Genomic DNA, 144,179 nt, shown 5'->3' on the forward strand with positions numbered 1-144,179 from the left:
GTGCTCAGAGCCATTTGACGCGCTTTCGATATCTGCATTAGTTTGTAAGTTACTGTAACTTAAATATTATCAATATTTCGTGAATCATAAAAGCAAATATCTCGGCAGCGCACTGTGCGATTAAAACAAAAGGCTGTATCAGGCAATCATAGTAGACTCACTGAAATTGTAGACTTTTTTAAATGACAGACCAAAAAGTGCATTGTGCGTAATAAATACAGTTTTTCTCGGTAAATAATTATGGAAATCCTGAAAGTAGGAGCAGTCTAAAAACTAGAAGTAAGTAGAAGATTGGTAAAAATTATAGTTTAAATTATGCGTTAATGATTATTCCTAAAAATCTAAAAGACTAAGGATACGCACAGAGAAATGTTCTTTGTAAAGAAACTCTGCCAAAGAGAAGAAAACGAACGAGTGCACGAGATTTCACGAAAAATTTCCTTTTAAAATGATGCGAAATAGATATATTAAATGTTGAAATTATGAATTTCAGCAGGTGTCTTAGTAAGTTGTTTATCTGACTTTAGCGGTCGTAGACCGACGGGGTTTATAAGGATGGCGGCCATCTTTAAACGGGGAGTTCGGTATAGACTCGTCTTGGGACGAGTCTCCATGAGTCGCTGTTTTTCATGCGGGGCAACATAGCTGCGGTTTGTGAGCGCTGAATTGTTCGAAGTTCGCAACTCTGGACTTAAAGAATTTTGTGATGCGTCGATTGTGACTGGGACAAGCTAGTATTGTCTCTATAAATTTTAGGTTGTTACAGCCAGCTACTAGTTGCACTTTTAGAGTAATTTTGGTGTGAAACCAGTGTGGAACTTGTAGTTTGAACTGATGCTGTGGAACTTTAACGGCTTTTTGTGGGGGAAACTCAAGGGATTGATTATGAATTAGATAATACCCTCCACTAATATAGAAACCCGCCATCGGTTTGTGTGTTTTCAAGGATAAACTGTCAATTATAATTTTTATTTTCTATATTTTTCACGTTTACGGGAGAAGCAATGAACTTCAGTTGCAAAGAAATTTAACCAACTGAGAGGGCGTACCGATTTTCTAGTGTAGAAATTCCTGCCTGCATTTTTTTTAAAAAATACGAGCGGCGATTCATAAATAACGTACACTAATTTGTTTTTTACATGAATGTTTATTTTTCAATATCTCCTTACAGTCCTTCAGTATAGTCTCTCTGCGTTTCTATGACTGGATGCCAACGGAAGCTCTATTATTTAAACCAGGACACTTCTTCTCTTCATCCGTCGAATGGCTCCGGTAACGGTGGTAGAAAGCTCTTCAAGAGGAAGACAACAACGTCCACGCCCAGGTTTTTTGCGAACTCAGGACCTTTGCCTTTGGCGGGCAAGTGCTCTACCATCTGAGCTAACCAAGCACGACTCACGCCCCATCCTCACAGCTCAGATGGTAGAGCACTTGCCCGCGAAAGGCAAAGGTCCCGAGTTCGAGTCTCGGTCCGACACACAGTTTTAATCTGCCATGAAGTTTCACATCAGCGGGCATGCCACTGCAGAGTGAAAATCTCATTCTGGAAACTCCCCCAGGCTGTGGCTAGCCATGTCTCCGCAATATCCTTTCTTCCAGGAGTGCTAGATCTACAAGATTCGAAGGAAATCTTCTGTGAAGTCTGGAAAGCAGGAGACGAGGTACTGGCGGAAGTAAAGCTGTGAGGACGAGAGGAGAGTCGTGCTTGGGTAGCTCATATGGTAGAGTACTTGCCCGCGAAAGGCAAAGGTTCCGAGTTCGAGTCTCGGTCCGGCACACAGTTTTAATCTGCCATGAAGTTTCACATCAGCGCACACTCCGCTGCAGAGTGAAAATCTCATTCTGTAAACTTCCGATTCGTATTCACGCAAGTTTTGGGCTACAGCATTGCCAATTTCCGGGCGAGCATTGTCATGGAGAATGATTGGCCCAGCCTCGAGCAACTGAGGTTGGGGTTTGTCCATTTTTTACCCATGTTTTGCATCAAGTAACGAAAATACACTGCCGTGATATTTGTTGCACGTGGGACACTGTCTGTCGCGACTATTCATTGGTGATCATAAGCAAAACTCATTACCTGATTGAGCTTTGATTGAGCACGTCGAAATTTTGTGGTTATGGAGAATCTGAAGCTCTCCACTCATTGGACTGTGATTCCAACTCCGGTTCGAAGTCTCTAATCCTTGTTTTATCAATATCGACAATTCTACACAAGAATCCTTGACCTTCACGGTCGAATTGTTGCTTGCCCAAGGTTGCAGTGTTCAGGCGTTTCTGCTTCCCTTCAGCAGTCAAACAATGAGGGACTTACCTAGCAGAAATTATTCTCTTCTTAAAATTATTTATCAGAATGCGGAATACTGACATTGGGGAAATTCTCTAGGATTCAGAGAACTCCTCAAAAGTCGCACTGCGATCTTCTTCAAGAGCATCTGCCAAAAGTTTCACACTTCGTTGATCTGTTGACGTTTTTGGACTTTCGGGTCTTCGAGTATCGTCTATGCTCATACGACCGCCATGGAAACGATTAAGGGGGGGTAGGACGTCAAACGGGCCGACTTGGATCAGGAGAGGCACCACAGGACATTTTAATTTCCACTATCTATACTTTTACAAATAAATTCATAAAACTTTGACAGCATGTCCAGGAAGGATTCAGGATTATTGCTCATAGCAGCTGAAAAACGTAACAAAATGCGTTTTTTTACATGTGAAAGTTCATCATTTTTTCAGTTACTACTGGCTGCATTTGTTGCTATAGGTACACTTTTCTTCCTAAGTAAGAGACATTCTTCGATGAATTTTGCACAGCATACAAACCATAGTTATAGGTGTATGAAACTCTAGAATTTATTTAATTTATAAAAAACTGAATGAACTGTTAAATTTTAAATTTCATGTTTAGAAAAATTCAAATTTTATAGTTAATTATCTCAATTTTTACCACAGTTTCTAGTAGATTTGGAAAATTATAGAGTCTGATACACCTGTAAGTACTGTTTGTATGCTGTGGAAAATTCGTCGAAGAATCTCTCTTACTTATAAAGAAATGTGTACCTATAGCAACAAATGCAGCCAGTAGTAAGTGAAAAAAGATGAAATTTCACATGTAAAAAAAGGTATTTTGCTACGTTTTTCAACTTCCACTGCTATGAGTGTGAGTCTTCAATTCTTCCTGGTCTTGGTGACAAAGGTTTATGAATTTATTTGTAAAAGTATAGACAGTAGAAATTAAAATGTCCTGTGGTGCCTCTCCTGCTCCAAGTCGGCCCGTTTGACGTCCTACCCCCCTTAATCCAACGTGAAACTGTACTGCAGTCCACTGTAAACTCACCACAAACCTCCCTTAACGTACTGTGGATTTCTGTCGGGTTTTTCCTGCTTAAAGTATCGATCTTGACGTACGACCTCTGGTCTTAAACTGTCACAGTACCCCTGCAGGATCCATTTCTACCTCTCGCTAATTTTATGTTAGAGTACACAGCTAAAAAACAAAAACACTTGCTTCTTCGTCAAGCTCCCAGCTACATATCACGTAATTTTCATTGTTCCCCAGTAATACCAACCTGTGCATTATTTATGAAATATCCCTCGTATTTTGGGTACAGTGCGATACAGGCGTGAGGGGGCGCCACTAGACACAAAAGCAGCTTGATTATTAAGTTCAGCCACGTCGTACAGAGGCCCATTGAACTGTATTGTGCTGGGCTGTATGTGGGTGATATCTTCGTGCATTAGCAAGTGGGGGTCGCGAGTTGATTTATAGAGGAAAGCTGACCCGTCTGACTCTGGCAAGTTGTAAAGAACATTTATTCGTCACCCACAACAGCGTTTGCAAATGTCCGTGGCACGGTCGCAGAACTAGTCACGTCTGTTGCGGTGCAGAGCCCACTAAAACACACACACGAGCAATAGCTTCCTTTGCGCACCTCCAGGGAATTTAATATCGGAGCCCCACGGCACGGCCGTGTTTTCGCTCGGGATCTCCACAGTCTCATAAAGGCGAGCGTGTGTACGTGCTTGTCTGTGCGTACGTGCGTCTGTGTGTGTGTGTGTGTGTGTGTGTGTGTGTGTGTGTGTCGCTGACCTTAGAGGTGTTGCAGGAGAGGCTGCGATGGAGGCGGAGGAAGGGGAAACGAAAAGGCCGGACCCGGGCTCCCGCCCCTCGTACCGCCTAGTCTGGCCACTTCCTTTACGAGAGAGACGACGCGAATTCCGCGGCACAGGCGGAGAGCTAATTAATTTGGGAGCCCGCCGTATTTCTGCGAGGGCGCCGCAGGATAAAGAAGCCGCATGCCAGGAGTACATTCTACAGGAGGTGTCTTCTGTGTCCTCCGACTCGTTTCACGCTTAACGAGCGGGGTGTGACAGTGATTAAGACACGAGCTTCGCATCCAGGAAGATGGAGGGTCAAATCCGCTCCTGGCTGTCCTAATTTAGTTTTTCCGTGGTTTCACTAAAGTGGTTAAGGTAAGTTGCCTGTGAACGCCAGCAGAAATACTAGCTATTTTCGTAAGGTTTTCGTGGCGCTAATTTAAAAACGTGAACTCTTAATTGGCTAAAATTATGGGACAATAGTACAGCTTCTCGTTGAACATTTTGATGTGCAATTAATCACATTACTTCTCATTATTACAATTTTTTGTGAAGATCAGTAAATTAAATGTTCTACTTCCTGGTCAATACTTGGAATTTATGCACTGATTAACTTCTTACTTAGATGCTTGAAACTTTACGTAAACGTTAACGACATGTCCACCTAAAAACGTCCCACTTCAATCATGTCATTTCAGTCAAAGTTTTTATTCTACGAAATCCGATAATCAAAATTAATGTTACTTGTCTACAGGCTTCTCTAAAATTGCCCTTACAGACTTCTAGGACTTGCAGAGGGGACTGAATAGATAATATCTTGAATTGGAATCCATGTACGGTAACGTACTGTTTCTGTGCTATAGCGGTATGAGTACATGTTGGTAACGCGACCTCTTTTACAAGTAATTTATTAGGCGTGATCTAGTGCATCACTTGTTTTACAGTTCCACCCTTTAATAACCAAAGAAACAAATAGTAAACTAAATCACTTGGTCTCTTCAACGTGAGGCAGTACTGTCTCTCCCAATTGTGCGGCGTCTCCTTGGAACACACCGAGCAGGGTAGCGCAGTGGTTAGCAAACTGGACTCGCATTCGGTCGGACGAAGGTTCAAACCTAATTTAGGTTTTCTGTGAAATCCCTAAATCGCTTAAGACAAATGTCGGGATGGTTCCTTCTAAAGGGAATGGCCACTTTCCTTCTCTTTCCTGTTCGATCCTTCTCCAATCCGAGCTTGTGCCTCGTCTCTAATGATCTCGTTGTCGACGGAGCGTTAAACACTAATCTCCTCCTCCTCTTGGAGCACAAGTCACGCTTGCTGACGGTGAAAGTACCCTTCCTCGAAGTCTTTGCCTAAGACAGTATGCGATGGAGTCGAAAGTTGTGGATAACCACCCTGATAAAGGTGACGAACAGCTTTTCCATTAGCGTGAGCTTCGCCGTGCAGAAGGATCATGTTGGCGTGTTCTGGAAGCTTCTGCTCATCCATATTGGTCTAACACTCACAGACACCGAATGAGGCTCGAACTAGGTCAGAGAGATAGGACAGACGTCAAGTGACAACCGATCCAACGTGAGCACACCCAACCATGGCTACCCTGTTGCATACCTGCCTAGAAAACATGTTTTCAAACGGCTGTAGCAAGGAAACGGTGCGTTTCCGGACATGGGTTCCATTCAAAATGTTGTCTAACCAGTCCCCTCTACAAGTCCTAGTAGTTTGTAAGGGGAATTTTACAGTACTCTGTATAACTTATCAGTACGTGTTGCTCTTCCTGTAGATAGTAAGTTAGTGTCAAAAGTCTGCTTCATTCGACACAATATCCTGAAACATCCAAAAAAATTTGAAACCTCTAGCTCCAATAGACTTTTTGTGCATAAAATAAAAATGTCAGAAAATTCAGTTCTCTGGAAATTCATTTCAAAGTTTTATTTGATCAATGGAAGACCTCCGTTGTTCCCAACACATCCCAGCTGCATAATCTTCTTAGTTTACATGTTCCTTATCTTTTCACTTCTGTTTCTTGTTTCTCATTGTTATTCTGGCCTCTTTAGTTACCTCGAGGATCCACTTTTCAGCTTTGGCGACTCTCACAGGACCAACTACCATCAGAAATTGCGTTATACTGGACCCACAATATATTCCTAGAAACTTTACACTTCATACCAACACCAAAACTCGTTTTTAGAGGCATAATAACTATCGAAAAAACTATAGAAATGTTTATAAGCAGAACAACGCTCGGCAACCAAAGATGTAGAGGGGAAAGCTTAAGACCATGGCAAAGCGTGTCTTCTAACAGGGCTGCCAGCTCGAGAGACAGTTTTATAATACATCTTTCTGGACTGGGAGTGGAATGACAACATTTGACCTGTGAGTGTGTGTGTGTGAAATCTGATGGGACTTAAATGCTAAGGTCATCAGTCTCTAAGCTTACACACTACTTAACCTAAATTATCCTTAAGGGCAAATACACACACCCATGCCCGAGGGAGGACTCGAACCTCCGCCGGGACCAGCCGCACAGTCCATGACTGCAGCGCCTCAGACCGCACGGCTAATCCCACGCGGCTTTGACAAGTGAAATCAGTGGAAATGTGGATGTGGCCGAACAATGAGAGGTGTTTAAGTTGATTTTTACATAACTTCCCGATGTCCAATTCAATTCTTTTAACTACTATTTTGTTTAATAACTCTAGGCATCGTTTTAAGATAAAAAAATGGATTTCTTACTAGCATCCATAAGCAAATGCCCTTAAGGCAGATGACAAGGAAATTGTTCTAGGAAGAAAATGGCCGATTTCCTTCTTCCCCAGTATGTTCTATAATGAGCTCGTCATCGACATGACTGTGGGTCTGCGACGTTTCTGAAGGTGCTGTCTTCCATTCCATCTTACGGTGAAGTGCCGGGGTCTCGTAATCAGTCTACTTACATAGTTACCTTTCTCTTTTTAATTGGTTATTTACATCCATCCCCGCCCCCCCCCCCCTTTGGGGGTGAGCAAACGGCGTCCATGTTGCTATTTGTAACCTACTACATTATACGGTTTGTCCATACGCATAGGACCACCCATATAAAACAAAAATAGATGGATGATCGGTATTTTAAAGTCAAGCGGTATTAGACTAGCGGGAAAATGCTCCTATCGGAACACAAACAAAGGGAATGTGTTCCTTTTAAAAAGCTTCTGCTTGAGAAGTGAGGTACCAGCTTCCTCATTATTCAGTCCTCAGGAACTGCAAAAATTTTCCCACAAATTTTGACATGGGAAAATATTCGCGCTCTTTTTAATATGCAACTAGTCCCTCACTCTCACAAGCTTCCCTAATTCTCTCACACCCACCGCTCCATCGCTGTAAGTTGCTCTGACTCATCCACTCCCGCATGCCCATTCTCACTCACTCACTCTGGCCAACTCATTGTAATTATATCTTTGTGTCTCTAACTGTCGCTGTCTACTGTCTGACAGCCACAGTCTCCTTCGTTCTGTCCTACTATTACTGTCTTCTAGCAGTATCACTGTCTACCTTTTGCTCTCTCTTACTGTTACTATCTCATTCATCCTTCCCACTTCTGCTATCTCCTCCCACTCTCTCTCTCTCTCTCTCTCTCTCTCTTCCCCTTCCTCGTTGACACTGTCACACTCTCTTTCTCTCATTAGCATTGACTCTCAACCACTTCCATATTCTCCTTCTCTTTATTTGTCTCCCACTACCACTGTATCCTTCACTCTTTCTATCAACTGTCAAATTAAATTCCACTGCCACTTTGTCCGTATTTTCCTCTCACACTGTCGCTGTCTCCTTCGCTCCTTCTACGAGGGTTGTACCAAAAGTAAGGTTCCGAATGAGGTACAGTCTCGAGGGAATGTGCTCGGCTAAATCCGACAACAGTACTATGCGCAGTGGTTCCCTCACTCTCGAGCCCGCCCGTACGAGATTCGCTACGTCGCTCAGCTTGGCAGCCGTCGGAGATGGAAGTGTTGATCTCCGCTCCCGCCAAGAGCGAGGTTCGAGAATAGTCCGGTTTCTCCATGCAGGGAAGTTACTGCCTATGGAGATTCATCGGAAACTGACTGAGGTTTATTGTGAAGAGTATATGTTCGTTCAGCACGACCGTAAGTGGTGCAGAGCTTTTGCTGAAGGTCTCACGGAATTTCAAGATGAAGAACCGAGTGGAAGATCGGTGGTTTCGGATGCGATTGTCCAGAAGATCAACAGTGAGCTGCTCAAAGATCGGAGAGTTAGTGTCCGTGAACTTGATGAACGCATTCCTGAAGCTTCCCATGGCACAACTGAAAGAACTTTAACAGAAACGTGGGGTTATCGCAAGGTGTGTGTGCTCTCTGGTTCCCCCTGAAGCTGACTGATGGACACAAGGAGCAACGCCTTGACTGTGCTCGCAGGTGTCTTCAATAATGTTAGGGGGGAGGCAACAAGGAGACGTTGTTGGACTCTATCGCCATGGGAGATGAAACGTAGGTGTTTCATTACACACTCGAAACAAAACAACAATCTCATCAGTGGCGTCACTCCGGTCCACAGCCACCAAAGAAATTCAAACAAACGCAGTTGGCAGGAAAGGTTATGGCGATTGTGTTTTGGGATCAGAAGGGGGAACCCCTCATCGATTTCATGAAACATGGGACAACAAACTCATACAGATATTGTGAAACATTGACCAAACTCCGGCGAGCAATCGACAGTCGACCCCACGTTGCTCGTCTTTCACAAAGGAGCTTTTGAAGAAATTTGGGTGGTCTGTTATGCCCCATCCCCCGTGCAGCGCGGACTAAGCCCCCAGCGATTATCACCTTTTCCCCAAGCTAAAGGAACACTTAGGTGGCAAATGTTTCAAGAGCAACAATGAAGTCCAAGCAGAGGTCACACGCTTCCTCAACGGGTTGGCAGGAGATTTCTTCAACTTAGGAATACAAAAGCTGGTGCACCGTCTTCAAAAGTGTGTCGAAAAAAATGAAGACTGTGTTGAAAAACAGATCAAAGTGTAACTTTTCAACGATGTATAAATTAATAACAATAAACAATGTTTTCTACGTGTAAAAAATATGAGAACCTTACTTTCTGTACAAGGCAACGGCCTTGCCGCAGCGGATACACCGGTTCCCGTGAGATCACCGAAGTTAAGCGCTGTCGGGCGTGACCGGCATTTGGATGGGTGACCGTCCAGCCGCCATGCGCTGTTGCCATTTTTCGGGGTGCACTCAGCCTCGGGATGCCAATTGAAGAGCTACTCGACCGAATAGTAGCGGCTCCGGTCAAAGAAAACCATCATAACGACTGGGAGAGCGGTGTGCTGACCACACGCCCCTCCTATCCGCATCCCCAACTGAGGATGACACGGCGGTCGGATGGTTCCGATGGGCCACTTGTGGCCTGAAGACGGAGTGCTTTTTTTGGTTTAACCCTCGTATACCACACCACTGGCTACTACCTTACAGTACTTATTATTTTCTCCACCTATTTCTCACTGCCACTGCCTCCTTACCTCTCACTATAAAAAAGCGCGAATATGTTCCAAAATTTTCAGTAAAATTTTTAAAGGCGCCGAGGAAGGTAGAATGAGACAACTGGTACCCCAGTTTTCATTCAGAGCCTTGTGAACTGGAGTCTATTCGTCATTTTTCCGCTTCGATAGGAGCATTTTTCCGCTGGTTCCCTTTTTTTCCTTCTACAGCACGGCATGTCAAAAGGCTCAAATGGCTGTGAGCACTATGGGACTTAACATCTATGGTCATCAGTCACGGCATGTCACTCCTGATCTTCGGGCCGTCTTTTTATAGGAATACTCCTTGGTTGTCATCCGCGGCACGCTTACAGCTTAGTGCATCGTCGACATTATTCTACGCCCCGTTTTTTGCCCTTCACGACCACCTATCCTGGGCTTACATTCCAGCAAGATAACGCCCGCAAGTACTCGGCGATATTTTCTACTTCTTTCCTTCCGCTTGCCTGACGCTACCTTGGACCGAAAGGTCGCCGGATCTCTGCCCGGTTGATAACGTTTGGAACATTATGGGCATGGCCCACCAACCAACTCGGGATTTTGAAGATCTAATGTGACAGCTGCACAGGCTCTGGCACGAACCCCTCAGGAGCACATCCAACAACTCTGTCATTCAGTGCGAAGCCGAATAATTGGTTGCATAAGGGGCAGAGGTGGACCAACGCGTTACTCACCAGCTCAGTTTGTGAAGCTTTTCTCTTGGATAAATAATTCAATTTTACTGTAATTGTGATGATTTATTTGTCTGTACATATACATCCCTTCTACTAGTTTCGGTCCAATTCGGATAATACCTTCGTGGGACGTGATTTTTTCATTTTTTAAATTCCTCTTTTAGAGTGTACTTCTTATCCCATTTTCCTGCGAGATGCGGAGATTATTGCGCCCTGGACTCCTTATACCAAAATATAGATTGATATCGCTTCATCCGTAGCCATTTTCGGTCGTCCAGCTTTCGATTTGTCCGTCAAAGAGACAGTTTCGCGTAGTCTGACGAGAAATTTCACTGCAGCACTATGGGTAACGGGTGGTTTAGAAAACTTCGGTTGAAATTCTCTGCGATAATATGAGTGCGCCTCTCTCCCGATATCAGCATTCGGCTTGTGTTAATGCTGATTTCAGCTTTTTTAATTAAAACATTGATCTACAGCGTAAATAATTTTATATAAATGTAGGTTTTATATATTGGTAGGAAGTTTATTTATTAACCGCATTGCGCTCAAGACCATCAAAATTTATACTGTTACACGCCACGCGGGGTAGCCGCGCGGTATTGGGCGTCTTGTCAGCAGTTGGTCAGCAGTTGGTCCCATAAGATCTCACCACAAATTAAAAATTTTATACTGTAGAACTACTTATAATTTCGTAATTAGCCGGCCGGGTGTGGCCGAGCGGTTCTAGGCGCTTCAGTCTGGAACCGCGCGCCCACTACGATCGCAGGTTCGAATCCTGCCTCGGGCATGGATGTGTGTGATGTCCTTAGGTTAGTTAGGTTTAAGTAGTTCTAAGTTCTAGGCCCCCCCCCCCCATGGCCGTTGGTGGGGAGGCTTGCGTGCCTCAGCGATACAGATAGCCGTACCGTAGGTGCAACCACAACGGAGGGGTATCTGTTGAGAGGCCAAACAAACATGTGGTTCCTGAAGAGGGGCAGCAGCCTTTTCAGTAGTTGCAAGGGCAACAGTCTGGATGATTGACTGATCTGGCCTTGTAACAATAACCAAAACGGCATTGCCGTGCCGGTACTGCGAACGGCTGAAAGCAAGGGGAAACTACAGCCGTAATTTTTCCCGAGGGCATGCAGCTTTACTGTATGATTACATGATGATGGCGTCCTCTTGGGTAAAATATTCCGGAGGTAAAATAGTCCCCCATTCGGATCTCCGGGCGGGGACTACTCAAGAGGATGTCGTTATCAGGAGAAAGAAAACTGGCGTTCTACGGATCGGAGCGTGGAATGTCAGATCCCTTAATCGGGCAGGTAGGTTAGAAAATTTAAAAAGGAAAATGGATAGGTTGAAGTTAGATATAGTGGGAATTAGTGAAGTTCGGTGGCAGGAGGAACAAGACTTCTGGTCAGGTGACTACAGGGTTATAAACACAAAATCAAATAGGGGTAATGCAGGAGTAGGTTTAATAATGAATAGGAAAATAGGAATGCGAGTAAGCTACTACAAACAGCATAGTGAACGCATTATTGTGGCCAAGATAGATACGAAGCCCACACCTACTACAGTAGTACAAGTTTATATGCCAACTAGCTCTGCAGATGACGAAGAAATTGAAGAAATGTATGATGAAATAAAAGAAATTATTCAGATTGTGAAGGGAGACGAAAATTTAATAGTCATGGGTGACTGGAATTGGAGTGTAGGAAAAGGGAGAGAAGGAAATATAGTATGTGAATATGGATTGGGGAACAGAAATGAAAGAGGAAGCCGCCTGGTAGAATTTTGCACAGAGCACAACATAATCATAACTAACACTTGGTTTAAGAATCATGAAAGAAGGTTGTATACATGGAAGAACCCTGGAGATACTAAAAGCTATCAGATAGATTATATAATGGTAAGACAGAGATTTAGGAACCAGGTTTTAAATTGTAAGACATTTCCAGGGGCAGATGTGGACTCTGGCCACAATCTATTGGTTATGACCTGTAGATTAAAACTGAAGAAACTGCAAAAAGGTGGGAATTTAAGGAGATGGGACCTGGATAAACTAAAAGAACCAGAGGTTGTACAGAGATTCAGGGAGAGCATAAGGGAGCAATTGACAGGAATGGGGGAAATAAATACAGTAGAAGAAGAATGGGTAGCTTTGAGGGATGAAGTAGTGAAGGCAGCAGAGGATCAAGTAGGTAAAAAGACGAGGGCTAGTAGAAATCCTTGGGTAACAGAAGAAATATTGAATTTAATTGATGTAAGGAGAAAATATAAAAATGCAGTAAGTGAAACAGGCAAAAAGGAATACAAACGTCTCAAAAATGAGATCGACAGGAAGTGCAAAATGGCTAAGCAGGGATGGCTAGAGGACAAATGTAAGGATGTAGAGGCCTATCTCACTAGGGGTAAGATAGATACCGCCTACAGGAAAATTAAAGAGACCTTTGGAGATAAGAGAACGACTTGTATGAATATCAAGAGCTCAGATGGAAACCCAGTTCTAAGCAAAGAAGGGAAAGCAGAAAGGTGGAAGGAGTATATAGAGGGTCTATACAAGGGCGATGTACTTGAGGACAATATTATGGAAATGGAAGAGGATGTAGATGAAGATGAAATGGGAGATATTATACTGCGTGAAGAGTTTGACAGAGCACTGAAAGACCTGGGTCGAAACAAAGCCCTCGGAGTAGACAATATTCCATTGGAACTACTGACGGCCGTGGGAGAGCCAGTCCTGACAAAACTCTACCATCTGGTGAGGAAGATGTATGAGACAGGCGAAATACCCTCAGACTTCAAGAAGAATATAATAATTCCAATCCCAAAGAAAGCAGGTGTTGACAGATGTGAAAATTACCGAACTATCAGCTTAATAAGTCACAGCTGCAAAATACTAACACGAATTCTTTACAGACGAATGGAAAAACTAGTAGAAGCCAACCTCGGGGAAGATCAGTTTGGATTCCGTAGAAACACTGGAACAAGTGAGGCAATACTGACATTACGACTTATCTTAGAAGAAAGATTAAGGAAAGGCAAACCTACGTTTCTAGCATTTGAAGACTTTAAGAAAGCTTTTGACAATGTTGACTGGAATACTCTCTTTCAAATTCTGAAGGTGGCAGGGGTAAAATACAGGGAGCGAAAGGCTATTTACAATTTGTACAGAAACCAGATGGCAGTTATAAGAGTCGAGGGGCATGAGAGGGAAGCAGTGGTTGGGAAGGGAGTAAGACAGGGTTGTAGCCTCTCCCCGATGTTGTTCAATCTGTATATTGAGCAAGCAGTAAAGGAAACAAAAGAAAAATTCGGAGTAGGTATTAAAATTCATGGAGAAGAAATAAAAACTTTGAGGTTCGCCGATGACATTGTAATTCTGTCAGAGACAGCAAAGGACTTGGAAGAGCAGTTGAATGGAATGGACAGTGTCTTGAAAGGAGGATATAAGATGAACATCAACAAAAGCAAAACAAGGATAATGGAATGTAGTCTAATTAAGTCGGGTGATGCTGAGGGAATTAGATTAGGAAATGAGGCACTTAAAGTAGTAAAGGAGTTTTGCTATTTGGGGAGCAAAATAACTGATGATGGTCGAAGTAGAGAGGATATAAAATGTAGGCTGGCAATGGCAAGGAAAGCGTTTCTGAAGAAGAGAAATTTGTTAACATCCAGTATTGATTTAAGTGTCAGGAAGTCATTTTTGAAAGTATTTGTATGGAGTGTAGCCATGTATGGAAGTGAAACATGGACGATAAATAGTTTGGACAAGAAGAGAATAGAAGCTTTCGAAATGTGGTGCTACAGAAGAATGCTGAAGATTAGATGGGTAGATCACATAACTAATGAGGAAGTATTGAATAGGATTGGGGAGAAGAGAAGTTTGTGGCGCAACTTGACCAGAAGAAGGGATCGGTTGGTAGGACATGTTCTGAGGCATCAAGGGATCACCAATTTAGTATTGGAGGGGAGCGTGGAGGGAGACCAAGAGATGAATACACTAAGCAGATTCAGAAGGATGTATGTTGCAGTAGGTACTGGGAGATGAAAAAGCTTGCACAGGATAGAGTAGCATGGAGAGCTGCATCAAACCAGTGTCAAGACTGAAGACCACAACAACAACAACAAAGTTCTAGGGGACTGATGACCTCTGCTGTTAAGTCCCATAGTTCTCAGAGCCATTTGGACCATTTTTGGAATTCCGTAATTCTTACGTTTTATGTTGTTTCGTGGTTCTTTGTATATTACTATTACCTTCTTAGATTTGTGGCCGTCTAAACAACAAAATAAAAGGCTGTTTATTTTTAGATCATACATATTCGTTTCACTTCGTAGTGGCCTGCAGTGCAGGCTTGTCATATGCACATAACAAATGTTTCTAGCTGTATTACTGTACGTATCTCGGTTTTTGCGATATTCTCTTATTGTGTAGTATAAAACAACTTCTGAAGCGCTAGTTTCGTAAGGTTAAATTGCTGTTTGAGTCACTACTTTTTGCGATGTTGGTATAACACATAAGGTGGCCTGGAATTGTATCTTGTTGTAGTTCATACGCCACGATGACCGATTTAAAGCTCCACTTCCGCAGTGTGTACTCTTTTAACAACGCGTGTTTGTTGTGTGTATTTACTTTTTATCGCGTTGACGGATGTTGCTGTGTGTTTTACGATAGTCTTTTGTTTGCGCTGCGGTGTCTGTACGCATTTTGATAGTCGTTTGTTTGATATGTAGGTCCATGTGTTAGTGTGTGTGCTCGCGGACGCTCTGGGCAAAGGGCACAAAATTAATGGAGAGAATCGCCTTTTTCGGTGGAATTTCAGGGGAATTTAAGTAGGATATTATTTAATTTGTCCCTTTCCGAATTTCCGTTTGCTATTGATTTTTCGGTTAACATGATCATTGATTTTTTATTTGTATTGGTCATTTATTACTGTCTTGTTCATCACAAGGGCTCTTTGTAGGTGACAATTTCCTTCTCATGTTGTAAAATCTTATATTTCAGTTCTCCCTTTTTTATATCTTCATTCATTTCTTTCCTATTAAAATAATCATTAAATTCCAACAGATCGTCTCCAGATACAGTTCAATAACTATTTTCTTTAAAATAATTTTTAAGTGTTTAAAAGTTAATCCATACTTTCCGTCACTATAATTTTCTAGGTACTTAAACAGTTCAGGTTTGTTGATCATTTTTGTTTTCATTGTGTTTATATAGAATGAAATTTGACTTTAATGTTAATTGAAACGTTTTTAGTTAAAATGTACCTTTCAGATTTTAGGTTTGATGGTTCTTATTTATAAAGAATAAAAGTATTAGATTTGAAAATTTTTAAGTGAGGAAATGAGAATTAGATTTTTACGGTGTAGGCAAATGAGTTTTGATGGTTCTTATTGATAAAAAATGAAATTTGTTCTATTTGAAAATTTTTAAAACAGAAAATGAGAATTTGCGTTTTTAGATATAAGCAAATAAATTTTTTTGTGAGGATACCTGCAAAATTACAATCTTGGTTTGCAACCTGGAATTTTTACTCGAAAATGCTTTTTGGTCCAGAATCAACACAGATATACCACTAGTACATCATGAATAATTGAATGTGGATAGTGAATTAAGACTATAATTAACAATTCTGTTCGAGATATTGATTCTTTCAAGGGGGACAAACAATGTCGGAAATTCCATTGGAGTTTTTTAAACACTGACTGCTTAACTTTCAGTTTTCACATATAGTTGTGACAGCTAAGTGAATATATAAGATGCATTTGTTACCGCATATGCTGTCTATTTACAGCACTACCATCAGAGCAATTTTTTCAATTAAACTGTAGAGAGAGACTAGTGAACCGCACAAAATTTGCTTGATTATATTGTTATGCATAACTGAATTAGTAGGGATTCGATTCCTAAAGCGATTTCATTTTTCGTTTACTTAATATGATACTGATAAGTTTCACATAGATTATATAATGGTAAGACAGAGATTTAGGAACCAGGTATTAAATTGTAAGACATGTCCAGGGGCAGATGTGGACTCTGACCACAATCTATTGGTTATGAAGTGTAGATTAAAACTGAAGAAATTGCAAAAAGGTGGGAATTTAAGGCGATGGGACATGGACAAACTGACAGAACCAGAAGTTGTAGAGAGTTTCAGGGAGAGCATTAGGGAACGATTGTCAAGAATGGGGAAAGAAATACAGTAGAAGAAGAATGGGTAGCTTTGAGAGATGAAATTGTGAAGGAAGCAAAGGATCAAGTAGGTAAAAAGATGAATGCTAATAGAAATCCTTGGGTAACAGAGGAGATACTGAATTTAACTGATGAAATGAGAAAATACAAAAATGCAGTAAATGAAGCAGACAAAAAGTAATATAAACGTCTCAGAAATGGGATCGACAGGATGTGCAAAATGGCTAAGCAGGGGTGGCTAGAGGACAAATGTAAGGATGTAGAGGCGTATATCACTGTTCTTGCAGTAGTCTAACGAAGGTAAAATAGCTATTTTAATACTTCCAACTTCTGATGCATTCCTAATGTCTAATATCTGCTCGAAAAACGCTCAAAAACTGTACGAAAATATGCTAATTGTGAGAGGAATTTTACACTAAAGCGGCAGCAAAAAAAGTCTTATGGTTGCGGATTTAAAAATAAACATGCCAAATCTTGAGTACAGTGTACCCCGCACTAGACATGATTAACGCTAAAAAGAAGAAGAAGAACTGTATCAATGTTAAAAAATATATCAGCTCAACCTCTTGTTTATAGTGTAAAACACTAAGATTGACGCGTTTCGGAAGTCAAGCTTCCATCATCAGAATAATAAAAAGTAGAAGAACCTGTTAAAACTCACTAAAATGGAACCAACACCAGGCACAATAAAACTGATAGTAAAATTTAAACATTTTTATATTTTTGTATTTTGACGACTATGAGGAGATTCACCTTGGAAGACACGTCTTCAACAAGGGAAGTAGCCACGATGTTTGAATTTCATTTTATTTATTATTTTGAGCTTTTCCTCATTACAGAGGCTTATCTCCAACATAATAATTTACTTGGAAATTACAATACAAACAATAAACGTTCTTAAACTATATTCTCAATATATTCCTCCAGGTGTTTCGATCTTGTGTGTCTTCCTCCTCTGCGCCCATTCTCCTCATTGTGTGCTGTACATTTTGGAGCCAGGTCGTCCTCTTCTTCTTCTCCCCTCCGGTTCCCACTCCAGTATCAATTTTGGTATTCTGGTTTTCTCCATTCGTCGTACATGCCCGTACCACTGTAGCTTCTTCCTATTCATTACGTCATATATTCTTTCTTTTATTTCCATTCTCCTTATTATTTCGGTGTTCCTTATCTTTTCTTTTCTGGAGAGTCTTGCCGATCTTTTTTACTATCAGTTTTATTGTGCCTGGTGCATGTTCCATTTTAGCGAGTTTTAACAGGTTCTTTTACCTTTTATTATTCTGATGATGGAAGCTTGACTTCCGAAACGCGTCAATCTTAGTGTTTTACACTATAAACAAGTGGTTGAGCGGATATATTTTTTAACATTGACATTCACAACCACGACCTCTCATCCAGTATGGATAAAATCAAAGAACTGTTTCGTCTCTTTCTATCCAAGAGAACGAGAAGCCGTCTCCTTCATGTATGCAAGGACCGACGGCATGCGACTGAGACGCAGAAGACGGCTGTAGCGGAATTTACTCCTGTTTCCAGCAGCCGTAATTCTTCCGCCGTCTGCGCTTTCGCGAGACGCGGAAAAATGCGGGAAATGCTGTATCGCTGCGCCCCGCACCGGAATTAGCGCAGACTTGGTGCACGCTGTGACGTCACCAGTCACCGCGAATAAAGTGATTTGTCATGCGGACTCGTTGACGAGTGGCCCCAATCAGCGTCGGCTCCGCTAACGAGCTATGGGAGCCAAACAGGGGCTCGTTAGGAAGCAGGCAGCCTCTCCCCGCTACACGTCCCGTGACGTCACGGCGGCCCAACCCAGCCCTGCAGACCCTAAAGGCCCTACCGCGGCCATATCAAGGGCCTGTTGTTAAAACAAGGACGAGTTCCGCCGCCGCTCGCGGAAATTGCAACGCTCGTTCCGAGTGGCTGCAACTTTTTCAAATGTTCACAGCGGGCTGACTCTGTACGACCTACACGTGCAGAGGAAAATATGTTTCTGCTTTCACCGAATACTGATTTAATGCAGTGTTCGCTGAGCATTGAAAGTTTTAGGCTGCAGCCAAGCAGACAGAAATGCCACTAATTTATAGCTCGTAAATGAACCACTGTTACTAGAACAAGCACTGAGGGAAACAGAAGGGGATTTCGGTACAGAAATGAAATTGCAAGGGGCAATATTCGTTTTATAAATTGAAATGCCTTCTTATTGCTGCAGTTTACTGGGATTGGCTAAAAATATGAAAAAACCGGGAGAAATGCATGCCTGGACTTACATGCAGACGCTAGTCAAGCCTGCAGGTTGCGCTGTTGTACACTACTGGCCAATAAAATTGCTACACCACCAAGATGACGTGCTACAGACGCGAAATTTAACCGACAGGAAGAAGATGCTGTGATATGCAAATGATTAGCTTTGCAGAGCATTCACTCAAGGTTGGTGGCAGTGGCGACACCTACAACTTGCTGATATGAGGAAATTTTACAACCGATTTCTCATACACAAACAGCAGTTGACCGGCGTTGCCTGGTGAAACGTTGTTGTGATGCCTCGTGTAAGGAGGAGTAATGCGTACCACCACGTTTCCGATTTTGATAAAGGTCGGTTTGTAGCCTATCGCGATTGCGGTTTATCGTATCGCGACATTGCTGCTCGCGTTGGTCGAGATCCAATGACTGTTAGCAGAATATGGAATCGGTAGGTTCAGGAGGGTAATACGGAACCCCATGCTGGATCCCAACGGCCTCGTATCACTAGCAGTCGAGATGACAGGCATCTTATCCGCACGGCTGTAACGGATCGTGCATCTACGTCTCGATCCCTGAGTCAACAGATGGGGACGTTTGCAAGGCAACAACCATCTGCATGAACAGTTAGACGACGTTTGCAGCAGCATGGACTATCAGTTCGGAGACCGTGGCTGCTGTTACCCTTGACGCTGCATCACAGACAGGGGCACCTGCGATGGTGTACTCAACGACGAACCTGGGTGCACGAATGGCAAAACGTCATTTTTTCGGCTGAATCAAGGTTCTGTTTACAGCATCGTGATGGTCGCATCCGTGTTTGGCGACATAGCGGTGAATGCACATTGGAAGCGTGTATTCGTCATCGCCATAATGGCGTATCACCCGGCGTGATGGTATGGGAAACCATTGGTTACACGTCTCGGTCACCTGTTATTCGCACTGACGGCACTTTGAACAGTGGACGTTACATTTCACATGTGTTACAACCAGTGACTCTACCCTTCATCCGATCCGTGCGAAACCCTACATTTCAGCAGGATAATGCACGACCGCATGTTGGACGTCCTGTACGGGCCTTTCTGGATACAGAAAAAGTTCGACTGCTGACCTGGCCAGCACATTCTCCAGATCTCTCACCAACTGAAAACGTCTGGTCAATGGTGGCCGAGCAACTGGCTCGTCACAATACGCTTGTCACTACTCTTGATGAACTGTGGTATCGTGTTCAAGCTGCATGGGCAGCTAGCTGTACCTGTACACGCCATGCAAGCTCTGTGTGACTCAATGCCCAGGCAGATCAAGACCGTCATTAAGGCCAGAGGTGGTTGTTCTGGGCACTGATTTCTCAGGATCTGTGCACCAAAATTGCGTGGAAATGTAATCACATGTCGGTTCTAGCATAATACATTTGTCCAATGAATACCCGTTTATCATCTGCATTTCTTCTTGGTGTAGCAATTTTAATGGCCAATAGTGTATTTGCACCAACAAACTGCAACCCTGCTGCGAATGCTCTTCTCAAACGTGGGATGAGTTGGATACCGTTCGTAAGCAGCTGAAAATCGTCCTGACTAGTGTTATTGGATCGCCAGCTGCTGCAAATGGGTGTATCGGAAGAGCTCCCGAGAGTCGTGTAACTGTGATACCTGTACCAGAGATACCTCAAGTATTATCCTCTCCTGTGTGTCCCCTCTGCGGAAAGTACAAGATCTGTCATTACAAGTCCACTTGACTGAGAGAGGCGTGTCAGTGGTATACCTAGGCGTCCTGGACGAGGACTGGAGAGGACTCGGAGTGTTGTACCGATCCCTCTAACCAACAAGTTTGAGATGCCGTCTTTCACTGAAACTGAAACTGAGCCAGTGGGACTCACTTCATCTGTTTTGGCAAACATGTTCTGTTTGGTGTCAAGAGCAGGCAAACGCAAAAGGGAAGAGGTCTATTAATCGTCGGCAGTTCAAACGTACGGCGAATGATAACACTCCTTAGACAAGTAGCAGCAAGGGGCAGCAAGGGGCAGCAAAGGATTGGCAATGTTGGTGGCCAGTTAATGGTACTACGACGACCAATCCAGGGATTAGGGTAAGTGCGTTTGAGATGATCCGACACATGTCTGGTAAAAGGTTGAGGGGCGCCGTGATGTTGGAAATACTAAGTGTTTCAAAATGAATATCAGGGTCCTGAGGCTTTGTAGTATTTATTACAGGTGTGTGTTGCTTGGGGCCTCATTCAACATGTTAAAGATGCTATTCCAGCAGCCACTGAAGAAGAGGGTGCAACCAGTTGTAGACTGTGGAACAATTGCTGCCTGTCGCCTATGCTGAGGTGTGTTCTTGGGTCATTTCACCGACTGACGGATGAGGTTGATAAGACTAGCCTTGTGCACTGAGGTTCAACGAAGCTCACAATTTGCAGCATTGTCCCCAGAACTGATACTGGCTCCTTGGTTTTGAGTCGAGTGGAAGAAAACCAGACTACGAAGGTTCTGTGACAAGATAGGCTGCGACTTCCTTGACTTGCGCCATGGGGTCGAGAACTGTAGGGTCGCCCTAAATGGATCAGGTGTGCAGTACTTGTTAGAGGCTGCTGCTCAGGTAACTGAGTGTGTGTGCGGTGTACATGAGGTTTCTCTTTAGATTAGGTGACTCTCATCCAATCCAGATAACAACGGGTGTAGGAAACCCAGAAGTATCAGTATAAGATCGAAAGCATTGCCTCCAACAGGTGAGAGTATTAAAATCCTCATGGTCAACTCCAGAAACATTCCCAACAAATTTACAGAGTCTGAAGTATTCCTGAAAATGAGTGAAGTTCACATAATATTAGGTACAGAAAGCTGGTTGAAACCTGGAATTGACAGCAGTGAGATTTTTCGGGAAAATTTGAATGCATATCGAAAGGATAGGCAAATGGGAAGTGGAGGTGGTGTATTTATCATAGGAGACAAGAAACTCAAGTCCACCAAGATAGAAATTGAAGCTGCATGTGAGACTGTTTGGAAGAGAATCATTGTCGGTATTGGGGGTGGGCACAAAATGGTAATTGGATCCTTCTATCGCGCACCAGCCCCATGTCCTGAAGTAACGGAAAATTTTAAAGAAAATCTCAGTTCACCTGTACGTAAGTTTCCCAATCGCACTGTAACCATCGGTAGGGAATTTTAGTCACTGAACAGTTAGTTGGAAATATTACAGTTTTGTATGTGGTGGGCGCGGTTAGTCATCCTGCGAAACATTACTAGACGTCTTCCCTGAAACTGCCTAGAACACATACACTGAAGTGCCAATGAAACTGATATACGCATGCGTATTCATATACAGAGATATGTAAATGGCAGGATGCGGCGCTGCGGTCGGCAACGCCTATATAAGACAACAAATATGTGGAATCGTTGTTAGATCGGTTACTGCTGCTACAATGGCGTGTTATCAAGATTTGAATGAGTTTGAACTTAGTGTTATAGTCGGCGCACGAGCGATAGGACACAGTTTCTCCGACGTAGCGATGAAGTGGGGATTTCCCCGTACGACAATTTCATGAGTGTACCGTGAATTAAGGCATCTGGTAAAACATCAGGTCTCCCATATCGCTGCGGCCGGAAAAAGATCCTGCAAGAACGGGACCAACGACGACTGAAGAGAATCATTCAACGTGACAGAACTGCAACCCTTCTGCAAATTGCTGCAGATTTCAAAGCTGGGCCATCAACAAGTGTCAGCGTGCGAACCATTCAACGAAACATCATCGATATGGGCTTTCGGAGCCGAAGGCCCATTCCTGTACCCCTGATGACTGCACGACACAAAGCTTTACGCCTCGCCTGGGCCCGTCAACACCCACATCGGACTGTTGATGACCTGAAACACGTGCCTGGTCGGACGAGCCTCGCTTCAAATTGTATCGAGAAGATGGACGTTTAACGGTATGGAGACAACCTCATGAATCCAAGAACCATGCATCTCAGCAGGAGACTATCAAGCTGGAAGAGGCTCTGTAAAGGTGTGAGACGTGCGCAGTTGGAGTGATATGGGACCCCTCATAGATACGACTCTGACACGTACGTAAGCGTCCTTCTGATCTCCTGCATCCATTAGTGTCCATTGCGCATTCCGACAGACTTGGGCAATTCACAGCACAATGAGACACCCCACACGTCCAAAACTGCTGCAGAGTCGCCCCAGGATCACTCTTCTTTCACTGGCCCCAAACTCCCTTGACATGAACATTATCGATCATATCTGGGATGACTTGCAACCGGCTGTTCAGAAGAGATCTCCACCCCCTAGTACTCTTCCGGTTTATGGACAACCCTATAGGATTCATGTTGTCAATTCCGTCCATTACTACTTCGGACATTAGTTGAATCCATGCCATGTCGTATTGCGGCACTTCTGCGTGCTCGCGGGGGCTGTATGCGATATTACGCAGGTGTACCAGTTTCTTTGGCTCTTTAGCGTAGTTAGGAACCCCACTCATGATTAGAATACGTTAGATCTAATGGCAACAAATAGACCTCAATTTTTCAGGATGTCCGCAACAACACTGGTTTCAGTTACTAGGAGGTGGCTGTGGCTGCAATGACTACCAAAGTACAAAGGTCAACTAAAATAAATAGAAAGACATAATTACATGTTCAGTAAAGTAGATAAAATATCTGTAGTGTCATATCTCAGTGACGAACTTGCAACATTCAGAAAAGGGGAGAAGCATGTAGAGGAACTATGGGTCAAGTTTAAAAAAGTTATTGATCACTCACTGGATAGATATGTAGCCAATGGAACAGTTCATAATGAGAGGGACCCTGTAACGGGGACTACTGCATAATAGGTATAAAACAAAGCGTTGGGCTACGGATAGAAGTATGCTGAATGAAACGCGTTTGGCTATCAAGAGAGCAATGCGTCATGCCTTCAGTGACTACCGTAGAAGAAGACTGTCAAAAAAACTTTCACAAAACCCAAAAAAATTCTGGTCTTATATAAAGGCTATTAGTGGCAGTAAGGTTAGTGCCCAGTCCCTAGCGAGTGCGACAGGCACTGAAGTTGAAGGTAGTAAAGCGAAAGCTGAAATGCTTAACTCTGTTTTGAAATGTTCCTTTACAAAGGGAAACCCAGGAGAATTGCCCCAATTTAATTCTCATACCACTGAAAAGATGAATGAAATTAGCATTAGTGTTAGTGGTGTTGAGAAACAGCTGAAATCATTAAAATTGATCAAAGCTCCAGGGCTCGATAAAATTCCTGTCAGATTCTATACTGAATTTGCGGGTGAGTTAGCCCGTCTTCTATAATTACCGTGGCTCCCTCGAACAAAACGCCGTGCCCACTTTTTGCAAAAAAGTACCGGTCAACCTGTTTACAAGTGGTGTAGTAGAAGTGATCCACAAAACTACCGTCCAATATCCTTGACATCCAACCTCCTTAATCCCAACTAGCATGGATACCGAAAATATCGATCATATGAAACCCAACTCGCATTTTCCTCACATGACATACTGAAAGCTTTGAATCATGGCAGTCAGATAGATGCAGTATTTCTTTATGACCGAAAAGCATTTGACCCATAACCATAATTACGCTTACTGTTAAAAGTCGTATGGTATATCAAGTGGAATTTGAGACTGGATTGAGGACTTTTTGGTAGGATCAACACAGCATGTTATGTTGGATGGACAGTCATCGTTAGAAGTACAAGTAACTTCAGGTGTACCCCAATGAAGTGTGTTGGGACCTTGCTGTTCATGTTTTGTATCAATGATCTTGCAGAAAATATCAATAGTAGCCTCAGATAAAATTTCAAAGCGGTGCAAAGATTGGAAACTTGGTTTAAATATTCAAAAATGTAAAATTGCGCACTTTGTAAAACGAAAGATCATAGTATCCTATGATTATGATATCAATGAGTCACTGTTGGAATCGGCCAACTCATTCAAATACCGGGGTGTAACACGTTGTAGGGATATGAAATGGAATGGTCACACAGGTTCAGTCGTGGGTAAAGCAGGTGGTAGACTTCAATTTATTGGTATAATACTGGGGAGTGCAACCAGTCTACAAGGGAGATTGCTTACACATCACTCATACGACCCATCCTAGAATATTCTCCCAGTGTGTTGAGCCCGTACTAAATAGGAGTAACAGGAGATATTGAACGTATACAGAGAAGGGCAGCACGAATGGCCACAGGTTTGTTTGATGCGTAGGAGAGTGTCACAGAAATACTGTTGAAGATAGGCGTAAAAGTTTCAAGAACCGGCTTTGAATGTTGACTCTAGGAGTATACTACAGCCCTCTACGTATCGCTGACATAGGGATCATGAAGATTATATTACAATAATTACTGAACGCACAGAGGCATTCAAACAATCATTCTTCCCGCACTCCATACATGAAGAGAAAGGTAAAACCCCTAATAACTGGTACAATGGGTGTACCCTCGGAAAAATATAATGTAATTTTAAACATGAACACCTATTGGGTACTTATCACTCACGGTGTAGGGTGGGAGGGTCTTGTTAAATAGCCGCCTGAGCTCTAGTTTCTCAAATTTTTGTGATCGTTTCGCGACATGTGCGCGGGAGGTAGATTTTTTACAGAAGTTTAACAGCAAATTTCTCCGTGAGGCCTCTTTGTAGCGTCTGACACTGGACTTCGATAAACATCCTCTTACGTTCTCACAGTTGCTGAATAAACCTGTGACGAGCGCTGCGGTCTTGCTTGAAATTTCTCTACTGTTCCAACACGGTGAAGATCCGAGGTTGGCGAATACTCGAGTATCGGTCTACCGAGAAATTTGTAAGGCACATCCTTCGGATATGCATTAAATCTTCTTAGAATTCGTCCAATGAATATCAGTATGACGTCTCCCGTTGGTGAAATTTAGTTTTACGGGGTCATTTAACACACTTACATTTCTGTAAGTGACTTGTCACCAAGCAGGAACGAACATGAACAGATCTATCGGCCTGCCTATGTGGCATACGTTACACCTTGCACTGTTACAAACATTGACGGCAACAATGAGATCTTTACAGACTTTGCGACGCCAGGGACAAGTGTATGGAGTTATAGTTCTGTATATTTATATTAGATTTTCTTGGTAGTATTCATACAATCTTCTTTATTTTTAGTTTCATGTGGTTCGTGACAACCTGATACCGTACTTCTCTATCGATGCGGAGTTTTACTTTGCCGCCCACCGTGACTTATTGGACGACCGCAAGCAGAGGGTTCAAAATGGTTCAAATGGCTATGAGCACTATGGGACTCAACTTCTGAGGTCATCAGCCCCTAGAACTCAGAACTACTTAAACCTAACTAACCTAAGGACATCACACACATCCATGCCCGAGGCAGGATTCGAACCTGCGACCGTAACGGTCTCGCAGTTCCAGACTGTAGCAAGCAGATGGGATCGCTTCGCTACAGTAATAATAAATAAAGTGTAAAAATTCTGAATTCAGCTCTGTAATTAACGAAACATAAATGTTCAGTTCATAATGGAATCTAACTCACCATAAATGTTGATGAATTATATCAGGTCAGTTAGCACACAATAAGATAAAAGTCTGCAAATGTATAATTCTAAAAATCTGAGACAAGGATATTCTTTCGACAAGGAATATTAAGGATTTCATTGTATTTATTACAAAAGTATTAAATTATTCACGTTCCTGAATCTGAATTTATTGAAATTCAGTCATAGTAAAAAATATTAACTACATTAAACGCAAACGCTATTCAGATATACCGCTTAACCTCGATTGTATCATCCCTGAATGGAAGTAATCTCTGGTGTAAGAACAACGATATTTTTTTGTTCTCCAGGCGCGAATACCTAATCTTGAGATACTATCCTCTTCCTTACTTGCAATCATCGGACGAAACTGTAGTTAACGAGAAAAATACTTCAGAGGTAAAAGGAAGATAATATTTCTTCGAAGAAGAAGGAACTCTTGATTTGTGGAGTTCCTCACGCTCGTAAGGTGTCCGATGCAGGAAAACTAAAAAGCACAAAAGCCTCGAGGAGTAGCGCAATTTCTTTATACTGATCCCCAACAGACAGAACTCCACTTCAGTACACTTTTCTAGTGTTTCTGGAGAGCTCCAGATTTATACCATTAATGCTGCAATCTGGTAGTAACAGGTTAGTCTTCTTGCTGCGTTAATCCACTGCCATTCAAAACACTAAGTAGGTCTGTTTTTTTCTGTTTTTCTTTACAGTCATCTAGGGATGATACTTTCTTATACTACAGCAACGCTATCACAGCTACATAATAACAAGTGCAGCAACCACAGATCTCAGAGTCCTTAACACTTCACAACGACCCAGGAGTACCCGGGCGAAAGCTTTGGAACATTCAGGGTATCCACTTTAGCTTCATTACGCCACATAACTTTCTGCCCAGAAACAAAATAAAAATGCATGAAGCAAATGTTGTTTGTTACAAAAATACGAAGAATAGCACGCCTTTTTTTAAAATAGCATCGTGTATTTTATATTCGGTAATTCACTTCCTCTTCTCGAGACTAGTTCAAAAACCTATTAACAGTCAACCATTCATGTAAACATGACGGTATTGAAAACGTAATACAAAATTGGCTTTTACTCTCCTTTACTAGCAAACAGTAGACATAAATGGACTAACATAAGCTCAACTTGCTGGAGTTGACAGTAAACAGATGGAAACTGAAGGGAAATGCACACCTGCAAATGTTGTTCTTACTAAAGCATGATATTGTCGGGATTGGAGAAAGTGATTGTATGTAGGGGAAGGCGGGGTAAGTTGGGGAAGCTAACTTTAAACCCTTACAAAAGGGACAAAAATAAACAAATTCAAGTAGGTTTGATTATCATTTGTTTACTTAACCATTGAATTACAATAGCGTGCAAAGAAACCTGCAAACTTGTTACATTTAGTTAGAAAGATCTCGATTTGAAACATAAACTACCAGTTCCCCGTCTTGCCCCATATGCGGGGTAAGATGGGAAACTAGCATGAATTTGTGTATTTTTATTCACCATGTAGCCTAAGGCATACTTTGTAATTAATTAGGAAACGTTGGAATAACGAATACCATTATATTTGCAATTGTATTCAAAATATAATGTACATATTCAAAACCCGCAGCTAGGTAAACACATGAGACGATAAGAACGTAATGGTTGGACAAATAGTAGTGGCCCGTCTTGCCCTTACCATGCTGTCAGGTTATGTTACGCCTACATGAATACTATTTAATGAACATTGACTACTGACACAGCAGTTTACTGTTAATAAGACGTACTATTCAGTGCTATGTATACAGTCTGGACAAATGTTCACGAAACACATATTTTAGGACTTCGAAAGGTGTAAAACATTGCAAGTCAGTATAATAATCGTACGTACCTTGCAAAGCTCACAGAAACCGCCGCGAAACTAAGGTTCAGCAGTGTCAACACACTGGAACCTGTGTATGGATGATGTTGACGTAGCTATCCACAGATGGCAGCACTCTAACTGTAGTCTATAGCCCTTCCCCGTCTTACCCCACCTCCCCGTCTTGCCCCGCCTTCCCCTAATTAGTTGAAATTAAAATTTGTATTACAATAATCTTTTAATGCGTAATTGCCTTACGTAAATGCGTTATAGGCATTAAGAGATTCTTGAAATAAAATTTTAAAAAAATTTACAGCCAAGTTCGCATTAAGAACCTTTTTAACTGACCGATTTCAACAGGTAGGACCGTCATCTCCAGATTCTGAAAATCTTTTTTGGTTCTACGTCATGTTTCATCATGCATCCATCACTCATGGCATGTTAACATTTTAGCGGAGAGCATACTGCACATATCACACAGGTTTGTCAAAAATATGGTTATCTGTCAAAAATAATGTTACAAACATGGTTGTCCCAAGTACAAATATACGCAGCTGATAAGCACTTTGCAGAACTTGGCATGTCTACATACCTAGCACTCCTCTGATGTTTGTTGTTGAAATTCACAACGTATAGTAAAAGTATACATTTATGACAATGTTTATATTTACACGACGAGTGAAGCACGTCCTGGAAACTTCTCACTCGAAATGCTCTATGAGCTGCACTATGTATTTCGGGTATGACGGTTCGAACGTGCGCTTTACTCGCCATGTAAAAGTAAATATTGGCATAAATGTCCTCTTTTACTACACATCGTGGATTTTAACAATTGACAAGCGTCAAAGGAGCGCTACATACACTAAGGCGATAAAAGTTATGGGAAAGCGGTATGCACATACACATATGGCGTTAGGACATCTACATCTACATTTATACTCCGCAAGCCACCCAACGGTGTGTGGTGGAGGGCACTTTACGTGGCACTGTCATTACCTCCCTTTCCTGTTCCAGTCGCGTATGGTTCGCGGGAAGAACGATTGCCGGAAAGCCTCCGTGCGCGCTCGAATCTCTCTAATTTTACATTCGTGATCTCCTCGGGAGGTATATGTAGGGGGAAGCAATATACTCGATACCTCATCCAGAAACGCACCCTCTCGAAACCTGGACAGCAAGCTACACCGCGGTGCAGAACGCCTCTCTTGCAGGGTCTGCTAGACGAGTTTGCTAAACATCTCCGTAACGCTATCACGCTTACCAACTAACCCTGTGACGAAACGCGCCGCTCTTCTTTGGAAGTTCTCTATCTCCTCCGTCAACCCGATCTGGTACGGATACCACACTGATGAGGAATACTCAAGTATAGGTCGAACGAGTGTTTTGTAAGCCACTCCTTTGTTGATGGATTACATTTTCTAAGGACTCTCCCAATGAATCTCAACCTGACACCCGCCTTACCAACAATTAATTTTATATGATCATTCCACTTCAAATCGTTCCGCACGCATACTCCCAGATATTTTACAGAAGTAACTGCTATCAGTACCGAGTACACAAGTTATAAAAGGGCAGTGCGTTGGCGGAGCTGCCTATTGTACTCATGTGATTCATGTGAAAATGTTTCCGACTTGATTATGGGAGCACGACTGGAAATAACAGACGTGAACGCAGGGTGATGGAAGTAGACGCATGGGACCTTCCATTTCAGTAATCGTTACTGAATTCAATATTCCGAGATCCACACTGTCAAGAGTCTGCCGAGAACAATGAAAATGTCAAGCATTACTTCTTACCACGGATAACGCAATGTCCAAAGTCCTTCACTTAAGAAACGAGAGCTGCGGCGTTTGCGTACAGCTGTCAGTGATGAAAGACAAGCAACACTGAGTAAAGGATAGCAGAAATCAATGGGAAACGTACTACGAACATATCCATTAGGTCAGTGCTGCAAAACTGGACGTTAATGGGCTATGTAAACATGTAACCTCCCCCTCACTTACCGACCTTAATGACAGTGAAAAATTAAACCGCGTGCACCTAATGGAAATTTGGGAAAAGCAATCGTCACCGAAGTTAATTTGTCGGTAAAGAGGGAGGAAAGGGTTGCATCTAAATGAAAGGAAAAGTGCAAATGAAATTGGTGGAAATTAATTTTGGAAAAAGGGTAAAATTAATAAAGAAAGTAAATGTGCTGTCGTTACGTTAACAATTAATTGGCGTTAATTACTTATTTGAGATTTGGGAAAAATTACGGTCACCAGTCCTATGGACAACTACTATAATAAATGAAAATGAAAGATTAATGCACATATAATTAGCACTAAAAGCGTAGCAACTGAAGGTTGACAAATGCTGTGTGAAAACTGAATGTATATCAAAAGTAATAAATTTCGCTATACTCTGACTTAATTTAGCAAAAGAATCAATAAAACCAGAAAATTAAAAGTTAATTTAGTGACTGAAATTAATAGTGAACTTTGTTTCTGAAGCACTACGAAATTCAATAAAATAAGGTTAGTCTTGGGCTACCTCAACAATCATTTCAAAAGCTACTTGAATCTACGCAATTTAGAAATAAGAGATTTAACTTTGCACTTGAATTAAATGATTCTGAACAATTAACAATAGTAAAATTTAGTACGTACCAAGCTGAGCTGCAGTCACAGGTAAGCTAAAATATGGTAACAAAACTTGCACTCTTAATTTTTGCTTGTATAATCTAAATATTGTAGCCAGCTATGAATACTTTAACTGAACTTCGAAATTAAAGCAGTAAAATGGAATGATATTACTTTAATGCTGGCGTATGAATTTCAATGACACTCGGGTTCATTCCAGAAAAGGAAAGGACCCTGCTTACTAATGCAATTGGGACAATGAGCAACAAAGGTTCATGCTAAGTTGCTGTATTTTTGTGATGCAACAGTTTGAAAAGCTGAGGTCTGCCATACAGTTCTAGAACTTTACGTGCTTTTAGTCTTCCTTGTTGGTTGATTGAACGTTTGCAGTCGTCGATCGGAGAGGTGGCGACAGTCGCTCACTGTCGGCCGTCGCTGTTGCAGAAGCTGGATGTTGGCGCGCCTTCTTCTCGACACGGTCACCAGGCGAAACGAGCTCTTGATGTGCGCCAGCTAATGCTTCCCGTCCGCAACACCGTGTCAGAAACTATTATGGGCAGTCGAGCGCAATTACATGCTGCCAAACCCCGAAAGCGCGGCAACTCGCGGGAGCGTCACACAACACACCTGCTCCACCGCCCTACTCCAGCCAGACTCTCTCTGCCCACGTTCCATGTGGCAGAGTTAACACTACCAAAGATCCTAAACACTTTGGTTCTCCACACGACCTATCGAGTAATCGTTCGATAGCATAGTTTTCCCTAGGCCAGACTCAGCGTAAAAATGCAAATAATATTTACAAAACAAATCAATTATACATCAACATATATATATATATATATATATATATATATATATATATATACACACAAATAGTAGAACAATTACAATATATAAAGACACAGAAATGTCATATCTTCAGGTAACAAAATAAGGAAAAAATTTATAGTACAATAGATGGAAATAGGATGGTATGTACTTCCGGCGTTACAAACAGACGACCGATGGCTCGCCGTTCATCGGCTGCAGCGGCTCTATTGCGCTCGTGACCGTATCGGTTGGACCCTAGATGACTGGCAAATCATGACTTCGTCAGATGAGTCCCGAATTTAGTCGGTAAGAGCTAATTGTAAGGTTCGTGGGTAGTGCAGACCTCACGGAGCCATGGACCCAACAAGGCACTGTGCCAGCTGGTGGTAGTTCCATAATGATGTGGGTTGTGGTTTATATGGAATGCACTGATTCCTCTGGTCAATCTGAACCGGTTGTTGACCGGAAATGTTTATGCACCGCTACTTAGAGACCATTTGGTGCCATTCACGGACGTTATTTTCTCAAAGAACGACGGAAATTTTTCGCCCTGTCACCAGGCCGCAACTGTTGGCGATTGGTTTGAAGAGCATTCCGGGCAATTCGAGCGAATTTTTAGGCCACCAAGGTCACCAAACATTAACGCTATCAAACATTTATGGAACATAATCGAGAGGTCAGTTCACGCTCAAAATCTCGCACCGGCAGGACGGATATAAAAGTAGCATGGCTCAGTATTTCCGCAGCAGACTTCCAACTACTTGTTGAGTCTACTCTACGTCAAGTCGCTGCACTACACTGGGCAAAAAGTGATCCGACACGATATTTGGAGGTGTCCCATGACATTTGTCACCTCGGTATATGTAGACATGGCAAGTTCCACAAGACACATTTTAGGTACATATATTTGTACTTGTGACAAACATGTTCGTAATGTCGTGTGGGGAATGTGCAATATATTCTACGCTAAAATGTTAACACGGCATGAGTAATGAAGACACAATCGGACATGAGGTACAGCCAAAACAGTTTTTAAAGATCTGAAGATGATAGTCTTACCTGTCCAGATCGGTCACTAAAGACGGTTCTGAATTTGATCTTTGCTATAAACAATTTCTTTGAAGTACAAGTCGCTCCTTCTCCTTTCTTAGTACGAGAAACTTCAAGATTTGAAAAACAATTTAACATGTTTTATTGTTCTACTAACTTACACTCTTCATAGATGAGTAGCATTTCCATCTTCTTTTCGTTGGTGTACATTCGATTGACACAAACTTTGAATTGAATACAAGCCACCGAATGACCGATGTCTATTTGCTTTGTTTGCATGTGTTCACCGTCAGCTCCAGCAAGTGGACGAGATTCGTTACCTCGGATGTCTTCACTGTCTGCTAGAAGGAGGAGGAGGAGGAGGAGGAGGATAGAGTTTAACGTTCCGTCGACAGCGAAGTCATTTGAGACGAAGCAGGAAAGGAAAGAAGGAAATCGGTAAGGCCCTTTCCGAAGGAACCATCCCAGCATTTGCTTTGAGTTATGTAGGGAAATCATGGATCACCTAAACCAGGATGGCCAGTCGTGGGTCTGAACTGTAATCCTCCCAAATGCGAGTCCAGTGTGTTAATCACTGCTCTACCCCATTCGGTGTCTGAGTGTACAGGAGGACCAAAGTCAGTTCTGTGTTATGTTTCTAGTAGAATAGTAGATCTGACAGTTTTTTGAACTGGTCTTGAGAAGAATAAAAAATATAGGCTGCAATTTAAAAAAAAAAGACGTATTGCTGTTCATATCTTCCTAAAAAGGAATTTACAATATAACAGGTAATCAAGGTCGTTAGCTAAACGACGTTTGGTCCAACCTTTTCTTTCTCCTGGAATAGAAGTTATTTGGGATGGTCAAGGTGAGTGGGACACGCACTATAATCTCTTGGCATGGCTAGAAGAACAGATTTTATTCATCAACCAGCTGACAAACCTGGAATTGTCCAGGTATACATTTTGCCAATTTTCTGTGTTTGTAGTGTGACATCGAAAAAAATTCATTTCCATCTATTCATGACAACATCTCTGAAATTATGTAACGGTCACAGTGTAAAAATATCTAGGAAAAATTAGGAAATGGAGTATGCAAAATACAATTTCCCTACAGTATTTATTTCATCCAGAATTTGGTTGAAATGGCTCTGAGCACTATGGGACTTAACATCTATGGTCATCAGTCCCCTAGAACTTAGAACTACTTAAACCTAACTAACCTAAGGACATCACACAACGCCCAGTCATCATCACCCATAATTTGATTATGAATAACAATTCTAGGTAAATTTCCAGGCAGATGAGCGCAGCTCCTACGTGTGCCTACAACGCAATATTGTAAATTTCTCTATGGCAACGTCTCCTTATAGCTTATAAAAGGCTACTGTTTGCACCCACAGCTATTTGCGCTTTGCAGTCGAAAGCTATAAAAAACGCTGCCAATCGTCAGCGACTCCCTTAAGCACTCACAGCTATTTGCGCTTTGCAGTCGAAAGCTATCAAAAACGCTGCCAATCGTCAGCGACTTCCGTAAGTTGAAACGACTTCAGGAGTGTATAAGTAGAGAAGAAGGAAGTATTAACATTTCAAGCATGATGTGACATTTTTTCATACATCACAGTGTTTACATCACCTTCCTTGAACTATGTGCCATACAGTGGTATAATTTTGTAGATACATTCAGTGGAATAGGAGGATACAGTCTACAGCTACATCTGCATGATTACTCTGCAATTCACATTTAAGTGCTTGGCAGAGAGTTCATCGAAACATAATCATACTATCTCTCTACCATTCCACTCCCGAACAGCGCGCTGGAAAAACGAACGCCTAAACCTTTCTGTTCGAGCTCTGATTTCTCTTATTTTATTTTGATGATATTTCCTACCTATGTAGGTTGGGCTCAACAAAATATTTTCGCATTCGGAAGAGAAAGTTGGTGACTGAAATTTCGTAAATAGATCTCGCCGCGACGAAAAACGTCTTTGCTTTAATGACTTCCATCCCAACTCGCGTATCATATCTGCCACTCTCTCTCCCCTATTATGTGATAATACAAAACGAGCTGCCATTTTTTTGCACCCTTTCGATGTCCTCCGTCAATCCCACCTGGTAAGGATCCCACACCGCGCAGCAATATTCCAACAGAGGACGAACGAGTGTAGTGTAAGCTGTCTCTTTAGTGGACTTGTTGCATCTTCTAAGTGTCCTGCCAATGAAACGCAACCTTTGGCTCGGCTTCCCCACAATATTATCTATGTGGTCTTTCCAACTGAAGTTGTTCGTAATTTTAACACCCAGGTACTTAGTTGAATTGACATCCTTGAGAATTGTACTATTTATCGAGTAATCGAATTCCAACGGATTTCTTTTGGAACTCATGTGGATCACCTCACACTTTTCGTTATTTAGCGTCAACTACCCCCTGCCACACCATACAGCAATCTTTTCTAAATCGCTTTGCAACTGATACTGGTCTTCGGATGACCTTACTAGACGGTAAATTACAGCATCATCTGCGAACAACCTAAGAGAACTGCTCAGATTGTCACCCAGGTCATTTATATAAATCAGGAACAGCAGAGGTCCCAGGACGCTTCCCTGGGGAACATCTGATATCACTTCAGTTTTACTCGATGATTTGCCATCTATTACTACAAACTGCGACCTTCCTGACAGGAAATCACGAACCCAGTCGCACAACTGAGACGATACCCCACAGGCCCGCAGCTAGATTAGAAGTCGCTTGTGAGGAACTGTGTCAAAAGCTTTCTGGAAATCTAGAAATATGGAATCAACTTGAGATCCCCTGTCGGTAGCGACCATTACTTCGTGCAAATAAAGAGCTAGCTGCGTTGCACAAGAACTATGTTCTCTGAAACCATGCTGATTACGTATCAATAGATCGTCCCCTTCGAGGTGATTCATAATGTTTGAATACAGTATATGCTCCAAAACCCTACTGCAAACCGACGTCAATGATATAGGTGTGTAGTTCGCGAAATATGTTGTGCATAGACTTACCAGCAAAGAAGTAATAAATTTAAACGTCATGCGCAGTGCGGCAGTTTTCCACCAATCTCACTGTTTATGATATGATATCTCCTGAACTATGTGTGGTATCACGAGATACTTCTGTAGATGCGTTCAGCGGAGTGTGTAGATGCTGCCATCGAAATTTACTGCGAATACGATTAGTAGCACAAAAGTAATAAATCTGAACGTCATCCATGATACAGCAGTTTTTCAGGCGTCGCATTGTTGGTGACGTTATGTATCCTGAACCATGACAAGTAGTCTGTTCTTACCCTCACAGCGGTTGTTGCCTGGCAGTGAGGGATATTGTACCAAGTTTGGTTGAAATCAGTCCCGTTGTTTAGGAAGAGATGTGGAAAACTCTCTCTCTCTCTCTCTATCTCTCTATCTCTCTCACACACGTTTTTATAACATACGTGAATTTACTGGATTCTTCCTTAAACATCTGTCCTGGTGACGTTAATTTCGAGATTAATTGTACCGTCATCGACATACTTGCAGTGTACGTGTGTAGCATAGCGGACACAAATAATTGGCCAGCCCCGGTGAGCTGACAGGTAGCTGGGGCAGGCGCACGGCAGGCTGACCCGCGAGACGTGTTTGCCGGGCGAGGATAAATCACAGGCGCGCTGATCCCAACGTGTGACAAGTGAGGCCATGATTTACGGCGGATCGCCGCGGCCGGACACCCACAGGCTCCGGAAGCTGCTGGCGCCATCCCGACCAGAGCAGCCGCGTTGTTAACGTCACAGTGGCGCTATGAGCGATATGACACGGCGACCCATGCGCGTTTCACCTTCCGATCCGAAAATATTTCGTTCATATTCTGTGGACTCATATTCACATGCATGCCTACAGACTGAAGGGCGCCCCAAACAGGACAGGATCCATAAAGTGATACAAACAATATGTCTGCAAGAGCTCCACGCCAACCCCAAATCCCATACTTCAGTCCTTCGTGAAACTTGAAAGTGCCTGGAAGATTTGTGTACCGGAGCGGGATTCGAAACCGGACCTTGCCATTCGCGGCCAATACTCTTCCTAACTGATCTATCCATGCACAACTCACGACCCACTCTGACAGAACGAGGGATATCGCTAAGATGTTGTATATTACACTGTGTAGAGGGTTTTTCCAGAATGGAAACCAGTCCTGAAATGAATTGTTAGTGTTAGAGGTTCATTATGTGAAATCCCAGGCCCTCTTAACAGGCATACAGATATCAATAATTTGACCTTAAAAATGTTTAATTGTCTTATTGTACTAATAGATAAATTTAAAATTTGTTGAATACTAGTTTTGATTGCTGGATAATGATCTTCAGACCTTTAAAAATAACAGTAAACAGAAAATGCCATTGAATTACAGTGAATTTAACGATCTTTAAACAACATGCGCTATTTCTAACTAATAAAACATAAAATAGTGACAACGTGTCAATACCACTAGAGACTCAGTGCCAAGTGCATTGTATGTTACACTGCCACCATCAGTAAGTGTATCTCGGAACTATATCATTAAACAGAAAATGCCTGTAACTTAAAGTGAGCAGTTAACAATCTTTAACAAATATATTATTTAAAAGGTAAAAATATTAAAAATGTACCATGCCCACTAAAGAACCAGGCTTTAAATACACTGCTGGTCGTAGCAACAAATTGCTAGGTGCACTGTAGAACTTATGGATGCAAACGGTAAAGTACTTTTCTTTACGAAATTGGTAATCGACAATTTGTGTTCGAGTCAAGACAAAAAAATTTAAGAAATGTATCAGATCTATTATCTCCGTCATCTACGGTCAGGGCTTATAAACTTATTTCAGTTATTAAACATGGTCGTTTCAGTTCGTGCTAAGATATAAAAGGCCAACACATTGGCGGTGCAGTCATTTTTACTCAGGCGAAACATGTGAAAATGTTTCTCACTTTATTATGGCCGCACGACGGTAAATAACAAACTTTGAACGTGGAATGGTAGTTGGAGCTAGACACATGGGACATTACATTTGGGTAATCGTTAAGGAATTCAATATTCCGAGATCTGCACTTCGACAGTGTATGCAGGATACCGAATTTCAGGCATTACCTCTCATCACTGACAACGCAGTGGCCGAAGGCCTTCACTTAAAATCCGAGAGCAGCGGCGTTTGAAGAGTTCACAGAGCTAATATCTACATCTACATGGCTACTCTGCAAATCACATCACTGCCTGGCAAAGGGTTCATCGACCCACTTTCACAATTCTCCATCACTGCAATCTCGTTTAGCGGGCGGAAAGAAGGAACACCTATATCTTATCGTAGTGGTGGTTGTTTCTCCCTATGTAGGTCGGTGTCAACAAAATATTTTCGCATTAGGAGGAAAAAGTTAGTGATTGGAATTTCATGAGAAGATTACGCCGCTACGAAAAACGTCTTTGTTTTAATAATGTCCACCCTAAACTCTGTATCATTTCAGTGACTCTCTCTCCCATATTTCGCGATAATACAGAACGTGCTGCCCTTCTTTGAACGTTTTCGATGTGCTCCATGAATCCTCTCTGGTAAGGATCCCACACCACGCAGCAGTATTCTAAAAGAAGACGGACAAGCGTAGTGTAGGCAGTCTCCTTAGTAGATCTGTTACATTACCTAAGTGTCCTACCAATAAAACGCAGTCTTTGGTTAGCCTTCCCCACAACATTTTCTATGTATTCCTTCCAGTTTAAGTTGTTCGTAATTGTAATCTCTAGGTATTTAGTTGAATTTACGGCCTTTAGATTTGACTGATTTGTCGTGCAACCGAAGTTTAACGGATTCCTTTTAGCACTCATTTGGATGACCTCACACTTTTCGTTATTTATGGTCAATTGCCAGTTTTCACACCATACAGATATCTCATACAAACCGTTTTGTAATTGGTCTTGATCTTCTGATGACTTAATTAGTCGATAAACGACAGCGTCATCTGCAAACAACCTAAGACGGCTGCTCAGATCGTCTCATAAATCGTTTGTGTAGATAAGGAGCAGCAAGGGCCCTATAACACTACCTTGGGGAACGCCAGAAATCACTTCTGTTTTATTCGATGACTTTTCCTCAGATACTACCTCTCTGACAGGAATCACAAATCCAGTCACATAACTGAGACGATATTCCATAAACACGTAATTTCACTACAAGCAGCTTGTGTGGTGCAATGTCAAAAGCCTTCCGGAAATCCAGAAATACGGAATCAATCTGAAATCCCCTGTCAATAGCTCTCAACACTTCACATGAATAAAGAGCTAGTTGTGTTTCACAAGAACGGTGTTTTCTAAATCCATGTTGACTGTGTGTAAAAATACCTTTTTCTTCAAGGTAATGCATAATGTTCGAACACCATATATGTTCCAAAGACTTGTTGCATATCGACGTTAATGATATGCGCGTGTAATTTAGAGCATTACTCCTACTATCGTTCTTGAATATTGGTGTGACCTGTGCAACTTTCCGGTCTTTGGGTACGGATCTTTCGTCGAGCGATCGGTTGTATATGATTGTTAAGTATGGAGCTAATGCATCAGCAGACTCTGAAAGGAACCTAAGTGGTAAACAGTTTGGACCAGAAGACTTGCTTTAATTGAGTGATTTAAGTTGCTTCACCACTCCGAGGATATTTACTTCTACGTTACTCTCGTTGGCAGCTATTCCTGATTCGACGAGCAACACTGCGTGAAATAACCTCAGAAATCAATGTGGGACATACGATGAACGATTCCGTTAGGGAAGTGTGGAGAAATTTTGCGTTAATGGGCTATGGCAACAGACGACCGACACCAGGGTTCGAGTGTGGCACATACCCAACAAATCCATGGACATAAGTTTATCACAAGCACTATACAAGCTGGTGGTGGCTGCATAATGGTGTGGGCTGTGTTTTCAGGGAATGGACTCGGTCCACCGGTCCAACTGAAACGATCACTGAATCGATTATAGACTGGAAACTAGTATGTTCAGCTACTTGGAGACCATTAATAGCCATTCATGGGATTCATGTTCCCAAATACCGATGGAATTTTTATAGATTACAATGCGCCATGTCAAAGGGCCACAATTGTTCCCGATTGGTTTGAGAAACAATCTGGACAGTTCGAACGAGTGATTTGGCTAGCCAGATCGCCCAACATGAATCCTGTCGAACATGTATGGGACATAATCGAGAGGTCAGTTCGTGCACAAAATCCAACCCCGGGAACACTTTCGCAATAATGGGCGACTAAGGAGGTAGCTTGGCTCAGTATTTCAGAAGGGGACTTCCAATGGTTTGTTGAGTCAATGACACACCGAGCTGTTGCCCTACACAGGGAGAAAGGAGGTACTACTTGGTGTTAGGAGGTATCCAATGACTTTTGTCACCTCAGTGTATCGTTCTAGTAAAAAATAAAAAATATACTTGCTTCCAAATTACAAGAGTTCACACTATCCTTAAAATTTAAACTAAACCCCGTCCGAATAGGCCTTGGAAGACCCAACAGTACCGATCGACAGCAGTGTCATCCTCAGGCCACAGGCGTCACTGGATGTGGATTTGGAGGGGCACGTGGTCAGCACACCGCTCTCCCGGCCGTATGTCAGTTTACGACACCGGATCACACTATCTTTGACACACCAAAATAAGAGGTTCCTATGCCTCTTATCATTTCCTGAAAACCTCCAAATCTTGAAATTCAAACGAAATAAAAAGGGCGCAAGTTTTAGAAGATCAACGCTGTACACAACACAATAAACCGTATTCGCGAAAGTCCTGTCCTCACTTGAATTCCGTGCATTGGTCTTTGATGTCAGTGACGTATACTGATGTCTAGATAAACTTTAACCTTTGCGAAACGGTGATGCAGAGGCAACCTCTACTGATTTATGCAGGGTGTATCACTAACTATTGCATGGGACAACGGGGACCATAATATGGCGTTGGTTTATCGTTGCTATCTGGGGTCGCGTCGGAGATATGATCCCGTCGCAAAGAAAAACCCCTTTGTTTTAATGATTGCCACTCCCGTTCACGTATCATGTCTGTGGCACTATCTCCCCTACTTCGCGATAATACAGATCGAGCTGCCCTTCTTTGTACTTTTTCGATGTCATCCGTCAGTCCCATCTGATACGGATTCCACACCGCACAGCAATACTCCAGAATATGGCGGACAAGCGTGGTGTAATTAGTCTCTTTAGTAGACCTCTTGCACTTTCTCAGTGTTCTGCCAATGAATCGCAATCTCTGGTTGGCTCTACCTACAACATTATTTATGTGATGTTAGAGTTTAAGGTATTTGTAATTGTAATTCCTAAGTATTTACTTGAATTTAATTAAAGCCCTCAGATTTGTGTGACTTATCGCGAAATCGAAATTTAGCAGATTTCTTTTAGTACTCATGTCAATAACTTCACTCTTTTCTGTATTCGGTGTCAATTGCCACTTTTCGCGCCATACAGATATCTCGTCTAAATTATTTTGGAATTCGTTTTGGTCATCTGCAAACAATCTAAGACGGCTATTGAGATTGTCTCCTATGTCGGTAACATAGATCAGGAACAACAGAGGGCCTATAACACTTCTTTGGGGAACGCCGGATATTATTTCTGTTTTACTCGATGACTTTCTGTCTATTACTACGAACTGTGACCTTTCTGACAGGAAATCACGAATCCAGTCGCACAACTGAGGCGATATTCCAAAGGCACGCAGTTTGGTGAGAAGACGCTTGTGAGGAATGCCTTCTGGAAATCCAAAAATATGGAATCAATTTGACATCCCCTGTCGATAGCACTCATTATTTCATGACCGGTATTTTCTGAATCCGTGCAGACTACGTGTCAATAAATCGTTTTCTTCGAGGTTCAAAAACTGGCCCCAAGCACTATGGGACTTAATATCTGAGGTCATCAGTCCCCTAGACTTAAAACTACTTAAACCTAACTAATTTAAGGACATCACATACATCCATGTCCGGGGCAGGATTCGTACCGGCCGTAGCAGCAGTGCGGTTCCGGACGAAGCGCCTAGAACCGCTCGGTCACAACGGCAGGCTTTCTTCGAGGTACTTCATAATATTCGAATACAGTACACGTTCCAAAACCCTACTGCAAATCGACGTTAGTGACATGGGCCTGTAAGTCAACGGATTACTCCTACTTCCCTTTTTGAGTATTGGTGTGACTTGAGCAATTTTCCGGTCTTTAGGTACGGAACTTTCTGTGAGCGAGCGGTTGTATACAATTGCTAATTATGTATCAGCACACTCTGAGAGGAACGTGACTGGTATACAGTCTGGACCGGAAGCCTTGCTTTTATTAAGTAATTTAAGATGCTTTGCGACACCGAGGATATCTATTTCTATATTTCTTATTTTGGCAGTTGTTCTTGATTAGAGTTCAGGAATATTTACTTCGTCTTCTTTGGCGAAGGAGTTTCGGAAAATCGTGCTTCATAACTCTCCTTTAGTGGCACTGTCATCAATGACTTCACCACTGTTATGGTGCAGTGAAGGTATCGATCGCGTCTAGCCATTGGTGTGCTTTATGTATGACCAGAATCTCTTTGGGTTTTCTGCCAGATTTCGAGACAGAGTTTCGTTGTGGAAATTATTGAAAGTATCTCGCTTTGAAGTACGCACTGTATTTCTAACTTCTGCAAAACTTTGCCAATCTTGGGGATTTTGCGTTCTTTTAAATTTGGTAGACTTCGGTTCATTGGTAAATGCTAGTACAATGCCAACAGACTACAAAGGAGATTACTTACAAAGGTTCTCTAGCGACCCGCCCTAGAACATTATTCAAGTATGTAGGATCCATACCAAATATGACTAACAGGGGTTAGTGAACGAATACAAAGAAGGGCAAACGGCGCATAGGAGAGGTCAAGGAGATGTTAAAATCATATCGCTAGGTTTTCAATGAGTTTTGTCTTACAACAATCGTAGCATCTCGGAATAAATATACCTTGTTAAAGCAAACAAAGTGTTGTTGAAGGTTTCAACGAAAACAAACATTTGAACAGTTAATTACCAGCACCGATTGCCTACCTGTGCCACTTTACGAAGAAAATACCTGGAGGCCATCTCATTACGCTCGCGCACGTTGTCGTAAACGTAGCAGCTTTGGTAGCATTGCGTCACTTTTGGCCTCATTCACTTCACAAGCGTGACTCATGTAGGATGGCCACACAAAATTTTAGCTGTCCCACAAAAGAGCGCACTGTTCGCTCTGGAGCATTGTAGATGGTGTAGAAAGGAACAGTGGTTTGGGAATGTGCACATGACTATATAATGAGGTCATAGGATAGCTCCTAATACTGTGTCGTACCTCCTTTCTCTCGGCGTGGTGCAACAGCTCGACGTGACATAAACTGAACTAGCTGGAAGTCCCCTGCAGAAATACTCAGCCACGCTGCCTCTATAGCCGTCCATAACAGCGAAAGTGTCACCAGTGCAGAACTTTGTGCACCAACTGACCTCTCGATTATGTCCCATAGATGTTCGACAGGATTCATGCTGGGCGATCTGGCTAGCTGAATCATTCGTTCGAATTGTCCACAATGTTCAACCCAATCGCAAAAAATTGTGGCCTGGTGACATGGCACATTGTCATCCGTAAAAATTCCATATTTGTTTGGGAACATGATATCCACGAATGGCTGCTAGTGGTCTCCATGTAGTCAAACTTCAAGAGGACCCAGCTCATTCCATGTAAACCCATCCTTTTATAAAGACACAACCAGCTTGCACAGTACCTTGTTGACAACTTGGATCCAGGGCTTGCTGGGGTAGCCTCTGAACATTCGAGCAGCTTCGCCGTTTTGAGGTACTCGGTCACAGGCTCTGCATAATAATAATCCACCCTTTGTGAGAGTCGCTAACATCAATGGAATTCTCCATTTTTAGACTACATCTTCGGTAGGGCGATCCCCTGTCCCTGTTGGCTCCGCTTACATACACTACTGGCCATTAAAATCGCTACACCAAGAAGAAATGAAGATGATAAACGGATATTAATTGGACAAATATATTATACTAGAACTGACATGTGATTACATTTTCACGCAATTTGGGTGCATGGATCCGGAGAAATCAGTACCCAGAACAACCACCTCTGGCCGTAATAACGGGCTTGATAGGCCTGGGCATTGAGACAAACAGAGCTTGGATGGCGTGTACAGGTACAGCTGCCCATGCAGCTTCAACACGATACCATAGTTCATCAAGAGTAGTGACTGGTGTATTGTGACGAGCCAGTTGCTCGGCCACCAATGACCAGACATTTTCAATTGGTGACAGATCTGGTGAATGTGCTGGCCAGGGCAGCAGTCGAACATTTTCTGTACCCAGAAAGGCCCGTACAGGACCTGCAACATGCGGTCGAGCATTATCCTGCTGAAATGTAGGGTTTCGCAGGGATCGAATGAAGGGTAGAGCCACGGGTCGTAACACATCTGAAATGTAACGACCACTGTTCAAAATGCCGCCAATGCGAACAACAGGTGACCGAGACGTGTAACCAATGGCACCCCATACCATTACGCCGGGTGATACGCCAGTATGGCGACGACGAATACACGCTTCCAATGTGCGTTCAGCGCGATGTCGCCAAACACGGATGCGACCATCATTATGCTGTAAACAGAACCTGGATTCATCCGAAAAAATGTCGTTTTGCCATTCGTACACCCAGGTTCATCGGTGAGTACACCGTCGCAGGCGCTCCCGTCTGTGATCCAGCGTCAAGGGTAACCGCAGCCATGGTCTCCGAGCTGATAGTCCATGCTGCTGCAAACGTCGTCGAACTGTTTGTTGTTGTCTTGCAAACGTCCCCATCTGTTGACTCAGGGATCGAGACGTGGCTGCACCATCCGTTACAGCCATGCCTGTCATCTCGACTGCTAGTGATACGATGCCGTTGGGATCCAGCACGGCCTTCCGTATTACCCTCCTGAACCCACCGATTCCATATTCCGCTAACAGTTATTGGCTCTCGACCAACGCGAGCAGCAATGTCACCATATGATAAACCACAATCGCGATAGGCTACAATCCGACCTTTATCAAAGTCGGAAACGTGATGGTACGCATTTATCCTCCTTACACGAGGCATCACAACAACGCTTCACCAGGCAACGCCGGTCAATTGCTGTTTGTGTATGAGAAATCGGTTGGAAACTTTCCTCATGTGGGCACGTTGTAGGTGTCGCCATCGGCGCCAACCTTCTGTGAATGCTCTGAAAAGCTAATCATTTGCATATCACAGCATCTTCTTCCTGTCGGTTAAATTTCGCGACAGTAGCACGTCATCTTCGTGGTGTAGCAATTTTAAAGGCCAGGTGTGTACTTTTGTTGCCGCGTCACGTTCCCTAGACGCCACCAGGCGGCATCCAACGTTGCGGTGGGCAGTGGTAATAAATGTTTTGGCTTAACAGTGTATAAAGGGCTGCCGTAACGTACGGATTATATTTTTTTCTGCATAGTTACCCGCCTACCTGTTACTTAATAACGAAAACTCTTTATAACAAAAATGAAGTTCTCAGTGTTTAATTCAGGTTTTGTTCTAAAATTGTTGATTTGTAACTTGAAACAGAGGGTATTTGTAATAAAAATAGAAAAAGAACACAGATTTACGATACAGCGCTAGAAAACGCAGTTTCCTCATTAAAAAAAATGGTTCAAATGGCTCTGAGCACTATAGGACTCAACATCTTAGGTCATAAGTCCCCCTAGAACTTAGAACTACTTAAACCTAACCAACCTAAGGACACCACACACACCCATGCTCGAGGCAGGATTCGAACCTGCGACCGCAGCAGTCCCGCGGTTCCGGACTGCAGCGCCAGAACCGCTAGACCACCGCGGCCAGCCCTCATAAAAAGGCACTAAACAAAGAATATATATCAACCGCCACTACAGTAGTTCCTCGAGGTTATATAAAACATGTTTCTGTTATTCATAAACAGCTTTGGCGATTATCAAAAAATAACACGAAACTCTTGCCTTTGATCATGATGAAGAACGTTGTACTCATTACAAAACAAGAACAATAATTCTATAGAATTTGTATGTTTGTGCTTCGAAACTGTACCTGCATGAAAAGTAATTGCTTTGGTTACATAAAAGCGCTGAATTTATCCTATTAACTAACTTTTTATTGCTTATAAAAGGCATTTTTCCTTGTGGAATGGTACTAAATACACAATGACCTAACTTTAAATCATGTGCGGCTCTAATTATTGGCAAAACAAACTAACAAAAGGATGCAGAAAAGTCGACGGCGCCATTTACTCTCGTACGTATTATTTACGTTTCCTTCTCTACCAATGCTACCAATACTACCTGTAGCCTTCGTAGAATGCAACTAAAGAGATACCTTACTCGGTAGCGGGGCGAGCACGCGTTTCCTGGTGCACAACACCGCCACGTTTTTTCGGTTAGTCCCTATGACGATGCCTAACACGTTCGTGTTCTTCAGAATAGATGAATGAGCTTCGCTGAATGTACGTCCAACTCCCTATGCTGTCATTTCAATAGCTTTTGCCCCACAGTGAAGATGTTTCGGTGCCAGTTTCCAAATGCACTGCCGGTCGGTGTGGCCGTGTGGTTCTAGGGGCTTCAGTCTAGAACCACGTGACCGCTACGGTCGCAGGTTCGAATCGTGCCTCGGCCATGGATGTGTGTGATGTCCTTAGGTTAGTTAGGTGTAAGTAGTTCTAAATTCTAGGGAACTGATGACCATAGATGTTAAGTCCCATAGTGCTCAGAGCCATTTGAACCATTTGAACCAAATGCACTCGTTGCCTCTCTCTTCGTCATTTTCTTTATTGGCAGATGTGCATCTTTTAAGCAAATCTTCATTGGACAGAAATTCATATACTGGTCGAATATTTTCTTGAAGTAATTCAACGAGCGCCTACAGTCGCTTATATTTCGGCCGGTGCACGGTTCCATTCAACGCACTGTAACTTCTGAAAGACGTTCGCAATTAAAAAAAATCCTTCAGCAAGCATAGCCTGTATACATCATGGAAGCAAATAATGTAAAAAAAATCCAGTTTTTCATCGGTCTGGGCCAGAACCTCCCCGCCATCGGACAGAAAATGTCTGAGACCATTTGCTTAGGGTGAAGCGTAGCACTTCACATCCTCACAATTCGGTAGCGCTTTGGGGCCTGATCACCTAATGAATGGTTTCAACTCTATGTCGAATATCTGAAGGAACGTGTAGAGCCACTTACTCGCCGAACAGACCGAGCGAGGTGGCGCAGTGGTTAGACACTGGACTCGTATTCGGGAGGACGACGGTTCAATCCCACGTCCGGCCATCCTGATTTAGGTTTTCCGTGATTTCCCTAAATCACTCCAGGCAAATGCCGGGATGGTTCCTCTGAAAGGGCACGGCCGACTTCCTTCCCCATCCTTCCCTAATCCGATGAGACCGATGACCACGCTGTCTGGTCTCCTTCCCCAAACAACCAACCAACCAACTCGCCGAACTGAGGAAATTATCAGAGTTATAGACAGTGTTACACAGTGTTAACTTGAATAATTTTTGTCTATCGCGGTTATTAGTTAAGACCAGCTGCCAGCTCTACCGGAGTGATGCGTAAAGTGTGTAGCTGCTGTACCGGGCCTTTGTCTGCTGTGCCATGGCCCTGCGTAGTGTACTATTACTGTACTGAAGTAGCCCAGCAAACTGCTGACGAAGTCGCTCCTTCGAACTTTCCCTTTGAGTTGCTGGATCGACGCGTCGAAACATACGATGCAATCTAAGTTCCGCTAAAGTTTAAACGATTAACGGGCAATGACATATACGTTAAAAGAAGGGATCTCACGTAATCGCTCCATTATTCAACTTGTTCGGTAATATATTCTAAATTTTTATTTACGTGTAGAGAGATTTTAGGAATCATGGCGACTACCAGTCGTTGGGAATTAAAAATGAGCTATCTACAGTTTAAATATCGTTGTCCCCAAGCCGCGTGTTTGACTGAAGAACGTTGTCGAGCAATATAAGAAGAAAAACAAACACATCGACAATTTCTTTTTCTCTTTCTTCTTCTTCTTTTTACGTCAGGTGTTAGGTGTTTGCATGTTGCATCTTCTATTTACAATTGTATGTCACATGGTTAGGTTCTTTCCTGATATCATCACACTTCTCCTTGTGTTCTTCATGACCTGTTGGTCGGTCGTTTACTGTTATTTGTGATATTTGTGAGATTCGATTTTCTCTCCTCCTCTGTTTCATTCAATCTCAACACCAATACCTTTGATCCTTAGTCGACATTTTACCACCCCTCTTCTTGCCTGATTGTTCGGTTCTTTATTCTGCGTGGCTAGTTAGCGAGTTTTATTAAAGATTTTAGAGCTGAATTTGATGAAAAAAATGAAACTATCGTATGGCATTGCTGGCCAGAAGGCCCCATCCGGTGAAGCTCGGCCGCCGAGTGCAAATCTTATTTCAGTCGACGCCAAATTGGGCGAATAGGGTGCCTGTGATGAGGATGAAGTGATGATGAGGACAACACAACACCCGGTCCACGAGCGAACAAAATCTTCAACACGGCCGGGAATCGAACCCGGGTCCGCTGCGTGGGAGGCAAGCACGTAACAACTTTTTTTTTATTCGATATTGTTCGTTGCATTTATCTGGTGCGGATGTCCTATGACACCCGTTCAAATTCAGTGTTGAGACGTTGACTCAGTTTTTTATTGCAGAGGGCAGTTAATTCTCTGACCGAACACGCTGATCTACCATGCCAGCAAACAACTCAGCTAAGCAGGCGGACTGAGTTTATGAAATTGAACGGATCTCCAGGACCCGATGGAATCTGTACCAAATTCTACGCATAGTAATTATCCAGAGTACTGTCTGAGTCGACTGAGAATTTCTTAGAAGTACGGATGCAGCATGTAATTTATAATGAATAGTCCTCGACAGAAGTAGAAGTAGCTTGAGGCGTACCCCATGGAGTGGTGCTCTGTTTATTTCCGTCTGTCTTGTATAGAAATGACCTTGCAGATAATAATAGCAGCAATGTTGCAGTTTCCATAGATGATGCAGTTACCTATAATAAAGCACTGTCTGAAAAAAAACCCTGCAAGAATACTCGTTCAGATATTGGTAAGATTTCAGTGTGACGCAAAGATTGTTAAATTGCATTAAATCCTCATTCATGTAAAATTGAGCATTTCACAAATGAAAAACGCAGTATACAATGCCTACAATATCAGTGAGTCACAATAGGAATCAATCAGTTCATACTCATACCTGAGTGTATCAACTGGATGCATGGACATGCAGAATGAAATGGAAGGCCCACAATGATTCAGTCATAGGTGGTAGACTTCGCTTCATTGGGAGGATGCCGAGAAAATACAGTCAGGCTGCCATAGAGATTTCTTATAAATCCAGACCAGATAATACTAAGAGAGGATATTGTATGTGCAAGAAAGGAGGATAGCATGAATCGTCACACATTCACTCGGCCAATGGTAACGTACGGCGGAAATTTGGAAAACCTGCCCTGGGAGACGCTTGAACAGAGACTTAAATTTTCCCAGAAAACCAGTTTGCAGTTTTTAAGAACTAAATTTAATTTAATCCCGGAATATACTAGAACCCGCTATTTACGGTTTGCGAATAAAAGATTAGATTAATTACACCTCGCACAAAGACTTTTAAACAAACATTATTCCCGAGTTCTATACGAGAGAGAAACTGGAAAAGTCATAATAAATAGTACGGTCGGAAGTGGTCTCTGCCATGCACTGCCCAGTGGTTCGCAGAATATAGGTACTGATGTACCTTGTATTCTGCATCCATTTACAGCAGTCTATGTCTATGTCTATGTCTCACCGTCGTATGCTAAGGGTGGAACTATCATAATGTTGAAGGACTTCACTTTTCTTTCTGCACGATTCTTTTAGTTCCGTGTTATAGTCCCACTCATGTAAATTAATCTTTCTATTTCCTTTGTCATTAAACTTAAGTTATTTCCCAAAAATAAATTCTCATTCAATCGACATACAATTACCACTACAGTAAACATGAGTTTTTGAGATTCACAGAAGAGAGCAAATCAGTTCCCTCTACAGCTCGCCTCCTGTCTGCCAAAAAGTTTCTCTTTTTTATGGATGGAGCGACATATCATTCGATTTTCCCACAAAGAATTATTGGATCTATGTCTATGCACATATTAATGTCGCACGCTTATAATGACGACTTGCAATGAAATGCTGCAACGCATAGCTGGTACTTTTGGTGATTTTTCCGAAGCGTTTGATGGTGTAGATCATGTTGCTCTCTTAAACAAAACTTAGTTTTTATGACACTGATGTCTGTACGCACAGCTGGTTTGAATCATACTTAACAAAAAGAGTGGGAGACGTTGTACTGAATAATTCAGACAATGTCGGAAAAGTAAAACATTTTAGTAACTGGTGGAAAAAATGAGTCACAAAGGGAGTCCCACAGGGTTCAATTTAGAGTCCACTCCCATTCCTTGTATTTGTGAATGATCTTCCACTCAACATTCAACAAGCAAATTTGCTACTTTTTGCAAACGATACTAGTGTTATATCAAATGTCATTAGAGAGAAAGCACCAGAAGAGTTGGAAAGTGATACGTTTCAAAGAATCATTAAGTGATTCCCTGAAATGGGACTCTCCCTAAATTTTGAAAAAGCGCACTGTATTCAGTTGTGCACGACAAAGTCAGACGAACAATTAAAGCAACACGTGAACGGGACTCAGTAAATAGGGTAGAATGCTCCAAATTTTTGGGTGTAAATATTGATGAAAACTCGAACTGAAAAAGCATATTACTGAGCTTCTCAAATAGTTAAGTTCAGCTACTTTTGCTCTTAGTATAATTGCTAATCCAGCAAACAAATATATCAAATGGCTCTGAGCACTATGGGACTCAACTGCTGAGGTCATTAGTCCCCTAGAACTTAGCACTAGTTAAACCTAACTAACCTAAGGACATCACAAACATCCATGCCCGAGGCAGGATTCGAACCTGCGACCGTAGCGGTCTTGCGGTTCCAGACTGCAGCGCCTTTAACCGCACGGCCACTTCGGCCAGTGCAAACAAATGTATCAACCTCCTGACATATTTTGCATATTTCCACTCAATAATGTCTTCTGGAATAATTTTCTGTGGTAACTCATCACTGAGAAAGAAAGTATTGATTGCAGGAAAGCGTGTAGTAAGAACAATATGTGATGTTCACCGACATGGTCGTGACGAAAGTAGCTCTTCAAAGAGCTACGCATTTTAACTGCGTCGTCACTGTACATACATTGGATAGTGAAATTCGTCATAAATAATTCATCGCAGTTTGATAAGAACAGTGATGTTCACACCTACAACACTAGAGGAAAGAAGGAACTTTACTACCCATTGGCTCAGCAAGGAGTTCAGTATGCAGGAACAAAAGTTTTTGATCATTTGTCCAATAACACTAGATCTCTGACGGATGGAAAATCAAGTTTCAAATCTGATTTAAAATCACTTTTACTGGACAATCCCTCCTAATGCACTGACAAATTTCTAAACTGGTGGCCAGGAAAAGAAGATTCTTTTTGCGCGTGTAGGACTAAAAATAATGTGTTCATTAATGTTAACTCTAATCATGTATACATATCGAGTAAACTGACTCGTTCTACCTCATTTCGATAAAAGAATGGTTCAAATGATCTGTGTAACATGTACCTAACTATCTAACTAGTAGCTATACACTGAGTATATCATCTTCTCGATAGGCCTTGACATTTTTACAGGATGTACCAGGAGAAATGATCAATATTCAGGGATATGACAGTAACGATCATTCGAAGCAAAAAACGTTATATGGACTTATGCCTTAATCCTAATGTTTTCTGAGAAAGAACACATTTAATGTATATTATTATTTATTTTCTTTACTATTCAATACATTTTCGTTATTAATAGTACCACAGTAGTGTAGAGGAAGTCACGGCGAACAATTTGATACGGGACACTTGTAGCCTGTCAAGTCAGAAAACCACCTCAGATTTGGCTACAAAAACAATCTAAGACACAGCGCACGAGATTTTCAGTATTCTCTCGCTCTCTTCACGCAAACTACTAGCCCTAGAGAAAAAATGAATAGGACCTTTTCTGTAGTAATATCGTAATGCAGTTTAATTTTGTACTGCGCCACGTTTTCGCTATAGGCAGTGGTTTCCGAATTATTCAAGAGAAACGCACAAAATTGGCATTTAATGTGTTCTATCTCGGAAACGATTTGGAATAGGGCATATGTCCATATAACGTTATTTGCTTCGAATGATCGTTACCGTCATATCCCTGAATACTGACCATTCCTCCTGGTGCACCCTGCAAAAATGTATTCCATACGTCAAGGCCTATCGAGAAGATGATGTACTCAGTGTATAGCTACTAGTTAGATAGTTATATGTTCCATAGGTCATTTCAACGATTCTTTAATTGAAATGGAGTTGAAAGAGTGTTTACAGGCTATGTATACATAATTGATGTTATTATTAATGATCACATCATTTTTACTTTTCACTTCAATAAATTTTACCAACAAGTGTACACTTTAAGATTTTTTTTTTTTTAAACAATCAGTTTCGGCAATTCACTTTGCTATCTTCAGGCCCCATACGCTTTTTTCAAATCAACGAACTAATCGTAAAGTGCCATAAAACTGGGTATCGTGAATTCCAATCGTTGGGTAGCTGATTCATACGAAAGCGTGACAGCTGTCAGTGGTTGCTTTCGAAATAAAATAAAATATTTTAAAGTGTACGGCTGTTGGTAAAGTTTATTGAAGTGAAAAGTACGTACCAACCGACGTTCCCTGGCCGTAATGCACCAACAGACATTATTCTTAGTCTGACATCACAGTTGCGAATATCTGTGCTATCCTTTCAGTGTTATGATTCGTTGGCGACAAGTTTTAGGGAAGTAACTTACGAGTAGAACAAACAATGTGAAGAATATTTCCGTGCAGGTACAACAACAAAAAATAAAACTATGGGTTTTGTAGGAGAGACCATGTAAGAACAAAACCTTTTATTGATAATAAAATATTACAACAAGTTCAAAATTTTAATTAAGATAGTTGGGAAAAAACAGACGAATATGATACAGAAATAGATAATAATGTAGCAGAACTCACTAACTCTATTTCTATACTAGTGTGTGGAAACGGCATTAGGAATAAGCTGAACATCACATAGTAGGATTTAAAATCCACAAATGTAGAATCAAATGGATTTATGACATTAAAAAAATGTTTAATCAGAGGTTCACCTCTCAAAATGTTAAGGCGTGAACCTGAAGGGTTGTTGTTGTTGTTGTGGTCTTAAGTCCTGAGACTGGTTTGATGCAGCTCTCCATGCTACTCTATCCTGTGCAAACTTCTTCATCTCCCAGTACTTTCTGCAGCCTACATCCTTCTGAATCTGCTTAGTGTATTCATCTCTTGGTCTCCCTCTACGATTTTTACCCTCCACGCTGCCCTCCAGTACCAAATTGGTGATCCCTTGATGCCTCAGAACATGTCCTACCAACCGATCCCTTCTTCTAGACAAGTTGTGCCACGAACTCCTCTTCTCCCCAATTCTATTCAATACCTCCTCATTAGTTATGTGATCTACCCATCTAATCTTTAGCATTCTTCTGTAGCACCACATTTCGAAAGCTTCTATTCTCTTCTTGTCCAAAATATTTATCTTCCACCTTTCACTTCCATACATGCCTACACTCCATGCAAATAGACTCAGAAACGACTTCCTGACATTTAAATCTATACTCTATGTTAACAAATTTCTCTTCTTCAGAAACACTTTCCTTGCCATTGCCAGTCTACATTTTATATCCTCTCTACTTCGACCATCATCAGTTATTTTGCTCCCCAAATAGGAAAACTCCTTTAGTACTTTAAGTGTCTCATTTCCTAATCTAATTCCATCAGCATCACCCGACTTAATTCGACTACATTCCATTATCCTCGTTTTGCTTTTGTTGATGTTCATCTTATACCCTTCTTTCAAGACACTGTCCATTCCGTTCAACTGCTCTTCCAAGTCCTTTGCTGTCTCTGACAGAATTACAATGTCATCGGTGAACCTTAAAGTTTTTATTTCTTCTCCATGGATTTTAATACCTACTCCGAACTTTTCTTTTGTTTCCTTTACTGCTCGCTCAATATACAGATTGAATAACATCGGGGAGAGGCTACAACCCTGCCTCACTCCCTTCCCAACCACTGCTTCCCTTTCATGTCCCTCGATTCTTATAACTGCCATCTGCTTTCTGTACAAATTGTAAATAGGCTTTCGCTCCCTGTATTTTACCCCTGCCACCTTCAGAATTTGAAAGATACTATTCCAGTCAACATTGTCAAAAGCTTTCTCTAAATCTACAATTGCTAGAAATGTAGGTTTGCCTTTCGTTAATCTTTCTTCTAAGATAAGTCGTAGGGTCAGTATTGCCTCATGTGTTCCAACACTTCTACGGAATCCAAACTGATCTTCCTCGAGGTCGGCTTCTACCAGTTTTTCCATTCATCTGTAAAGAATTCTCGTTAGTATTTTGCAGCTGTGACTTATTAAACTGATAGTTCGGTAAGTTTCACATCTGTCAACACCTGCTTTCTTTGGGATTGGAATTATTATATTCTTCTTGAAGTCTGAGGGAATTTCGCCTGTCTCATACATCTTGCTCACCAGATGGTAGAGTTTTGTCAGGACTGGCTCTCCCAAGGCTGTCAGTAGTTCTAATGGAATGTTGTCTACTCCCGGGGCCTTGTTTCGACATTGGTCTTTCAGTGCTCTGTCAAATTCTTCACGCAGTATCATATCTCCAATTTCATCTTCATCTACCTCCTCTTCCATTTCCACCTGAAGGGTGAAGAGGTAAAAGGTTATTTTTGTATACCACCAGGACAAGCTGATAAAATAAACCTTTATCGGATTTCAATTTCGACGGAAACGATGCCATTACCAACGTAAAATTACACACTCCAGTCACGTTAGTGTGACCACCTGTCAAAAGCCTGAATGTTGTTCCCAAGTGTAGACGCATACTTGTGTTGATCTGTTGTGCCTGCCAGAGTGACGAGGTCACACAGAAAATGCCACGAAAACATTCCCAGGCCATAACTCTCTCTCCTCAGGGCGGGATCCTTCCGACGATTGTAGGAGTGTGTTTGCCTTCAGACGTTGTATGCCGTACGGGCTGACGGCCATATGTCCGATGGAGCTTAAGACGTGATTTATCTGAAATGGCCACCTGTCGGCACTCAATGGACGTCTATCTGCGATACTGGCGTGCGAATTCCAGCATTCGTCGCCGTTAAAAAGCGGTCAGCAATGGGTCGTGGTCCAGGTGCCTGCTGCGGAGGTCCGGACGGAGCAACGTTCGCTAAACGGTCGTTGAAGAGACACTGTTTGTAGCCGCTTGGTTCATATGGGTGGTCAGTTGTTCAGCAGTTGCACGTTTACTTGCCCTTACACATCTCCGCAGCCGTGGTTCATCATTGTCATCCAAGGGCCGCCGTGCAACACAGTTGCCGGGGCGTTGGTTTTGGATAGTGCCGTTTTGCTAGCAACGGCGTAGTTCAATCACGACGCCATGCGAACCGTTTACGAACTTAGTTGCTTCGGAAATGCTTCCAACCCCGGCCCGAAAGCCAAGTATCGTGTTGAAATTTACATCAATACTAAGGTCTATGGTCCCTTCCTATTGTAAAAACATCTAGCTTCGAAGTCAATGTAGTCAAAAGATTCGGCCACTCATGACACATCTACATCTACGTGATTACTCTGCTATTCACAATAAAGTGCCTGCCAGAGGATTCAATGAACCACCTTCATGCTGCCTCTCTACCGTTCCACTCCCGAACGGCACGCGGGTAAATCGAGCACTTAAATTTTTCTGTTGGAGCCTTCATTTATCTTATTTTATCATTTCCCCCTATGTAGGTGGGTGCCAACAGAATGTTTTCGCAATCTGAGGAGAAAACTGGTGATTGAAATTTCATGAGAAGTTCCCGTCGCAACGAAAAACGACTTTGTTTAAACGATTGCCACTCCAATTCACGTATCACGTCTGTGACGCTATTTCCCCTATGTCGCGATAAAACAAAAAAACTGTCATCCGTCAGTTCCATCTGATGCGGATCCCACACCGCACAGAAGTACTCCCGAATAGGGCGGACAAGCGTAGTGTAAGCAGTCTCTTTGGTAGACCTGTTGCACCTTCTAAGTGTTCTGCTAATGAATCACAGTTTTTGGTTTGCTCTACCCGCAATATTATCTGTGTGATCGTTCCAATTTAGGTTATTTGTAATTGTAATCCCTAAGTGTTTAGTTGAATTTACAGCCCTCAGATTTGTGTGACTTATCGCCTAATCGAAAATTAGCTGATTTCTTTTAGTACTCATGTGAATAACTTCGTACTTTTCTTTATTCAGGGTCAATTGCTACTTTTCGCACCATACAGATATCTTATCTAAATCATTTTGCAAGTCGTTTTGATCATCTAATGACTTTACAAGACGGTATATTACAGCATCATCTGAAAACAATCTAAGACGGCAACTCAGATTGTCTCCTATGTCGTTAATATAGATCAGGAACAATAGAGGGCCTAAAACACTTCCTTTGGGAACGCCGGATATTACTTCTGTTTTACTCTATGACTTTCCATCTATTACTACGAACTGTGACCTTTCTGACAGGAAATCACGAATCCAGTCGCACAACTGCGGCGATACTCCGTAGACACGCAGTTTGATTAGAAGACGTCTGTGAGGTGTCGAAAGCCTTCTGGAAATCTAAAAATATGGAATCAATTTGACATCCCCTTATTACTTCACAGTATAAAGAGCTAGTTGTGTTTCACAAGAACGATATTTTCTGAATCCGTACTGACTGTGTGTCAATAAATCGTTCTCTTCGAGGTACTTTATAATGTTCGAATACAGTATATGTTCTAAAACTCTACTGCAAATCGACGTTAGTGATATAGGTCTGTAATTCAGCGGATTACTCCTACTTCCCTTTTTCGGTATTGTTGTGACTTGAGCAATTTTCCAGTCTTTAGGTACGTATCTTTCTGTGAGCGAGTGGTTGTATATAACTGCTAAATATGGAGCTATTTTATCAGCATACTCTGAGAGGAACCTGAGTGGTATACAATCTGGACCGGAGGCCTCGCCTTTATTAAGTAATTTAAGTTGCTTTGTTACACCGAGGATATCTACTTCTATGTTTCTCATCTTGGCAGTTGTTCTTGATAGGAATTCAGAAATATTTACTTCGTCTTCTTTGGTGAAGGAATTTCGGAAAACCGTGTTTAATAACTCTGCTTTAGTGGCACTGTCATCAGTGACTTCACCGCTGTTATCGCGCAGTGAGGGTATTGATTGTGTCTTGCCACTGTTATGCTTTATGTATGACCAGAATCTCTTTGGGTTTTCTGCCAGATTTCGAGACAGAATTTCGTTGTGGGAATTTTTACAAGCGTCTCGCATTGAAGTACGCGCCATATTTCGAACTCCTGTAAACCTTAGCCAATCTTGGGGATATTATGATAGTCACAAACTCACTTATTAAAACCTATATGGTGAAACTTCCTGGCAGATTAAAACTGTGTGCCAGACCGAGACTCGAATTCGGGACCTTTGCCTTTGGCGTGCAAGTGCTCTACCATGTGAGCTACCGAAGCACGACTCACGCCCGGTGCTCACAGCTTCACTTCTGCCAGTATCTCGTGCTTCGGTAGCTCAGGTGGTAGAGCACTTGCCCGCGAAAGGCGAAGGTCCCGAGTTTGAGTCTCGGTCGGGCACACAGTTTTAATCTGCCAGGAATTTTCATATCAGCGCACACTCCGCTGCAGAGTGAAAATCTCATTCTGGAGACCTATAGGGTACTTGCCTTTGACCTATAATCATGAAATTTAGCACGAAACAAGACTTCACAGTAAAAGTAAAAGAAAAAAAATGTGAAAGTTGATTTGTAATTATTGTCACACGAAAAAAAAAAAAAAATTTCTTTTGTCGTTTGTTTTCCGACTTCAGACATTCTTGAAAATCTTGGAATTACTGGGACCGATATCTTGCCAGTAGTAGGGTCGATAACAGGCACAACTCGTCGAGATTCTGGATTCATGCGATTGATGAACTGTCTATACACATAATTAATTTTTTTATGCAACTCTTATATTCAATTGAAACTGTTGCTCTTAAGTGAATTTATGTATAATTTATCCTTAATTGATGAATACGTGATTAAAATGTCCTACGTTTGTCCCGTCTACCGTAGGACTGGCTCCTCAATGTGGTGCTGGATTGTTGCAATAAATCGAGCACCATAACGGCTCGACCATTTTATGAAACATTAATCATTTATTTAACATGTATAGTTAACCATATCAGGCCCTCTTTTACATCGGTCCAGGTTTCACACGCGGAGTATTGATTTAACTTCATATTTAAGAAATGACAATGATTTTAATATGACAAACACTAATAAAACCGTACAAGTATTAAGGGGAGGTTTACTATCTTTGGCCCGAAAAAAGCATGTTCTTTGAGAATTTTTTTCTCGGGATGTGTTACAGATATCAATGTCAAATTTAGTCAAAATGTTTACTAATATTTCCTCTACAAACTGGAATTTTTTCGACTGGAAATGTAGAGGAGCAAAGGTGGAAGTGCCGTCGGAACGAAACAAAATTTCGATGTAGACCTCCACGCGCGGTATGTCACAGGTGAGCCGGCTCGTCTGAAATCAAAACTGAGCTCACGTTAGCGAAGTATATAAGATTCTTTAGGAGTTGTACCTCGCTTAAGTTATTTGGAGGTTTTTCTTCATCGATTTTTCAACTTCGTCGGCCGAGTAAAAATATTTATAGTTGATGGATCTGAGTAAAAGTGGTACAACTCCTAGACAATTTAGTTAGCTTCGTCGGAAACAAAGAATCATCCCAATCGTTTCAGTAGATTTGAAGTTACCACACCGCGCCATAAAAAGAAAGTAATTTCGAGATAAACGCGTTTGAAGTTTTGACTACATATAAATGCAATATTAAGCAACTCACGTTCAATCTGCTATTCCGGGTCCATAAACTAGTCCTTCCTCTTCCTCACAGAGGGCGTTATTCTCGATCTGGGCCATCCTGCGCTGCTCCAGAACCGCTCGTACGGCCGCTGACAAGCGGTTTTCGGCCGCTTTAATCCGGTGGTCGTCCGAATGCTTGGCGAAGTGCGTCGAGTAGAGTCCCAGGGTGACGGACATCATCGTCATGGCTTCACAATTGCTGAATACCCTTCGCTGAAACTGCTCAATGACAGGAAAGGCGCAATCTCCACAGTCTTCGCACCAGAATCCAAATGCTTGGGGGCTAGCTCCCAAACACACGCGTTCAAACTTTCATTTGAATTTTGTGTGTTCCCTCCCAAGCACCGGTACAATAACTCGTCCTCCGAAAGAAAAAAAAAAACTGGTGTGTGGAAAAGGCCGATTTCAGAGAGGTGCACTTTTTGTTCAAGCGCGAATAACAAACATTTCCGTTCGGTATTCGGAAAAAACCGTTTCAGGGGTGGATTCCAAACACTTTTATGAATCCAGAAGTCCAATTTTAAAAAAAATCGAGTTTTTGAATCTAAAGATAGTAAACTTCCACTTAATAGAACTAAAATCATTTAAATGTATGTAAATACAATGTGAATAAATACTTTTAAGAATAATATCTTTAATACCAATAATACCTTTAATACCAACAGTACCACCGCTGCTGTTGCTGCTGCTCTCGCCACTAATAATAATAATAGTAATAGTGATAGTGGAATATTAAAAATGTGTTTATAGGTGTATAACAGTGATAGATTTTAACTTGGCGAGTTAACAGGAAGAGAAATTTGTGAAGGCTGTACCAACTGAGGGCACTGGAAGTGAAGAAATTCTGGTTGGAAAGAAAGACGTAATGGGGTAACGAATACATACATGGACAAGGCGAAACATTATTGTTGCTTTAATAGACGTGTCAGTAACTGTATTTTGAAGCTAGAGCTGTTATTCAACTCGTTGATGCAATGAGGGAGGTCATTCCAGAGTCGAGGTAACCCAAAATGACTTCTAGAAAGAGGCTGAGTGGTAGACAGAAACGGTTTTGCTTTGATAGGAACGAGTGTTTCTACAAAAATTTTCAGACAAGAGCGATGAGGTCGAGGAGATATGAGGGACAGTACTCGTTGCTACGACGGTGAAGGAGACAAGAGTTTATGGAAATCTCCACGCTTGGCTGCACGTACAAGGATAGCTGTGCATGAGATGGTGAAATGTGATCAAAGAACCGAATGTCGTAGATATATCGAACGCAGTCATTCATCACCGTCTTCCCGAGAAAGGCCTTGCACGACAAAATTGCTGTAATCAACAATTAGAAGTAAAAGGATTTGTACAACTTTCTGTTTCGGTGACGTTAAGTTTTTGTAATGCCTGGAGAGATGCTGATGCCTTCTTGCACATTTTAGCTATGTGCTCAGCCCAGTTCAGATCTTCATCTGCTATTACTCCTAGACTCCTTGCTGAAGAAGAGAAGATGATATTTGTCCAATTAGGATTAGAGACAGTAAGGATTTGCGATACTTCGCGCTAATGAGTCTAGAACGGCAGAGCAGGACCGCTTAGGTTTCAGATGGGCTGTGCCCATTTAGATAGTGGATTCAGATCAGCACTGAAATTCTCGATAACTGTCTTCAAGTCTTTGGTTTTGTACTTAGATGCAACTGGGAGTCATCAGCTTACATGTGATATTTACAGTATGACACATATTGTCCCAGCCGGCTAACCGACTACTCAGTCTCCTTGACGAGTACCAGTCAGGTTTCCGGAAACGTCGTAGCACCACATCTGCTTCACGCAAAGTAGCAGACGACCTGAAGCTTGCAACAGATACACAAGAGGCGACTATCATGGGCTTCTTAGACTTAACCTCTGACACTGTCGACGTCGACAATTTAGTTGCCAAACTTAGTAGCCTAAATTTCTCTCCAAGTGCAATGCTACGGTTTCGCTCGTTCCTGACTTCTCGCCAACAATGTACAGGATTTGTCAAAAAGAAAAAAAGATAATAACTATCACGTTATTTGACATATGTGCGTGAACAACGTGCTGGCAAACTCTCGAGCTTTACATGGTTCCTGCGAGGTAGCACAGTGGCATCTGGAAGTGCGGGAATTTTTAAATCAAAGGATTTCTGAACGATGGATCGGTTGCAGTGGACCAGACGATTAAGCCTTACCTTACTGGCCTCCAAGGTCACCGGACCTGACTGTATATGATTATTTCTTATGCGGGTTTATAAAAGACTCTGTTTATGTGCCTCCGTTACCAACAACAGTAAATGAACTGAGAGATCGCATAGCAGCAACTGTGGAAGCTGTAACTCAAGACATACTCGCTGTAGTTTGGGAACAATTTGAATACCGCATTGACATATGCCGTGCATCTCAAGGCGGGTATATGGAACACCTATGAAAATTATGTTATACCTTCACAGATCTGATGATGGCACCTTCAGAGTGCTGAAACCGGTCATCTAATAAACGATTGAAGCGAACGTGGCTTTTAAATTATTTTAAAACCTATGAAAAGGTATGAAATAAAACTTTTTAAGTTTCCCGTTCATCAAAAAACAAAATTCATTGTATATGTTAATTAGTTTCAGAAATATGGAGGTGCCAAATCGGATGATTCTTTGTGATACACCCAGTATTAAGTACGGGAATTTAAAGCCACAATGGATACAGTCAATATCGTGCATGCCAAGGTTTCGCTATTAGAACCTACGCTCTTTTAATTGTATGTCAATGATGTGTCATCAGTTATCTCATGCTGTAAATACTACACGTAAGTTAATGACCCCTAGTTGTACCTAAGTACAAAAGCAAAGTCTTGAAGATAGTTATCGAGAATTTATGTACTGATTTGTGCCAGAACAACGCAAATAGATTGATTAGCGGAGGGTGCTTGGGGGGGGGGGGGGAATGTCCTTTTTACGTAGTTTACGTGTAACAGTTTCCAGACCTGAGAGAAAAAATTTCTGATTAGAGGTGGTTGGAGATACTTTTCAGTGGGCAGTGGTGCGCCAACAATGACTTTCAATATTTGGACTGTGATGTCACTGCGTCCACTAGATGCTGATCATGATGGGTTTTTGACGGTATTGCCAGTAACATGCTTATGGCAGAAGTTTTAGTGGCGACCATCCTTTATCTCCATGAAGTTATCAATAAGTGTCTTTTCCGTTTGCTCTTAAATTGTAATTATATGTTATGCGATGTGCCGGTTCAATTCCTAAATACAATGGCATGAGCTGTAGCTTTTACTTTGTCTATACGAAAACCATGGAGGTTTTTTCATAGGACAGCATGTCTGTGGCTAATGTTGGTTAATGCATGAACAAACCTGAGTTTAGCATTCTCGCACCTTGACTGACTTTGTTCCGCTTCTGCTTGTAAAAAATATGATTCTTAGATGTAGGGCACAGATCGCATGCATAGATTGTTAGGAGTTTCATGATTAGCCTTAAAACTAGTGGGAACTTCCTGGAAACCTTTACTGGAACTGGGGGCTTTCAGATTTTTTGTCTCTGCAAATCATGAACTGTCTTAGCTCATCAGTTAGCAAAAGTATGGGTTAACTTGTATAGGTTAACTTCTTACTTTTCCCGTATTTAGGGGAACATATAGTTGAGTACGTTTGTCGTTTATATTTGAGAAAGGAACGAACGTCGCCTCCCAAACTATTTCTTGTGCCTCAGCTGCAAGTTTAGACACAATGATGCGTTTAAAGTCTCTGTACGTAGTCACCTGAGGTTTCGTTCTTGGACATCTAGTGAGTGCGTCATGAAAATTAGATCTTGCACAGGGCCAAGTGCAGATGTTTGTGAGGTACGGATCACTCTGGGGATTTCACTGCAAATACGTCTATGAGAATGTGGCTATTAGTCGTGTGATGGATTGGCGCAGGGTCACGTATCGTCAGAAGCAAGCACACGTTTGAATTTCGCAGTGGAGGCTCTGTCGTACAGAAACTGGCTATAATTCTACGCTCATATGAGGGATTATAGACTTGATAGGCTAGTTTCGAAACAGGCAATCCGCCTACATTAGGTCTGTAGATGTCACATATTAGGTACTTTCTCTTGAGGAGTTTGATATCTATGAGTATTCAAACAAATTTCTGGCTTGCTGCCGGTCGTCCTTTACTTCTTCGTACAATATTTCGACTGGGCGCCTGCTTAGCTTGCCTTGTTTTGGGGAAGGAGACCAGACAGCGAGGTCATCGGTCTCATCGGTTTATGGAAGGACGGGGAAGGAAGTCGGCCGTGCCCTTTCAAAGGAACCATCGCGGCATTTGCCTGGAGCGATTTAGGGAAATCACGGAAAACCTGAATCAGGATGGCCGGACGCGGGATTGAACCGTCGTTCTCCCGAATGCGAGTCCAGTGTCTAACCATTGCGCCACCTCGCTCGGTTGGGCGCCTGCCAGTCGTCTTCAGATGAACCATCGAAGACTGACATAACTTACTGCGCGCTGCGTGTATTCTGCGCGTGCGTCAAAATTTGAGTTGACAGACGGACCACGCTTGCCAGCGGCAGCGCCCTCTCTGGTTGAACCGCGGAACTCAGCTGTCCTGATCACTACCGCTCACCACGGCCGTTGGCACAATCTGTCGTCTCGATTAAAACAAAACGTGGAGATGATGGGGTTCCACGCACTGTCCAACTGGTAGCCGCTATCACCTATTTCCACGGATTCTTTTATAATGGAGACCACGGAGACGGTGTTGTGGCCAGAGTCATAGTCTTGCATATTCCATTCAGTGTCCAGTGGAAATACAGTGCTCAGCAATAGCGGACATGCTTGGCTGCAAAAGACGAGTGCAACGTTGATGTTCAGTGCAGCTTCCTTTCACAGTGCATGTGGTCTGTCCTGCTGGGAGACAATTATTGAACTACATGAAAAAAAAAACGTAAATTAGTTACAAATTAAGGCGTGCACACACTTTATTCATCATGTAAACGCCACAACAGATATTCGGATTTAGGTTATGACGCGTTTAATATGTCTGTCATCATTGGCGATGATGTGGCGCAGACGAATACCGAAATTCTGCATGACCCGTTGAAGTGTGGGAACAGCAGTGCTGTCGATGACCTCCTGAATGGCTGTTTTAGCTCAGAAATGGTTTTGCTTCAAATGGCTCTGAGCACTATGGAACATCTGAGGTCATCAGTCCCCTAGAACTTAGAACTACTTAAACCTAACTAACCTAAGGACGTCACACACATCCATGCCCGAGGTAGGATTCGAACCTGCGACCGTAGCGGTCGCGCGGTTCCGGACTGAAGCGCCTAGAACCGCTCGGTCACGCCGGCCGGCAATGGTTTTGCTGTTATTGCTGTACATCCTGTCTTTGTTATAGCCCTACAAAAAGGAGTCGTATGTGTTGAGATCCGGGGAATATGGCGGCCAATTGGGGCCCATGTCAGTGGTCTCTGGGTACTCCAGAGCCTGTGGTCCCCAAAGTGCTCCTCCAGGACATCGGACGGTCTCCTTCGATATGGTCGAGCTCCGTCTTGCATGAATCACATCTTGTCGAAATCAGAGTCGCTTTGGATGTTAGGGATGAAATCATCTTCCAAATCCTTCACGCACCGTTCGGTAGTCACTGAGTCATAAAGGAATATCGCACTGATTATTCCGTAACTGGAAACTGCACACCATACAGTCACCCGATGAGGGTGAAGAGATTACTCGATCGGGAAATACGGATTCTTAGTCACCCAAATGCTCTAATTTTCTAATTTTGCTAATGGACGAACCCACAGAAATGAAAGTGGGCTTCGTCGCTAAGCCAAACCATGCATGAGGAATACTAATTCTCATGATGCCCTGCGGCCAACCGTGCAGTTTGGACGTCCTAACGCAAACCGTTTGAAGTTATGACGATTTTTTTTCATATACTTCAATATCTGTCACCCTGTATCCAAGCCATACCACACTGACAAGGTATTTTGCAAATTCCGGCCTTCCGCAATAACAAGTCGTCCTTCACTGATCCCAATCTTAGAAGGTGGACGGAAACCACTTTCACCTGAAATTCACGGAGGACTCGGGCTATTTTAAACGAAACAATGAAAAGCTAAAGATTTTACCGGCTTGTTCTCCTCTTTACCCACTTCCTGGTTCTTTGTTTTAACTAACGGGGTCATCTGCTGTGTGGAATATCCATTTTTTCTGAACATTATCTTTACGTGGGCGAGTTATTTAAGCAAGCTGTCTAAACCTGGGACAGTGTGAGCTCATGGTTTGCGACAGGTGATTTCAACTGGACGCTTGCAAATAAAAATCAGAATGTATGGGCATACGATAAACTGAACGCCCTACAAAGCCATCATTCCTTCGTCTTACCGAGGCATTAAAGAAAGGCAGACAACCATCTTCCTCTATTTCCACAGTGAACCGAACTTTGCTGTGGATGGAGTTGACTTGGTGAAGAAACTCGATCAATTTATCTTTTCGATGAGGACAGACTATGAAAGTTGGTTTAAGGACAGCTGATGCAAGCGCTTTCTCTTTAAAATACACTATAATAAGGCTGGCCAACAAGGGAGACGGAGGGCTGCCCATGGAATCTATCTGTTCAAGGTATCCTCGGTTGCCGGCCAGGGTGGCCGAGCGTTTCTAGGCGCTATGAATATGATCATTAGTGGTATCGCACGGTACTGAGAATGATGCACCCGAAAGGGGAACTTCATGCACTTTACAGATGACATCAACACTTATGTGGCTGAATAAGATAAATCATTGTGAAAAACGAACTGTCTCCCACAAATTTTAAAACATTTCGTTTCTTGCCCTGAAGTGTACGGGCATCAGTGTGAGGCCCCAAACACAGTAGAGCTCGATTCCGTACTGTTAAATTTAAGGAGAGGTGAGACGGTCACCCAACTGGGAAAACTCTGGGGAGGGACTACCAGTTTCTGTATTTGCTTTACAACCACAGGAAACTCATTGGAAACTTTGACTCTAAAGGGAATTGCAGATTTGTTTGTTTCTGGAAAAATACGTGTCGACGGCGCAAGTTGTAGTCCAAGTATCTATACTACTGGCCATTAAAATTGCTACACCAAGAAGAAATGCAGATGACAAACGGGCATTCTTTGGACAAATATATTATACTAGAAATGACATGCGATTACATTTTCACGCAATTTGGGTGCATAGATCCTGAGAAATCAGTATCTAGAACAACCATCTCTTGCGATAATAACGGCATTGATACGCCTGGTCATTGAGTCAAACAGAACTTGGACGGTATGTACAGGTACAGCTGCCCATGCAGCTTCAACAAGGTACCACAGTTTATCAAGAGAAGTGACTGGCGTATTGTCACGAGCCAGTTGCTCGGCCACCGTTGACCAGACGTTTTCAGTTGGTGAGAGATCTGGAGAATATACTGGCCAGGGCAGCAGTCGAACATTTCCTGTATCCAGAAAGGCCCGTACAGGACCTGCAATATGCGGTCCTGCATTATCCTGCTGAAATGTAGGGTTTCTCAGGGATCGAATGAAGTGTAGAGCCACGGGTCGTAACACATCTGAACTGTAACGTCGACTGTTCAAAGTGCCGTCAATGCGAACCAGAGGTGACCGAGACGTGTAACCAATGGTACCCCACACCATCATGCCTGGTGATATGCCAGTATGGCGATGACGAATACACGCTTCCAATGTGCGTTCACCGCGATGTTGCCAAACACGGTTGCGACCATCATGATGCTGTAAACAGAACCTGGATTCATCCGAAAAAATGACGTTTTGCCATTCCCGCACCTATGTTCGTCGCTGAGTACACCATCGCAGGCGCTCCTGTCTGTGATGCAGTGTGAAGGGTAACCGCAGCCATGGTCTCCGAGCTGATAGTCCATGCTGCTGCAAACGTCGTCGAACTGTTCGTGCAGATGATTGTTGTCTTGCAAACGTCCCCATCTGCTGACTCAGGGATCGAGACGTGGCTGCACGATCCGTTACAGCAATGTCGCGATACGATAAACCGCAATCGCGATAGGCTGCAATCCGATCATTATCAAAGTCGGAAACGTGATGGTACGCATTTCTCCTCCTTACACGAGGCATCACAACAACGTTTCACCAGGCAACGCCGGTCTAATGCTGTTTGTGTATGAGAAATCGGTTGGAAACTTTCCTCATGTCAGCACTTTGTAGGTGTCGCCACCGGCGCCAACCTTGTGTGAATGCTGTGCAAAGCTAATAATTTGCATATCACAGCATCTTCTTCCTGTCGGTTAAATTTCGCGTCTGTAGCACGTCATCTTCGTGGTGTAGCAATTTTAATGGCCAGTAGCGTATAAAATTCTGTGCTGATGTAAGAGGAAGTCTTAATGCTCTAATCTGATCAAGTTAAATAAAATGAAACGAAAACTATATTTGTCGAAGGTGGTTGATTAATTGATGAAAATGTGTTGGTCTCGACATGAAAGCTATTTTCACTTATTGTTACATATAGTGTAGAGAGGAATGTTACGCTAAGTTGGACCGCAATGAAAAATGTGTAAGTTATCCTGGTCTATGACAATATGGATATCGTAAAATTGTTCCTCCAGACGACATCTTCACCCGACAATACTCTCCTCCAGTTCACTCCTTCACGCAGAAACTACTCAGCCAGTAGGACAGACGGAAGACCACGCCGATTTGAATTACACGCCCCGTTCGACGGGCGCGGACCTCCATACAACAGGGTACCTGAGACCTTGCGGAGAACCATGAATATGCAGCGCGCTGAATATTCATTCGCAATTAGTATCGCTGGCAAGCAAATTGACAATACTTCCGTGCCGGGCCGCATCCCAACAAAATAATTACGGCCCAAGCGCGTAAATATTTCCCTCACTGGTGCCTCCTTTGCATTCCTTCGCAACCCCACCCCCTTCCCCGCCAGCAACCACGGCTGTAAACCACCTCCCTCCCACCCTCTCTCCATCTGAGAGAGCTCACACCACACTTTAATACCTCCCCGGGTCGTATTTAATTACAACTTGGCCAAGTCCTTTCCCTTCTGCTGCTCATTTTTGAACTTTAGCCGCGCCTCGCTCTTTCACAACATGCCCTTTTCTTCGACGGTGAGGTCCCAGGCCCGGGCGACCCTCCCAGCCGTCTTCGGTGAAAAGCAGACTCTCTCTCTCAGGCGCCGGAACCGAACAAAGAGATAAAATCGGAGGACAGAGCTCTCAAAAGAAGAAATACTTCGTTTAGTTTCGACAGCTCGAGCAATTTCTCGTAACGTAAACGCTTCTGTTAAACATTTACTTCACTCTTCCTCCCCATTTGCACCTTTTACTAGCTTCAGAATACAAGCGTCTGTTGATTTCATCCACAAAATAAAATCAAAACTGGTCATCATTCTGCTTTTATTAGTCTTGGAACTACAGCAGGCGTTTCATACACCTTTAAACTGCATCGTACACTGCAGGCAATGTCGAGCAAGTCGTCAAATTTCTTCTCTTACGTAGACCGAAGTACACTACTGGCCATTAAAATTGATACACCACGAAGATGACGTGCTACAGATGCGAAATTTAACCGACAGGAAGAAGATACTGTGACATGCAAATGATTAGCTTTTCCGAGCATTCACACAATGTTGGCGCCGGTGGCAACACCTGCAACTTGCTGACGTGAGGAAAGTATTCAACCGATTTCTCATACACAAACAACAGTTGACCGGCGTTGCCTGGTGAAACGGTGTAAGGAGGAGAAATGCGAACCATCACTTTTCCGACTTTGATAAAGGTCGGAGTGCAGCCTGTTGCGATTGCGGTTTATCGTATCGCGACATTGCAGCTCACATTGGTCGAGATCCAATGATTGTCAGCAGAATATGGAATCGGTGGGTTCAAGAGGGTAATACGGAACGCCGTGCTGGATCCCAACGGCCTCGAATGACTAGCCGTCGAGATGACAGGCACCTTATCCGCATGGCTGTAACGGATCGTGCAGCCACATCTCGATCCCTGAGTCAACAGATGGGGACGTTTGCAAGACAACAATCATCTGCACGAACAGTTCGACGACGTTTGCAGCAGCACGGACTATCAGCTCAGAGACCATGGCTGCCGTTACCTTTGACTCTGCATCACAGACAGGAGCGCCTGCGATGGTGTGCTCAACGACGAACCTGGGTGCACGAATGGCAAAACGTCATTTTTTCAGATGAATCCAGGTTCTGTTTACAGCATCATGATGCCCGAATCCGTGTTTGGCGACAACGCGGTACACGCACATTGGAAGCGTGTATTCGTCACCGCCATACTGGCGTATCACCCCGCGTGATGGTATGGGGTGCTACTGGTTACACGTCTTGGTCACCTCTTGTTCGCTTTGACGGCACATTGAACAGTGGACGTTGCATTTCAGATGTGTTACGACCCGTGGCTCTACCATTCATTCGATCCCTGCGAAGCCCTACATTTTACAGGATAATGCACGACCGCATGTTGCAGGTCCTGTACGGGCCTTTCTGGATACAGAAACTGTACGACTGCTGCCCTGGCCAGCACATTCTCCAGATATCTCACCAATTGAAAACGTCTGGTCACAATACGCCAGTCACTACTCTTGATGAACTGTGGTATCGTGTTAAAGCTGCATGGGCAGCTGTACCAAGCTCTGTTTGACTGAATGCCCAGGCGTATCAAGGCCGTTATTACGGCCAGAGGTGGTTGTTCTGGGTACTGATATCTCAGGATCTATGCACCCAAACTGCGTGAAAATGTAATAAAAAAATGGTTCAAATGGCTCGGAGCCCTTTCGGACTTAACTTCTGTGGTCATCAGTCCCCTAGAACTTAGAACTACTTAAACCTAACTAACCTAAGGATATCACACATATCCATGCCCGAGGCAGGATTCGAACCTGCGACTGTAGCAGTCCCGCGGTTCCGGACTGAAGCGCCTACAACCACTATACCACCGCGGCCGGCGAAAATGTAATCACATGTCAGTTCTAGTATAATATATTTGTCCAATGAATAACCGTTTATCATCTGCATTTCTTCTTCGTGTAGCAATTTTAATGGCCTGTTGTGTATATGTAACAATAAGTGAAAATAGCTTTCACGGCCAGACCAACACATTTTCATTAATTAATCAACCACCTTTGACAAATATAATTTTCATTTCATTTTATTTAACGTGATCACAAAAAAGCATTCAGACTTTCTCTTACATTAGCACAGGATTTTATATATATAATACTTGTTAGATAAACTACTAAATAGGCCTGCTAACCATGAAAATAGCCTCAGGTGTCGTATTTGGTGTGACACTTGAAATATTGAATCCTCGTTTCCTGAATTTCATTTTACTAGAAAAAACGTGATTACTTACATTCGCAACTCAGTAAAAATTCATAGATAAACGAAAGACTGGTATATCAGCGAAATCTATCGTTTCTGTTAATTTATCAGCAATGCTATATTGACTTATGAAAGCTGATATTTGTTTACGAATTTCGGTGTTCAGGATATATCGATGTGTCACACACATCTCTAAGCATATACTGGGTGATCAAAAAGTCAGTATAAATTTGAAAACTGAATAAATCACGGAATAATGTAGATAGAGAGGTACAAATAGACACACATGCTTGGAATGACATGGGGTTTTATTAGAACCAAAAAATTCAAACGTTCAAAAAATGTCCGACAGATGGCGCTTCATCTGATCAGAATAGCAATAATAAAGTAAGACAAAGCAAAGATGTTCTTTACAGGAAATGCTCAATATGTCCACCATCATTCCTCAACAATAGCTGTAGTTGAGGAATAATGTTGTGAACAGCACTGTAAAGCATGTCCGGAGTTATGGCGAGGCATTGGCGTCGTATGTTGTCTTTCAGCATCCCTAGAGATGTCGGTCGATCACGATACACTTGCGACTTCAGGTAACCCCAAAGCCAATAATAGCACGGACTGAGGTCTGGGGACCTGGGAGGCCACGAAAGTGGCGGCTGAGCACACGATCATCACCAAACGACGCGCGCAAGAGATCTTTCACGCGTCTAGCAATATGGGATGGAGCGCCATCCTGCATAAACGTCGTACGTTCCAGCAGGTGTTTATCAGTCAGGCTGGGGATGATGCGATTCTGTAACATATCGGCGTACCTCTCACCCGTCACGGTAAGAGTTACTGACGTTTTGCTGTCCAGCGACATCTGTCGGACATTTTGTGAACATTGTTTTTTTTTTTTTTTGTTCTAATAAAACCCCATGTCATTCCAAGGATGTGTGTTAGTTTTTACCTCTCTATCTACATTATTCCGTGGTTTATTTATTAAGTTTTCAGATTTATACTGACTTCTTGATCATCCGGTGTATATTGCAGAAATACATCGTTATTGTCTACCGATAATATGCTAGCTAAATATATTGAATGTTCAGCAGCACACCTCTCGTACCATATGATTTCTTTTCTCCTTTTTTCTGGTGTTCAGTAGAAGGGAACTGTCAGTATTAATAAATTAATAATGCTACATTTTTACTGGAATGGGTACACCGTAAAAATATAAGAGAGGAAACACGGTACAAATAACGATGAATTGTTGGTTACTACTCACTCAGATTAATTTACAAGTTCTTTTAACTATCAAACATGTGAATTTTTCATAGGGATCGTGACTGATGCTTTAATTTTTTAGTCTGAGGAAAAATTAAACTTTGAATGCCACAATGCTTATTGTCATTATATTCAAAAAACAAACAGTAAAAATATTTCAGTATGTTCACATCCTGTGTTTCAGAATCCTGTGCTTAGCTAAATGGGCCATTGCCCGAAGCAATTTGCAGTAAAATAAATAAACCGTTATTTCTGATGTATCGGCAAATCGTTCCCATCTCTGATCAGTGCAGAGGTTTTGCTGCAAAACGAGTGTGGGGTACTCACCAGCCCGGACGATGACGTCACGGCTGAGGACGGCGCCGGCCATGTTGGACGCTCTGCAGCGGTACGTGGCGGCGTGCACCTCCTCCCTGTAGTCCTCAGCGCGGAAGGCCGGAAAGTATAGCGAGCCGTTACCCAGCGGCTGCCTGCAAAAGAACACAGCTTTCACTCGCTCTTGCTGCCTGTAAACGCTAACAGCGTCTGGTAATTATAATACAGGGTGACAAACGGGAGACGGACGGTTTTTAATCAAATAACTCTCAGCCAACTTTAAAATTAATGCGTGTTTATTTACACAACATCAAAGCTCATTATTTGCCATTTTAGTTAAAAAAGTTATTTGTGAAACATAATGTCGTCAAGGCGATGTCCATCATTTCGAATGCAGGAGTCGAGTCTCTTCTCAAAATCCTCCATCACACGGACTAAAATCTCTGCAGGGATGACAGCAATTTCTTGAATGATTTCATTCTTCAACTCGTCCAAATTTCGCGGTTTGTGGTTTTGTAGACACAGTTCTTAAGGTACCCCCACAGAAAAAAGTCACATGCTGTCAAGTCGGGAGACCTGGGAGGCCAAGGAAAATTGCCAAAACGTGAGATAATCCTGTCAGGAAACATGCATCTAAGAACTGTCATTGAAGTGTTTGCGGTGTGCGATGTTGCCCCATCCTGTTAGAACCAAACGCAGTTTAAAGGGATTCGTCGTCTTCTTAGTTCTGGTTTCAAGAATGTTCCAAGCATACGAATGTAACGAACCGAATTAACAGTAACTGTGGCCCCGTTCTCTTAAAAAAAAAAAAAAATAAAGTCCAATAATGCCAACAGAGCCAAGAGCACACCAGACTTACTTTTTCTGAGTGTGGAGGACACTGGTGGATACGGTGTGTATGCTCTGGAGCCCAGTAACGTAGGTTTTGCTCATTCACGGTCCCGTTTAAATGAAAATGAGCTTCATCGCTCATCAATAAAATTTCATTCTCATTCGATCCCAAAATCACTTGCATTCTGTAAGCGAAGTCTTCCCGTACAGCAAAATCAGTTTCCTTAAGTTGTTGGAAAATGAGCATTTTGTAGGGATGGAATTTTATTTCTTTATGCAAATTTGTCTAACCGATTCACGATTGATTCGTAACCCACTAGCATGACGCCTAGCTGGCCGTCCTGGGCTTCTGACTGCCGCTTGCCTTACCCTTTCAACATTTTCTGGTGTCGTTACTCTGCGTCTCGGGCCAGGATGCTTCTTATCCAGTATGTTTCCAGTTGATCTGAAGTTTTCCACCCATCTGAGGATTGTGTAACGGCTCGGAACAGCTCCATGTCGACCGACATTAAACCGCGCACGAAACAATCGCTGTGTAGCAATAATAGACTCACCACTTTTCACGGAACTGTCATAGACGTTGCAAGTCCCACTGCTCCCTAGTGACTGAGTAAATGAAATGGCGTCTTGTGTGGATCAGAACTATCCCCACCACGACCACCTCCCACCACCGCGACCTCAGTACTACGCAGTACAAAACCGTCCGTCTCCCGTGTGTCACCCTGTACGAGGGTTGCCCAGGAAGTAACGCACCGCATTTTTTTCTCAGCCGAAGACAATGCTACGAATGCGAAACGTTATGTATGCATTATCTGAAGTCTCCTGAGTAAATGCTCCAAGTTTCCGTCACTTCCGACAGATAGCGTAGCTGCAGGACAGCAACAACGTGCCGCTACAAGCAACGTGCCGTCATCGAATTTGTCACTGCAGAGAAAGAAACTGTGGAGAATTTTCACAAACGCTTGTGCAATGTCTGTGGAGCATCTGCTGTCGGCAGAAGTACAGTTAGTCACTGTGCACGGAGGGTGAGGTCATCAGAAGGCGGTTCGGCGGAGATCCACGATTTGCAGCAGTCGGGGACACCATCCAAGGGCTGTCACACCTGACATGTTGCAGCGAGCAGATGTTGTCACTCGCGGGGACGGATTAAAGGATGCCATTCGTGGAAGACATTTTGAGGACGATGGGGAGGTGACTCACGCAGTGAAGCGCTGGCTTCACCACCCAGACCAGGATTGGTACCGACAGGACATACACGCCCTTGTTTAGTGCTGGAGGAAGGCCATAGAACGGGATGGAGATCTACGTCTACATTCATACTCGGCAAGCCACCTGACGGTGTGTGGTGGAGGGTACCTTGAGTACCTCTATCGGTTCTCCCTTCTATTCCAGTCTTGTATTGTTCGTGGAAAGAAAGATTGTCGGTATGCCTCTGTGCAGGCTCTAATCTCTCTGATTTTATGACCATAGTCTCTTCGCGAGATATAAGTAGGAGGGAGCAATATATTGCTTGGCTCCTCGGTGAAGGTATGTTCTCGAAACTTCAACGAAAGCCCGTACCGAGTTACTGAGCGTCGTTCTTGCAGAGTCTTCCACTGGAATTTATCTATAAACTCCGTAACGCTTTCGCGATTACTAAATGATCCTGTAACGAAGCGCGCTGCTCTCCGTTGGATCTTCTCTATCTCTTCTATTAACCCTATCTGGTACGGATCCCACACCGGTGAGCAGCATTCAAGCAGTGGACAAACAAGTATGCTGTAACCTACCTCCTTTGTTTTAGGATTTTATTTCCTTAGGATTCTTCCAGTGAATCTCAGTCTGGCATCTGCTTTACCGACGATTAATTTTATATGATCATTCCATTTTAAATCATTCCTAATGCCTACTCCCAGATAATTTATGGAATTAACTGCTTCCAGTTGCTGACCTGCCGTATTGCAGCTAAATGATAAAGGATCTTTCTTTCTATGTATTCACAGGACATTATACTTGTCTACATTGAGATTCAATTGTCATTCCCTGTACTATGCGTCAATTCGTTCAGATCCTCCTGCATTTCAGTACAATTTTCCATTGTTACAACCTCTCTATATACTACAGCATCATCCGCAAAAAGCCTCAGTGAACATCCGATGTTATCCACAAGATCATTTATATATATTGTGAATAGCAACGGTCCTACGACACTCCCCTGCGGCACACCTGAAATCACTCTTACTTCGGAAGACTTCTCTCCATTGAGAATGACACTCTGCGTTCTGTTATCTAGGAAATCTTCAATGCAATCACACAATTGGTCTGATAGTCCATATGTTCTTACTTTGTTCATTAAACGACTATGGGTAACTGTATCAAACGCCTTGCGGAAGTCAAGAAACACGGCATCTACCTGTGAACCCGTGTCTATGGCCCTCTGAGTCTCGTGGACGAATAGCGTGACCTGAGTCTCACAAGATCGTCTTTTTCGAAACCCATGCTGATTCCTACGCAGTAGATTTCTAGTCTCCAGAAAAGTCATTATAATCGAACATAATACGTGTTCCAAATTTCTACAACGAGGAAAAAACGGGTGTGTAGATAAACGCCAATCTTTCGTGTGCCTAATTCTCATTATGTTCAATAAAGAATTGAAGAAAAAAATGCGCGGAAATACTTTCCGGACAACCGGCGAAATTACGTACCAGTATCCCTAACGTCGGTTTCGGCAGAATCTTTGAACATATTGTCAGTTCAAATATAATAACTTTTCTCGAGACCGAGAAGCTTATGTGCACGTATCACTATGGTTTTAGAAAGCATCACTCGCACCAAACTCAGCTTGCCCTTTTCTCAAATGATACACTGCGAACTATGAATGTAAGGCAACAGGCAGGTTCCATATTTGTAGATTTCCGTAGAGCCTATGAAAAGTGCCCCTTTGCAGGCTGTTGAAGAAGGTACGAGCATATGCAAGAGGTTCACAGATATGTGAGTGGCTCTAAGACTTCTTAAGTTGTTCCCGTCAGTGAGTGTTAATCAGAGACAAGGATACGTCAGGAGTGCCCCACGGATGTATGATAGAACCACTATTATTCTCTATATACATGAATGATATGGCGGACAAGGTGGACAGCAATCGGCGGTTGTTTGCTGATATGCTGCGGTGTACGGTAAGGTATCGAAGTTAAGTGACTGTAGGAGGGTGCGAGATGACTTAGACAAAATTTCTAGTTGGTGCGAAGAATGGCACCCAGCTCTAAATGTAGAAAAATGTAAATTAATGAGGATGAGTTTATACAAACCCGTAATGTTAGGATATAGTGCTAATCGTGTGCGGCTTGACACAGTCGCGTCGTTTAAATATCTGCGCGTAACGTTCCAAAACGATATGAAATGGAACGAGCATGTGAGGGTTGTGGTAGGAAAGGCGAATGGACGACTTTGGTTTATTGGGAGAATTCTAGGAAAGTGTAGTACATCTGTAAAGGAGACCGCATGTGGGATACTAGTGCGAGTTATTCTTGAGTACTGCTCTAGTGTTTGGGATCCGTATCAGTCGGACTGAAGGAAGATTTCCGAGCAACGAAGAAAAGATACGAGAAATAAGAGCCCATACGTAGCATATAGACAGTCCTTTTTCCGTCATTCTGTTTTTCGAGTGGAACCGAAAGGGTAGTGACTGGCTGTGGTACGTGGTTCTCTCCGCCACGCGCCATAAGTTGGATTGCAGAGTATAGATGTAGACGTAGATGAGATGTAGAAAACAGAGATTCTGCACAAGTAAAGACGAGTACAGCGGAATACAGAACTGCTGTTCTTTCAGTCACAATGCAGCGCGAGGTGAAGCGGTGAGTAACAGAAGCGCGTGTAGTCTGCAAATATAGCAGCCTTGAGGCCTATGAGTAAGCAAGTGGCCACATTACCTATGGAAGTGGCTGCATCTTCAGCAATTTGCGACAAGCTAAGTGAGTTATTCACCCTCTGCCTTGCATATCTCAACTGAGTGCAGACCACTCGTATCTACCATGCATCTACAGTGCTCTAGTTATGAACACTATTGCAACTGCCTGTTGATCAGAAATTAATGAATAACATATACGGGCATAGGCTTCTGCAACCAGAAATCTAAATAGTTTATTAAAGAATAGACATGAACTTGCCAATTAATATTCCAAAACAAAGTTTAGCAAAAAGTTCATTGCTTACGTCTCATACCAAGATACACCAAAGTTACGATTGAAAACACCTTTCCACTAGCACACTACTAAAAGTAGTTGAATACGCAAATATGAAGGTCATATAAAAATATTTGTTTACGATAAAAAAGTTTTACAGTTGCCATGTAAACTAAATAATAAGTTGTCAGCGCTATAGTATTCTCATGGTCTACTATTAACAGTAAAATCACGAAAGATGTAGAAATAATTCACAAGAGGGATGCTGTATATATTTCCAACTTTTATAACAGTCACAATAATAGTGAAGAAAAGAAGGTTAAGGATGTGCATCAGTTCGATTACAGAGCTATCAATCTTACGAAAGTTAAATTAACTATTGATGAAATGGCGCTGTCAGAGAAAGGACTGAATGTAATATCACTGCCAGATTAATAAAAACACATTTAAAGAGTTAAAAGCACAGCCACTGAGGTCACTGAGATCAATAAATATAATACAGCTAACGCAGCAGTAAAAGATAAATATGTTGTAACAGTACAACAAGATGCTGACATTTTGAGAAATAATGATATGTATATTTTAAATAGTATAGATCGGAATATGGATATCTACTGTCATTAAAGCTGAGCAGTTATTGAGTGTGATAGTGATTATGCACACAAAACTGATAAATTTATATTGGAAATGGCATTGTAAAATTGAAAAAATAACTAACAAAAATTTCAACAGCAATATAAGAAGAAAAACTTATAACTTCTCATTCTCATGATCTGAAAACATGTTTTCCGAAGTACCGAATTCATGGATATCAGAATTGAGATATCAAACAAAACTCCATAAGCAATATAAATCTATTTGCCCATTAGCGAATAACGTCAGATATCCAAGTTATAAAATCAACACAGCTTTCAATAACAATGTAAAATTTGTATACACATTTCAGCAACCTTTGACCATAAAAAACAATTTAGAGTGCGGTAAGGCAGAAAAAATTTCAGATCACGCTATGTTAACATATTGAGAAATCACTAATTTATACACTAATGCTGCAGTGAAAGAAACAGTTCAGATCATAAAAATAATTTCTTTCCTGTACAGAACGATGAGTACCACAGAAATAATTGAGGTATCAGAGCTACCACAACTGGTTTTAGCCTTAAATTATTTCACTTTTAACGGTAAAGTCTATCGCCAGTAGGATGGTCATGTGGTGGGCAACAGTTCAGCTGGTAAATTTCCAGAAATATTCATCAGCAATCTGAAGGATAAGTTTTATGTGGAATATTGTACCAGTAACATAGAACAGGATATCCTTATTACAAATGATTAATAGAGGATACAACTCGTTTCTTTAAAGGCAGTACAGCAAACAAAGATAACTTTGCACAAATTATGAGTTCTATATATCCTAAAATGAAGAACACTCTTGAATTAGGGCATGATTACCGCATTAACTTCCTGGACCCAGCTATAACCAGAATACAAGATAAACTGGCTTTAGTAATTTGCAGACAACCAATCTGCATCAAGTAATTATGAATGTCCGTTCATGTCATTCTCAGTGTTATAAAAGAGCGTCTTATAACGCAGTGATTCAGTTTCTTGTTTGTCTACCATTAGTAAATGGTTACAGAACCACGAATATTATCATTGCTTGTAGAAAAATTAAGGAAAGAAATATATCATAGTGAGACAAAGCTATCACGAGTAGGGACCAGAAAATAAAAAACTAAGCGTACTGCTGTGACACGTAATCGCAAAAATCACAAAAAATTGAAAGTGTTTCAAACTTTACAATAACTGTTCAAATGAACTAAACTTTGAGATTACACCTTCATCATAAAATTGGTCCTAAACGTGACAAGTTCCTGAACTCAGGTGTGTATAATACAAGCTATAGTGTTTGTGTGAGTACTGAACAAACCAAACAGGATGTTCATTTGAAACATATTTTAAAGAGCACACATATTCCCAAAACAAAATGACCTTTGATACACACTCTGCTGAAAATAAGCACTCCGTAACAAAAATAAGACTAAACATTGAAGTGCTGCATGCAGCAACCAATGGAAGAGTGCTCGAAGTGCCAGAGAAGGGACACCAAAATCTATATTGTGTGTGTGCTCTCCTGAACAGAATTAAAATGAACACTGCGAGTTGTATCAGAATGAGTATTTTAACGTTTTGGAGAAGCTGGTTTAGTAATCTGATACTTCGCGTGCTAAAATGTGGTGCATCAGTATACAGAAACAAGAGTTATTCCGACGCTTATTGCCTGGAGTGAAATCAAGGAGACAGTAGTGCCGCCCCTGCCTGCCCATGTACGCTCCTCCACAACAGAGTAACGTCTGAAAACCGAAAAAGGTTAGTGCACACGTGAAGATAGAGACCCCTACTGATTGCAAGAAACGTACGTGAAGTACAGTGTTTCCTCTGTGGTCTTTTGTACCTTGTATTTCATTTCTAAAACTCTCTCTCTCTCTCTCTCTCTCTATTCGTTTAGTCGGTTCCGACTCTTCGTGACCCCATGAACCAAATCACGCCACTTTTTTCTGCCTTGCACTTTTTCCCGTAGACCTTCCAGGTTGGAACACATTGCTTCGTATCATCCTCTTCTTCTAGTTCCTTCAATCTTCCCCAGCATTAATGTTTTTTCCAGCGAGGCATGCCTTCGCATTGTGTGTCCAAAGTAGGTCAGCCTTTGTTTTAACATTAGATCTTCCAGGGAGAAATCTGGTTTTATTTGCTCCAATATTGATCTGTTGGATCTCTTTGCAGTCCATGGAACTCTAAGAAGTTTCCTCCAACACCACAATTCGAAGGAGTCAATTCTTCGCCGTTCAGCCTTTCTAATGGTCCAGGTCTCACATCCATACATCACAACTGGGAAGACCATAGCCCTCACAATACGTTTGTTGCTAGTGTTATATCTCTGGACCTTATAACCTTGTCAAGATTTGACATCGCCTGTCTACCGAGCAACAGGCGTCTCCGGATTTCATGGCTGCAGTCGCCATCAGCAGAGATCTGGGAACCGAGATAACTGAATGTGGTCACTACTCCATGGTTTCTCCTGCTATATCCCAAGAATTGGTAGGTGTAGTTGCCATAATTTTCGTTTTCTTCACATTCAGTATAAGACCGGCCTTTTCACTTTCGTTTTTCACCTTCAGTAACAGTGTTCTCAATTCTTCTTCACTTTCTGCCAACAGGATCGTATCATCCGCGTACCTGAGGTTGTTTACATTTATTCCAGCTATTTTAATTCCTGTTTCTCCTTCATCTAGCCTCGCATTCCTCATAACATGTTCTGCATACAGATTGAATAAGTACGGTGACAGTATGCAGCCTTGCCGGACCCCTTTCTGAATCTTTATCCATTTCGTTGTTCCGTACATAGTTCTCACCGTGGCTTCTTGGTCAAGTTATAAACTCCGTATCAGATGAATGAGGTGATCTGGTACACCCATGTTTTTGAGTACGTTCCATAATTTGTTGTGATCGACGCAGTCAAAGGCTTTGGCGTAGTCAATAAAGCAGAGGTACACATCTTTCTGGAATTCTCTCGCTTTTTCCATAATCCACCGAATGATAGCAATTTGATCTCTAGTTCCTCTTCCTTTCCTAACTCCAGCTTGTTCTTCTGATAGCTCTCGATCTAGATATTGGCGAAGTCTATTTTGTAAGATTTTCAACATAACTTTGCTAGCATGTGAAATAAGTGCGATTGTTCGGTAATCTGAGCATTCTTTAGAACTTCTCTTCTTTGGAATGGGGATGAATACTGATCTTTTCCAGTCTTCTGGCCACTGCTGCGTGATCCATATTTTTTGACATATTGAGTGCAGCACTTTCACTGCATCCTTTCCAGTGACTTTAAACAATTCTGCTGGTATTTCATCATGTCCACTAGTTTTGTTATCAGCCATATTTTCAAGGGCCCACTGGATTTTGCTCTCCAAAATATCTGGCTCTAGTTCTAAACTAACATTAACATCAGCAGTAGGAGCCCTGTCATTATGCAGTTCTTTCTTGTATAGGTCTTCTACATATTCTGCCCATCTTTCCTTAACACCCTCTGCTTCACTCAGATCTTTCCCGTTTCTATCTTTTATCATTCCAAGTTTTGCCTGTAATTTTCCTTTAATTTCTCTAATTTTCTTATAAAGATCTCTTGTCTTCCCCATTCCGTTACTATCTTCAACTTCCTTGCACTGTACATTAAAGCATATATTTTTATCTCTTCTAGCTAATTTCTGAAAATCTTTATTTAATTCAAACATAGCTGATCTATCTCCCTTGATTTTTGCTTTCCTTCGTTCTTCTGCAACTTGCAGTGCCTCAACTGATAGCCATCCAGCCTTCTTACTGTTCCTTTTCTTGGGAATGTGTTTCTCTGCGGCCTCCTTGACAGTATTAGCTACTTCTGTCCACATCTCTTGCGAGCTTTTGTCCTCCAGCTGTAATACATTAAATCTGTTTTGTACCTCTACAGCGTAGTCGGAGGGTATAGAGTTAAGGTCGTGTCTGCAAGTATCTAAAACTACTTCCTATTTTATGATTACTAGTTGTGCAATTTATTTATTACTAACATTTAAGCAACAAACAACCAATTTCTTTGTTTAATTTTTTGATTTTATACGAGAAACGTAATCATGTAACTGTGTATACTGTCGTGCCCTCTAGCAGACGTGCGTTTGTCACTATCCCACAGAACACGCCAGACTTCTCCTCGCACACTGACTTCCAACTATCCACCCAACGCTTACGCCCATCTTCATTGTTTCCTATCTAACGGGCCACTCTATTTTTACCAAAATCCTTGCACTCTATACAAAATATTTTCCCCTTCCGAAAACCTTTTCTCTTAGCGCATGTCCCTCAGTTTTTAATTGAAAATGCAGAACTGTCTTTTAGAAGAACTCCACAATTCCTGTAGTGTGGTTTTCGTATGTTTTATCCTCTAGTCCTTCGATTTTAATTTAAACTATAAAAAAATCATCAGTTATGTTGCTGTTTTTACGTAAACGCCAATAACCTTATTCTTTTTGTGTATTTTGAAACCCTCTATAGATTTTTCACCTTTTAATCACATTTTCCTACTTCGTATTTTTGAAAAGTTTTTGGCTGAAGAACGGGATCTTTTATCGCTGACAGCCCATCCGCTGCCAATTTGGAGCGAGAGGAATGAAATAACAAGAAACTGAAAAAACGTGCAATTGTTCTAATGAAGCAATCAGTTGCGCTCCTTGGTGTAGAGGTAGCTGCACACCTGTCCTTGTCAATTTTCATGATAGAGCAGTGTCTCTGAACGTGGAATGTACCTCAAGCTTTGGCGGCGATGCCCGACCAACCTCACGCAACCTCACGCGCTTACTGATGGAGCCTCTGGCAATATCTCCCCTTGACCATCCGGTGGCGCACACTTAGCCTCCGGTGCCATTTTCCTGCTTTGGGAGGTTTTATCTGGAGTATAGCTACCTACATCTACATCTACATTTATACTACGCAAGCCACCCAACGGTGTGTGGCGCAGGGCACTTTACGTGCCTACAGGACGTTATGCCTGTCTCACGCTTACCAATAGCCTGTGACATCTATCGTACCGTACTTCGCCGCCGGTCTCCTAATGTCGTCGAACTGATATATCCTACCGTGCGTTGGAAGGTAGTACGGCGCATTGTCAACGTGGTAACGCTAGATTCAGACGAACGTTAAACCTGATACATGAGGGTGAACAGAAAACAGATTACTCGAGAGAGATTTCACAGGCTCTACGTAGCCGATTCACCTTTATGTGTAAACTGCATCGTTCAAGAGACAGACAAACACCGGCTACATTGTGGGCCGCCGGAATAAACATGGTATTTTGTGTGTCAAATGCTCGCTCTCTATTTACGGAAGTCGCCTGCTTATGTCGATTCACGCACTCTCCTCTACCCGGACGCTGTTTATTACCAGAGAACGAAACACAACTCTCTGACGTAGCTCATAAGTTACGCAATTCATTATTTGTTTGGAGGTGCTTTCACAGGAATCGTGGATGTATGTAACTACACTACAGCCCATCAAAATTGCTACACCATGAAGATGACGTGCTACAGACGCGAAATTTAACCGACAAGAAGAAGATGCTGTGATATGCAAATGATTAGCTTTTCAGAGCATTCACACAAGTTTTGCGCCGGTGGCGACACCTACAACCTGCTGACATGGGGAAAGTTTCCAACCGATTTCTCGTACACAAACAGTAGCTGACCGGCGTTGCCTGGTGAAACGTTGTTTCGATGCCTCTGGTAAGGAGGAGAAATGCTTACCATCACGTTTCCGACTTCGATAAAGGTCGGATTGCAGCCTATCGCGATTGCGGTTTATCGTATCGCGACATTGCTGCTCGCGTTGGTCGAGATCCAATGACTGTTAGCAGAATATGGAATCGGTGGGCTCAGGAGGGCAATACGGAACGCCGTGCTGGATCCCAAGGGCCTCCTATAACTAGCAGTCGAGATGACAGGCACCTTATCCGCATGGCTGTAACGGATCGTGAAGCCACATCTCAAACCCTGAGTCAACAGATGGTGACGTTTTCAAGATAGCAACCATCTGCACGAACAGTTCGACGACGTTTGTAGCAGCATGGACTATCAGCTCGGAGACCACGGCTGCGGTTACCCTTGACGCTGCAACACTGATCAGGAGCGCCTGCGATGGGGTACTCAACGACGAACCTGGGTGCACGAATGGCAAAACGTCATTTTTTCGGATGAATCCAGGTTCTGTTTACAGCATCATGATGGTTTGGTGACATCGCGGTGAACTCACATTGGAATTGTGTATTCGTCACTGCCATACTGGCATATCACCCGGCGTGATGGTATGGGGTGCCATTGGTTACACGTCTCGGTCACATCATGTTCGCACTGACGGCACTTTGAATAGTGGACGTTACATTTTAGATGTGTTACGACCCGTTGATCTACCCTTCATTCGATCCCTGCGAAACCCTACATTTCAGCAGGATAATGCACGACCGCATGTTGCAGGTCCTATACGGGCCTGGATACAGAAAATGTTCGACTGCTGCCCTGGCCAGCACATTCTCCAGATCTCTGACCAACTGAAAACGTCTGATCAATGGTGGCCGAGCAACTGGCACGTCACAATACGACAGTATCTACTCTTGATGAACTGTGGTATCGTGTTGAAGCTACATGGGCAGCTGTTCCTGTACGCGCCATCCAAACTCTGTTTGGCTCAATGCCCAGGCGTATCAAGGCCGTTATTAAGGCCAGAGGTGTTTGTTCTGGGCACTGATTTCTCAGGATCTATACAGGCAAATTGCGTGAAAATGTAATCACATGTCAATTCTAGTATAATATATTTGTCCAATGAATACCCGTTTATCATCTGCATTTCTTCTTGGTGTAGCAATTTTTATGGCCAGTAGGGTACTTAAGCAATCGTCATCGGTCTATTGCGAAGAACTTTCAGTCAGTACTTTTCGACCTTCTTGCAGAGAATCTTCCTCAATACGCCCCGTAGCTCAGTTATTCATAGTAGCAGGTAAATTTGATACATTCACACGTGGAGACTGAACAGATAACGGTACCTACACGATATTACGAGAAAACATGCCACCAAAATGGGGCGTCGTCGTCCATGGACTATCGATTCCACATGTGCGTGTCCTAGAAGTGTAACTTAGTGGTTGTTTTCTTATTATCAGGGACAAACCACGGAAAAGGCAACTTTATTTTTTGTCAAAATATTGAATATTCTCCTGTGGCCATTCACCCCATATATGCTCCTGTTTGTTGACAGAGACATCGTGGCCTGGCCTCTCAAAATGAATCCTGCTTGCTTTGCCCCCGAGACCATGACCCTTAAAAAAAAGTCCTCGGTCCCAGGTTCGAATCTCGCCGCCACTTTTATTTTGAATAAAAATCAGCATTGGCAACCGTGGATTTCGAGCATAAGAGGCCACTCTCATTCTGCTAACGGCCTTGTCAAAGATAGCGGAGGAGCGGACAGAGGTTCAGAGCACTCTCTTGCCATTGGGATGGGGAACGGCCTCTAAAGGCGGAAGAATCACCAATAATCAATGGCATGAGGTGCAAATGCAATGGAAACTATTTTATTAAAAACACGTAACGTCTATCCACAGGGCATGTGGCCTGTAATTGAAAAAGTGTCATGATGATCGCTCAATTGGTAAAAGTTTCCGGAATAGTCCCCCATTCGGATCTCCAGGAGATGGACTGCCAAGGCGGAGGCGACCATCACCAAATGATTGAATAACCAACGAAAGGATAACGTTCTACAAGTCGGGACGAGGAATGTCAGAAGCTTGATTGTGGTAGCGATGCTAGAAAATATGAAAAGGGAAATGCAAAGGCTCAATCTAGACATAGTGGCGCTCAGCGAAGTGAAATGGAAAGAAGACAAGGATTTCTGGTCAGATGAGTATAGGACAGTATCATCAGCAGCAGAAAAAGGTATAACGGGAATAGGATTCGCTATAAAAAGGAAGGTAGGGCAGAGAGTATGTTACAGTGAACAGCTCAGCGACAGTGTTCTTCTCATCACAATTCACAGCAACCCAACACCGACAACGATAGTTCAGACATACACGCTGACGCCGCAAGGTAAAGATGAAGAGATAGAGAAAATTTTTGATGATATTGAACGGGTCATTCAGTACACAAATGAGATGAAAATCTAATAGTCGTGGGGTTATAGGGGAAGTAGCAGAAGAATTGCACTATGGGACTTAAGATCTGAGGTTATCAATCCCCTAGAACTTAAAACTACTTAAACCTAACTAACCTAAGGACATCACACACATCCATGCCCGAGGCAGGATTCGAACCTGCGACCGTAGCGGTCGCGCGGTTCCAGACTGTAGCGCCTAGAACCTCTCGGCCACACAGGCCGGCAGTAGCAGGAGAAAGGGCTACGATAGAATATGGGCTTGGTATTATGAATGAGAGAAGAGAAAGACTAAGTGAGTTCTGCTAATAAATTTCAGATGGTATTAGCGAAAACTCTGTTCAAGAATCACAAGACGAGGAGATATACTAGGAAACGGCCGGGAGATACGACAAGATTTCTGTTAGATTACATCATGGTCACACAGAGATTTCGAAATCAGATATTGGTTCGTAAAGTGTACCCAGGAGCAGACACAGACTCAGATCACAACGTAGTGGTAATGAACAGTAAGACGAAATTTAGGAGAGTAGTCAGGAGGAATCAGTGCGCAAAGAAGAGGGATACAGAAGTTCTAATGGATGATGAGACACGCTTGACGTTCTCTGAGGCTATAGATTCCGCGTTAAGGAGTAGCTCAGTAGGGAGTACAGTTGAGGAAGAATGGACATCTCTAAAAAGGCATTCACTGAAGCTGGTAAGAAAAACATAGGTACAAAGAAGGTAAGTACGAAAAGACCGTGGTCAACAGAAAAAAATACTCAAAATGATCACTGAAGATGGAAGCACAAAAATGCTAAGGGAACTTCAGGAATACGAAAATACAAGTCGCTGAGGGATGAAGTAAGCAGGAAGTGCAGGGAGGCTAAGCCGAAATGACTTATTGAAAAATGGGAAGGAATTGAGAAAGAACTGGTTATCGGAAGGACTGGCTCTGCATATAAAATAATCGAAACAACCTAGGTGAAATTAAGAGCGAGGGTGGTTACGTTAAGAGTGCAGTGAAAATTCCAGTGTTAAATGCAGAGGAGAGAGTGACTAGGTGAAAAAGAGTACACCGAAGGCCTCTATGATGGCGAATATTTGTCTGATGCGATAGAAGAAGAATCAGGAGTCGATTTAGAAGAGATAGGGGATCCAGAATTAGAATCAGAATTTAAGAGAGCCTTGGAAGACTTAAGATCAAATAAGGCAGAAGTGATAGATAACATTGCATCAGAATTTCGAAAATCATTGGACGACCAAGAACGGAGTCCTCGGATTAAAATGGGTGTGAGACACGGATTTAGTGTTCCGCCCCTACTTTTCAATCTAAACATCGAAGAAGCAATGGTGGAAATAAAAGAAAGGATTGGGTGTATAATTACTATTCAAGGTGAAAGGATATATCATAGGACCCGCTGATGGCATTGCTATCCTCAGTGAAAGCGAAGAAGAACTGCATGATCTGCTGAACGGAATGAACACTCTAATGAGTACAGAGTATGGTTTGAGAATGAATCGTAGAAAGACGAAAGTAAACAGAAAGAGCAGAAATGAGACCATCGAGAAAGTTAACATCAGGATTGATTGTCATAAAGTAGATGAAGTTAAGGGAATCTACTTTCTAGGTAGCAAAATACCCAATGACGGAAGGAGCAAGGAGGGCATGAAAAGCAGACTAGCACCGGCAAAAAGGGTGTTCCTGGCAAACAGAAGTGTGCTGTGTGAAACACAGACCGGAATTTGAAGATGAAGTTTCTGAGAGCACAACATTTTATGATGTGAAACATGAACTGTGTGTAAACCGGAGTAGAACAGAATCGAAGCATTTGCGAATTGGTGCTTCAGACGAATGTTGAAAATTAGGTGGACTGATAAGGAAAAAAATGAGGAGGTTCTGCGTAGAATCGTAGAGGAGAGGAATATGTGGGAAATGTCGACAAGAAGAAAGGGCGGGATGATAGGACATCTGTTATACAACAGGGAATCTGTAGACGGTAAAAACTATAGAGGAAGACAGAGATTGTAATACATTCAGCAAATAATTGAGGACGAAGGTTGCAAGTGCTACTCTAAGATATACGTGACGTGGTGGGCCGCATCAAACCAGACACAAGAATGATGACTCAAAACAAAGTGTTTATACTACATGTAACGAAATTTCGATGCTATGTCCTATTTCACTTTCTTTTCTTTTTATGTACTGAATATTGTACGTAGGTAGAATCTTTTAACTCTGAAGATGATTGCTGCACTCGAAACCGGTCATCATTTGCGTTGCACACAAAAAATTGTAATTATTTTGGAAAGATAAGGGTAAGCAGCAACCAAAAATCACAAAGACGACTCCCTGATGAAAGCTGCCTGCAATAGTAGTCGGAAGAACGGTAGTTTTGTCTTATGGGGCGCTTACTTCACCACTCATATTTATTGGAAAGATACAAAAAAGATCGCAAATAGTGGAGCTAAATGGAGAGGATCCGTGCGAGTAGAAACGTGAGCAAGATCTGGGATTGAATACTGCGAACGGAGTCCATTGACCTCCCAGCGGTGGAAGAGGCGTCGACGCCGCCAACAGTTGACGCCCGTCACGCAGGAGTTCCGCGCAACCTCCGGCGGGAGCTGTCACCGTGCCGGCATTTGCATGTAAATACGGCGGCGCGGTGCGGACCAAGACGAGACGCGGCCAAGTGGGACAGCACGGTGGCGCGAGACAGCTGGCTGCATTAGCTGTCGCCAGCGCCGCGGCCCGCCCGCTTCCTAGCGACCCCTGCCGGTCACCGGGAGAACTAACGCTCCATCGCTTGTTTCTCTGCTACTTGCTGGCCGGTGCTGGTAGCGCGCTCTCACTACAACGTAATGTGGATGCGCAAAAAGTTCAACAGCTCACGTATTCAGAATGAGATTTTCCTTCTGCAGCGGAGTGTGCGCTGATTTGAAACTTCCTGGCAGATTGAAACTGTGTACCGGACCGAGACTCGAACTCGGGACATTTGCCTTTCGCGGGCGAGTGCTCTACCAACTGAGCTACCTAAGCACAACTCACGGCCTGTCCTGACAGCTTCACTTCTGCCAGTACCTTGTGTCCTACCTTGTTGCACTCCTGAAAGAAAGGATATTTCGGAGACATGGCTTAGCCACAGCCTGGGGGGATGTTTCTATAATGAAATTATCACTCTACAGCGGAGTGTGCGCTAATATAAAACTTCCTGGCAGACTAAAACTGTGTGGAGGACCGAGACTCGAACTCGGGACCTTTGCCTTTCGCGGGCAAGTGCTCTACCAACTGAGCTACCCAAGCACGACTCAGGCCTCGTCCTCACAGCTTTACTTCTGCCAGTACCTCGCCTCCTAAAGTTGTGAGGACGGGGCGTGAGTCGTGCTTGGGTAGCTCAGTTGGTAGAGCACTTGCCCGCGAAAGGCAAAGGTCCCGAGTTCGAGCCTCGGTCCTGCACACAGTTTTAATCTGCCAGGAAGTTTCATATCAGCGCACACTGCGCTGCACAGTGAAAATCTCATTCTGGAAACATCCCCTAGGCTGTGGCTCGTCGTGTCTCCGTAATATCCTTTCTTTCAGGAGTGCTAGTTCGGCAAGGTTCGCAGGAGAGCTTCTGTTAAGTTTGGAAGGTAGGAGACGAGGCACTGGTAGAAGTAAAGCTGTGAGGACGGGGCGTGAGTCGTGCTTCTGTAGCTCAGTTGGTAGAGCACTTACCCACGAAAGGAAAAGGTCCCGAGTTCGAGTCTCGGTCCGACACACAGTTTCAATCTGCCAGGAAGTTTCAACTCACGTATTGCTATTGGGTTGGTCAATAAGCTCGTAGCATGTCTCCAAAAGTTTAATAAACACGACAAATGCACATAACGGAGAGTTTAGTCATCAATAATACATTCTCCGTCACTGTTTATAACAGTTTGCCAATACTGGGGTGACTTTTCGATTCCGTGGCTGTAGAAAGCGAAGAACTCGTCGAGCCATGTTCGGAGCCATTTTCATCTGGAAACGAAATTCCTTGAAGGTTGTTCGATAGAGATTGGGATAGGTGAAAGTCTGAGGGCGCAAGATCGGGTGAACAAAGTGGGTGCGGAATGACTTCCCAACCCAACTGCTGTAGAGTGTTTTCTGTCACTCTAGCAGAAGCTGGCGTGCGTCATCTTAGAGTAGCATCATTTCACTTAGTTTTCCTAGACGTTCTTCTTGAATTGCGTCTGTAAGACGTCCCATTTGTTCACAATAAACGTCAGCAGTGACGCGAAAGCGATTCCTAGTACACCAAACCGTCACCGATCCAACGTATGGATAAAATTATCTTTTGAAGATGCACGCAGGTCTTCGTACGGGGAGTTGCTGTTTTGAGTGGGCTCAGACGTTCCATTCTGTTCTTGAAGTTAACAAGTCTCGAGAGGAACGGACGGTTCGAAATGATTGGAAATGAGCACAGGTAGTTCCAGTTTTCAAGCAGGGTCGTCGAGCAGATGCGCAAAACTATAGGCGTATATCTCTGACATCGATCTGTTGTCGAATTTTAGAAAATGTTTTTTGATCGCGTATCATGTCATTTCTACAAACCCAGAATCTACTCTGTAGGCATCAACATGCATTCCGGAAACAACGATCGTGTGAGACCCAACTCGCTTTATTTATTGATGAGAGCCAGAAAATATTACATACAGACTCCCAGGTGGATGCCGTTTTCCTTGACTTCCGGAAGGCGTTCGATACAGTTCCGCATTGTAGCCTGATAAACAAAGTAAGAGCATACGGAATATCAGACTAGCTGTGTGGCTGGATTGAAGAGTTTTTAGCAAACAGAACACAGCATGTTGTTCTCAATGGAGACACGTCTACAGACGTTAAAATAGCCTCTGGCGTGCCACGGGGGAGTGTTATGGGACCATTGCTTTTCAGAATATATATAAATGACCTAGTAGATAGTGTCGGAAGTTCCATGCGGCTTTTCGTGGATGATGCTGTAGTATACAGAGAAGTTGCAGCATTAGAAAATTGCAGCGAAATGCAGGAAGATCTGAAACGGATAGGCACTTAGTGCAGGGAGTGGCAACTGACCTTTAACATAGACAAATGTAATGTATTGCGAATACACAGAAAGAAGGATCCTTTATTGTATGATTATATGATAGCGGAACAAACACTGGTAGCAGTTACTTCTGTAAAATATCTGGGAGTATGCGTGCGGAACGTTTTGAAGTGGAATGATCATATAAAATTAATTGTTGGTAAGGAAGGTGCCAGATTGAGATTCATTGGGAGAGTCCTTAGAAAATGTAGTCCATCAACAAAGGAGGTGGCTTACAAAACACTCGTTCGACCTTTACTTGAGTATTACTCATCAGTGTGAGATCCGTACCAAGTCGGTTGACAGAGGAGATAGAGAAGGCCCAAAGAAGAGGGCGCGTTTCGTCACAGTGTCATTTGGTACGCGTGATAGCGTTACGGAGTGTTTAGCAAACTCAAGTGGCAGACTCTGCAAGAGAGGCGCTCTGCATCGCGGTGTAACTTGCTGTCCAGGTTTCGAGAGGGTGCGTTTCTGGATGAGATATCGAGTGTATTGCTTCCCCCTACTTATACCTCCCGAGGAGATCACGAATGTAAAATTAGAGAGATTCGACAGCGCACGGAGGCTTTCCGGCAGTCGTTCTTCCCGCCAATCATACGCGACTGGAACAGGAAAGGGACGTAATGATATTGGCACGTAAAGTGCCCTCCGCCACACACCGTTGGGTGGCTTGCGGAGTATAAATGTAGATGTAGATAAAGACAACATGTCTCGCCACCAGTAACGATGCAGGATAGCAATGGTCGGTGTTGTTCACCAGCCAATTGATGAGGAGCACATTAAGGCCACCCGGCCACACGGTGATTTCTGTGAATTTTGGCTTAGAGCGTGCGGTGCTCATACACTAGATTTTTAAACCTTCTCCATTGCATGCAAATGTCGCACGATGGTGAAATGACCACAGTTCATCACATTTGCCAGCCTGGAGTGCACTGACATGGGTCGTTGTGGATTAATGCGTTTAAATGATCTTCATCAATCCCCGGAGCTCTTCCTGAACGTGGAGAGTCACTGTTGTGAAAACCATTCTCCTTAAAACGAGAAAGCTATTTTCTTGCCGTGCTCTGTCCAGTGGCATTATCTCCATACATGGCGTAAATGTTTCTGGTTGCCTCTGCTACTGTCACTCGTGTATGGAACTCAAACAGAAGAATATGTCGGCAAAGGTTCTGATTTCTCCACTTGGCACTCCATTTTCTTGCGTTCATAGTTCCACTCACTATCTCCAAATGAAAATACGTAAGCTCAAATAGCAAACATTGAATACAAATAAAAGGTAACAATAGATAAATAAACCCATAACAACCGGAATACCAACATGCACCAACTTAATATGTAAGCTGATGAGGGGATCAGAGGCAACGGCCTCCCGTCAGGTCACCGAAGATAAGCGCTATCGGGCGTAGCCGGCAATGGATGGGTGAACATCCGGGCCGCCATGCGCTGTCGCCATTTTTCGGGGTGCACTCAGCCACGTGATGCCAATTGGAGAGCTACTCGACCGAATGGTAGCGGCTTCGGCCATAGAAAACCATCAGAAAGACAGGGAGAGCGGTGTGCTGACCACACACCTCTCCTATCCGCATCCTCATCTGAGGATGACACAGCAGTCGGATGGTCCCGATGGGTCCTTGTGGCCTGCAGACAGAGTGCTTCGAGGGTATCAGCCACGTTATGTTTCATGAAGAAACATAAGCAAACTGGATAAAAACATTGGTCACATGCTACTCTGGTCTTGAAAATGCTGTTAGTTGGGCGAGGAATAGAAGCAAGTTTTTTCAGCTGGAAGCCATATCCAGCGGTTGCTAGTCGTCGGAAATTAGATTCCAATGAACAATTACTGACCTTTAGATGTGGAATGTAAAATCTTTGCACTGTAAAACAACTACCACCAAGCTGCACAGGTGTGTGCCAACCATGTGATGTTTGTTTTTACCGCCAAGTTAAAAAATTTATTTCCGGAATTTAAAATTGCAGTCTGCCTCTGGGAACCCAACGAAAATGTCATAACCACAGGGACGCAATAACGATTCCCAGCATAACTGATGATCAACTTTCGTTGAACACCGACTTTTCCGGCAATGTTATAGTATTCGTGGTATGCATCAAAATTAATTCCCGTAAAATAAATAGCCTTAAATGTAAACCATGACTGTTTCCAGAAAAATCTTCGAAAGGAGCGATGTGATTCCCCGAAGACTTCATTAGATGTGCTTGGTGCTGAGGGTATATTTGCTTCCTGTGTTTATATAATACGAACCACCCATCTAGATGTTAGAAAGAAATGGAGGACATATTGAGTGGAAGAGCCATTATATAGCGACCAGGATTAAACATTTTAATTCTTTACTCATTCAAGTCGTTTGACTGGTATTACCTTCTTATTATTCTTCATTGATTTACTTACCTCATTAATCCTTCTAGCCCTAGCAATTTCGAAAATGAATAAGATACATATGAAAAAACAAAGCATGCACTTGGGAGCCAGCCGGTGTGGCCGAGCGGTTCTAGGCGCTTTAATCTGGAACCGCGTGACCGCAACAGTCACAGGTTCGAATCCTGCCTCGGGCATGGATGTGTGTGATGTCCTTAGGTTGGTTAGGTTTAAGCAGTTCTAAGTTCTAGGGGACTGATAACCTCAGATGTTAAGTCCCATAGTGCTCAGAGCTATTTGAACCATTTTTTGCACTTGCGAGTCGAACACAGGCTTCTTGTTTCCCACCCAAAGGCCTAGGTCGCTTATCCAGTGTTGCTTCCCTTGAACAGCTTTTACCTCATGGGTACATAAGCAGCAACGAAAAAACTTTTCTTTGGTTTCTAGGAAGGTATGCGTTCTCGGACACGATATACGATATTTCATCTATCGATCCCGTCAGTTCTGAGTCGATTGCACGTAATGAACTTTAGTGTGGTTTTCTAAAAGACGAGGGTGGTGGTGGTGGTGGTGGTGGGGGGGGGGGGGGTGGAGGTGTTGAGCCGAAATATCATGTATCTTTCATTCTAGGTTGTACACCTTCTAAATATGAGCCGAATCGGTTGGCCGTGTCTGAGGCGTTCCCGTTCCCCATGAAAGGAATGAGTTGGACCAGGAACTAAAGGCAAGGTTTCGAGCAGGAAACAGGTGAATGTGTGCACTTGTAAGCCTGTTAGAGTGCGGGTTCTATCGAAATTCATGAAGCTTAGGATCTACAGGACTAACAACTCGTGGTCCTATACGGAGCAGAGACCTGGACTTTGATCCAAAAGATAGAGAACTCCTGGAATTTGAGACTGCTGTTCTAAGACATGTTTTTGGACCAGTGAAGGGAGGGGAATACGACAGGAGACTGCAGAAATTGTACAAATTGCTGGATATTGTGGAGTAGTTATAGCGAAGAGACTGAAGGGGTACGTGTACGTAATGCGTTGAGAAGGCCAGATCGCCAGGCAGGCTGTGGAAGAGGACTTCAGAGGCAACAGACCAGACCAAGAGGAAGACCACGGCTGAGATGGATTGACGGGATCAGAGAGCATACGAGTACCATGGCACTAGCTGGAGAAGAATTTGTGGTCCGAAGAATATAGAGGAGGGTGATTGACGACTGACTGCAGTTAGTGCGGCCAACCTGGTAAGTAAGAACTATTAAACCGCGGTGATGCTGATTGCTGTGGTTCTCCTCTTGTTCTAGGCAGTCCAATACGTTTTCTTTGGCATTAAAACTGGCTAATTTAGCGGGATAGTCGAAATGTGATATGATGCCAGAGACTTAAGCGAAACACACGCGTAGAGTTCTGCTGTGAACGCCTGTGAACGCGGCTATTGTCATCTTGGAAGACAGGTGTGTGAAAAGTTTACACATCATGTAAATGTGAGAGAAAGGTTCAAATAAACATTCTGGTTCGCGTTCATTGTAACCAGAATGTGTGAGCCCAAGTCATGGTACGACGAACACCGCCAAAACATCACGAAACCACATCCAGCCTGAAGTACACCTTCACGTATTGTGGGTTGAACGAGTCATTAGGTGGATGCTGCATTCCACAACGTGCTTCACATGGAAAAAAAGTAATAATTGCGACTCACCGGCCGATTGATTGTGCTGATTAGTTGGACGGGTTGCTCTTAAAAGCAGTACAATCAGATATGAGGATATGAAACTTCCTGGCAAATTAAAACTGTGTGCCCGACCGAGACTCGAACTCGGGACCTTTGCCTTTCGCGGGCAAGTGCTCTACCACTTCTGTAAAGTTTGGAAGGTAGGAGACGAGGTACTGGCGGAAGTATAGTTGTGAGTACCGGGCGTGAGTCGTGCTTCGGTAGCTCAGTGGTAGAGCACTTGCCCGCGAAAGGCAAAGGTCCCGAGTTCGAGTCTCGGTCGGGCACACAGTTTTAATCTGCCAGGAAGTTTCATATCAGCGCACACTCCGCTGCAGAGTGAAAATCTCATTCTAGATATGAGGATAGTTCAAGGGGAACCAAAACCGGTCACTTTAAAAATTAAAGTAACCTAGATGGACAACAAAATTTGTTGTACAATAACTGATAGCGGCTATTCTCCGAAGCCAGTATGTCAGTTTTTGCCATTTAAGATCTACAGTTTCATCTGCTGTTGTGAGCAATGTCGAAGTACCCTCCTCCAAATGTCCACTGCGTGCAGCCCCTCACAAAACTGCACGGAAATTGGTTGACATGGGATTGTATTCACTTACAGCATTTAGTTTTCATATTTATTTATTTACACGTGAAGTTCCGTAGGACTAAATTGAGGAACAAATCTCCAAGGTCATGGAACGTGTCACTATGTAAGAAATTAAAACATAAAAGCAGTAACAGATAAAAATAAAATGTTAATGAATCCGAAAAAAGTCAAGCCATAAGTTTAAGTAAACGCAGTCAACACTACGACAATAAACAGCTTAATTTTTCAAGGAACTCCTCGACAGAATAGAAGGAGTGACCCATGAGGAAATTCTTTAGTTTATATTTGAAAGCGCGCGGATTACTTCTAAGATTTTTGAATTCTAGTGGTATCTCATTGAAAATGGATGCAGCATTATACTGTACACCTTTCTGCACAAGAGTTAAAGAAGTCCGATCCAAATGCAGGTTTGGTTTCTGCCGAGTATTGACTCAGTGAAAGCTATCTATTCTCGGGAATAAGGTAATATTGTTAACAAGAAATGACAGTAAGGAATAAATATATTGAGAGGCCAGTGTCAAAATACCCAGACTCATGAACAGTGTCGACAAGAGGTTCGTGAACTTACATCACTTATTGCCCTAACTGCCCGTTTCTGAGCCTAAAATATCCTTTTTGAATGAGAAGAGTTTTCCCAAAATATAATACCATACGACACAAGCTAATGAAAATAAGCAAAGTGGACTAAATTTCGTGTCGAGCAATCACTTACTTCATATCCCGTCCGAATATTAAAAACGGTAGCATTAAGTATTTGAGCAAGATACTGAACTTGGGCTTTCCACGACAGTTTACTATCTATCTGAACACCTATAAATTTGAACTGTTCAGTTTCACTGATCATACGCCCATTCTGTGAAATTAAAACGTCAGGTTTTGTTGAATTGTGTGTTATAAACTGTAAAACTGAGTCTTACTGTGATTAAGTGTTACTTTATTTACTAGAAGCCATGAACTTATATCATGAACTGTACTATTTGAAACTGAGCCAATGTTGTACGCAACATCCTTTACTACCAAGCTAGTGCCAGCAGCAAACAGAAATATTTTAGAGTTACCTGTAATACTAGAGAGCATATCATTTATATAAATAAGCATCAGGAGCGGCCCCAACACTGATCCCTGGGGAACCCCCCCCCCCCCCCCCCCACTTGACCGTACCCCACTCAGACGCCACATCACGGCCATTCTGAACACTGTGAAAAATGACCTTTTGCTGTCTGTTATTAAAGTAAGAGGTGAACCAATTGTGAGCTACTCACCGTAGTATTCTGTAATGGTCCAACTTCTGGAGCAATATTTTGTGATCAACACAATCAAACGCCTTAGTCAACTCAAAAAATATGCCTAGCGTTCGACACCTTTTGTCTAACACATCCAGTACCTCACAGAGAAAAGCATTTTCAGTTGTTAAAAGACTTCTAAAGTCGAACTGTACATTTGATAGCAAATTATGTGATTTAAAATGATCCATTATCCTTACATACACAGCCTTTTCAATAACTTTAGCAAACACTGTTGGCCTAGAAATAGGTCTAAAATTGTCTACATTATCCCTTTCACCCTTTTTATAAAGCGGATTTACTACTGAGTACTTTGACCATTCGGGAAACTGACCATTCCTAAAGGAAAAATTGCAAATATGGCTGAATACAGGGCCAACATGTGCAGCACAGTACTTAAATATTTTGCTAGGCACTCCATCATATCCACGAGAGTCCTTAGTCTTCAGTGATTTTATTATTGAATTAATCTCCCCCTTGTCTGTATCACAGAGGAGTATTTCAGACATCCATCTCGGAAAGGCATTTGCCAAGAGATTCCCTGTAGAAACTAAATTTTCATTTAATTGACCAGCAATGCTCAGAAAATTATTGTTAAATACTATACATATATCTGAATTATCAGTAACAGAAATATTTTTACTACGAACTGATTTTATATCGTCGACCTGTCCAGTTTTAAACCGATCGCCTTTGACAAGGTGTGATGGATTTTTTTTACAAGCACTGTTCTTACGCAGTGTTATATGGCAGCGAGATTTACACCATTCCTCACAGACACGTTGGATACTCCGCAAGTATGCACCAGTGAATGGGGCGGTTTCATTCACGGTGTGCTCACGAACATGTCAAAACACGATAGCTCCTTTCTGCCATTCTATGACATCTCCACAAGGACCATCATACTGCACTTACTCCATACAACTAAATGGCACATACACATAACTTAAATTTAGTGATTGAAGGTCATATGGTGCTCCAGTCTGTGCTTTTTGACAGGTGACGAATGTTTTAGCTAGTGAACGTATGTACGGAAAAGAATAAGAAAGGTGACTCACATTCGGATAATAGAGAGGTGAGAATAAAATATCAAGTCAGAGATTCAGAGTCGAAAGGAGAAAGAAGAGTTACCGGAAAAAGAAGTAATCATTTGCTTCACTGCTTGACGGGCGGTAATGGTCATAAATGTTATTTTTCTTTTTTTGTGGTGGTGACAGGGGGGGGGGGGGGGGGGAGGAATGTGACGAAGGCAAGAAAAAGTAATGAACCTTGTAAAGAGTCAGACAGCAGCAATGGAGAAGTTTGCAAATATTTTTGCTTTCTTGATGGGTACTGTTATGATTCTAGATAAATAAGATACGGAGTTGTGTTTTTACAACATCATACGTGCTTCACCTTTGAGGTGAAACACTGGTGTGCATGCACAATAGGAAGCCGATGAAGTGGACGTATCGTACGGCAGTCAGGAAACTTGTCTGGTTGCGACGATCCTAACTTCAGGTTCTCCAGTTCAGTTCCTTTCACCCTGATATCACGAGAACAATATAACAACACAAATTTCGTTTGAGGCATTCTAGACGCGAGCGGCGCAACACTAGATAAGCGAAAGCGAATCTCTATGCAAATAAATTTCGAACTACACACTCTATGCGTTATCGATAGAGCTGTTTTCTTATTTTGGATTTTCCTCTTCCCTCACTCTGCCAGTGTACTGCTACTGATGCATGTAAATGAATAGTCAATACTTTCAGGGCTTTAGGGGAGATATCGAAATTAATGGATGTCAGGTATAGCTTCGTGTGATTTACAGGAGTAATATTTCATCCCCTTCCACTAAAAGGATTGTGCACTGCCTGTGACGCTTGTAAATAAATCATGAAGCCCCGCTATCGGAAAAGTGGGGTGGCTGCTCGAAGACAATATCGGGTAATCTAATCAGAATACATAGACATAATGCGGCACTTCACCTATGTCGCTGGTTGTAGCTCAGCCGGTAGAGCACTTGCCCTTGAAAAGAAAGGTCCCAGTTTCGAGTCCCCTTCCGGTAGACAGTCTTAGTCTGCCAGTACATTTCTTCTTTGAATGCTCATTGCATTTCGCTCCCCTAGAATTCTACGATTCCCTCTACATCCACGGTACAAGCACCCCCTATAGCCTCCTGTAGCCACCCACATCCCCAACACCTCTCTAATACTGGAAAAAAGTAGTGATTTCGCTTTCGCCTGTCGCACATTGAGCACCTTTGGATTTACTACATTTGACACCAACTACCGTCTTGTTTCGTCTCGAACTTCCAACCCACAGACTCTGCCGCGAATATTGACATATACCCCATAAACCTCATATCTTCATATCTACACACTTAACATCCTAATGAAACTCTACCCATGTCGACGTACCTGGCCAGGAAGTAGGATGAAGGATACAGCCACCCTCCCACGTTTAACGAAGTATTCTCCTTTCCGTTCATATCAGGGCACCTTCTCTACCGAATCTTATCCTTTCCCTAGGAAAAGCTTGCTCTGGGGTTCTCATCTCCACCCTTTCCATTTCGTATGGTTTCTAAAGCAATCTCCCGTAGAAGACTGAATTCTCAAAATCAACTATAGCCCTTTCTCATTCATTCCTAATACTGACAGTCCAAAAATCACGCATTAGTATTAAGAAATATAAAAACGCATGGTAACTACCGACTAAATTTTGTTTAACGAAGTATTCTCCTTTCCGTTCATATCAGGGCACCTTCTCTACCGAATCTTATCCTTTCCCTAGGAAAAGCTTGCTCTGGGGTTCTCATCTCCACCCTTTCCATTTCGTATGGTTTCTAAAGCAATCTCCCGTAGAAGACTGAATTCTCAAAATCAACTATAGCCCTTTCTCATTCATTCCTAATACTGACAGTCCAAAAATCACGCATTAGTATTAAGAAATATAAAAACGCATGGTAACTACCGACTAAATTTTCAGTTTTTTTCTATTTTTAGCGGTTTCCTGAGTCTTTATTCCACCTTCAAGTGGCAGACCCTTTAAATCTCTGATATAATTTGCTAACAGTGAAAAACGTCAAGCTTAAATGCAGTGCAGTCAAGAAAAGTATCCATCAAAGTTGCACAGGACTATAGGTACTACGACATTTTCGGTCTCCCAGGCAAACTGCACATGTGAAATGCACCTGTGTTTAACAGCAGATCTGTTACCTGATCACAGAACAAAGACTCTCAAACGGGTTGGAAATAATACTAACAATAAAAAAAATGGTTACGTTGTGTTTTATTTACATTTGAAACAGTTATGAAAACAGTCTTCCAAACATGAACTCTAGAGTTGTTTCCAATAATTCCAAATAACAATAGATATAGTTTTTTATGCAATCAACCAAAAATCTGCTTTTATCTTTTAAGTTTTCGTTATTATAGTCAGATCATTTAACATTAGTTGTGTGGTGGGGTTTCGCTAACCCAAAATGAAATTTTTTATTTGAAAAAAAAGTGTTTTGTTCCAATGTTTCATTTTTCCATGACAGCATTATTTTCTTAAAACACTGAAAACTTTTGTAATTTTCAATCGTAATGCAAACATTGTCAAAAATAAGAGAAGTAATTAGTACACTTTTATTTTCTTAATTTTAATTGTCGTGCGTGGTTGATTTTCTTAAGATATCACATATAAGCAGCGTTCGTTCTGTTTCTTCTACGTTACTGTATCATCTTCCACACATTGAAACAATGTGTTCGAAGCACAAAAATTTACTACATGTACAGCACCAATGTTAGTTTTTCTATCGTTGGATCTTGAACGTATCACTCACTTGCTTTGTAATAATGGTTTTAGATGCAGTTTCAATGGGACACAAAAAATAAAAATGTCAGTTTGAAAAGTTAGGGGAAAGTGTTACATGAAAATTCTATACACCAGGGACATTTCCTACGTCCCAACTTTATTTGGATGTATCAGTTAAGAACTACTTAGCGTACAACTGAGTTACGAATAATCAGCTTATAGACCACATATAACACAATCTATGTTATAGTTCCCGCTCACGATATTTGTGAAAACAGAGAGGCTCCATTACTGTGTTAGACTTTGATAAACACCAATGACGTAAGAAACGTCTTTCTTATACCATAAACGAATTTAAAGTGACATTATCTGCAATAGCACAGTCTAAAGATAGTGAAAGTAAGCTATAGAAGTGTAAAAATTATACAACATCTCAGGACAACGTTGAGAAATACATTGACTGCGGTGTGTGACGCCCCAGCTCAGTAACAGCGGGTTAAGACAACTATCAAGCAAATCGTCAATATTTTAACTTATTAACCTTATTTAATGGAACACCTTTTAATTTTTTTAAACTATCTGGTTGAAGAACTGATGTGTTACAGCTTACAGCCCATCGACCGAGGAGGATGAAATAACGATGAAGGAAATGCAGTCGAAGTCAATATTAATTCTTGCATTAGCAAGTTTTGACGTGGAAATGTTTATTCGCTCATTGGTGGAATTTTGTTGTGTGACAAAATAGCGTCAGATTTTGATCACTAACAACTACGAGACTAATGATGTGTAAATCATAGTTGATCCCACAATGGATAGGTCATGACTGTATGTATTTCTCGCGCCGCATTTGTTTGCCCTTCGACGTTATCGAACCTGTGTTAGCGCACGCGCTACGTTATTGCGAAGTGGCTTTGTGTGAGTTATAAACTGTCGTAGCGTGGAACGCGTTTAGCTACGGCAGTGGACCACATCAAGTATTCGTGCGGCTCGCGGGTCTCAGCCATATTTTATACTCGTTTTATGCATCCAGCAACTAACAGCCGAGTCCAAAAACGCCAACCAAAGCGACGAGTTTTTTTAAGAGTGTAGGTTTCCAGCTTAGTAACAAACAACAAACTTACAGGGGCATTTATGTTTTAGGAGCTGCATAATTTTAATTGACGTTGTTGAATTTGGCTGTGAGCTAAGTACAGCTAGCTGCTTACCTGTGGGACACTTCGAGGTTAAAGGGTGTGGTACGGGGGATGTTTTGTTCTTTATTTTCCTGTACTGGCAAGTCACGGGCACCAATTCTCGTAACGATCATCCTATAGTAGGTATTAATTTTGACGTGGAAGTAACATGGATTCTTTACTGCGAATTACGGGGACGGTCATCTTCAAATACGATAGATATTTTTAGCAAGAAATATGAAATTATATTGACTGTTGGAATACACAGGAATGAGTAGAAGAAAAGTGAAATCGAAAACACTTAGTAAACATTTGTGATCGTGTCTCGTGTAGCATATCGCGTTTAAATATAAACACACGTATCATCCGCTCACGCAGACATTCAGGAACACATCGTCATGCACTTACATTGTCACAACTTTGGGATCGCTGAGGGTGGAAGAAATCTGAAACAGAGAACAGTCGATACCAAGAGTTCCGAGTGCTGCCGAGTTGTGGGCTGGAAGCCGACTCTTCGTGCCCTTACTGTAGTTAGCTCAATAATAATGAGAGTATGGCATTGGTGGCCGAGAGACCCCTCGCGGGGCGGTTCGGCCACCGCTCCACAATTTCTTGAACGCCACTACGGCAACTTGAGAGTGAATGAGAATGAAATGTTGATGAAAGACACACAACACCCAGTCATCTCGAGACATAGAGAATCCCTGACCCCGCCGGGAATCGAACCAGGGACCCCGTGCAGAGGAAGCGAGAACGCTACCGGAAGACCACGAGCTGCGGACAGTTAGCTCAATTAATAATAAGAACGCTACACATGCGGCCCAAGTTGTAGCCTCGAAACGCCCATACTGGCTCTTCAGCAAGTCCGAGAAATCTTGCGTTGACAGGAATCGAAAAAGGCCGGTGCCAAGGGAATGCGGGAGGGGAGCACGCATGTAAAGGAATTCAAGTGACGGTGCAAAACTATTATGTAGCTGGTCTATCGGGAATACACCGGCAGACGACAGTCCAAACGGTTACGGATCGTGTGCTGGCTCCATTGGATGGCAATACAGAAACCAGTGATAATACAAAGATACACAGCCGGAACAAAAACGCAACACACTCAAGATCTGCGTTCAGTGACACTGGGGTATAATATGTGTATACTGAGGGGATGTAGTGTTAGTAATTCATTTGTCACCCTCATTGCCTATGAGATGGCGCTCAGGAGGCCCGTCTGTCCAACCTTTGTCTTGAATGTGCAGGTAGTAACTGTGCAGAGTTTAGAAGCGAACAGTGTTTGCAACATTCGCTACATGCCTTACTGACAAGTACGTACTCATGTTGAACAACCTTTGCCATTTGAATACGGTCACATTGTGGGCCTGCGGTAAGTTGGATGAACATATCGACGGATTGATGCACGTGTTGGGCATAGCGTAGGTCGCTACTTTGAGTAGTGGAATATTATCTTACCCGTACAGCAGGTTCTGGACGTCCACATAGTACAGTCGTACGTCAAGATCGATCCGTTCTGCGAACAGCGGCGGTAGACCGAATTTTATCCAGGAATGAAATCCGACACATATTACACCTGTTTCGTCGTCAAGAAACATAGGGCACCGTCTGTTCGCAGCAGGACTAAGGTGTGAAAATGGCCAGGCTATCTCTAATAGCAAGACACCTCTATAGACGGGTGCACTGGTGCAAAGAAATAGTCCACCGGGGACTGGAATAGCGCTCTGTTGTCTTCAGTAATGAAAGTAGGTTCTGTTATGTGCTAGTGATGGACGTACAGGTGTACGAGGTGGATCTGGTGAGTGGCCTATTCCGTAGACAACACAGGTCCCACTTCAGGTTTCATAATGTGGGGGCCATCAGCTACCATCGAGGTCACATTTGGCGTTTCTTCTGGAGAAAGTAATCAGCGCCCTTTACATTACACAGAGTGTTATTCCCATGCTGTTGCCATTTCTTCGACAGGGAGATGAGCCGTTGTGCAGTAGGACAACGCACGTCCACATACTGCTGCCGTGATGCAACGTACTCTTCGTGCTGCACGACAACTGCTTTGGCTAGCAAGATCGCCGGGTCTCTCGCCTACTGAAAACGTATGGAACGTGATGAAGCGGGACCTCATTCGTTCTCGACAGCCCGCGAGAAACACTAGGATAAGGTTCAATATTCTTGGAAAAGTCTATCGTAGGATGCCATTCGGCACCTTTGTGGTTGTTTGTCTGCGAAAGTACACGCCTGCGTTACCGTCAGTGTGTGGTGCAATGTGTATTAATGCGTCTGTCTGGGCACCCTTTACTATGATGTCTGTGTTAAATTTGTTATCACATACTCCTACAATGATGAAGTACCTATCACATCAATTATCAATGAAATGGGTTTCTTCTTACGGGTAAAGGCCGACCTTGCGGCCGATGAGATTGGTTCTCGGAGGAATGTAGAAACATGCGAGGCGGTATTGACCTTACAACTTATCTTAGAAGATAGGCTGAAGAGAGGCATACCTGCGTTTATTGACTTTGTAGATTTAGAGAAAGCTTTCCATATGTGGGCGGACTACACTCTTCGAAATTTTGAAGGCAGCAGGCATAAAACACAGGGACCGAAAGTATATTTACAGCTTGTACAGAAAGCAGACTGCAGTTATAGTAGTCGAAGGACGTGAAAGAGGAGCCATAGCCGAGAAGAAGAATGAGGATTGCAGCCTATCCTCAATTTTGTTCAATCGGCACATTGAGCAAGCTGAAGCAAACCAAGGTGAGTTTTGTGAAAGGAACTGAATTTTAGGAAAAAGAAATAGAAACTTCGTGATTTGCCGATGACAATGTAATTCTGTCAGAGGCGGCTGAGGGCTCGGATGAAGAGTTGAACGGAATGGATTGTCCGGAAAACATTTAATAAGATGAAGATCAATGAAAGAAAAGCAAGGATAATGGAATGTTGGCAAAGCACATCAGTCGTTGCTGACGCAATTGGGTAGGTAAATAAGACACCAACAGAGTTGATGAGTATTGTTATTTGGGCAGCAAAATAATTGATTATGGACGATGTAGGGAAGACACAAAATGCAGACTGGCAATAGCAAGAAAAATATTTCTGAAAAAGAGCAATTTATTAAGATATAACATTAGTTTAAGTGTTAGGCTGGCCTTTCTAATGGTATTTGTCTAAAGTGTTGCTTGGTAGAACAGTGAAATGTGGCTGATAGGTAATTCAGACAAGAAAAAGTTACCAGAGTGGACATAAAGTAGTGCGTGCTGGGCCATAAAAATTTAATAATGAACTTATAATAACAGAATTAATACATATCATAGCCTGAACTGCCCTTTACACAACACTACTGTTCAGAATAGTGGCCATGAATTTGTACACATTTGCCAAATCAAAACCAGTTTGGAAATATTGAGGGGTTTGTTCCTTGGCACATGATTTTAATGTTGTTTTCGGCTCATTCACGAAGAAAATGAATGGAGGTGCTGTAATGGATATCAGCAACGTGCGTCGTAGAGTGAATAAGTGTAACTGTGGAACGCCCATGGTAGATAAACCGCGCAACGGCCGGTCGACATCTGTCACAGCAGCCAATCGAAGATTCGAGGAGACAGAGGTGTTAGAGTTCACAATTAACAGCGAAACCTTTGTAATCACACTTAACACACTTAAGCAGGTAATAAGAAAGAAGAGACCATTAAAAGACTCATGCCATTAAGCTTCATCACAATAAAGCAGGCCCACACACATCGTTTTTCACAGCCCGAGCGATTTAAATAATTGGCTGATCAGTGGTGCCTCAAGCACCCTACATCTCTGATTCAGCCTCATCTGAGTTCTACCTGTTTGGACCTATGAAAGACAACCCATTTGGTATACGCGATTGCAGGCTGTCTCGGCATATTTCAGCTATGAAATCTTCTCGGGTTATCAGCCGAGTGGCGTCGTCGTCTTGTTGAAACGTTTCAACGGATTCCATGTCCATCATCTTCAGGCGAAGAAGACTTCTTCGCCTGAAGATGACGCATACGGAACCCATTGAAACGTTGCAACAAGACGACGTCACCACTCGGCTGATAACCCGAGAAGATTTCGTTACCTATGTGTTTACAGATGCAATGACTTGACTGACATCAAAACAGCTTTAAAGGAGCAAAACCCTGAATTTGGATCCCTGCGTTTAACGACCTCTCGTATGTGTACAAAGGCATGGTGACCATGCTAAACAGTAGAGTTCTGTAGAGGATAGTTCAAGTTGTTATCTGTACCTAATTCTGCTGTTTATATGTTCATTATTAAATTTTTTATGACATAGGGGGCATTACTGTTTGATCCACCCTCGTAGAAGATTTTGAAATGTGCTCCTATAGAAGAATTGAGATTACGTGCGTAGATCGAATAACAAATGAAGACGTACTAAACTGAATTGGGGAAGAAAGAAATTTATAGCGCAACTTGACCAAAATAAGGGATCGGTTGATAGAATATATCCTGAGGCGTGAAGGAGTTGTCAGTTTGGTTACGTAAGAAAGTGTGAGGGGTATAAATTGCGGTGGGAGGCCAAGACTTGAATACAGTAAGCAGGTTCAAGTGGCTCTATGTTAAAATAGTTAATTAGACCTCTGTCACGTTTTCAGTGCAAGTCTACCTTATCCAAATCCATAGCTAAGCAACTTTCTGCAAGTTTCGACTATTAAAAGGGGTTTTCTCCGAATTATTATTACGGTCTCAATAATTTTAATATTATGTTTGCGTTTTAGGATATACCTGCTTTATACTAACTTGTAGTTAGCTGTAGTCCTCAGTTCAGTCAATATGGGCTCACATATGTTTACATTGTGGGTCCGTTTCTGGCAATGTCCAGTCGACGAGTCACTATGTAATGTGTTCACGTGCATCTAATTGTTTGTAGAAGTTCGCTCGATTTGTACCTTGATTTGCTAATACTTCACCCTCCTCCTGTCCGCCCCTGGTAGCTGAGTGGTCAGCGCGACGGAATGTCATACCTAACGGCGCGGGTTCGATTCCCGGCTGGGTCGGAGATTTTCTCCGCTCAGGGACTGGGTATTGTGTTGTCCTTATATTATCATTTCATCCCCATCGACGCGCAAGTCACCGAAGTGGCGTCGACTCGAAAGACTTTCGCCAGGCGAACAGTCTACCTGACGAGAGGCCCTAGCCACACGGCATTTACATTTTACCATCCTCCTTGTTATTTCTATTGAAGGGGATCATCTGATGCTTACCTGGCAATAAATCGAAAATGATAATCAAGATGTCTGAAATCTTTGGGGTTAAAGTGAAACGGGTGATAGTGGGTCCCCTGCGATAAGGAACCAATGGTCGGAAACGCATATTTATTGTGTTTTCAGACACACACAAAGCGCTTACCGCACAGCAAGAACGTAGCTCACAGTAACTGCCCAAAGTGACGACCGCCAGTCTCAATACATGCACTGCAGCGGAACGCGCAGTTCTGCTGCACTCTTGTAAAGAACCGGGCAGTCCGTTGTACACTGGAACAAGCAGCGGGTGATCAACAGCGTAGATCCCTGCCCACGAACAGACGTACTGTACGCAACGTAGCTCATAGCAAGTGTGCCATGTGACGATCACAAGCATCGAACAGGCGCTTTGACGTGCGCCGCACGCTCACAACTACCCCTGGCGTAAGTTGTCCATTGCATCACGCAGTGTTTGACGTATAGTCAAAGATGGAACGTTACTCGTCACGAAAGTTGACAGAGAAGAATTTAATGTATGGCACGGGCAGGATGTAGTGGACGCAAAGCAGCACGAATGTACAGTGGACGCTTTCCCAACAGGCGTCATCCTTACTGGAAGAAGTTTATTTTCGCGGGTAACACATTATGGGAGGCGCGGTCGTTCACGTCACGGACGTTTCCGAACACCAGATTTTGAAGAGATGGTGTTGGATCAAGTGGCCGACCACCCGGCAGTAAGTACCCGTCAATTTTCCCGTAAAACGCACTCTTCGGAGGATGAAGTGTGGAGAGTACAGGTGGAACAGGTATTACACCTGTATTATAAAGAACGTGTGCAAGCACTGTGGCAAACGTATTTTGAACCTCCTGTTCAATTCTGCCTATGGGTAATCCACCGCAGTGCTGCAGTGCGAACTTCGTACAGTTTCATCAGGTTACTTTCCATTCAGAAGGCTGTTGCACGTAGTGACTGTTATTGACTTGTAAATAATAGATTTCAGCTATCAGACGTCCTTTTTAAATTTTATTGGAAGATCTAGATTTCAGCTAGAAACTAGCCATTCTCAATGCACTATCATTTTTGATCAATGCATGTAATGCCTGTTGGTCGGGCTTCATCCACAGTTCATTGGTAGTATTCAATGAACTGTGGATGCATTGAATACTACCAATGAACTGTGGATGAAGCCCGACCAACAGGCATTACATGCATTGATCAAAAATGATAGTGCATTGAGAATGGCTAGTTTCTAGCTGAAATCTAGATCTGCCAATAAAATTTAAAAAGGACGACTGATAGCCGAAATCTATTATTTACAATTTCGTACAGTTTATATTGTTCACAGATGGGGCCGTATTCACCCGTGACGATTTTTTCCACAGCCCCGGAAGCGACGTCGAGAGAGAGGACAATCCACACGCCACCGACATCGGTGGCAACTAGTAACGATTCTCTGTAAACGTATGGGCCAGCAGTGTCCAGGATCACCTAATAGGGCCTTATTTGCTGCCTCCCCGTTTGACTGGTCCACGTTACCTGGTGTTCCCACGAGATGTGTTGCCACAGTTCTTAAAGACTCTACCCATTGTTGTCCGCGAAAAGATGTAGCTCCAACACGACGGTCCACGAGCCCATTTCAGTGCTAATGTCCGAACATGACCAACACATACCCTCATCGTTGAATTGGAAGGGGAGGTCCTGTCCCATGGCCTCTCACACTGATCCGCGGCTGGCTCGTGTTATGCTTTGCATTAAACCTTGGTTGCTATTCTGTGATTCGTCTCCCGCGGTTATCGCGGATGTGCTGTTATCCTCTCTATCCGCGATTCGCAGCAGCATCGTGTATCGATATTCGCACCCTTGTATTATCTTTGGCCTCGCGCTTATAGTTTCCGGCCGTCCCGTGTGCTGGCAGTTGGTCTGTTGGCGTGGAGTAGCGAGGAAGTCTCCGTGGCGAGTGTCTGGCTGGGGCCGGTGGCGACGTCCACGCGCGGTTGGAGTGTGAGGGGCTGTTCCCATAGCTACGAGGTCCGTGGCTCACTGATCCCGGACACGAAAGTTGAGTCTTTACTTAATCTACCAGCCAGCCCCAAATGTTCACATTGTGTCGTCTGAATTTCGTTGTGGGCTATTGGGACATTCCAGTGAGCAACAATGTGTGTTTTCAAGTTGGCGAAATTCTAGCCACCCTCCTGTAGAGTTTAACTTAATTTGATTATTTTTGAACTGAAGTGCATCAGCGGAATCTTATGCCTCGTTGAAGTTAAAGTTCCGGTTACCTGCCCTGGCCGTTGACGTAAATTCAGGCAGTGTATTTTCCTCGTCATGTTGTGGCTGTCCAGTACGGCGTGTAGTTTGACAGCTGAATGTGTAATTCATTGTGGGCGCCGATACCTTCTGCGTTGTTCCATTGAACTCCCTGTTGTGTGCTGGTCGGGTGGAGCGGAAGTTATCCTGTCGCTTGGTTCGTTGACTGTCTGTCGGTTGGGTTGCCGTCGCATTGAAAATTGTTGGGCCGACTGCCTGTCTCACCTAAGCGAGCGTTAGTGTTTGAATTCCAGGCCGACCCATGGAAACATCTGACAAGGGAACCTCCCCATCGCACCCCCCTCAGATTTAGCTATAAGTTGGAACTGTGGATAGGCCTTGAAAAACTGAACACAAATCAATCGAGAAAACAGGAAGAAGTTGTGTGGAAGTATGAAAAAAATAAGCAAAATATACAATCTGAATAGTCCATGCGCAAGATAGGCAACATCAACGATAATGTGAGCCCAGGAGCACCGTGGTCCTGTGGTAAGCGTGATCATATGCGGAACGAGATGTCCTTGGTTCAAGTCTTCCCTCGAGCGAAAAATTTTATTTTTTATTATCAGACAATTATCAAAGTTCAGACACTCACATATAATCAACTTCGCTCTCCAAAATCCCAGGACATGTTCAGATTTGCTTGGACATATGCAGGATTTGACGGTCTACAGACGGAAAAATTTGAAAACGTTAAAAACATATGTTTGGACAGAGCACAGGGAAAACTGTGCGACTGTGAAACTGTAGCATTCATTTGCTGCAGTTTATGTGACAAACTCTTATGTTTTCATGACTTTTTTGTGAGTGATTATCACATCCACAAGAAAACCTAAATCGGGCAAGGTAGAAGAATCTTTTTACCCATTTGCCAGGTGTACGCGTTAGGTGGGTCGACAACATATTCCTGTCATGTGACGCACATGCCGTCACCAGTGTCGTATAGAATATATCAGACGTGTTTTCCTGTGGAGGAATCGGTTGACCTATGACCTTGCGATCAAATGTTTTCGGTTCCCATTGGAGAGGCACGTCCTTTCGTCTACTAATCGCACGGTTTTGCGGTGCGGTCGCGAAACACAGACGCTAAACTTATTACAGTGAACAGAGACGTCAATGAACGGACGGACAGATCATAACTTTACGAAAATAAAAAAAGTAAAGTTTTCACTCGAGGGAAGACTTGATCCAAGGACCTCTCGTTCCGCATCTGATCACGCTATCCACGGGACCACGGCGATCTTAAGCTCACACTCTCCTTGATGCTGCATATCTTGCACATGGACTAATCAGTTTGTATATTTTGCTTATTTTTTTCATAGTTCCACACGACTTCTTCCTGTTTTCTCGATTGATCTGTGTTCAGTTTTACAAGCCTATCCACTGTGGCAACTTATAACTAAATCTGAGGGGGGTGCGCTGGGGAGGTTCCCTTGTGAGTGCCGTTTGATGTGCTGCCTTTTCTTATTTGTCCTTGTTGTTTGTTTATGCATGGCTTCTAGCCGATTTTATATTAAAGTTATTATTTTGCCCTTAAGGCGTGAGATTGTTTAGGCCTTCAGCCTAATTTAGAGAAATGTTTTAAGATAAGGCCTTCTGCCTTCTAAATTCAAATTCCTGTTTTTGAGTCTTAAGTTATTGGTCTTCAGCTGGTTTTAAATTAAATTTGTTTTGCCCTTGAGACGTGAGATTGAATGGCGCATTTAGCCGGGAAGTAAGTTCTAAACTTAATGTTTGGCTTGCTCTGTTTTTAATGCTTTCTTTACTATTGTAATGTTTGTCAAATGAATAAAGTAGTATGTTTGAGTGCAACTGACAGCCACTTATTTTGGCCCCTTTCCACAAATTAAACTATCTGTCCTGTCCCGCGCGTAAAGCAGGGGGTCTCACACAGCTATTGACTTTTCCCTGTGGAGGTACAACAAGACGTTGGAGTAAGGACCCGCTGTAGAAACCGACGAAGACCTACTTGCTGGGGTCCAAGCTGCCTGTCTCCTGATATAACAGACACCAAGTATCCTTGAAAGAATGTGACAGAACTTTATGCGCCGTTGCCATTCGTGCATTGAGAATGGCGATCGTCTGTTTGAACAGTTCCTATGAGCTACACTGTTGTTATGTGGTGTACGCTATGTATGTCCGTAACACAACAAATATGCATTTTCGACCATCGGTTCCCTATCTCAATGCAAACAGTAGTGGACCCACTATCATCTGTTTTAATCTGAGCAAAAGGTTTCAGACACCCTACGATACCCTCTTTGTGATGTGAGGGTGGGATGTATAATAAAAAATTTAGAAGACGTTCGCTGTCTCCCCTAAGGCAGGATTCCCAACCAGCATCATTCCGGTGGCCTTGTTGATCGAAACACTGCCGATGTAACCTGCAGTTCAGCTGAGGGCATTTGCGGTGCGTACTATTTATGTCAGCAAATATTACCTCGTCATCAGAAAATAAAAATAATTTACCACATATTTCGTATTACCTCACTTGTATATTTGGTACTTAATCCTCGGCATCCATTGTTGCTACGTGTCACTATACAAATATTACAGGGCATTACGAGAATACTGGACCGCACTCTTGCCGTACACTTGGATCTCGTTTATTATTATAATGTGACGTTCAAGGGATGGCAGTTTCTAAATCACTCTGCACATTCGTATTTAAATTTATTGTGTGTAAAGGTAATTTACTTTCCTTCAGATGTGTCTACAGATTCAGTGGGTAACTTTACCAAACGCGTTTTATAGCATATAAATAGAATACGAATTTGTGTTTGATTTTCTTGATTTTTTTTTTAGTTATTTGACATTAAAAATTACATTCCGTTAAGCAATTCAGTTTCAACTTCTCACAAGATGTGTTCCACTGTTTTGGTTAATGTAATAATTTAACATGTTTTACATTGTATGTTTTCCGCTTTTATTTTAATTATCTAGGAAGTAACCACTTGTATTCATCCTTTCTACATTTTGCTTTGCATCACCCATTTACTTCATTTTTCACTAGGACGCCTACACGGTGTTGGGTGCATGCAGTCAAGGAAAAGTTTGTTTCATAGAAAAGGGACCTCATAGCACGTAGTGAAATGATCTTTTACAGAAGCCAGTATAATAATGTCGTGTGACTAGGGCCTCCCGTCGTGTAGACCGCCTGGTGCAAGTCTTTCGATTTGACGCCACTTCGGCGACTTGCGTGTCGGTGGGGATGAAATGATGATGATTAGGTCAACACAACACCTAGTCCCTGAGCGGAGAAAATCTCCGACCCAGCTGGGAATCGAACCCGGGCCCTTAGGCCTGACAATCTGTCGCGCTGACCACCCAGCTACCGGGCGCGGACACAGAAGCCAGTGAGAATAAATGAGCTTTCTTTCGTCCATGTAAGCCTTGTTTCAGGTGTCTGTCACTGTTTATGGCACAATATAAATTAAAATAGTTATGTGCACTATCAGTACCTTTTATTAATATTCATATTATCTTTACTTTTGGATAGTTATACAAAGCTTTCATTATGTACATGTGCTTGAGGGCAGACGTTAACTATCTCTATAAAACATACACTGTTTCCAGAATCAGTATCACGTGAGGAATGCAGGAATATACTATCGCTCACTTCCTAGTGCAGCTACAGAGACTTCAAAAACATTACACTGAATACGGCCTGCACTGACGAATTTAAGAAATCATATTCCCGAAGCCAATACGCTAATGGAATTGGAAGAAGTCCTAATGAGTGGTTCTGTCTTGCACTTCACTTCACAGTAGTTTGCATAGTACAGAGGTAGAAATGGATACAGATATAGATTTTTTCATGCATTTAATGGTATAGTGTACATATATGAAACAGACAACATTACACAGCTTACTTCTGAGAATATTTTTTATTATTTACGATGACAGAATGAAAAAAATAAATTTTAGGAAAATGAGACAAAAAGTAACTGACTGGCAAAACAAAGCAGAAATAAAAGTGTAGACAACCGTTCCTCTCAAGGAACTTGAAATGTTTTGAATGCCTCTTCAGCACCAGATTTTCAGCCCAGTATTTATTCAATAGAATGAATAGCCTTGTGGCATCTCCCTATCAACTCTTCAGTCTAACAGTTCTTGAAACCTATTGTGGAAATTGATAAGAAATGTGACCAACACAGGTAAGTGCTATGATGTCCCGTGCTGCAACAGAGACTTCGAAAAGTCAGTTCCAGTTTTCAAGAAGGGTCGTCGAGCAGATGCACAAAACTGTAGGCCTCTATCTCTGACATCGATCTGTTGTAGAATTTTAGAACATGTTTTTTGCTCGCGTATCATGTCATTTCTACAAACCCAGAATCTACTCTATAGGAATCAACATGGATTCCGGAAACAGCGATCGTGTGAGTCCCAACTCGCTTTATTTGTTCATGAGATCCAGAAAATATTAGATACAGGCTCCCAGGTAGATGCCATTTTCCTTGACTTACGGAAGGCGTTCGATACAGTTCCGAACTGTCGCCTGATATACAAAGTAAGAGCATACTGAATATCAGACCAGCTGTGTGGCTGGATTGAAGAGTTTTTAGCAAACAGAACACAGCATGTTTTTCTCAATGGAGAGACGTCTACAGACGTTAAAGTAACCTCTGGTGTGCCATAGGGGAGTGTTATGGGACCATTGCTTTTCACAATATATATAAATGACACAGTAGATAGTGTCGAAAGTTCCATGCGGCTTTTCGCCGATGATGCTGTAGGGTACAGAGAAGTTGCAGCATTAGAAAATTGCAGCGAAATGCAGGAAGATCTGCAGCGGATAGGCACTTGGTGCAGGGAGTGGCAACTGACGCTTAACATAGATAAATGTAATGTATTGGCAAATACATAGAAAGAAGGATCCTTTATTGTATGATTATATGATAGCGGAACAAACACTGGTAGCAGTTACTTCTGTAAAATATCTGGGAGTTTGCGTACGGAACGATTTGATGTGTAATGATCATATAAAATTAATTGCTGGTAAGGCGGATGCCAGGTTGAGATTCATTGGGGGAGTCCCAAGAAGGTCGGCGCGTTTCGTCACAGGGTTATTTGGTAAGCGTGATAGCGTTATGGAGATGTTTAGCAAACTGAAGTGGCAGACTCTGCAAGAGAGGTGCTCTGCATCGCGGTGTAGCTTGCTGTCCAGGTTTCGAGAGGGGGTGCGTTTCTGGATGAGGTATCGAATATATTGCTTCCTCTACTTATACCTCCTGAGTTGATCAAGAATGTAAAGTTAGAGAGATTCTAGCACGCACGGAGGCTTTCCGGCAGTCGTTCTTCCCGCCGACCATACGCTGGTGATAATGACAGTGGCACGTAAAGTGCCCTTCGCCACACACCGTTGGGTGGCTTCCGGAGTATAAATGTAGATCTACACTCCTGGAAATGGAAAAAAGAACACATTGACACCAGTGTGTGAGACCCACCATACTTGCTCCGGACACTGCGAGAGGGCTGTACAAGTATTGATCACACGCACGGCACAGCGGACACACCAGGAACCGCGGTGTTGGCCGTCGAATGGCGCTAGCTGCGCAGCATTTGTGCACCGCCGCCGTCAGTGTCAGCCAGTTTGCCGTGGCATACGGAGCTCCATCGCAGTCTTTAACACTGGTAGCATGCCGCGACAGCGTGGACGTGAACCGTATGTGCAGTTGACGGACTTTGAGCGAGAGCGTATAGTGGGCATGCGGGAGGCCGGGTGGACGTACCGCCGAATTGCTCAACACGTGGGGCGTGAGGTCTCCACAGTACATCGATGTTGTCGCCAGTGGTCGGCGGAAGGTGCACGTGCCCGTCGAACTGGGACCGGACCGCAGCGACGCACGGATGCACGCCAAGACCGTAGGATCCTACGCAGTGCCGTAGGGGACCGCACCGCCACTTCCCAGCAAATTAGGGACACTGTTGCTCCTGGGGTATCGGCGAGGACCATTCGCAACCGTCTCCATGAAGCTGGGCTACGGTCCCGCACACCGTTAGGCCGTCTTCCGCTCACGCCCCAACATCGTGCAGCCCGCCTCCAGTGGTGTCGCGACAGGCGTGAATGGAGGGACGAATGGAGACGTGTCGTCTTCAGCGATGAGAGTCGCTTCTGCCTTGGTGCCAGTGATGGTCGTATGCGTGTTTGGCGCCGTGCAGGTGAGTGCCACAATCAGGACTGCATACGACCGTGGCACACAGGGCCAACACCCGGCATCATGGTGTGGGGGGCGATCTCCTACACTGGCTGTACACCACTGGTGATCGTCGAGGGGACACTGAATAGTGCACGGTACATCCAAACCGTCATCGAACCCATCGTTCTACCATTCCTAGACCGGCAAGGGAACTTGCTGTTCCAACAGGACAATGCACGTCCGCATGTATCCCATGCCACCCAACGTGCTCTAGACGGTGTAAGTCAACTACCCTGGCCAGCAAGATCTCCGGATCTGTCCCCCATTGAGCATGTTTGGGACTGGATGAAGCGTCGTCTCACGCGGTCTGCACGTCCAGCATGAACGCTGGTCCAACTGAGGTGCCAGGTGGAAATGGGATGGCAAGCCGTTCCACAGGACTACATCCAGCATCTCTACGATCGTCTCCATGGGAGAATAGCAGCCTGCATTGGTGCGAAAGGTGGATATACACTGTACTAGTGCCGACATTGTGCATGCTCTGTTGCCTGTGTCTATGTGCCTGTGGTTCTGTCAGTGTGATCATGTGATGTATCTGACCCCAGGAATGTGTCAATAAAGTTTCCCCTTCCTGGGACAATGAATTCACGGTGTTCTTATTTCAATTTCCAGGAGTGTAGATGTAGACCAGAACGGCGATACTGAATGCCTGCACCGCTTGCCCCTCACCTGATGCCGGGCACTGCGGCGACGAGCGAGCCGTCCTCCCGGAGCCAGACCACGTCCGGGATGGGGCTGCCTCGCGCAGCGCAGCTCACCAGGGCGCCGGTCGAGTTGGAGAAGCGCAGCTGCGCCGGCGGCTCCTGCACCAGCACTGGCGCCTGCACGCCCAGCTGCCCGCGACACACGCCTCCTGCAAAAGGTGGGGAGGCACATCTGATGAAGGCTGGCTGCGGCTATACAGAAAGCTCAGTGCAGATCACAGCTACACAGGAGGCCCCTACATCAGCGTCAGCCTCTACTCAACGTTGTAGTGTGTTGACATATAAGGCGAGAATGATGGTCTCGCGGGAGGCATGCGCGAGATAGTTCCTGCTGTCGCACTATGTTCTGTGCCCTCGGTGGCTCAGATGGACAGATCGTCTGCCATGTAAGCAGGAGATCCTGGGTTCGAGCTCCGATCACGGCACACATTTTCACCAGTCCCCGTCATATATGAGGGCTATCCACAAAGTACATAACGTTTTCGAATTAAAAATAAATAAAGTATTGAAATTTTTTTTAATGATATACAGATGAAAGCCACACTTCAATAGTACTTTTCTACATAGTTGCCATTTAAATTAAGGCACTTATCGTAGCGATGGACGAGCTTGGAAATTCCTTCATCGTGAAATTCGGCCGCCTGCACCTTCAACCATGTGGTTACCTCTTCTCGAAGCTGTGCATCGTCATCAAAACGCTGCATAGCCAACCACTTCTTCATTGCTGGGAATAAGTGGAAATCGCTCGGTGCCAGGTCGGGACTGTACGGCGGATGAGAAAACAACTCCCACTTAAGAGATTCGTGACCTTCACAAGTGGCATTTGCCGTGTGGGCCCGGGCGTTGTCGTGAATCAGCAAGATCTTTGAGCCCAACTTTCCCCTGCGCTTGTTTTGTATTGCTCTTATGAGGTTGTGCAGAGTTTGGCAATACCTTTGAGAGTTTATTGTAGAACCTCTTTCCAGGAAATCCTCAAAAATCGTATTTCAACCGGGTTACTGATTAACCACGTGGTTGAAGGCGCAGGCGGCGGAATTTTACGACGAAGGAATTTCGAAGTGCGTCCATCGCTACGATAAGTGCCTTAATTTAAATGGCAACTATGTAGAAAAGTAGTATTTAAGTGTGGCTTTCATCTGTATATAATAAAAAAAATTCCAATACTTTGTTTATTTTTCATTCCAAAACGTAAAGTACTTTGTGGATAGCCCTCGTATATCACCGCCCCTCAGCAGCTGAAGGCACTAATCTATAACTCTAATTTCGTTCTAAACGGCTGCAGGTCCGAAAGAACAGACACCATATCGATATAAGTATAAATGCTAGCAAAGTGAAGTAATAATAATGCCCGGATATTTTACAACAGTGTGTAACATGACAGCTCATTGTAAAGGGAAGAGACACCTTATTCAATCTTAAACACGTGATCACGGACGCACAGGCGGCGGCTAAGATCGGGTCATATTCGTGTTGACAGCTGAAATCACCCTGACAGAAGCACGTAAAAGGCCAGTTTCACACTATGCTTCACAGATGGGGTTGTCTTGGACTTCCACCGACTGCTAAGATAACTGCGTGACCGGGAAAACCCGTCCATTGGGCAGCAGAACGGCTGCCGCATTTTGTGTCAAAAGGAAAATTAAAACTTACCCCAGAATTAATAAATATTCAACTATATGTGTTTCTGAAGAGTCAATAGGCTCATTTGAAGTGCAGAAGATGGACGATTAGATGGACGATTATGCGTGTGAAGGCGCTTATAAGTTACTGTAAGTTAAATATTATAAATAATGGCTGGACTGCAAAAGTGGCGGGCCGGGGTGGCCGAGCGGTTCTAGGCGCTTCAGTTTGGAACCGCGCGACTGCTACGGTCGCAGGTTCGAATCTTGCCTCGGACATGGATGTGTGTGATGTCCTTAGGTTAATTAGGTTTAAGTAGTTCTAAGTTCTAGGGGACTGATGACCTCATAAGTTAAGTCCCATAGTGCTCAGAGCCATTTGAACTGCAAAAGTGAATATCTCGGCAACGCATTATCCGATTCCAACAAACGAGTTGTCTACGGATACATCTGGTAGAACTGTATCGGACAGAAATTATTCGCATATTTAAATGAGAGACCGAAAAGTGGATTTCTCACAATTAAAAACAGCTTTTCTTAGTGAACAAATAGACACCAATTAAAGTCAGCGGTAGTACTGTAACTTCAGATATACAGGACATTATTAAATGTACAATTTAAATTTTTTGTTAATATTTACACTTGTAAATCCGAAAACGGAGTAAAACCACAGAAATTATTGTTTATGAATAAGCTATAGCAGATAAGAGAAAACTGATAACAATATAATATTTCTCGGTAAATTTCCATGTGATTTTGTGTGTCAAATGTGCACGAACGCTTAAAATTGAGAATTTCAGCTATTTTCGCGTTCAGTAGCTTAACTGACTTCAGTGGTGCTTTACTGAGGTTTCCTGGGTGACGAGTGGTAATTTGGAGGGGAGTCTATGTTCGGACGCCTTTGGAAGCGGTCAGGCTATGTTAGTCCATGTTAGTTTTATCTAATGAACGGTGAAATAGCCGCCAGTTGGCTCATGTGAATACATGAAATTTTTCTGATTGACTTATAAGATTTCAGTGTGTAGCCATTGTGGAATTTATAGTTTGAGATACTTTGGAACTTTTAACGGTTTTTTAAAGATAACTCACGTAGTTCATCGTGGTTCATTTAGCCGCCTCCAAGATCTTAAGAAACTCGGTCAGGCTCTGAAACTAATTTATTGTGAACTGTCATTTTTTCTTTTTCTTTGTTCTTATTGGAAATAAATTTGAATTTGTGAAACTTTAAAAATTCGTGAGGGCGTATGTGAGTTTTACATAGCCAGTCCTACTGGCATTTATGTTGTACTTTTGTGGAACATTGGGTACATTGCGACGAATGTGAGTTGACGCTCCATAGACGAAACGTGGCCAAAATTTTAAGTCCAAACACATTTACGGGGGCCCACCGAAGTCTTTGTGCTGTGTTATGTGTTGGTTAATCTTTTAGCGCAGCTGTACGCAGGGGTTCCGGGCCGGTACAGAACTTGTGAACCGTTTATAACCTTGATTTTCCACGAGTTTATGAGAGAGGTTGTATTTTAATTTTGTCATCGGTAATACTAAAGTGATTAAGATGTATAATACCGGTTCGATAGCTCAGTGTTGTAATGATTCTTAATATGTAAAATGACGAGTTGCACCATGGTTCTGAATCTACGTTAAACCTGAGCTTTCCTTATAACAGCCTCGGTGAGTTTAATAATCGGTGGAAGAAAACGACATACGATCTCGAATTGGACCATGGCTAGTGAAGTTGTAATACTTTCATGCCGATGTGCTCTTTGACCATTTATTATTGTATATATACTGGCTTTTATCTTTATGTAAATTTATATGTACACGATGTATGAATTAATCTGTTTATTTTGCTGTATAATCAATTATGTATCTTATGTAAATATCGCTGAGAGAATGTTGGGGAAACTTTAGGTTTTTGTCAACGAATAAGTATCGTTGGAGCAGCGGCGTCTCTGGAGGCGGGAGGATGTTACGTTAGAGCGCGCGCTAAAGAGAGAGAGAACTCTGGTGTGAGACTTGGTGAAGTGCGGACGCATGGATGGCGTGCACTGTGCTGGAGGAGTGAATTGTTTAGCGGCACGTGGCAAGTGATGAGCGTGGGCGGTGGAAATATTGACTGCAGCAACATCAAGAACCCGCCACGCCAGTGCCATTGCCAATAACTCCAGTGCTCGCTAATTATCATGGAAAGGAGTCAGCAACAGTATCATCGTCAGCAACTTCGTCACGGCGAGAATGGACTGAAGTAAGATTGCTGCATCACAGCTTATTGTCAACTAGTTTTGTAACAGCGTTACTCAGCTTTGTGGTGTTTTGCGAGTGAATAATTACCATAGTTTAATCAAAACTGTTTACCCATGATTCTCCTAAAATGCTTCACCAAGTAGGTTCCTGTCCTGTCCTACTGTTACAATAATCCGAGTACCGTATATGAAAAATGAAAATTGCAGTGCCAGTTAATTTTGCTTATGAACTAAATGATTCAGTTGGATTAAAGATTTGAACTTAAAGCATTCAGTAATTTCAGTCTTACTAACTTTAAATTTGAACTTTAATCTGAGGTGATCTAATTGTTGCAAATAGTAAATCAACTAAACAAATTAAAATGATTCCTAGCACTATGAACAAAAGCACTAACTTGAATTAATGAGTGAGTGCAAATATCAGTGACTACTGTAATTTGTTGTTAGCAAAGTTCTGGTTCACATTTTGTCTCGCAGTCGTGCTAAAGTATAATAACTACCTTTTAATACAGTAATTATCAATTTCTACTTCCCTGTCCAGAAGTCAATAGAGTTTCTTTTAATTATTTTTTGCCATTTTCCATAATTCATATGAAAATAGTAGACCTTATTGTGAGGTAGCGCCATTGTCACTTACAACAGTAAGTAACCGTTAATCTAAGTGTTATCTTGTATGTTTTCAAAATTTCAGCTCTATTAGTCAATGATATTTAGAGTGCAAACTATTTTCTTTCTCGCTTTATTACGTAAATGTTTAAATTGTTTTTGCTAACGTGCGTGCAGCCCTCTGTTGCCGCGCGTATTCGAGTAATTCTTGACATTGACTGTTCGGCTCCTTAATTCACCTACCTAACAGAAATTTTGCCCAACTGGGCTGGCGACCGTATTTCTTTTAGCTATAATTATTTCAGTAACTCTTATTATTATGTTCCGATCCACGTGGTACCCCTTCTCGTTGGCACATTACGTGAATGAATGATAGCACAAACCTTTCCAACAACCGAACTAAATTTTCCAGTAATGAAGTAGGCGGAATAAGTTGTCCTAGAAGGCATCTTGTTGTTAACTTCCCCCTCATTTATCGCCTTTATATTGAATCTTCGGAACGATAGCCTGTTCAAAATTTTATTCGAATTGTTGAGGCACATGCTTACACGGTATAACGCCTCTTCTTCTTGATGATTTCGTTTGATTTGTATTTGGCCTAGGCTAAAACTTGGCGACAGTCGGTAGAGTGTTGAGATCGTTATCAAAAGACGAAGACGACGTTACATAAAATAACAGTGCTGAACCGAAATGTCGACGTGCGTGAGATATTTACTTCACCAAGAATCGTAATTAATCGTTCGTAATCTATGTTTAACTGATTAATGATGAAATATTGATGATAAAACCAATACAGTAACATCCACAACAAATTCCCTACAAGCTGGTCGTAATTTCAAGTATCTAAGAAACCGTAACAGTGGGCTTGTTATTTGAGTGAAAGATTCTACACAAGCGCCGAGCGCTACAGTCAAATATTATCGCTGCGCGTAATTATTACTCGGAAGTTTCATGTCAATAATTTGATAGAACTTTAAATCACAAATGCACGACTTGGCACGAGAGGGTGTTTTATTGCACAATATCAGTCACTTCCTAACCGAGCCTTGAGAAGAAAACTTTCCCAGGTGTTGTGGGGATTTAAATATATGCTTCGGATCTATCACTGAAGTTCCATGTACCACTGGCTATTATGAATGAAAATTGACTATCAGTGCTCGTTGCCTAAATCACTGTCTAAGTAACGTTTAGCTCAATTATCTAGTTAAAAGTTCACTTTATTCTAGTAGGTAAAAGTCCTCCGTTCGAATTCTAATGCCGTGATATTTGAAGTCAGAAGATCGTATTACTGCGTCATAATAGATCGAAATTAATCAATCTCAAAAACAATATAAGCGCGCCTACATGTACGAGCATTCAAATATATGACCTGCTTCGGCTAACTCTCGTAACGTAGTGACAATGCATTGAATTATACTTAGTCATTACTCACGATTCCCAAAGAGTACTCAGATGGAATATTCTTTTGGATCGTTGGTTCTACTTTGCGAATGTTAATTTATGCTAATTTTGCGATTTATTATGATTTTGATTTTAATTTTACTGAAATTTAATCTTTCTTTCGTAGATTGTTAAATTGTCAAGTCTTAGCTTCGTGATTTAATTACTTGTTATTGTCCTAATAATAGTGATAAATGAAACTTCGTTCGCTTATTCACTTTTCTGGGAATTTGGAACTTGGGGGGAAATCTTTGGGGTATTGGGAGCTAATTTTTGATTTTTATTTCTCTTCCGAGGAAGTGGCATTACAACGGACATATATTTCTAACATTGTCGATAGAATGGAAGGGGGACGTTACGAAGTACTGTAGTGTTGAAACCAATTTTCGGGTTGATGAGAACTTTACATTTCCTTTTACGTTAAGCATGATTATTGGTAATCAGTTTTGTCTCTCAGTTCTTTCTCAGCAGCCGTGATCGTCCAGGGAGGGGATAACATAACATCAAAGTCTCAGAACTTTCTCCTTATACCAAACGACTAGGTAGTAGGGTAGAAAGTAGATGAAAGTCAATGGGCAGAACAGGCCAATGTGCTCGACGGTTTACAGTTCTTTTAGTTGTGGCTAAAGAACCTTTGAGGAGTATGCGAACTTTCCAATTACTAATGGTTTTAAGTCCAAAAATACCTTCAATATTTCATACATATTGCTGCGAACAATATAAAAGTTTATTCATTGGAGAAAGGGTAGTGGGGCTACGTCTGTCACTGAATTTTAGAGTTCTTCCTCTGCTTGTGATGTTATCAGATGATATTTACCGCCGGCGAAAATTCTTAATTCCCCTGCGAAATCACGGCTGCCTACACTGAACCGGGGCGCTTTGAAAACCACTCGCCATTAATTAAGGCTCTTACCACCTGTTCTGCGCAGATTAAATCCGCTGTTGGGCCGAGAAATACAAACTGAAAGCGGGGGGCCGAGGAATTTCGCCGCAGCACTGACAATCGTCCGTGAGGAGGCCGCTGCTGCCTCTCCTGAAACGTAGGAGACTTGAGGTACAGAAGCGTAATTACAGGCAGAACTGCAAAGCTACGCGCCGAGCCCCGCGATTCGCCCTGTCTTTGGCTGCCCTAAACAATGAAACAAAGGCCGACGAGGCACGCGGCTTATGAAGCGAAGCGCGGGGAACGGCGACGGACGATGAAGGAGTGGAGTGAGGGGTTGGAAGAAGAGGCTAATAAACTGCGGAGCTGATTCATACTCGAGCAGCGCGCGATGCGTGCGTGTTCATCTTTTATGCCGGCAAATGAAAGTGAAGTGCAGCGCGCGGCGCGCTCTTAAATGATGGAACGAAAAATGGAAACACGTTTCGCCGACCGTGAATAATGCAATAACTACATGGCGGCCCTAATTTCGACTCACACCACCTGTTTTTGGGGAGATTAAATCTTTTGTGCGGAGCACGGGCAGCGAACTGAAAACGGGACGCCGTTTCTCCTGTGTGACAGCACGGAAACGCCTCAGAATGCAGCGTTAAAGCTCCCCATTAAAGGAGGTTGGTATTGTTAGCATTCGAGGGACGAGACGCTATGTGGTCTTTATTTTTTTCGTTGGTTCATTATGATTTCCTTCCCAGTTCATTACGAACAAACGTGCACTATGAAAGGACGGCATGAAAATGAGAGTAAACGCTGATTCATTACGTAACTGTAAATGGCGGAGAGTGGCAGAGTGTCGTACTTCGCATACTCTGGCTTTTGTGTGAAGCGAATAGCTCTTTGGGGGAACGTTATCCACACTTGTAATCTGGAAACCTCCTTACAACTTGTGGCAGAGAGTACTTTGCTACCACCAGCAATCCCCCGTCGTTATTACTGTTCTGTTCGCTAATGGTGCGTGAGAAAAACATCGATAAATCACCATCTAAGATCTTACATACATCACTCGTTTATTTCGAAATTCATCGCTGAGAAACCAAAAGTTGCCTCTGATCGTACTATACAGGGTGGTCCATTGATAGTGACCGGGCTAAATGTCTCACGAAATAAGCATCGAACGAAAAAACTACAAAGAACGAAACTCGTCTAGGTTGAAGGGGGAAACCAGATGGCGCTATGGTTGGCCCGCTAGATGGTGCTGCCATAGGTCAAACGGATATCAACTGCGTTTTTAAAAACAGGAACTCCATTTTTATTACATATTCGTGTAGTACGTAAAGAAATATGAATGTTTTAGTTGGGCCACTTTTTTCGTTTTGTGATAGATGGTGTTGTAATAGTCACAAACGTATAAGTACGAGGTATCACGTAACATTCCGCCAGTGCGGACGGTACTTGCTTCGTGATACATTACCCGTGTTAAAATGGAACGTTTACCAATTGCGGAAAAGGTCGATATCATGTTGATGTATGGCTATTGTGATCAAAGTGCCCAACGGGGATGTGCTGTGTATGATGCTTGGTATCCTGGACGACATCATCTAAGTGTTCGGACCGTTCGTCGGATAGTTACGTTATTTAAGGAAACAGGAAGTGTTCAGCCACATGTGAAACGTCAACCACAGCCACCAACAAATGATGATGCCCAAGTACGTGTTTTACCTGCTGTCGCGGCTAATCCGTACATCAGTAGCAGACAAACTGCGCGAGACTCGGGAATCTCAAAAACGTTGGTGTTGAAAACGCTACATCAGCATCGATTCCACCCGTACTATATGCACCAGGAATTGCATGGCGACGACTTTGAACGTCGTGTACAGTTCTTCCACTGGGCACAAGAGAAATTACGGGACGATGACAGACTTTTTGCAGGCGTTCTATTTAGCGACGAAGCGTCATTCGCCAACAGCAGTAGCGTAAACCAGCATAATCGCACTATGGGATAACTGAAAATCCACGATGGCTGCGCAAGTGGAACATCAGCGACCTTGACGGGTTAACGTATGGTGTGGCATTATGGAAGGAAGGATAATTGGCCCCATTTTATCGATGTCAATCTAATGGGGTAGTGTATGCTGATTTCCTACGTAATGTTCTACCGATGTTACTACAAGATGTTTCACTGCATGACTGTTATGGCGATGTACTTGAAACATGATGGATGTCCGGCACATAGGTCGCGTGCGGTTGAAGCGGTATTGAATAGCATATTTCATGATAGGTGGATTGGTCGTCGAAGCACTATACCATGGCACACACGTTCACCGGATCTGACGTCCCCGGATTTCTTTCTGTGGGGAAAGTTGAAGGATATTTGCTATCGTGATCCACCGACAACGCCTGACAACATGCGTCAGCGCATTGTCAATGCATGTGCGAACATTAAGGAAAGCGAGCTACCCGCTGTTGAGAGGAATGTCGTTACACGTATTGCCAAATGCATTGAGGTTGACGGACATCATTTTGAGCATTTATTGCATTAATGTGGTATTTACAGCTGCCCGCAGCTCATGCCGGCACGGTAGCTCAGCGTGTTCGGTCAGAGGGCTAGCTGCCCCCTGTAATAAAAAAAACTGAGTTAATGGATCAACAACGAACTGAAACGGGTGTCTTTCGACGTCCGCCCAGAACAGATACAACGAACGAAAATGAACAAAATGAGATTTAAAAAAAAAAAGTGGTCGTGCGGCAGCGTTCTCGCTTCCCGCGCCCGGGTTCCCGGGTTCGATTCCCGGCGGGGTCAGGGATTTTCTCTGCCTCATGATGACTGGGTGTTGTGTTATGTCCTTAGGTTAGTTAAGTTTAAGTAGTTCTAGGGGACTGATGACCATAGATGTTAAGTCCCATAGTGCTCAGAGCCATTTGAACCATTTTATTTACAGGTAATCACGCTGTAACAGCATGCGTTCTCAGAAATGATAAGTTCACAAAGGTACATGTATCACATTGGAACAACCGAAATAAAATGTTCAAACGTACCTACGTTCTGTATTTTAATTTAAAAAACCTACCTGTTCCCAACTGTTCGTCTAAAATTGTGAGCCATACGTTTGTGAATATTACAGCGCCATCTATCACAAAGCGAGAAAAGTGGTTCAACTAAAACATTCATATTTCTTTACTTACTACACGAATATGTAATAAAAATGGGGGTTCCTATTAAAAAAAAAAACGCAGTTGATATCCGTTTGACCTATGGCAGCGCCATCTAGCGGGCCAACCACAGCGCCATCTGGTTTCCCCCTTCAAGGTAGACACGTTTCGTTCTTTGTAGTTTTTTTCGTTTGACGCTTATTTCGTGAGATATTTGGCCCAGTCACGGTCAGTGAACCACTCTGTATAATCGTGACGCTAGAAAATTGTAACGAAACGATGAGAGACTTGCAGATGATCGATAGGCGGTACAAGTTGTGACCCTCAATAAATATAACTTATTTTTGCTAATACATACACGGAAAGACCCTTTATTGTACGATAACACGATTGAAGAACAATCACTGCAAGCAGTTAAGGCCCACTTCCATAAAATATCTAAGAGTCCGCGTACAGAGTGATCTTATACGGAAAGACCACATAAAATTAATCGTGGGTAAGTTAGATGCCACACTGAGATTCATTGGGAGAATCCTCTGCAAATGTAGACCGTCAACAAAGGAAGCAGCTTACAAAACACTCGTTCGACCAATACTTGAATATTGCTTGTCAGTGTGGGATCCACACCAAGTAGGATTGATAGGGGAAACAGAAAGGTCCGTAGAAGAGCATCACATTTCATTACAGGGTCACATAACACACGAGAAATCGTCACGAATATGTTCAGCTAACTCCAGTGGCAGACCTTGCAAGAGAGGCGTTCCGCATCAGAGTATAAAATTCCGAGAGTGTGCGTTTCAAGAATCAATATATCGTTTCCTCCTACGCATATCTCGCGAAAAGACCATGAAGATAAAATTGTAGAAATCCGAGCACACGGATGGCTTACCAGCAGTCGTTCTCCCACGAAACATGCGCGACTGGAACAGGAAAGTGACAGTACTGTAAAAGTACTCTCCGCCACCCACAGTAAGGTGGCTTGCAGGATGCAGATACAGATGTAGATGTAGAATTGTGGTTATTGTCAAAACCTTGCATTTTCATAGATTATTCGCAATACAACTGCACCGACACACTTTGTACAACAAATCAGTCACGAAGGACTTCGTGGTGAGCCACACAGCTCAGACAGACAACAAGCGTCGTCAAATACGTGAACATCGGCATTCGGGAAAACGAGAGTTCAAACCCGTGTCCGGCCACCCAGGTTTAGGTTTTCCGTGATTTCCCTAAATCGCTGCAGTCAAATGCCGGGATGGTTGCTTTGAAAGGGCACGACCGATTTTCTTCGCCAACCTTTGACCTTTTGCTCCATCTCTAATGACATCGACGTTGGCGGGACGTTAACCTCAATCTTCCTTCCTTCCTTGCATCTAATCGTCACCCAAAGCAGAAATTCTCAGTGCTGCATACATTAATCTGATTAGCATTGCGAACAGCACGCAGATTGACCTTCGCTAACCATGAACCAGTTTCGGGCTAAGTGGGAGTAGAGGGAGTATCCTAAATAAATCTATGGCAACAAGGGACAAGATAATGAGCCCCAGTACAGCCACGGTAAATCTGTCGCCTATCAAACATATGGAGTGGGATTGGCGACATTCTGTTTCGAAGGACAATCAAACCAGTCTGTTTTACCAACGAAAAGATAAGAGACTTACTGATTTCTACAAACGATGCAATCGATAACCTCATGTGGCAGGAGTCTAAGAGGTTATCAGAGACTGTGGATGTATTACACTGCCTAAAAGCGATGTACCCAGAACACGCTGTGTGTGTGTGTGTGTGTGTGTGTGTGTGTGTGTGTGTGTGTGTGTGTGTGTGTTAAACCGGGGACCTAGAAACGACGGAGAGGCTTCGTCCCGCTGTAGCCCTCAGTGGTTCGCAACCCCACAACAGGCCACAGCAGTCCACCCACCCCAACGGCGCCTACACTGAACCCAGGGTTATTGTGCGGTTCGGTCCCCAGTGGACCTCCTCTCCCCCCCCCCCCTCCTCAGGGAACGTCATCGCCGAAATAGTGCAACTGAGGCGGAGTAAGGGAAACCAGCCCGCATTCGCCGAGGCAGATGGAAAGCCGTCTAAAAACCATCCACAGGCTGACTGGCACACCGGGCCTTGAGACTAATCCGCCGGGCGGGCTCGTGCTTGGGATCCAGAACACATGGTGGGATGCCAATGTAACCACGAACACATAAACTCCATCGGCGTGTGTTTAGATCATTATAGATGCAATTCTCTGTAACAGGTAGAACCGCCAGCAGAGTGCTATAGTTTCGTTCGTGTTTAGTGTTGTTAATAGACCTATATGGTGCTTGAACAGTGTCATATGTTCAGTGATCACTGTGAAGGACATGCAGATGAAGCGCACTTGCGAAATACAACATTATCAGTACCTGACGCAGTTTGAAAGGTCTGCATTAGGCTGGGAGGTCGAATCGTACAGTATCCATATCTGTGGGGCATTCGGATGTGACAGTGGCTCGATGTTGGATTTCTTGTGGATATGAGGGCAGACATACTGGTTTTCAAGGTTCTAGTCGACCATATCTGGCCACTACAATAACCCTGGGTCCGCTGTGGGCGCCGGTGGGGTGGGTGGACTGCTGTGGCCTGTTGTGGGGTTGTGAACCACTGAGGGCTTTGGCGGGACGAAGGCTCTTCGTCGTTTCTAGGTCTCCAGTTCAACACACACACACACACACACACACACACACACACAGACAGACAGAAAATATGTTCTGGGTGCATCACTTTTAGGCTGTGTAGATGAGTCCACAGTCTCTGCTAACCTCCTAGACTTCTGCCATATGAGATTATGGACGGCATCGTTTGTAGAAACCAATAAGTCTCTTATTTTGTCGTTGGTGAGACAGACTGGTTTGATTGTCCTTCGACATAGAATCTCGCCCATCCCACTCTGTATGTTTGATAGGCGATAGACTCCAACTGTTCACTATGGACATCGTAGCCCCTCCACATTTGCGCCAGCCATCCGAGAACAAGTAATGGACTCCTATGACGTTGTATGTCCTCCAGCGCCATTATTCGTAGACTGGCAACAGAGGTTCAAAATGGTTCAAATGGCTCTGAGCACTATGGGACTTAACGTCTGAGGTCATCAGTCCCCTACTACTTAAACCTAACTAACCTAAGGACATCACACACATCGATCCCTGAGGCAGGATTCGAACCTGCGACCGAAGCGGTCGCGCGGTTTCAGGTTGTAGCAGCAGAGGGATTAGGGAATTAGTGTCCCACGCATAGGCTGCCGTTATCACACCACAACTTCGGCTGCGTTTGTAGGGGACAGCTGATGAACGGTGTTTCATCGTTTTCAGCGATGAATCGAACTTCTATACAACCCAAGACGATTATCGTCGGCGAGCGCCGCGGCGTCACGGAGAAAGGTCCCATTTTTCTACTTTTCAAGATGTACAGAGGTGTCACTCTCAGTATTACGGTGTGGGAAGCCGTCGTGTGTGACTTCAGGTCACGGCTGGTGGTGATTGAAGGATTCTGACGACAGAACGATACGTCACATATGTCCTGCGCCCTCGTGCGTCATCCCCCCTGTCACAGTATCGTGGTATCATTTTTCAAGAGGACAATGTCCACACACGGTACGCGTCCCTATGACCGTGTACGCGATGTTGAGGTGTTCCCATGGCCAGCAGGATCCCCAGATCTGTCCCCAGTAGAACACGTTTGGGACAAGCTCTAACGTCAACTCTGCCCAGCGCCAGAATCCAGAATATCAAGGACCAGTCACTACAATCGTGTGCTCAGGAGAGGGTACAACGGCTTTATGGCAACCTTCCCAGCCCAATGAATGCACACATACAGGCCAGAGAGGGACAAACTCGTGCTGATAAGTGGGCTCATACTACCGAGTTATTTGTCAGTTTCACTCGATTTTGTAATCACTGAAACAACTTCACTTACTTTCCGAAACCGTCAAGTTTCACTTTGTTTCCTCCTCCCCGTCTAGATGCTTCCTTTTTTTTGTCAGGTACTGTGTTCTTGAGGGACGGGACGCACTATCAACACATTTATTGTGGAGCAGTGTCGGTTTATACAGGATTCTTAGCATACTAAATCGTCTGTGAGAGATCACTAAGAAACGTGTGGCTAGTCCATACCATTTTTTAAATAAACAAGCATTTCTTTCACGCACTGAGACAATTACCTCCAAGCGGGCCGTCAAAACCGCAGTGAGACAGACTGAACAGAAACCGCGACGTAGTGGCAGTGAACCATCAACAAGTTTCATGGTCGTAGCTTTATTTCTCCGAGATGATTATTAAAATGTTATGCCTACCCTCCGTATTCACTTTGCTTGTACTCAACTTTTGTGTTAAATTAACATAGTCATGCCTTTGTACAGCACTTGTTTTTTTTTATTGATGGCACAGTGCTTAAAAGCCAGATTACAGATCCATTAGCTGAGGTTCGATCCCTAATGAGTACTGGAATGTTTCTCTGCCACTTGTCAATTCTTTTACGACTGGCCATTTTTATTCACGTGGAAAATACGGAGCTGCATCAAGCTTCGGATTCTATGTTAAACTGTAGATACCATTACAGCCGGCTGGATACGTCAGTTCGGTGGGTGGAGGAAGTTAAGGGTATACCACCTACAATAAGCAAATTGTTGCTCATGTCGGCACCAATGACTCCTGCCGTCTGGGTTCAGAGGTCATCCTCAGTTCATACAGGCGGTTGGGGGAGTCGGTGAAGGCGGAAAGCCTCGCTCGCGGTGTGGAATCTGAGCCAACTATTTGTAGTATCGTTCCCAGAACCGATCGCGGTCCTCTGGTTTGGAGCAGAGTGGAAGGCTTAAACCAGAGGCTCAGACGATTCTGCGGAGCTCTGGGGTGCAAATTTCTCGACCTCCGCTATCGGGTGGAGAAATGTAGGGTCCCACAGAATAGGTCAGGCGTGCACTACACGCAGGAAGCGGCGACAAGGGTAGCGGAGTACGTGTGGAGTGCACATGTGGGTTTTTTGGGTTAGAGAATTCCCTTCCTAGGCCCGACAAGACGCCTCCTGAGACGCGCCAAGGTAGGAGTAGGCAAAATGCAGCAGGGAATAACGATATTAATTTGCTAATAGTAAACTGCAGGAGCATCTATAGAAAGGTCCCAGAACTGCTCTAACTAATAAACGGTCACAATGCCCACATAGTATTACTAGGGACAGAAAGTTGGCTGAAACCAGATGTAAACAGTAATGAAATTCTAAACTCAGATTGGAATGTATACCGCAGAGACAGGCTGGACAGTGAAGGGGAGGCGTGTTTATAGCGATAAGAAGTGCAATAGTATCGAAGGAAATTGACGGAAATCCGAAATGTGAAATAATTTGGGTGAAGGTCACAGTTAAAGCAGGCTCAGACATGGTAATTGGATGTCTCTATAGGACCCCTAGCTCAGTAGCTGTTGTGGCTGAGCACCTGAAGGATAATTTGAAAATATTTCGAGTAGATTTCCCTACCATGTTATAGTTCTGGGTGGAGATTTTAATTCGCCGAATATAGACTGGGAGACTCAAACGTTCATAACGGGTGGCAGGGACAAAGAATCCAGTGAAATTTTTTTAAGTGCTTTGTCTGAAAACTACCTTGAGCAGTTAAACAGAGAACCGACTCGTGGCGATAACATATTAGACCTTCTAATGACTAACAGATCCGAACTATTTGAAACAGTTAACGCAGAACAGGGAATCAGCGATCATAAAGCGGTTGCTGCGTCGATGATTTCAGCCATAAATAGAAATATTAAAAAAGGTAGGAAGCTTTTTCTGTTTAGCAAAAGTGACAAAAAGCAGGCTTCAGAGTACCTGATGGCTCAACACAAAAGTTTTGTCTCAAGTACAGATAGTGTTGAGGATCAGTGGACAAAGTTCAAAACTATCGTACAATATGCGTTAGATGAGTATGTGCCAAGCAAGATCGTAAGAGATGGGAAAGAGCCACCGTGGTACAACAACCGAGTTAGAAAACTGCTGCGGAAGCAAAGGGAACTTAACAGCAAACATAAACATAGCCAAAGCCTTGCAGACAAACAAAAATTACGCGAAGCGAAATGTAGTGTGAGGAGGGCTATGCGAGAGGCGTTCAATGAATTCGAAAGTAAAGTTCTATGTACTGACTTGGCAGAGAATCCTAAGAAATTTTGGTCTTATGTCAAAGCGGTAGGTGGATCAAAACAAAATGTCCAAACACTCTGTGACCAAAATGGTACTGAAACAGAGAATGACAGACTAAAGGCCGAAATACTAAATGTCTTTTTCCAAAGCTGTTTCACACAGGAAGACTGCGCTGTAGTTCCTTCTCTAGATTGTCGCACAGATGACGAAATGGTAGATATCTAAATAGACGACAGAGGGATAGAGAAACAATTAAAATCGCTCAAAAGAGGAAAGGCTGCTGGACCTGATGGGATACCAGTTCGATTTTACACAGAGTACGCGAAGGAACTTGCCCCCCTTCTTGCAGCGGTGTACCGTAGGTCTCTAGAAGAGCGTAGCGTTCCAAAGGATTGGAAAAGGGCACAGGTCATCCTCGTTTTCAAGAAGTGATGTCGAACATACGTGCAGAACTATAGACCTATACCTCTAACGTCTATCAGTTGTAGAATTTTGGAACACGTATTATGCTCGAGTATAATGACTTTTCTGGAGACTAGAAATCTGTAGGAATCAGTATGGGTTTCGAAAAAGACGATCGTGTGAAACCCAGCTCGCGCTATTCTTCCACGAGACTCAGAGGGCCATAGACACGGGTTCCCAGTTAGATGCCGTGTTTCTTGACTTCCGCAAGGCGTTTGATACAGTTCCCCACAGTCGTTTAATGATCAAAGTATGAGCATATGGACTATCAGACCAATTGTGTGATTGGATTGAAGAGTTCCTAGATAACAGAACGCAGTATGTTATTCTCAATGGAGAGAAGTCTTCCGAAGTAAGGGTGACTTCAGGTGCGCCGCAAGGGAGCGTCGTAGGACCGCTGCTATTCACAATATACATAAATGACCTTGTGATTGACATCGGAAGTTCACTGAGGCTTTTTGCGGATGATGCTGTGTTATATCGAGAGGTTGTAACAATGGAAAATTATACTGAAATGCAGGAGGATCAGCAGCGAATTTGTTCAATGGTTCAAATGGCTCTGAGCACTATGAGACTTAACATCTATGGTCATCAGTCCCCTAGAACTTAGAACTACTTAAACCTAACTAACGTAAGGTCATCACACAACACCCAGCCATCACGAGGCAGAGAAAATCCCTGACCCCGCCGGGAATCGAACCCGGGAACCCGGGCGTGGGAAGCGAGAACGCTACCGCACGGCCACGAGCAGCGAATTGACGCATGGTGCAGGGAATAGCAACTGAATCTCAATGTAGACAAATCTAATGTGCTGCGAATACATAGAAAGAAAGATCCGTTATCATTTAACTACAATATAGCAGGTCAGCAACTGGAAGCTGTTAATTCCATAAATCATCTGGGAGTACGCATTAGGAGTGACTTAAAATGGATTGATCATATAAAGTTGATCGTCGGTAAAGCAGATGCCAGATTGAGATTCAATGGAAGAATCCTAAGGAAATGCAATCCGAAAACAAAGAAAGTAGGTTACAGTAAGCTTGTTCGCCCACTGCTTGAATACTGCTCAGCAGTGTGGGATCCGTACCAGATAGGGTTGATAGAAGGGAAAGAGAAGATCCAACGGAGAGCAGCGCGCTTCGTAACAGGATCATTTCGTAATCGCGAAAGCGCTACTGAGATGATAGATAAACTCCAGTGGAAGACTCTGCAGGAGATAGACTCAGTAGCTCGGTACGGGCTTTTGTTGAAGTTTCGAGAACATACCTTCACCGTGGAGTCAAAAAAATGGTTCTAATGGCTCTGAGCACTATGGGACTTAACATCTGTGGTCATCAGTCCCCTAGAACTTAGAATTAGTTAAACCTAACTAACCTAAGGACATCACACACATCCACGCCTGCGGCAGGATTCGAACCTGCGACCGTAGCAGTCGCGCGGTTCCGGACGGAGCGCCTAGAGCCGCTAGACCACCGCAGCCGGCCCGAGTAGTCAAGCAGTATATTGCTCCCTCCTAGGTATATCTCGCGAAGAGACCATGGGGATAAAAGAGAGAGATTAGACCCCACACAGATACCGTCAATATTTCTGTCCACGAACAATACGAGACTGGAATAGAAGGGAGAACCGATAGATGTACTCAAGGTACCCTCCGCCACATACCGCCAGGTGGCTTGTGGAGTATGGATGTAGATGTAGAATGAGACCATGGCTAATAAATCACTGTAATTTTCAAATCAGTCTTTGATTTGATGACAGTTTTTCCTATTCATTTCCTTACAATGGCCATACTTTTAAGATAATGCAAGTCAATAGCTTTGAGCGTGCATCATAGGAAAGTTTTATTTTCTTGCCTGATCAGTAGTAAAGTACGACTGTTGGGCAATGATGTATCATCAGATAATAAAAGTAGGGAAGCAGTGTAACCAGAGAGGACTAACCTCCTCCCACGGTTAGGTCCCTGAGTCACCCATCAGTAGATGTGGATTCAAGTTTCGGCTCTGTCCCACCCTCTCCCCCCAACAGAACCTGTTTTCAACCACCTATGTTTTTGTCATATGAATACATATACAATTAAATAAAAAAATAATGTAATAATAATAATAAATAGTGAAATTTATATTCATATTGAAAATATTACGCACATAGTAGAAAAAAGTAAAAACTTTCTACTGCCGTATCCAAAGAACGAATCCCAACAGACTGACTAGAAGACTATTTACTTACTTCGGTAAATTAAAATTATTAGGACGCGGTTGAAGGGGGTTGAAACGGGCGTGGGCGCGAATTACTCTGCAAGATATTGAGGGACGATTGACACCCATAAAGAAATTACAAGACTCCAAAGGTTTCCATGAAAAACCCAAAAGGAAGACTGGACCCACCTGGACCAAAGAAAGAAGAGAGAAGCATCGAAAAATGATGAAAGATATGTGGAAACAGATGAAATAACCGTAGTCCATAGTCGATAATATGTAAAAGAGAAAGAAAAAGAAGAATTTCAAATCTACGAGGGAGTTAGATCGGCTTACAAAAGGAAAAATCTTCAAATTCTCTAGAATTTGCAGATGACCTGTCAGTTTTTCGGAATCGGTGGAAGCAGCTACTAGAGTCATAGAATTCCTGAACAAAAAGCAAAAAATCAGGATCATAAATTATCTTTGAGAAAACCTATTTATGACAAACAGTAACACGGCCTTCAAGATAATGAAAACCAGTTACGGAAAAACGGGGATAATTAACAAATTCAATCATCTATGAGAAAAAAATTGGAAAAATGCTACAGTAATCCGTCCAGAAGCAATTTATGCAGCAGAATGTTTAACTCCAGACACGAAGGCGATTTTGGCAGGACTGTAAAAGACAGCGAGACAACTACTAAGGAAAATTTCGGTACCAGTTAAGGACAAACACAATACAGAAGACCTCAAAATACTGAACTTTATACACATATTGAAAAAATTAAATGCATTATCAGAAAACGAAGAAGAGTTTTCTATGGCCACATCCAAAGGGTCAATGCCGAAAGCCTGACAAGAAGACTGTTCACCTCCTTTGGTAAATTATGAATGGATAACGCACGTTGCAAAGAAAGTGACATAGACGAACTCTGAACTGCTCCACAAGATATTCTGCAACGACAGCCAGTTAGAAGGAAGTTGGAAGATTTCGAGGGTTTCCATTAAAAACCCAATAAGAAGAATGAGGACGCTTGGTAAGAAGAAAAAGAGAGATGTGGTGGTGGTGGTGGTTGTTGGGATGTTTAAGGGGGACTAAACAAAAGAGAGATGTGTAAGAAAAGAAAAGAGAAACAGTTGAAATTAACATAGTCGACAGTGGCTCATAGGTAAAAGAATAATAAGAAAACTAAATAATAATGATGATAATAACATTAATTAGTTTTCCATAAGTGCTTAGCGACCTGCTGGTACAGCGTAAAGCGCAGGGCGTTACCTCGCGACTGGGTAAGGTGAGATAGACGCCGATCGAACCCACGCAGCTGAGTGATGACCGCGGGCTGATTCACTGACTAGCCAGCGTGCGATTTTTAGGCGGTTTCTCACATTCGTTCAGGTGAATGTTTAACTGATCCACAGCTTCCCTCTGAGACGCACAGACAAAGTACGATACCACACAGACAGAACCGGTTCTAGAATAATTTTCGACTCAAGATACTTATCATTTGGCACCCCCCCCCCTTTTCCTTATCCCTCGTACACTTCCACCCGTGACAATTTTTGCAACTATCTGTGATACGAACTGAACACACTTCTTGCACTTATGCACCCTTGGTGCCCCTCTCAACTCGACGCCACATGCGGCCTCTACTAATAGTGGCGTGTCCCCTATGGCGATGTTACAGATGTGGCGCTCTGGCGCCCTTCAAAAGGTGGCATTCGAAGCGGTGGATTGTGTCGCTTGGGCCTTAAACGCGTCCTGCACACAGAACACATCCTACACGATTGACAGAGAGACTGCACATGCGACATCCGTCCGTTATGCTACATTGACAACTGTGGCTTCAGACGGACACTCGAGCACAAAGGTAAATAATAAAATTCGTCAAATTACAATTAGATGGGAAACGAAGAAAGAGGTCTGCATCAGCTCTTGGTACGTCGTTGTAGCATCACCTCCAGGGAACTGCGTAGTACGTTGGCCGCGCACTTTATTTAAAAACTGTAATAGCAACCAACTCTGATAACTTTAACAACCTCGTAATTTACACGATCTAAAATCTAAGTGTGCCTTCACAGTTATTAGCACTTCTGTATAATTGTTAACACAGACAAAGCAGCTTGGGAGTCGGGGAATGCTGTTTTTTCCGCCAGCTTTCGGGAAAACGAGTACTCCTGTTATTTTTGTTTCCTAGTGGGAGGTATTTTTCTTTCTGTCCTGTATTGCTTCACTGATTCAACCTGTGGCTGGCGAATCATGTCAGTTGCTTGCATCAGGTACGGGGATGGACCAAAAAACGGAAACACTGAAAATACGACACAGCACGTACCTAATACGGCGTAGGAAGTTCGTTGGCATTCAAAACACTGTTCGATGGTCTCGGAATGGATAATTACAGGTCACGTACAGGTTTCAAGAGATCTTACACCATTCTTCCTGCAAAATAGTGGAAACTTCAGGTAACAATGGTGGGAATTGATAATAATCGCGCAGCCTTCTCGCCAAAGTAGACCACAAAGACTCAATGATAATGAGGGCAGTTGCAACAGTTAATCCTTGTGCACACAAAACCAGTCGTGGACAATGCGAGGTTTGTGAACAATGACTCTGAGACTTGGTATCAAGGAAGGCACGATTGGCTTGCGATTGTGGATGAGGCCATAATCAATTACTGTTGGTTAGTTTATTTTTTAATCACGTACACTTTATTTGAAAACAACAGCAAATGAAAGATGACAAAATAATAAGTGTTCCAGGGCTGAAGGCCTTAATGACAACCAACTATTTCTCGGCTGAAGGCCCAAATAGTAATAATTTAAAACTGTTTCACGGCTGAAGGCCTGAATAGCAATCTTTTAGGAACCAGTTAACTTCTTCAACTTGCATTTACAGTTATTAAACTATTTTGAATTAAAAAAAAAAGAACAGTAATCAAATCTGATCAAAGCAGGGGGAGATGGTGTGCGGGGGGGGGGGGGGAAGGGGGGGCGCAGAGGGGACCCAAAGGATCGACCTGGGAAAGTCCGTCAAAACTTCGCAAGCGATGAGACAGGCAGCCAAGAGTTTGCATTCAGACTAGTGGCAGTTTAAACGCATGACCAACAATCATTTGCCGAATCTACGCAACGTGCAATGACCAATGCAACAAAGGAATAACATACACAAGCCGGAACCGGTGGTCAGCACTACGTCTTCAGACTCCGGTGTTAAGAGCAGATGCTGCTATCGTTTATCGTCTAGTAAAGTCATCAGAAGAGCAAAACAAATTGCAAAATGATTTATAAATATAACTGTACCGTGCAAAAATTGGCAAGCCACTAAATAATGAAAAGTGTGAGATCATCCACATGAATGCCAACTAGCAATCCGTTGAACTTCGGTTACACGATAAATCAGTCAAATCTAAATACCTAGAAATTATCAGAATGAAACTTCCTGGCAGATTAAAACTACACTCCTGGAAATGGAAAAAAGAACACATTGACACCGGTGTGTCAGACCCACCATACTTGCTCCGGACACTGCGAGAGGGCTGTACAAGCAATGATCACACGCACGGCACAGCGGACACACCAGGAACCGCGGTGTTGGCCGTCGAATAGCGCTAGCTGCGCAGCATTTGTGCACCGCCGCCGTCAGTGTCAGCCAGTTTGCCGTGGCATACGGAGCTCCATCGCAGTCTTTAACACTGGTAGCATGCCGCGACAGCGTGGACGTGAACCGTATGTGCAGTTGACGGACTTTGAGCGAGGGCGTATAGTGGGCATGCGGGAGGCCGGGTGGACGTACCGCCGAATTGCTCAACACGTGGGGCGTGAGGTCTCCACAGTACATCGATGTTGTCGCCAGTGGTCGGCGGAAGGTGCACGTGCCCGTCGACCTGGGACCGGACCGCAGCGACGCACGGATGCACGCCAAGACCGTAGGATCCTACGCAGTGCCGTAGGTGACCGCACCGCCACTTCCCAGCAAATTAGGGACACTGTTGCTCCTGGGGTATCGGCGAGGACCATTCGCAACCGTCTCCATGAAGCTGGGCTACGGTCCCGCACACCGTTAGGCCGTCTTCCGCTCACGCCCCAACATCGTGCAGCCTGCCTCCAGTGGTGTCGCGACAGGCGTGAATGGAGGGACGAATGGAGACGTGTCGTCTTCAGCGATGAGAGTCGCTTCTGCCTTGGTGCCAATGATGGTCGTACGCGTGTTTGGCGCCGTGCAGGTGAGCGCCACAATCAGGACTGCATACGACCGAGGCACACAGGGCCAACACCCGGCATCATGGTGTGGGGAGCGATCTCCTACACTGGCCGTACACCACTGGTGATCGTCGAGGGGACACTGAATAGTGCACGGTACATCCAAACCTCATCGAACCCATCGTTCTACCATTCCTAGACCGGCAAGGGAACTTGCTGTTCCAACAGGACAATGCACGTCCGCATGTATCCCGTGCCACCCAATGTGCTCTAGAAGGTGTAAGTCAACTACCCTGGCCAGCAAGATCTCCGGATCTGTCCCCCATTGAGCATGTTTGGGATTGGATGAAGCGTCGTCTCACGCGGTCTGCACGTCCAGCACGAACGCTGGTCCAACTGAGGCCCCAGGTGGAAATGGCATGGCAAGCCGTTCCACAGGACTACATCCAGCATCTCTACGATCGTCTCCATGGGAGAATAGCAGCCTGCATTGCTGCGAAAGGTGGATATACACTGTACTAGTGCCGACATTGTGCATGCTCTGTTGCCTGTGTCTAAGCGCCTGTGGTTCTGTCAGTGTGATCATGTGATGTATCTGACCCCAGGAATGTGTCAATAAAGTTTCCCCTTCCTGGGACAATGAATTCACGGTGTTCTTATTTCAATTTCCAGGAGTGTAGATCAGGAACAGCAGAGGTCCCAGGACGCTTCCCTGGGGAACAGCTAAATAGGGAGAAACGATCACCACAATAAAATAACGAAAATGAGAGCTCGCACGGAAAGATGTAAGTGTTCGTTTTCTTCACGCCCTGTTATAGAGTGGAATAATAAAGAATTATCGTGAAGGTGGTTCGATGGACCCTCTACTGGGCACATAAGTGTGATTTGCAGAGTATCGATGTAGATGTATACCCTCTCCCCTCCCTCCCCCCCCCCTCCCTACCATTTGTATCGGCGCCTGCCCACCAGCAGCCGGTAGGCTGGAGCCACACCGGCTCTTCACGCTGTGTCTCAGTGTCTTCTGTCCTTTGACTGCTCCGCTGGGTCACCTCCCCTTCCAGGTGGTATTTTCCGGTCCGTCTGTCTTCAGCCCCGCGCAGCTCCACTGTTTACCTCCAGCTTCCTGCAGCGGCTGAGCCCGCCCTGCCTAGCGAGGCGAGACGAGAGGAACAAACGGCTCGACTCCAGGATCTGCTGCCCGCCACACGGCTGCCGTTGTGTCAAAGGAAACAGAGGCGAGGTGGGCTCCAGTCTGGAGACATGGCGCACAGACGCGCCCGCCTGTCTCTGCGGGCTCCTTCGTTAGGTCGCCTCATTACTGCAGCAACCACGAACGATCAGCCGCGCCAAAGCAGCGGCCTGGCATTCTACTGCAGGCTCCGTGCTGGAATTTCATCCGCAATTATTATACACTGTGACACCAGTAAAGCCCCTATTCTTTAAAGAACCAGCTTCCTTGTATAAAACAGCTTCAAATATCTGATTACTTTACAAATTATGGAATGTCTTAAATATCTGACGTTAAGTGTGTGAGCGAAAGAAAGTAGGAAAGGTTTGAATCGTGCTTAACGTTTGTTAGAAGTCACCAAGTGCTCTCATCATGGAACACTGTGTGAACGTAGACTAACCTATTTGCCCTACACTGTAAACACGAATTAGTTTTTCACGCATCTAAACGTTTATGACGTCGTAATTTCCGAAGTATGTGTCGTAAAACCACACAGTATTTTACAGCCTAAACAACGAAAATGTAGTAAATGATAAACCTTTATTCCTTTCATCATTTTGTAAAAGAGTGGAATAATAGGGTTCCACGTTCTGTCGACATTGTGGTCATTGGAGATGGAACAGAACCTCGGATTGTTTCAGGAACGGGGAAGGAAATGGGCCCTTCCCTTACAAAGGCACTATCCCTGAATTTGCCTGGACCGATTTAGGGCGAATCACGAAAAACCTGAAACTGGATGGCAGGTCGCTGGTTTGAACCGTCGACCTCCCGAATGCGAGTCCATTGTGATAACCACTGCGCCACCTCACTCTCGGTAGTCATTTTGTGGGTGGTGTCAGCGAGAAAATATTTCGTAAGGATTTGAAACTACACTACTGGCCATTAAAATTGCTACACAACGAAGATAACGTGCTACAGACGCGAAATTTAACCGACAGGAAGATGATGCTGTGATATGCAAATGATTAGCTTTTCACAGCATTCACACAAGGTGGTGACACCTACAACATGCTGACATGAGGAAAGTTTCCAACCAATTTCTCATACACAAAGAGCAGTTGACCGGCGTTGTTGTGATGCCTCATGTAGGGAGGAGAAATGCGTACCATCACGTTTCCTACTTTGATAAAGATCGGGTTGTAGCCTATCGCGATTGCGGTTTATCGCATCGCGACATTGCTGCTCGCGTTGGTCGAAATCCAATGACTGTTAGCAGAATATGGAATCGGTGGGTTCAGAAGGGTAATACGGAACGCCGTGGTGGATCCCAACGGCCTCGTATTACTAGCAGTCGAGATGACAGGCATCTTATCCGCATGGCTGTAACGGATCGTGCAGCCACGTCTCGATCCCTGAGTCAACAGATGGGGTCGTTTGCAAGACAACAAACATCTGCACAGACAGATCGACGACATTTGCAGCAGCATGGACTATCAGCTCGGAGACCATGGCTGCGGTTACCCTTGACGCTGCATCACAGACAGGAGCGCCTGCGATGGTGTACTCAACGACGAACCTATGACACGAATGGCAAAACGTCATTTTTTCGGATAAATCCAGGTTCTGTTTACAGCATCATAATGGCTGCATGCGTGTATGGTGACACTGCGGAGAACGCACATTGGAGGCGTGTATTCGTCATCGCCATACCGGCGTATCACCCGGCGTGATGGTATGGGGTGCCATTGGTTACACGTCTCGGTCACCTCTTGTTCGCATTGACGGCACTTTGAACAGTGGACGTTACATTTCAGATGTGTTAAGACCCGTGGCTCTACCCTTCATTCTATCCCTGCGAAACCCTACATTTCAGCAGGATAATGCACGACCGCATGTTGCAGGTCCTGTACGGACCTTTCTGGATACAGAACATGTTCGACTGCTGCGCTGGCCAGCACATTCTCCAAATCTCTCACCAACAGATAAGTCTGGTCAATGGTGGCCGAGCAACTGGCTCGTCACAATACGCCAGTCACTACTCTTGATGAACTGTGGTATCCTGTTGAAGCTGCACTGGTAGCTGTACCTGTACACGCCATCCAAGCTGTGTTTGACTCAATGCCCAGGCGAATCAAGGCCGTTATTACGGCCAGAGGTGGTTGTTCTGGGTGCTGATTTCTCAGGATCTATGCACCCAAATTGCCTGAAAATGTACTCACTTGTCGGTTCTAGTACAATATATTTGTCCAATGAATACCCGTTTATCATCTACACTTCTTCTTGGTGTAGCAATTGTAATGGCCAGTAGTGTATGTGCAGACTTCATTGGAAGTCACTCTCTCATTCTCAAACACTTGATGAATGAAGTCCGTGTATTTGCGCGTCGTCGGTCACTCTGCTTCAAGACGAACTCACAGTTTCAAAATGTAACACCCGTCCTGTTGTGTTGAACGTTTGCCGTAAGATTATATATCTCAATGACTAAATTATGAAGGAATTTTAATTTTTTTAAAGTCAGTCTATAACTACGCGAAATACCGAAAATCGAACATTTGTACCCCTACACTGGAACTGACAACAGGCTCCTGGGTAGCATTTTAGTAATATGGATTCCATCCCCATTCTTGCCTGTATTGCAATGGACATAATGGATATTAGAGGCCGCAAGTCTAAGGCAATTGTAATCTATTTAATTGTGGAGTGGAGGGGGCGTGGTGGGTGGATAGAATTCACATACAGGTAGGGAGGTAGGGATGGGAAGGTTGAGAGTTGTAGCCTTGTGCCTAGTACCCATCCACGTCAGGTCCCAGTAAATGCTGTGTGGGTAGAAAGGAAGGACGTAGAGGGTGAGGACCAATAGAACAGTTAAGTGTGTCGTATGCCGCTATTCCAACCATCAAACCAATACACACTGTGCACAGGCCTCATAATAAACAGACATACATAGTTATCTCAACGAAACCGTTTTGGACTAGTTTATTATTTAACTGTGGTAATGGACTTCGGCCGATTTGACCGTCTTCAGACCCGAAATTAAAACACAGGAGGGTAGATGCTACCACCAGCGTCAGTTAATGCGGGTCGCATACGTAGATTACACAGGTTTTTCAAACCAGTCCAAGAACATCTTTAAAGGGTAACAATTATTCAACTATGTGAAAAACTGACATAAATTATTTACAAACTACGGCGTACGTACACTTTATTCTACATGTAACTGTTCATACAAATATTCGGATTTAGCTTACCACATGCTCGATATGCCTGCCATCATTGGCGATGATGTGGCGCAGACGAATAGCGAAATTCTGCATGAGCCGCTGAAGTGTCGGAACATCGAAGATGTCGATGACCTGCTGAGTGGCTGTTTTCAGCGCAGCAATGGTTTTGGGGTTATGGCTGTACGTCGTGTCTTTAATATAGCCCCACTAAAAGGAGTCGCATGTGTTCAGATCCGGAGAATATGGCGGGCAATCGAGGCCCATTCCAGTGGCCTCTGGATACTAAAGAGTCAGAATGCGGTCCCCAGAGTGCTCCTCCAGGACATAAAACACTCTCCTGCGTCGATGGGGTCAAGCTCCGTCTTGCATGAACCGCATCTTGTCGCAATCAGGGTCACTTTGGATAGTGGGGATGAAATCATCTTCCAAAAACCTTCATATACCGTTTGATAGTCACCGTGCCATCAAGGAATATCGCACCGATTATTTCGTGACTGGACATTACACACTAGCAAGTCACCCGTTGAAGGTGTAAAGACTTTTCGATCGCGAAATACGGATTCTCAGTCTCCCAAATGCGCCGATTTTGCTTACTGACGAGCCCTTCGAAATGAAAGTGGGCTTCGTTGCTAAACCAAACAATACTGCGCATACTGATTCCCATCATACGCTAAGGCCAACCGTACAGTTTGGACGTCCTAACGCAAACCGTTCAGAAGTTATGAGATTTTACTTCATACAGTTCAATACCTGTCACCCTGTGTTTCCGAAGCTTCAACTTTCCTGTTTAATCGTCCAGTTCGCAACTTTTTCTTGAAAATTAGGCAGATTCAAAATTACCACTACAATAAATTACATTTTCAGTAGTTATAAGCGGTATTTATACTGACATCAAAGCTGTGGACACAACCCACAGTAAACTATTAGTCTTTTTCTTTGTTATTGACCATTTAATCTCCTTCCCCTACCCTCCCCCCCCCCCTCCCCGTGGTCTCACCAGCACCATCACCGTCACCATATGCGACGGGGGCTGGCTAGCAGGAGCCACTAGGCAGCTCTTCAACCAATCGAACCCTGTGTAGATAAAAGAAAAGACAAAATCCATGGCTGTGCTGCTGTCCTGTCTTCGCCTTGCCACTAAGAGGGGGGAGGTTGCAGGCCCATCGCCCCTACCACTT

General features: G+C 43.2%; 1 pseudogene; it reads left to right on the forward strand.

The window, feature by feature from the left end:
* The first annotated feature begins 9,185 nt into the window (after window positions 1–9,185).
* LOC126429693 (5S ribosomal RNA) lies at window positions 9,186–9,302 on the forward strand (annotated as a pseudogene).
* Window positions 9,303–144,179: the final 134,877 nt, after the last annotated feature.

This window comes from Schistocerca serialis, chromosome 1 (genome assembly GCF_023864345.2).
Source record: "Schistocerca serialis cubense isolate TAMUIC-IGC-003099 chromosome 1, iqSchSeri2.2, whole genome shotgun sequence".
NCBI classification, from domain to species: domain Eukaryota; kingdom Metazoa; phylum Arthropoda; class Insecta; order Orthoptera; family Acrididae; genus Schistocerca; species Schistocerca serialis.